Source organism: Mesocricetus auratus, unplaced genomic scaffold (genome assembly GCF_017639785.1).
Source record: "Mesocricetus auratus isolate SY011 unplaced genomic scaffold, BCM_Maur_2.0 Super-Scaffold_100018, whole genome shotgun sequence".
NCBI classification, from domain to species: domain Eukaryota; kingdom Metazoa; phylum Chordata; class Mammalia; order Rodentia; family Cricetidae; genus Mesocricetus; species Mesocricetus auratus.
Window position 1 is genome coordinate 2,034,261 of NW_024429199.1, and position 118,249 is coordinate 2,152,509.

Sequence of the window (118,249 nt, forward strand, 5' to 3'; positions counted from 1 at the left end):
TTAAAAGAGCCACGCCTCATACGTCAAGCCTCTGTATGCTGAGCCTACCCACGAGACGGCTTTCTCAGGCCCTATGTGGATATCTGAGACCCACATTGGGTGCCATATGCAAAGATTCTTTTTCTGTCCCACTAGCCAGCTCCCAAATAACAACATGGAGACTTATTATTAATTATGAAAGCTTGGCCTATAGCTTAGGTTTGTTCCTAATTAGTTCTTAAATTAACCCATTTATATTAACCTATGCTCTATCATGTGGTGTTGCCTCTCTTTTATTTTGTACCTCCTGTTTCTCTCTGGATAGTGACTCTGCCTTCTTCCAAAGTCCTCTCAGTCCCTGGAAATCCCTCATAACCTCTTTCTAGCTATTGAGTGATCAGGTTTTTATTACGCAAATCACAATACATTTTTATGCAGTGTACAAGTATCCCACAACAAATCTCTGCAAATAAAAGCCACCTAAAAGTTTATATTCTTTTGCATTGTGTGTGTGTGTGTGAGTGTGTACAAACACACATGCATGCTCCCTGAAGTTGGAGTTACAAGTGATTGTGTGCCACTCTGTGTGCCACTCTGATAATTTGTAAGAGCAGCAAGCATTCTTAACTTCTGATCCATCTCTCTAGCCCCCCTTTCATTTTTATATCAGAGAGTTCACAATATTACAGTGTTAATTTACCACTTACATGGTCTCCTTTTAACTCAAAAATCCAGAAGTTCAGTGGAGTATTTTCATGTGAAGATTCTGAAGTTGCTCTTGATGCTTAGTGCCCACCACATCTACTTAGGGAGTGCCTCTCATTACCGTGGGGTGAGACCTTGGTCCAAAAGACAATATTTATGTCTGTACCGTGGCGAGATGGCTGGAGTTCGACACCAGGAACCACCGTTCACATGCCCTTCTACTGGCTATATACTTGTGCCCAGCTTGGAGATGGTAATTTTGTAATCAGCTTACTGCAACTTTTGGGGAGGTCCCCTGTAGACCCCAAATCTGGGGTGAGGGTTAAGTAGATGAAAAGTGAATTTCTATTGGCTATTGTAGTCTGATACATTTGATGTTTTTCACCCAACATCATTTAGAAAGATATTGAGGTTGAGTTAATATCAGATTATCAGTCATAATAGCAGAAAAATCAAAAAACTCTACCTAACTCTCCACCTAGGGTCAGATAAATAGCATTGTATTTTTAAAAGGCCACCTAGAGACCCAAACGGAGTTATATTTTATCACATCTCACAAACTGTGAAATCAAAACACTAGTCAAGGCTTTCTATGCAACAGGCAATGTCCTTTATTGGACAGCTGAGTCTGGTGACTAGCAAATGGGACTTCATAGGATAGACCCTGTTGAATCACTGTTGGGGATTTCAAACCCAAAGAACATGAATATCTCGTTTTGGGTCCTAAACTTAATCAACTACTGAGTTTTCACTGTCTGCGATATGGGAAATCTCGTTAAGCACTTGGAAAACTTTTTCCTTCTTTAGTTCTAGGTGTCATTTCTCATCAAACATAATATGTGTTCAATATAGATGCTATTTAGTCATTCTTTACAAGACATTTGGCACCGCGGGATATGGCATTTTTCCAGTGTTGACAACGCTTACTCTGAAAATCCGTATATTTATAAACCATGGTGTAAACCTAGAGCTTATGCCTCGCTTGTATTTCACAAATATCACCTAATGATTCAGTATAGGAGCAAACAGAATCAACTAGAAATGTAAACATGGGACTCTTTTTCCCCCTCCCACTTTGGGTCTGGGCTGTAGTGATTGACCTTGGCAACCCTAGACTTTAAGCGCTCTGGCACTCACCTGATCTGACCTCGGGTCCCTAGTTTCTCAGTTGTGAGCTTGTTCTGTAAACTGTTGAGTGCTGCACAAATGCACAGAGTTAAAAATATCCAACAGGTTAGCATTCATTGCTACATCGCTTTGTTTTTATTTTGCACAGACCACAATTCAGCAAGGCACATACAGGATAACACCCCCTTATGTATCAGAGAGCGGAGGTTAAGGAACGGGTTCCAGGTGGATAGTGACATCCATAATCAGAAACCGACTCTTTCTCCCAAACATTAAATTGTTCCTCTTCTTAATGGAGGCTCGGAGATCTCACGGGGAGAAGCAAACATGGTTGAATACATTGTTGATGTAAAAGAAGACTCCTCTCCAACTAGCCTCGCCTTTTCCCTGTGGGTATCCTCCCGCGGGCACTCCCTCATCAGCCTTAGCCACGCCTCGGCGCTGCTACGCATGCTCAGCCGGATTGGCGCAGGCTCGGCGGTGGGAGAGTGGAGCAGGGCCGTCCCGCCCCTCTCCGCCCTTCCTCTCTGTTGCTGCTGCCTTGCCGAAGCAAGAGGATGAGCTGATCTTCGCCGGTGTCTGTGCTTCCAGCGCTCGTCATAGGTGCTTTGAGTCGAGCCCGGAGTCCCCCTCTCAGGACCTACTCCAGCGAATCCCGCATCGCTCCGCGCCGGGGATCTGCAGGTGGACCGCCCGGCCTGCAGCCGAAGGTGGTTTGTGTACGGTTACCATGGAGACGCTGGCCAGCCTGGCAAAACCAGTGCGCGGGAGGGCGGGAGGGTAAAGTGAGGATGCTTCGGCGCTCGGCCCCAACATGGACCAGTGGAGGAGCCGGCTTTGCCCAGAGTGAAAGAGCCGCTGTGCGCACGGGAGGTGAGGAGTCCCCCGCAGGTTCACCAGGGACCCCTCTTGCTTCTCTTTTCTGTTCCCATAGGGTCGAGTGATGCTGCTGCATACTCTCAGGTCCGTACAGGTGTCAGATTCTGTAGTACTGAGCTTTTAGTCAGTCGCAGGAGCCCATTAACACTGGTTGGATGAGAGAGTGGTAGATTAAGGGTTTTTGTGTAGGCAGGCGACCTAGTCAAGGTCACACGGAGCAAACTTGGACTTTTCTAGGTAACAGATACGTCCTCAAAAAAAGTGGAACAATATTAATTACATCATATGTGTACAGAATGCCTCTTATGACCCATGCCATGAGTATTATAGCGGGTTCTTACATCTCATCCCAACTTCACATCTTCTAACTTGGTATAAAAGCAAGACACACTATTTGTAACCCATTTTGTGACTCTCCAAGGTTCTGACTCACAGTTGGTGTTGATTTGGTATACCTTACATCAAGTAAAGCCATTAATAAAAACTTGTTTTCATCAAGGACAGCACTCTCCACTTGAAAATTTAAATTTATGATATATATGAAAAACGCTGAGCAAATGTCATTCTATTTTTATTTCTCGTATTAGTGCATATTTTCATTCATAAGAAATTTTTCTTGCTTCTTTTTATCACATAGCACTTGGACAATAGTTCTTAATGTTTCCAAGGTTTAAGCACTGTGCTAGAGCATATGGGACATTTCATGCAATGCTAAAAACTGCTTAAAAAGGCCATCACTATTCCTGCTTTTTATAGGAGAGGACACAAGCATAGAGATGTTCAATACCCTGCCCAGGGCCACAGAGCTGTAGGTCATCAGAGGACTTCAGCACTTGCTCTGACATCTGTGGTGACATATTATGATTTATTAAAGCTTGCCTGAGGATTCAGAAACCAAAGTCATACTCAAGATATAGAGAGCAGGCAGTGGTGGCACACATTTTAATCCCAGAACTCAGGATTAAGATGTAGATGGATCTGTTAGTTCAAGGCCACCATGGCCTACACAAGAGTGAAGAGTAACAGAGCTCACGCCTTTGATCCCAGCATTAGGGAGGTATATATGACAGGAGCAAGGTCTCAGAGCTGCCATTCAGTCTCAGGATTCTCCAGCCACGTTGAGGAGAGCATAGCAGTCTGGGATTACAATCTGAGGTTTGGTGAGCCAGGACTGCCTTTCAGTCTGAGGTAGAGGTAGGAGCTAGTGACCTGCTGCTTTACTTTTCTAATCTTCAGCTTGAAGCTTGAACCCTAATATCAGTCTCTGGGGCTTTTATTTTTCCTGTTACAGACATCTAAGCATGTTTCTTACCTATTTGGATGCTCATATTAACACCAAAGTAATTCAGTCATGGAAAGGGTACTGAGTGTTTAATTTGCTGGGAAAAGAGTGTGCACCTACAAACGCTGATTTTGGCAATGTCGATAGGGTGATACTATGGTTAGCAAGAACGATCTGGTTCAGGTGCAATTAATAGCAAAAGTAAAGATAGGGCATTTTTAAAGATATATTTGTTTGTTTTATATGTATGAGTGTTTGCCTGTATGTATGTATGTACACAATGTGCATGCAGTGCCCTCTGACACCAGAAGGGGACATCAGATTCTTTGGAACTGGAATTGCTGCTATGCAAGTTTTTATAATTAGGTATAAAATTATGTAAATAATGACTATGAATTTCTTTCACATCAATAAGAAATATTTTGTTTTAAAAATAACACATGGAGCTGGAGAAATGGCTCAGTGGTTAAGAACACTGCGTGCTCTCCCTGAGGACCAGGGTTTGATTCCCAGCCTGTGGCTCAGAACTACTTGTACATCCAGTCCCAGGGATTCCAATGTCGTCTTCTGGCTTCTGCAGGCACTGCATGTGTGGGGTGCATTGGCATATTCACAGGCAAAATACCCATGCATATTAAAACAACAACACCCTGTTACTCTGACACAGTTTTCCTCCCGCAGATAATGTTTAATCTCTGTGGTCCCATTGGATACCACAGACTGAAGACAGTGTGATGCAAGACAGGGTTTAGCTTGCTTCTTCTCTCCAGACTTCTCCCCTGGCTTCTTCTGGAAGGGCTCCTGGCCTCTCTCTGACCCCCATGGGTCTGCCTTTGGTCTCTCCCTGTCTTCTCGCATGCCAATTCCTTCTGTCCTCAGTGCTCAGTGCTGTTGCCACCTCTTTTTCTCAACTTGCCATCACTGTCATTCCTGAATCTCAGGCTTCCATACATGGCTCATTGATCACACAGCATTCGTTAGTCCCATGCTTTTGGGCAACTGGAAAGAGAGACAGAGCTGTATGTGAGAGCCTCGCCAATCAAAGGCCAATGTGAAGTTCAGTGTACCTTTACAATCTACCGCAGCAGATACATCCAGTTAAAGAAGATGTGGAGTCTTCATCTGGGAAGTTTTGTGCTCAAGTGTGTATTGTCTTCAGCTGTGCTGCTACGGAGGTTTGGTATTCGGAGTCCCAGGGTAGGGAACAACACCAGATGCTGAGCAGTTAGTTCTACCATTGTGGAAATGTGTAAGACAGACACCAGTAGGGGACCTCATGGAGTCTGTACAAAGGCCACTAAACTCAGTCTAAAGTGTGGGAAAGGCTTTCCCAGGAAGAGTTCTTGAGGAAGTGATTCTCAGGTTGAGTGGGAGTAGTTACACAAGAACTGCCCAATTTTGTCACCTTTCCTCTCTTTTCTCCTTCCTGCCCACCCTTGCCAAGTCGCATTAGCCTTCAAGATCTTCCCTCTGTGTGTCAGCCTGTGTTTTGTTTCTCCCGCCATGCTGCTCTCCCTGTGGTCCCCACCTAGACTTCAAGCTTGGAGCGCTGCTGGGCCACACATAGCCACACATAGCCACACAGGCTCTGGAGCTCTTTCTTGGCTTACTCGGGGCTCTCTCCTCTGAGGCCACTGTCACATGCTCAAAGTCAGCCCATTTCCCAGAACCTAGCTCAAGCACTGCCGCCTCCATAAACCTGCCAGGTGCTTTCTCCTAACCTGGTGGGTAATCACATGGCCATTGCCCCCCTCAATTTCTTCTTTATATTGAAATCGTTTGGTACAAGTAAGGCTGTCACTCAGCTGGTGCATACTGAGAAGGCGCCTCCTGTAGGGAAAATGTTGGAGTGTTTTTATACTAATAGGGAAGTAATGTAACCCACAGCCTCCAAACACCCATCTATAAAAGCTTGGCCAACTGTCCTGAGCATATAGCAAAGCTTCCCTTTCACTGTTGCTTTGAGTTTCTTTGCCTCATAGAATTTGTCACAAGATTTGCTGAGATGATGTGCTCAAGAGGACTTAGCACATTGTTTGGTATTAAAGTAAATGCTCCACTGTGATCCAGCTTGCTTAGCACAGAGACAGTTTTATTATTCTCTGTCTTCCCAGAGTTCTAGGTCGAGGCCTACGCCTGTAGGAAACATACTGCCTTTGTGTCTGTTGATCATCTCTAGTAGAATAAGCCCAGGAAGGCTTTATAAAATTAAGATTTCTGTGGTATGATTGTGTTATGGTTCTGGCATGCTTTGTTGTAAATAGATGCTCACACTCTAAGTAATTATTCTTCAAGTTGACTAAACCCACTGATAACTTACAACTTATCTGATAATGGCTTATAACTTAACTACTGCAAAACAAAACAAAACAAAACATCCTCTTTGCCAAAAGAACCACAATTGTCACCAGTTTATTCATACTAGTAAACATTTCTAAGTTTGATTTAGCTAATATGTTAACATAATATAATAGCCAGAGAGAAACAGTACAGGTCATATTATTGTACCCATTCTTACTAAATAACAAGGTGGCACTTGGGAAGAGACAAAGAAAGTTGTGAACATGTATATACATTTCTGGGGGAACGGTGTTTTTGAGACAGGGTGTCTCTGTGGCTTTGGAGGCTGTCCTGGAACTAGCTCTTGTAGGCCAGGCTGTTCTCAAACTCACAGAGATCTGCCTGCCTCTGCCTCCCAAGTGCTGGGATTAAAGGCGTGCACACCACCACCTGGCCATTTATACACATTTTAAAAATTGTTATTTTCATGTACATGGACGTTTTGCCTGCATGCATATCTGTCCACCGCATGAAGTGCCTAAGGAGGCCAGAAGATGGCCTTAGATAACCTGGGACTAGAGTTGCTGATGGCTGTGATCTACCATGTCGTTGCTGGGAACCAAACCCAGATTTTCTGAAGAGCAACTGGTGCTCTTAACTGCTGAACCATTACTCCACTCCCCCCCTCCACTTTTTACAACCCCTTTACCTACATTTTCCCCAGATATTTGGTCAGTTTAATTACCTGTAGATCCAAATATTTTGTAGAACTCTTGGGAATTGCCCCAGTTCTTGCTCCATTGCTCTGTGTACTTTTCGATGCAAACTGAAAGCTAACCCTAGAGGACTGTGGGTCAGGAACAAGAAGCCTTTATTACTTTCCAGAGTACTCTGTTGAACCTTTATTAGTTTTGCCTGATTCCCTTTGGGCATTGCTGGACTCGTTAATGCTGTGCAAGGCCAAAGTTGTAGACAACCTGATTTAGTGTCTGGAAAGAAACCTCTTTACTGTATAGAAACTTCTAAGCTACATGATTTCAAATCACCATGGCTTTCTGTTTCTTTTTGTGGGTGTTGGGGGTTAGAATTGGGGTCCTTCACAGTCAAGTGCACAATCCCACCATTGTACTAAGCCTTTTGAAGAATCCTTCAAAATCAAGCCAGCACTCCTGCCATGGCCACTTAAATAGTATATTGTGAGGTTGAACTTATATACCAAAATAAGTATATTTTACTATACATGAAATGCAAATAAACAGATGTGTGTGTACCTAAAGCACTTTATGTATTTTGAAACAAATCCCATTGAAAGTCATTGGTAGTCTAACCTTGTCGGAAGTGTTAGAAGTAGCATGTTTTGTTTCATTTTTTTTTCTGGAGTCCTCGTTTAAACCCCAAATCCTGAATAAGAAGCCTCCTAAAGAAGAGTTGTTCAGGCAGTGACTGAACAACTGACTAAACACCTGGTGTTTAGTCAGAAACTTGTGGGTGGAGCCCAGTAGAGCTAAGTGAATAATCCTGTCTCCTATTGTGTTAAAGCTCAATGGAAAGAGTCATAATGTAGCAAATTTCTGTCTAAGGAATCACTTGCTCATGGAAACAGGATCTTTTCTGTTTCCTTGCATGGGACACAAAACATTTTCTTTTTAGTAGAAGCCATTCTAAAGTTGGATGGCTGAGATGCCTGAATAATGTATAGGCTTCTCTCTCTGGAAGTATATTTGTGTAGGGTTAGTTTTTTTATTATTTTTTTAGGATTGGGGTTAGTGTTTGAAAAAAATTAGGATTAGATATTTCATTAAAAATAATGAAAACCTTGATACCATAAACTATTTAGAATACAGTTTTAAAAATCTAAATCATTGTCAGGTTAGGCCAGTCTCTGTGGGCCACATTGGACCACTGTCAGGTTAGTTTGGTCCCTGTGGGTCATGCGGAACCATTTTTTGGGTTAGTTTGGTCTCTGTGGGCCACATTGGACCATTGTTGGGTTAGGCTGGTCTCTGTGGGCCACATTTGTGTTTGAGAAGGATCTGCTGTCTCATGGCTCTGCTGCATGGCTTTAAGTTTTTGATGGGCTGGGGAAGAATACTAGATATTAATATTTGGTATTTATCCACTAAGGACAATATCTTAATTGAAGATGATTTGAATTGGTTCATTCAAAAATAAAATGGACCATATAGGAATGAGTCGGCCATTCTTGGGGGTTTATTGGGAAAACAAATGCAGTTTGGAAGGATGCCCCATCAAGCTCCAATTTAACCTACGTAAGCCCTTTGTATAAGGGGTGGTGGGGAGGAAGAGGGGAAATGCTGAGTTAAAACTTTTAACAGAACTCCCAGTGCTTTCGGGTGGGTTTATGGATATAAGATGAGGGCTGGGGCTGGGGCAGGGCTGGGGCTGGGACTCAGCAGAGGGACGCTTGCCTGGCAGCAGTAGGCCCTGGCTTTGGTGTGTGTGTGTGTGTGTGTGTGTGTGTGTGTGTGTGTGTTGCATGCATGTATGCACATGTATGTGTGGGTGCACTTGCATGTGGGATCCAGGAGTTGTCATGAAGATGTCTTCTTCAATCATTTCTGCACCTTACTTTTTAAGATAGGGTCTCTCAGTGGATATAGAGATTGCTGTCTGGGCAAGTCTGGCTGGCCAGAGAGGCCCTGGCATTGGCTTGTCTCTGCCTTGCAGTGCTGGAGCGGCAGGCACATGCTGGGTTCTCAGCTTTTGTAATGGGTTCTGGGGATCTGAACTTGGTTCCCCGTGCTTGCACAGCTATCACTTAAGTCACCACCCCAGCTCCTGTGTGTGTGACTTTTCAGTTGTGTATAGAGAAATAGCTCAGTATATGGATGGGTATGTTTCTTTCTAAAATACTGGGTAAAAAAGAGCTTGTGTTTCTTGTATCCTGTGTTTGCAGGGCATATCTCTGAAGACCATTTTAATTTGAAAGGAAAGATGCTGTCATCCAATGATCAAAAGTTAGAAAAGCTGGATCCCTTTCATCGACCTCCAGTGCCCAAGCAGAAGACCAGTGCGGAAATCATAAGTGAAGCACGGAGTGCCTTGAGAGCAGTTAGAACCCAAAGACCATTTACACCCCGGGAAGACCAGAGGAAGCTCTTTGGGCCGGCCTCATCAAGAGCCCCAGAAAACAGGCCGCCCTCCTCCTTCAGGTATCGACACACACATTTAGGTCACCAGATTACATTCTCTCTATCTGTCCTTCCCTCCCCTGCCAAACACTGATCACTTTACTGTCTCTAAAGTTCTGCATTTCCCAGGATGTCATATAGCTGGCATCATGCCTATGGAGCCCTTTCTAATCGACTGCTTTCACTGAAGAATTCAGATTTATGCTTCCCCTATGGTTTTTCATGGCTTGGTAGCTCATTTCTCTTTAGTCCCTAGTAGTTACATCATCTGAATGCACCCTAGTCGCGCACTTGAGTTACTTCCAATGGAAGTTCTGTTTCCACATTCCATGTCCATCAATGCTCTAACCCTCCACACGAATGCTTTTGCTAGGTACAAGTTCTCAGATTCTTTGGGTAACTGCCAAGGACCCCATGGCAAGGGCAGATGGTGAGAATATGTTTGGTCTTATAAGAAAGCACCAACCCACTTTCCACGGCGGCTCCCCACTGGGCTTTCCATGAGCATTAAGTGAGCATTGCCAGGCTGCCGCATCCCCACGAGCTGGACCCTGACTCTCCGGTAGGTGTGTAGCTGTATCTTGTGCTGATTTGCATCTTCCCCAGTGACGTGATGCAAAGCATCTTTTCATGCGTGTGCTTGCCATCTGTGTATCTTCTTTAGTCAGGCATCTGTTCAAGTCTGTGGCCCAGTTTCTAAACTGGGTTGTTTGTATTCTTGTTTAGTTTTAAGAATTCTTTGAGTGGCTTCGATAGCAGTCTTTTATCTTATCCATCTTTTGTAAGCTTTTTTTTTTCTCCTACCAGACTTGGACTTCTTACTCTCTTGACTGTCTTCTGTGGAGCAGATGTTTTTAATTTTAGTATAGTTTAGCTGATCAGTTTTTTGTCCTGGAGCATGGCATCACTGCTGTGTATAAAAGTCATCACCTTATCCAAGTTCATCTTGACTTTCTTCTATGTCATCTTGTAGAGGTTTTATAGTTTTGAGTCTTACATTTGGGTCTTAAATTAAATTTGAGCTCATTTCTGACATGGGTGTAATGTCTGCCTTCCCATTTCGTGTGTGTGTGTGTGTGTGTGTGTGTGTGTGTGTGTGTGTTGGAAAGATTACCTTTCTGCACTGCACAAAGTTACTGACTTATAATGGTTCAATGTCTACAATTTCACTTTATGATGTTGTGGAAGTACTGTGTACTCAGGAGAAACTAGGCTTTGGATTCTGATATTCTCTGAGCTAGCCAATGCAGTGGGGTGCACGCTTAGGATGCTGGGCAACAGCGGCAAGCTGCAGCATCCAGTCGACCACCGATCCTGAGAGCAAACAACTCAGTCTGTACTGTGCTGCCTCGATAAGCTCTGATATAGGTAGGTTAGGGGCACTAAATGCATTTGACTTAACAAAAGTTTTAACTTAAGAAGTTTATAGGTCTTTAACTCCACTCAAAGCAAGGACACCTGCATCATCTTTGCCCCTCTGGTGGCCATCACTTAACTGTATGCTTGCAGATCTGTTCCTGGTGATGCTTTGTTAGCCAGTATAATAGCACTGTCTTGTTTCTGGCATTGTGGTATGTTTAAAAGTCAGCCAGTGACCCTCTTCTAAATCTTCTCCCCTTTAGTGTTGTTGATTATTCTGGTGTAAAAGGAATTGGTCTAAGTAATAAAAAACAAAAAACCCAGAGTCAGATATAGAGGAAAACACTGAGATATCAGAGAGAAGGAGCAAGCCACAGTCATACCTTACCTGCTTAGTGTCTCAGTAGACAAGAGAGAGAGAGTTCCTCTTTTTCTGGATTATATCCTGTTTCACCCAGCTGTCTCACTTCCTGTCTATCTGTACAGACCTTCAGACCTCTATGGTTAGCTAGTGGCTCACTCCATTCTCTGACCTTCAGACAGGTTTTATTTGTACAAGCAAGATGTTACCACACTCAAGTTCAATTTGTTGATACAAAATAACTTTCTGGAACTTTAAGATTGAATTGAATCTATAGTGTAAGTTGGAAACAAGAACTTTATTATAAATAATGTTACAACAGAAAAACTAACAATGTAACAATATTATGTGTTCTATCCATGAAATGGTCTCTCTCTAGTTAGTTAGTGCTCCTTTGGCTACCTTAATTGAATTTCTGTTTTTCTCACAGATCATGCATGTTTGGGTAGATTTGCAGCCAAGCACTTTAGTTATTATACTGCATTTCCATCTCGGTTTCTACTTGTCTATCCATGTAGGGAGACCTTGTATCCTGCACCCCTGCTATAATCAATTACTCATTCCAAGGGTTTAGATTTTGTCAATTCTGTATTTCCTGCTGAGAAGATAATGCTCTGCAAAGTTATTTTGTTTCTTCATTCCCTATCTATCTGCCTTTTATTTCCTTTCCCCATCTTTCTGAATTAACTGACTTCCAGTACACTGCTGAACATCAGCCGTGACTGGGGGAATCCTTGCCTTGTCCTTGATCTTAGTGGTATCTTAGAGGACTTCAGGTTCCTCTTACAGAGCATGGTGTGAGCTATGGGATGCTTACAGGTATTCCTTACCAAGGTAGAAAATTCCCTTTCTTTCCTGGGTTTGAGTGTGTGTGTGTGTGTGTGTGTGTGCATGTGCATGTGTGTATATGCATGTGCATGTATGCATGTGTGTGTGCCTGTATGTGTGTGTTTGTTGATAGAATCATAGGCTTTTTCTATAGTGTGGTGGATTATATTAATTGAATTTTTTTCAAGAAAAATTTTTTAAGTTTGACTTTTGACCAAGATTTTTAAAGATAATTCAAGACACTGGGTAGAGAAACTCAGTTTGAAATGAAATAGTTGATAGTAATTGTCATAGCAAGCTCATAAAGTTATGACAAAAATCTTTTTATATTTCATCTTTTAATTATTCTTACTATTATTACTTGGACAAGGCTGAGTTACAATTTACTGTGTAGTTAAGAATGACTTTGAACTACTGATCCTCCTGCCTCAACCTTCGAGTGCTCAACCACAAGTGTCTGTAATAATTCAGTTTTAGGCAGTGCTGGGGACTGAACCCAAGGCTGTGTGCATGTTAGACCACCGCTGTACAACCTGAGCACTCTTTGTACAACCTGAGCACTTTCTACAACCTGAGCACTTTGTACAACCTGAGCACTTTGTACAACCTGAGCACTTTATACAACCTGAGCACTTTGTATAACCTGAGCACTTTGTACAACCTGAGCACTCTTTCTACAACCTGAGCACTCTTTATACAACCTGAGCACTCTTTGTACAACCTGAGCACTTTGTACAACCTGAGCACTCTTTCTACAACCTGAGCACTTTGTACAACCTGAGCACTTTGTACAACCTGAGCACTTTATACAACCTGAGCACTCTTTGTACAACCTGAGCACTCTTTGTACAACCTGAGCACTCTTTATACAACCTTAGCACTCTTTGTACAACCTGAGCACTTTCTACAACCTGAGCACTTTCTACAACCTGAGCACTTTCTACAACCTGAGCACTTTGTACAACCTGAGCACTCTTTGTACAACCTGAGCACTCTTTGTACAACCTGAGCACTCTTTCTACAACCTGAGCACTCTTTATACAACCTGAGCACTCTTTGTACAACCTGAGCACTTTGTACAACCTGAGCACTCTTTCTACAACCTGAGCACTTTGTACAACCTGAGCACTTTGTACAACCTGAGCACTTTATACAACCTGAGCACTCTTTCTACAACCTGAGCACTCTTTGTACAACCTGAGCACTCTTTGTACAACCTGAGCACTTTGTACAACCTGAGCACTCTTTCTCAACCTGAGCACTCTTTCTACAACCTGAGCACTTTGTACAACCTGAGCACTTTCTACAACCTGAGCACTTTGTACAACCTGAGCACTCTTTGTACAACCTGAGCACTCTTTGTACAACCTGAGCACTCTTTATACAACCTGAGCACTCTTTGTACAACCTGAGCACTTTGTACAACCTGAGCACTCTTTCTACAACCTGAGCACTTTGTACAACCTGAGCACTTTGTACAACCTGAGCACTTTATACAACCTGAGCACTCTTTGTACAACCTGAGCACTCTTTATACAACCTGAGCACTCTTTGTACAACCTGAGCACTTTGTACAACCTGAGCACTCTTTCTCAACCTGAGCACTCTTTCTACAACCTGAGCACTTTGTACAACCTGAGCACTTTGTACAACCTGAGCACTTTGTGCAACCTGAGCACTTTGTACAACCTGAGCACTCTTTCTCAACCTGAGCACTTTGTACAACCTGAGCACTCTTTATACAACCTGAGCACTCTTTCTCAACCTGAGCACTCTTTCTCAACCTGAGCACTCTTTGTACAACCTGAGCACTTTGTACAACCTGAGCACTCTTTGTACAACCTGAGCACTCTTTCTACAACCTGGGCACTCTTTCTACAACCTGAGCACTCTTTCTACAACCTGAGCACTCTTTATACAACCTGAGCACTCTTTGTACAACCTGAGCACTTTGTACAACCTGAGCACTCTTTCTACAACCTGAGCACTTTGTACAACCTGAGCACTTTGTACAACCTGAGCACTTTATACAACCTGAGCACTCTTTGTACAACCTGAGCACTCTTTGTACAACCTGAGCACTCTTTATACAACCTTAGCACTCTTTGTACAACCTGAGCACTTTCTACAACCTGAGCACTTTCTACAACCTGAGCACTTTGTACAACCTGAGCACTTTATACAACCTGAGCACTTTATACAACCTGAGCACTTTATACAACCTGAGCACTTTGTACAACCTGAGCACTTTGTACAACCTGAGCACTCTTTGTACAACCTGAGCACTTTGTACAACCTGAGCACTCTTTCTACAACCTGAGCACTTTGTACAACCTGAGCACTTTGTACAACCTGAGCACTTTATACAACCTGAGCACTCTTTCTACAACCTGAGCACTCTTTGTACAACCTGAGCACTCTTTGTACAACCTGAGCACTTTGTACAACCTGAGCACTCTTTCTCAACCTGAGCACTCTTTCTACAACCTGAGCACTTTGTACAACCTGAGCACTTTCTACAACCTGAGCACTTTGTACAACCTGAGCACTCTTTGTACAACCTGAGCACTCTTTGTACAACCTGAGCACTCTTTATACAACCTGAGCACTCTTTGTACAACCTGAGCACTTTGTACAACCTGAGCACTCTTTCTACAACCTGAGCACTTTGTACAACCTGAGCACTTTGTACAACCTGAGCACTTTATACAACCTGAGCACTCTTTCTACAACCTGAGCACTCTTTGTACAACCTGAGCACTCTTTGTACAACCTGAGCACTTTGTACAACCTGAGCACTCTTTCTCAACCTGAGCACTCTTTCTACAACCTGAGCACTTTGTACAACCTGAGCACTTTGTACAACCTGAGCACTTTGTGCAACCTGAGCACTTTGTACAACCTGAGCACTCTTTCTCAACCTGAGCACTTTGTACAACCTGAGCACTCTTTATACAACCTGAGCACTCTTTCTCAACCTGAGCACTCTTTCTCAACCTGAGCACTCTTTGTACAACCTGAGCACTTTGTACAACCTGAGCACTCTTTGTACAACCTGAGCACTCTTTCTACAACCTGGGCACTCTTTCTACAACCTGAGCACTCTTTCTACAACCTGAGCACTTTGTACAACCTGAGCACTCTTTCTACAACCTGAGCACTTTGTACAACCTGAGCACTTTATACAACCTGAGCACTTTATACAACCTGAGCACTTTGTACAACCTGAGCACTTTGTACAACCTGAGCACTCTTTCTACAACCTGAGCACTCTTTCTACAACCTGAGCACTCTTTGTACAACCTGAGCACTTTCTACAACCTGAGCACTCTTTGTACAACCTGAGCACTCTTTCTACAACCTGAGCACTCTTTGTACAACCTGAGCACTCTTTCTACAACCTGGGCACTCTTTCTACAACCTGAGCACTCTTTGTACAACCTGAGCACTCTTTGTACAACCTGAGCACTTTGTACAACCTGAGCACTTTATACAACCTGAGCACTTTATACAACCTGAGCACTTTATACAACCTGAGCACTTTGTACAACCTGAGCACTTTGTACAACCTGAGCACTCTTTGTACAACCTGAGCACTTTATACAACCTGAGCACTCTTTGTACAACCTGAGCACTTCGTACAACCTGAGCACTCTTTGTACAACCTTAGCACTCTTTCTACAACCTGGGCACTCTACAAACAAAGCTGCATTGCTGTCCCTCTTCTTTTTATCATCCAAAAAGTCATGTGAGACCATGTCTTGTCATATAACTCAGGCTAGTCTTGAGCTCATTATTCTGTTTCCATGTTCTGATTACTGGGGTTACAGACATGTGCCATGAGCTCATTATTCTGTTTCCATGTTCTGATTACTGGGGTTGCAGACATGTGCCACCATGTCTAACTCATTATTCAGTATTTTTAGTCTTCCTGAGAGTAATAGGAAAATCGTTATCAGTTGTGAGTGTTAGAGCATAGCAGTTTTGCATGTCAGAACCCGTTTAAATCGCCTTTTCTCAACACTCTGCAGTGGATGCCTTACTAGTTTTTCAGCTTGAGTTTGCTCACATACACTAGAAACAGAAGTCTTCACAAGCTAACCCTCTACACCGTCTCTCCTGCTAGCCTCCATGCGTCCAGCTTTGAGTTAAGCGATTCCAGGCCCATCTCTGGCACCCGTCTCAGTCCGCTCGAGCTGGTGAGTACTTTCTGTCACCACCCGTGTGATGACATGAATTTGGCCCCAAATACTAGGAGACAGCCCTCGTGTATTGCTAAGGATATTGCCATGTAGGCCCAAGAGTACTAATAATTTAATATCAGAGCCAATGACTTTTCATTTTTAAATGTAATGCTTAATATCTAGTGAAATGCCTCTGTAGCTTACTCGTAATTTTATAATGTAGAATTAATTTACTAAGCAATATTTCATGTTTGTTTAAAAAGTTATATATTATTTTGTCTTAATTATAACAAAATTATATATTCACATATTAAATATATGTACTTTGTATATTCATACACATATATACACATATGTGCATATACTTTAAAATGTAAAATAAACATATAAATCTATGTGTATTACGAGAGGGAGAGATGGACATTTTACCAAAAAACCCAACCAAACAAAAACCACTAAAAATAGTGACTTTTTATTCCCTTATTCTTTATTGTCCTTGCCCCCGTGGGTTTCTTTTGGCACTTTCTAGACTGGTTGTCTTGTCTGATGCTTGTATGTACAGCTTCTCAAGAAGACTCGTGTCATTTGTGCTGTCCGCCACCATTCCTCAGACACACTCCCTCCTCCTGCTATTCCCACATGGATGTGCTGTGGGACTCTCTTAGACCAACTTTCTTGGGTTGTATCAACCTCATTCACAGCTGGCCCCTGAGTTAACGAGGACTAATGACGCTTGCCTGTATCAGTTTGTGTTTCCTTCCTTTTTTTTTTTTTTTTTTTTTTTTTGGTTTTATGAGACAGGGTTTCTCTGTATTGTTTTGGAGGCTGTCGGTCCAGCCCGGCCTCGAACTCACAGAGATCCGCCTGCCTCTGCCTCCCGAGTGCTGGGATTAAAGGTGTGAACCACCACCGCCGGGCTTGTGTTTACTTCTTTTTTTTGTGTGTGTGTGTTTCCTTCTTGATAACAACTATCTTATGTTTTAAGTTTTGAATTAGCTCTGTTTCAACCTCAAGCTGTCCCCACATCTTTATGTTTGGGGACATGGACATCCTATCAAGTCATCTCCTTGGGGGAGCTCTCCAGGTGTCCCGTCTCCTCACTTGCTCTGGGTACCTGATCCTGCTCTCCTCATCACTCTTCACCATCATTCTGGGAGGCACCTCCTCCCTTTATTGGGGCTACTTCCTGATTCCTGCCTTCCCTGCCCTTCTCTGTCACATTGACTTGGCTTTGGGTGGGGCATTTTTCCCCGTAGAAAAGGTGTGTGTGGAATAAATGATTTGACACTTGATTCCTATTTTTCTTTTTTGCAAGTTGGTAGGATTTTTCTCCTTGTCCCCAGTTGTTCTCATTTGCTTTGTGTTGCTATGATAAAATCCTGCTTAGGGAAGAAAGGGTTTATTTAGCTACAAGTTACATCATCAGAGGAAGCTGAGGCAGAACCTGGAGGAGGAACTGAAGCAGAGACTCTGAGGACCGACGCTCGCTCGGGGGCTTACTCTCTGTGGCCTGCCCCACTTGCTTGCTCAGAGAACCCAGGCCCGCCCGCCCAGGTGCACTGTGCAGAGTGGGCCGGGCCCTCTGACCTCAATCATTAATTAAAAAATAATTGCTCCACAGACACGCCCACAGGTCAGTCTGATAAAGGCTGTTCTCATCTGAAATTCCCTCTTCCTCTGTGACTCTGGTTTATGTCCTTGACAAGAACTCCCCACCATACCTGATAATGAGCCTTGGGCAGTTCTGATTCATCAGGAGTCCTGGTACTTAGAGCCCTTTCAAACTGAAATCTCTTGCCCTTCAGCTCTGGAAAGTGTCCTTTAATTACATCAATCATGACTTTCCCTGTACACAGTTTTTATTGACATGTGTTAGTTACACATGCTAACAGACTTCAGTCATATGTTCCATGCATACATACAGTGTCCATTGATCAAATCTGTGGGTTTTGTTTTTTTAGAATTCTTTTCAGATGTAGGATCTGTTGGGCTAGTTATTCAAATTTCTGTTTCTCTTTTTGGTTTGAATTTTCTTACTTCTATTTTCTGTTGTACACATTATCCTGATCCACTGTGTTTTAGACTTTTTTTTGTTGATTCTTTGTGGATTTTACATCATGCGTCCTGATCCTGGTCATCTCCTGTCCCTTCTTATCCAGCCTCTACCCTTGAAATCTTCATCTCCTAAAAATAAAATGAAATCTTAAAGAAAAACAAAAGACTAAAAAACAAAAACATACAAAAAAGTCTCAGCATGGAAACTGTAGTGTGACACAGTTTACCCTTTAGTCCATACATCTTTGCTTGTGAGTGTTCACGGCAGTGACTCTTCGGTGTGGTTCGAGGCTCTGGCTTCTGCTGCACGCGGGTACTAGGCCCTCACTGGTACTTCTCTTCGATATTCTATTGCTGCCCTGTATTCCGGAGATCCTGTAGCTGTGGATCAGTGGGGTCACCGCCCTCACGTGCTCCAGCAGTTCATAGGTGATGTGGATGTTGGGGTGGGCCCACTTGTAGCTGTGGTTCCAGGCCTGGGTAGTAGCTGGGTTCACAGCCCACCAGCTCTCCCTCATTGACACCACCAGGGTGAGCTCTCCAGCCCCGCCCCAGCCAGCTCACCAGTGCAGCAGGCAGCAAGCAGCAGGGTCCAGTTCTCCTGCTCCCATGTCCTCAGGGCAGCTCACCTGCACCCCCACACTAGGGCCAGCTCTACCGTATTGTCCAGGTAAGGGGCAGGTCCCTCTCTCCTGTGTGCTGCAGTTGGTGAGGTGCAGGAACACCTCTCCTGCTCTCATGACGCCGAGGCCAGCTCTCCCACCAGCTCCAGGGGGCAAGGGTGGGGGTGGGGTGGGGAGAGGCATCTTTCCCTCACTCATGCCCCACATGGCAGACGAGGGGGAACAGGATCAGCCCTCCTGCTCCCATGCCCTCAGGACGGCTCACCTGTACCCCTGCCAACAGGGTCAGCTCTACTGTTTAGCCTGGGCAAGGTTCAGGGCCGTTCTCCCAAGTGCTGTAGTTGGTAGGAATCAAGGCCAGTTCTCCCTAGTGCTGCAGCCAGTGAGGGGCTTACCGTCTTTGGTGTTAACAGGAGCCACCGACTTCAATGCAGACTACAGCTGTGGCAGGGACACCCACCCAGACATAGCTCTTGGCAACAGTCTGGGCAGTGCAGGCCTCTTAGAGTGTCATGGCCCCTGTGGGGGGACATTCCTCAGACACTGACATGGTCACAGGTGGTGGCCCAGCCTCCGGTGTCTTCAGTGCCCTTGGTGGTAACAGGAATCACAGGCATAGGCGTCAACACAGACAACTACAGCTGTGTCAGGGCCACAGACCCAGACGTGATCCTCAGCAGCAGCCCAGGCCCAGACATCACCATGGCCCCAGGTGGCAAGCAGGTCATCCATGTCAGCCTGTTCCTCACTGCCCTCAACTCTTAGAATCTGCCTCTCTTCCCAGCACATGAACTTCCCGTCTCCCTCCTCCCTTCTCCCTCCCCTCCCTCCCTTTCCTCCCCTCCCTCCCCTCCCTCTCCCCCTCTCTCCCTTCCCCCTCTCCCTCTGTCTCTCTGTCTCTCCATCTCTCTCTGTCTCTGTCTCTCTCTCCTCTCTCTCTCTCTCTCTCTCTCTCCCTGCCTCCCTCCCTCCCCTCTCTTTCCCATTTCCCCACCATATACTCATCACCATGTACCTATTACAGTCAGGCTTGTGTTTGATCCCTGTCCGCCCAGGGCAAGTGTCCTGGGGTGGAGCTGTAGCTGTCCTCTATTTGACTGGGCTTCATGGTGCCTTGTGGCTGGTAATTTCTAATCCACTTAGTGGGTTCTTTTCATTTCTGTTTTCCTATATTTAATCCTCAAAAGCTCTCTTCCCCCAACCTTTAATTTGTATTTTTAGGTAGTATTCTGTTTTTGCTTCATGATAACATAACTTTAGATATGATTTGGTGACTTTCAACTCAGCTCTCCCTGTAAAGTCCCTGTTGCAGGTGTAGGTTTGTTTTGTCTCTGGTTTTCATGTTAGAGACCCTTCTGGTGCCTGATGCTGTTTCTTGGCATATGGATGGAATTTGGTCTGTAGGCACTATTAGCCAACCTCACCCCAAAGTGTCTGGGCCGTGTTGTTGTTGATGCTCCTAAAAGCATATCCTAAGGACCCACCTCACAAGACCATGTCTTTAGAGCCCAGCTCTTATCCACCAGGCTCTGTCCTAGATGGCAAAGTCTGGTTGTTGACTCACAGGGGCCAAGGAAGAAAGAAAGTAGGGACGCTTAGCATTTATTACCTCACTGCTCGGTTACTAGCAGTGCCAGTGGGATGTGGCAGTCCAGTCATGGAAGCCCAGGGTTGGGAGGGAAAAGCTGGAGGCTTCCGAGTTCACACCAGTCTGGGGTACTTAGCACATTGGGAGCTAGCCTGTCCAACACAGACAGTGCTTCAAAATGCATAAATAAGAAAGGAAAACACAGTTTATAATTAGTACCTGTTACTTACCAATCAACGCCTATTTTAGGAGGACCCTTCCTTACTTAGGAGGACCCAGTTGGAGAGGCCATGTTTCACCCTCTCTGAACAGTAAACACCCCTCCTGTCTTCCAGCCACCTTCCCCACAGACCTCTGCCAGCATCTTAGACGTTCATGGAGTTGGGGCCTTAGTCAAATTGCTTCCCCATTTTTATTACTCTGTGCGTGTGTGCATGCACATGTCTACTTGTGGGTATATTTGTTTTGATGGACTATTGGAAAGTAAGGTGCAGACATCATGATACTTCATCCATAGAAGTGCACGAGTGTGCATCCCATCAGAACCGTAGGCAATCTCCTCTATAGCCGCAAGCTGCCACCACAGCTCAGGAAACCCATCAGTCCTCACCGTATCACCAGCCCATCTCCAATGACCCCAGTTGTCTCAAAATGTGCCTTGAATTTTTAAAATACTAATCAGAATATTCCTGAGGAAGATCGTAGTTTTCTTATACTGCAGAAGACAGAATAAGGCCTGAGTTGTAATTTGCAAGCTGCTTTTGACACATAGCTCTGATACCTGAGGTCTTGGAAGATGGCTGGGCATATTACTGTTGACTTGGAGAAGTCACTCAATTTGGGTATATTTGTAGAAGGAGATTTTCTATGTCTATCTCGGTTCTACTCAGACCACTTTCTCTCCACCCACCAGGTCCCTGAAGCCACTATGAAATAACTATTCAGGGACTTAATATATAGTTATAATTGTTTGGCCTTTGATTTAGGCTTCTTATTGGCTAGCTCTCTCTTAAAAATTATCCCATTTCTATTGATCTGTGTATCTCTACGTGGCTATGGCTTACCTATTGCCCTGTCATCCTGCCTCCCTGGTGGCTACATGGTGTCTCTTACCCTGTCTTCCTTCTCTCTGTCTCTTTGTTCAGAATTCCTGCCTAGCTAAATTCTGCCTACCCGTTGGCTGTAAGAGCTTTATCCATCATCCAATAAGAGAAACATATAGTGACAGCATACAGAGGGACCTCCCCCATCATATATTTGCTCCTAAAAGTCTCTTTCTGGAGTGAGCATGGTCCTTGATACCCTGGCACCGTTGTATGACTACAGGGTTAGGGTTAGAGTAGGTGAGGTTGGTTTCTGCCTCTACTCTGGGTCTCTGAGATTCCATTTTTCTACTGCAGAGCACTGCATTATGTTCAAAGGAAAAACAGTATCAAGAAATCCTCACATTAAGTTAAAAAAGCCTGAAATGTATAGGTTATATAAAGGCCACCTTTAAGCTTATACAGAACTGAAGATTTGAAGTTGCCATCAGAACCTCTTGAGATAGCCTCGTGCTCCTTGCCTTACACCTTGTCCTCGTCGCCATTGCACCGTTTAAAGGAATGTTTGCCTGTAGTAACCACTCGGTTGGCACGGGGAAGAGAAAACTCCCAGAGAGGGGGAAGAGGAGAAAGGGGAGTACTACACAGCTAAGAAGCATACTTCCTGAAAGTGTAACACTGATGCAGTCAGCGACCACCTTTTGGATTTAGAGACTTGCTCAGACTCTCTACCTTTTAATACACCTTAAAAGAATACCTTGCAGTCAGTGAGGTAAGACCCCAGTTAGGCCTGCTCCTTGAACTCCTGCAGTGAACACATTAACAGAACTCTTGAACCTGCTATTTCTTCTCTCCTGTGGCCCCTGCCCCCCTCCATATTCCCCAGAAAGCCCAGACAAGCTCAGAATGGAAACAGCCACGGCTCAGGCAGTGACATAAGCTGGCATTCCTCCTGGTTGCTCAGGCCTTGGCACTGGCCTGACTGGCTCAGGAGGTCCCTGTCAGCACCTGACTCTTCTGAGACAGGGAAAGCACTGTAATGTGTTTGCAGCCTTCCATTAATGGTCACACCTGCCTGCTGTGCTGAAACCCAGGTCCATCGTTTTCCTTTCTCAGCAGCTCCCTGCTTCTGAAACAGCCCTGAGACCTAGGGCAACCGGGGGGAATTTCTCCCTATGCTTATCTGCTGCTGCATTCACTGGCATTCCAGTTGACACACAGAGAAGTAACTGCTGGCTCAGTGGATGGAATAGAGCCAGCGGAGGCAGGGTCACGTGAGCAAATAGGAAACTGTGCCCCTAACATCATCACTACCTTAGCCAGTCTCCTTCCACCCCCTAGACATGCAAAGCCCAGCTAGTTAAGCCCCAAATATCCTTAATCAGCTTTGTATTGACACAGAGACAAGACAGACACCATGGAAGTGCAGCTAATGCACTTTATACTAATTAACACTCAGTAGCCAGACTCCCAAAAGATGAAGTAGACATTGCCAGCTGTGTGGTTAGAAACCCCAGTCACTGCCCTTACCCCCAGGGCAGGACCATGGCGACTTCCAACAGCATAGATTACTTTGTCTTCAATATTTGACAAGAACCAAGGCCCATGTATTGGGCAAATGAAACAAACCATAATAAATTTTTAAAAAGACAGGACTCAAATATGCCTCAGGATAGACAGTCCAGGAGGAGAAAAGTACAGTGGGTATTTCAGACAGATTTTTCTTTTGTCACTTCTGAAATGCACAATAACATCATAGTCATGGTCACAGTGCTTCCAGTGACAGGAGAGTTCCAGGTACTTGTGTGAAAAATTACAGGAGCAAAAATACACACAAAGCTGTCACATCTCAAAGACTGGGGGATTAGGAGAAAGATTTGCTTTCTAATTTTTAAAGGTCTTATAGTGTGTGGGGGGGGAGTGTGTTCATATTTTACAAGTTGCATCATGAAGAACTTTCTGAAGTAGGATCTCACTGACCCGTATCCCGTAAGATAGGGAAGACCCTGCCTTCTGTCTGGGGATCTGAGAAGTCAAGGAGTCAAGGAAATTGGTCAGGGACCATGAGGCTAGGATGAGTCATGGCCAGCTGGAGCCCTTAGATGATCTGCTAATTATTACTCCTTTGGCTGTTGGGTTGTTCAGTGGAAATAGTTTGTATGCCCTCATTCAGAGGAATGTTGTCATCCAGAACTGTCTTAGTTAGGGTTTCTATTATTGTCAAGAGACACCATGACCACAGCAACTCTCCTAAAGGAAAACATTTAATTCAGTGGTTTACAGATCACAGGTTTAGTCCATTATCATCATGGTGAGACATGCTGCCATGCGGGTAGACGGTGCTGGAGAAGGAGCTGAGAGTCCTACATCTTGCACAGGTAACAGGAAGTGAACTGTCTCACTGGGCATGGCTTGAGCATATAGGGGACCCTAAGGCCCACCTCCACAGTGATGTGCTTCCTCCAACAAGGCCACACCTACTTCAACAAAGCCACACCCCCATAGTGCCATTCCCTGTGAGCTTGTGGGGGCCATCTGCATTCAAACCAGCACAAGAACCTCCTAACATCTGGTCTTCTCAGTGTCCTTGATTATAACCTAGTCACTGGTTATAGTTGTGCAGCAAAGCCTGCTGGAGGTCAGGCTCTGGAGGAGAGTTTTCAACATATTTGCAATATGTTACTTTTAGAAATTGCTGGGCTTTGATGTAATTTAATGGAAGAGCACTTACTTAGCATTCATAGGGCCCGGGTTCTATCCTTAGCACACTGGCGAACAAGAGATTGAGGAGGAGGCTACCTGTGCTAGCTGAACACCACCCCCCCCACGCACTTTAATTCTGTCTGGGCCCCTGGCTTGTGGGATAGTGCCACCCACATCCAGGTCTTCCAGTCTCACAAGCACACCCAGAGATCGCCCTGCACATCCAGGTGCTTTTCAGTTCAGTGACATCAGCAGGCAGGTTGACCACACCTCCAGAGTACAGATGTTTTGAGACAAGAAGACTTTATACTAACCTTCAGCATTGAGTTATGCATATGCCTTTTGTCTTTCATTATTCTATATGAACTGTTCACTTTTCTGTATTCATTCTTTACTCTTCTGATGCTTCCTGCATAAGTCACATTCTTAGTATTATTTTGCAGTGAATTGGTGAGACTAAAAAGTAAAGGGATGTTCCCTAAACAAGTATGGCATTATTGGTGCAGGTAAATGAATGTAATTCCTCAGAATAGACCCCTCAGAACCTGAGTCTTTGCTGAGGCTAGACCAGAGGCCTTGACTTCGGGGGAATAAGAAAAGCAAATGGGAGCCAGTGTGATAATAGGCATGATCAGTGCACACAAGGCAGGGAGTAGCATTAATGAGCTCCTATTAATCCTATTTATGTGCAGGAAGGATCTGCTCTCTCCAGATCATAGCTGAACACACTCACAAGCGATGGCCTTCCAGTAAAGACCCACTGTTCCCCGACCAGCCTTATCCATCGTGCTCAATATCTTCTTACTCTTCTGTGCCTTTAAAATATCTCCTTTTTCTAAAATCACTAGCTTCATCTTTATTTTGTTCTGGTTTCTAAACTGATTCTGGATGCAAAGGGACAAGAAGAAATAGAAAATATGTTGAAGAATATTGTCATTTTGATTTTTTTTTGTTTTATTTGCTTGCTTTTTGAGAGAGGGTTTCTCTGTGTAGCCATGACTGTCCTGGATCTCACTCTGTAGACAGTCTGACCTCGAACTCAGTGCTGGGATTAAAGGTATGTGCCACCACCGCCCGGTTTCATTTTGAAATATCTTCTTAGCAGAACTCTAATGCAGCTGCTCATGCTCTGTAGGTGTGTCTATTTGAGAGGATGTGTGTAATAGGTGATCTCAACCATCCCAACCCCAAGTTATCTGAAATGGATTTCCCACTAGACTTTTAAAATAGGTCTTGCTTAACTTCTTGGGTAGAAGTCCTCTCGGAAGTGACTGAGCTGTCCCCCTTCAGTGTGTCTGACTGGAGTTTTAGAGACACCTCCTGCTGCATGGCTGCTCTTCCCAGGCAGATAATTTTGGAAGCAGGGACAACAGGGTGACCAGGTCACACTGACACTAGGAGCTTCTGGCTTGGCTAAGGATGGAGGCCACAGACCTATGGAGCTTAGGTCACAGAGAGCTGTGGCTGTCCAAGAGCTTGGGAAAGGCATATCTTAAAGATATTTAAAAAGTGGGAGGGGGGCGCGTGCTCATGCCTATAATCCCAACACTAGGCCCATGGAAGCAGAAGGACAGTTTGTGAAATACTGCCTCAAAAAATAAAATAAAATAAAGGGCCAAAAAGATAGGTCAGTGGGTAAAACTTGCTGCACAAGTGTGAAGACTTGTGTCCAGATCTCTAACATCATGTAAAAAACCAGGCTTCCAACCCCCACTTGTAGCCCCAGATGCATATAAAAGCCAGGCTTCCAACCCCTGCTTGTAGCTCCAGCACTGTGGAGCAGAGATAGGCAGATGTTCAGGGCTTGCTGGATAGCCAGTCTAGCCAAACTGAGTTCTACGGTCAGCGAGAGTCCCTGTCTCAAAAAGATAACATGGAGAACTGATTGAGGATGGCATCTTCAGATAAACCTGTGGCCTCCACGTGTTCCTTCTCTGCAGCTCAGGCTGGCCCCGAACACGAATCCTCCTGCCCCAGCCTCCCCAGTGTTAGGTAACAGACTGAGCCTCCACATGCAATCCAGCAAATGTTTTCTGAACTAAACTAGCACAGTACTGTTGTGGGATATCTGTGCCCTTTGTGAAGACGCGTTTGCTGTGGTTGCTTTATAAAAAGTGGAATGGCCAATAGCTAGGCAGAATGTACAGGCAGGACTTGTGGGGAGAGAAAGGAAGGGGGAGGAGAATCTAGGCACACAGGAGATATGGAGAGGAAGTAGGAGGTGCAAGACGGAAGGGAGGTAGATGTGACAGAGCACAGATTATTGTAAGTGGATCCACTTAAGTTGTCAGAGGCAGGTAGGAACAAGCCTAAGCTATAGGCCAAGCCCGCATAATTAATAAGAAGTCTCCATGTCATTGTTTGGGCTGACTGGTGGGATAGAAAAAGACTCACCACACAATACATTGCAAAGCGTGCTGAATACATTGTATTTACCATTACAGTCTCTTTTACGGATAGCTGTTTGTCAGCATGAGTAACTTGGATTTTATAAATCAAATATGCTAAGCTGTGTGGCAGAACAGCTCATAGGATACACCGATAAAACCAAAACATGTTTGTGTGTGTATTTACGTGTGTATGTGTATGTGGGTGTCTGTGTGTGTGTTTGTATGTGTATGTCTGTTTATATGTGTGTGCATATATATTTGTGTGTATATGCATATCTGCATGTGTGGATGCATGTCTGGGTATCTGCATGTGTGTGTATGTGTACATATATATGCATATGTATATATAAGTATATGTGTGTGTATTGTGCGTATGTGTGAATATGTGTGTATGTATGTGTGAGTGTATGTACACATGATACTAAGAAGATGGGCCAATGAGATGGTAGACCCAGAGGCTACAGTGAAGTCAAGCAGGGGTGGGGCCAGCTCCCAGGTAGCGGCAGAAAGCCTTATTGGAGACACAGAGACTCATGCCAGTCATTCAAAAATCTCTTTGCAGAAACCCAGAGCTCCAGCATCTCCCACCACCGAGGAGGATGCCTGTCCCTCCTTCCCTAAACCTCCATTGGACCCTGCAAAGATAAGAAGAATAAGTGGTGCGCGTGCACGCTTCTACAGGGCTGCCTCCCAGGGAACGCTTCTGCCTGACAGATCCCTTGCTGCTGCCCACTGTAAGGCCATGTAGCATCCTGCAGACCCACACAGGCATACTTCTTGAATTTGCACACAAATGCTATTTTTTATGTAGTTTTTCCTGCCCCTAGATGGTTCTTACATAAACTTAGACCTTGTTAATATCAGCCAAATAGTAGCTAAGAAAATTGTTTATGTATTTCTTTCCAGTTATTTATAAAATATCTAAATATTACCACTTAAAACATTACTCTGTAAGAAAAGAATATTAGTGTTTTCAAATGAATGGCTGACATATAGCAGAAAGAAATTCTTAGGGTAGAGTTTTTTTTTGTTTTGTTTTTGTGGGGTTTTTTTTTGTAGGAGTGGAGTTTCAAGACAGAGTTTCTCTGTGTAGCTCTGGAGCCTGTCTTAGAACTCACTCTGTAAACCAGACTGGCCTCACATTAACAGAGGTCCACCTGCCTCTGCCTCCCAAGTACTGGGATTAAAGGTGTTTGCCACCACCGCCAGGTCTAGGGTAGAGTTTTTTAAAGGTGTTAATTTTATTAGAAATTAATGAGAACTGGGCCACTGAAATGGCTCAGTGGGTGAGGCCCCTCCCACCTGGCTTAAAACCCTGGGTCTGCTCCCTGGACCCAAGTGAGAGGAGAGAACGGGCCCCTGACGGTTGTTCTCTGACCTCCACACCTGTGCCCTGACCCCTTGAGTTTTCACACACAGTAAATAATCCAAAATATAAAAATAGCTTAAAAGGATTAATGAGAATTGGGAGTCTTATACCACACACCAACCCCAGCTTCCATAGCTCTCTGATCCTCTGTGAATGCATGAACTTAAGTTGAGAGGGACTTTTATTCTTGCTGCACAACTACCGGCCGTGTGCCTGGACCCACCAGTGGAGGCTGATGGCGCCGCCTTGTAAGGACTGTAACAGGTGGAGCAAACTCTACCCAGGCAGGAGACAGGCTCCCGAGTGTGGGGACGGAAGGAAATTTGGTGGATAACACTAACACTGAAAAACAAAGGAAGTGGGACACGTGAGATGAGAACTCTCAGGCTCTGTAGCACGCAGGCCAAGTACTGTGTCAAAAGACTCCAGATGTTGAGTGTGTTGGAGTCCCGCTGTTTGTGCTTACGAGTGCAGAAGCTGATGGGCCTTCCTCATTAGGGATCGACGAAGAGGAGTCGGAACACCGTAACCCAGGTGGTTATAGCATCCATCTGGGCTGCGCAGCCCCATCTGAGCACCCTACTTGTTGGACTTGCAAGCTTTTATTTTAGATCACTGCCGACATTTAAATAGTAGCAAGATCTCATAGTAGGAGCCACATTATGTCTTCTTGTGAAAACCCAGATCTGGTGGTACTGTCTTCCGTAGCAGAGTGGTTGGAGCTCTGTGTCTGCATAGCCTGGGGTGGGATCAGCAGGTCACGTCAGCTATTTCCCCACTGGGCGGTGGTTACAGAAGAAGAGGCAAATGAGGAAGGGTGGGGGAATACGTCCCACCATGATGCCATAACCAAGTAGATCATGTGTCTGGCAGCTTGATGTCCCTCCTTTGTCTCTGTCCCGATACAGTCACTCAGTCTTTTACTTGTCAAGCTCTTTACCTAATGCAGGGTACCATCGAGACCAGCAAGCCCCGTCCTCAGGGAATCTTCAGTCAGGGATGGTGAAGAAGTGATGTTAGAACAAATGAGTGAGGACAAGGGATCCTCACAGGTTGTGAAAAGGATAAAGCACATGACAGGGTAGGGAGTGACTGTCCTTTCCTTTACCTCAGTAGCCCTGTTGACACTGAAGAAGCCGTGGATAACCTGTGGTCAGAGTGTCCATGTTGAAAGGACAGGAAGGCAGAAAGGCCAGATCCAGGAGTGAGTTCAGGAGCAGAAGGTGGCTAGGCCTGGGAAGGGGGGGAAGCTGGGGCCGGAGGGCCATGTAGGTCCTGGGAATACAACAGTGGTCCTGACTTGACTCTGCCTGCCACAAATGACCAGGACAATAACCGCAGCAGTGACAACCTGGCTTCTGGTTTTAGTTGAACAGCACATCTCAGTTGTAGCTATAGGAGAGCAATACCTAGGGAACTTTAGTCTAAAATATAGACGTGGTCCCAAAACTGTAGCCTCCCCGAGGACTCGTTCCCCCATGCTCCTTGGATCCAATGTCAGGCCAAGCAGACCAGAAGGGGTTGGTAACGGCAGAAGGAGATGACTTGCCAAGGTGAGAAGAGACTCTGGAGCTGGGGGTGTCCTACAAATGGACTTGACTGTACCCGAGTTCAGTGCTTGCTCACCTGTTGGTGGGTGTGAAGGGGACCAGGGAGAGAAGCATCCCCACTGTCCTTATCCGCAGTGTTGTCCCCCTCCCTGAAGTGTATCCTGGCCCTGGACTGGAGGCTCCGGTACCCCCAGTCCCTGGCTGGAAGCCAGTGCCTCCCAGTGCACTGAGGTGGGTCCTCATTCCAGATCTTTACCTGTTCTGGTTGGCCTCAGCCCACGTCTCTGACTTCTGTCTCTACACTCAGGAAATAATGACACTAAGAAGTCATTGCCATTTTAAGAGCACACATCAATTTAAAAAATTACTGGAACTGCCCCACCCTGGAATCCTTGTCATTTATGCAGGAGCCATACTCTCTATTGTCTAGAAAAGGTGCTTTGTTGGGTCACTGGGGCCCCAAAGCCATCTGAGCCTGGAGACCTAGGGTGTGCCTTTCCCTGGGTGTGAAGTCATTTGTAGCCGACACCCTGTGGGTGGGGCTTGGGTGTGATGACTTAGAATTCTTCCGTTGAGACTAGGAAAGAGGCAGAGTCTTCTGTGGTCATCTTCATAGGTACACTTAGCGTTGAGGGCAGGCTTGAATCTAGAAGTGGTAACCAATAGCAGACTCCCCCCACCCCTCCCCACCCACTCCACAGTTATCCAAACCCCGGGGCAGAAGCCACTGTATCCTGGGCCCTGCCACATTTTCCATCACCAAGTCCTCCGGAGCTTCCTAGGATGGACCATGTCCTCCTTTTCGCCGCTCCCAAAGCCTTCACCACCTCTTGCCTCACCCCTGCCTTGCTCCCGTAGATTTGTCCTCAGCCCTACAGGGGGTTGCAGGGTTTCAACACAAGACCTTAGGACGTGCTATCAGAGCCTGGAGATGCCAAGCTCCTAGTGACTGGCACTGCCAACAGACGCCCTACCCCTTTAATCCCGAGGACCATGAGAAATGCTCATGTTCTGTGCCCCGCAGAGCATCGAGAGGATCAGAAGTGATTACATCAGATAGCATCACTGCTTGTTCAAAATCCTTCAGAGGGCCTCTGTGCCTCCAAGAATATGACCACACTGAGTTCCAGAAAATTCCAGAGGATGCGGCTGGCAAAGTGCTAATAGCCATTCCTTGGAAATAGGCTCAGAGTTCAGGCAATTCAGGGAGGCTGTGCCAATTCCTGGCCCGGTGGTGCCTTCTAGAGGAGTGGCAAAAGCACTCCGGACAGGACAGAAAGCTCCTGAGTGTTCATGCGGTCCACATTCCCCAACTTGACCTGGTTGTGGCATCTTTCAGGAACCCAGTTGGACAAATACTAGTCTGTTCTAGAAGGCAGAGAACCTATTTTTGTAAAGGTCTGGACAATAAATATTTTAGGTCCTGGTGACCCATTCCATCTGAGTCCAGTATATTCCACTCTGCCATTATAGGGAAGTAGCCATTGCTGACTCATGGCTACTGATTTTCACTGGTCATAGTACGTCGTTGTTCACCTGATTGCCCCCACACCCAGCCCCACCCCACCCGTCCAAAATTACAAATTATAAAACACGAGGGAGAGCAGATTTCCTGGTCTCTGCCCAAGGGGATAGAGTCCTAATGTCCTTGTAAGCACAGCTTCCGTGACCTGGCTGTAGCCTGGTAACATCCCAGTGCCTGTCCTCCTGCATCCTAGGAACTATGAACCTCAAAACCTGTTACCAGCGACCTGCTTCTGTCAGCTAGGCCGTGCCCACTCAGTTTCCCAGCCTCCTTAAACAGTACCACCAGCTGAGAAACTTGTGTTCACACACAATCAAACCCTAAAAGTGCACCCCAGGACCACCCTCCTTCGGTCCCCACGCCCACAACCTGGCCAAGCCTCCAGCCAGTCGCACTGAAGTATTTGTTGGGCTCAGTACAAAAGACAAATTTGGAGAACTTTGTTTAAAAATCAACAATTCCAAGGTGACAAGAGCAGAACATTAAACGCTCATGGCTGGCCTCAATGTGGGCTTTTGCTCCTTTTTTAAAAGTTGTTTGTATCCTGTTTACCCTCCCAGATGCTTCTGAGACCGCATCTCCTCTCTGCCTCTTCCTGGATAATCCTCAGCCCCTCCGTTCTCACATTCCCTTGCTACCTGTCTAGAACATAGGAATGCATCTACACCAACACCTCTGCCTCTCTGCCTCCCCTACTAGATCAAGTGCTTCAGTGTGCTTTCCTGGGTTGCTTGTGGTCTGTAGCTGTGCAACATGTCTGAGATAGAGCTGTTCCTGTGTCATAACACTGAAGGGAGGTGTCTGTCTCCTCTTGACCTTTACCCATGGTCTGCAGTGGAACTCTACAGGTGTATGGGGAGGGCACTGAGAATCATTGGGTGTGCTTAGGAATTGTGTTTGTTTTCCCGATTTGGGTTTTGTTTGCTTGGTTTTTAAAAATATATATGTATATGTATAATTTTATTTTTATGGATGTTTGGCCTACATATGTGTCAAGTATCCCTGGAGCCCAAAACAAAGTGTCCGGTTCCCTGGAACTGGAGTTACAGATAATTGTGAGCCCTCATGTGGGTTCTGGGAATGAAATCCAGGTCTTCTGGAAGAGTAGTCAGTGCTCTTAACCACCGAGCCATCTCTCCAGTTCTGCTTGTTTGTTTTCTGTGATAGGGTCTTGCATTATAGTCCTGGCTGTCCTCAAACCCCATACATAGGCCAGGCAGATTGAACTTTCAGCAATCCCCCTGCCTCTGCCGCCTGGGTGCTGGGATTATGTGTATGCCACCGTGACTGGCCGTGCTCAGGTTCTCCATCTGGAGTCAGAGCGAGTGTCAGGCCAGCTCCCCTTTGTGGGAATAACGACACGTTCTGTGCATCATTGTGAGGGCAAAGCTCCTCCATCTACAATACTGTTGTGTCCCCTCCAGGAGACCAGTGATGGCTGGGGCATTTTCACCACAGGCTAACCCGTGCAGCGCCTGACATGTAGTGTTTGTAATAAGTATGTGAAGAGTGAGCGGATAAAGAAATGCTAAAGCCAGAGTGAGAGGCTGAAGTGGCTTATACCGTGAAACAGTGTGTGCTTTGTGTATCGGAGGTACAGTTGTTTAGGGTGGTGTGGTAGGTAGACACAGGCCAGAGTAAGGGTTCATGGGTTCCAGTAGTAGTAACACTAAACTCAAGTTCCGAGTGAGCCAACACCATACAAACTGTACTGGGCCCCACCAGTTAATTCTTACCATGTACCCATGGTTTGGCTGGAAGATGGGAAAATTGAGAGATGTGAACACATCTCAGAGCTGATGCTCGGGTGGTTGCCCTTGAACTGAGCTCGCCTGATGGATTTGAAGCCTTACCCCCAAACACGAAAGCCGAGAAGAGCCAGGCAGCTGTGGTGGCGACCTGGAGGCCCCGCTCTTGCTATCATGCCCTTGGGTCATTAGCATCACTTTTCAGGTCTTAATTTTCTCACTTCAGCCAATCTTTAGGGCTCCTTACAACTCCCAGGAAAGCAGGACCAGGTGGAGAGGGCTTTTGCCATCGTGAGCTTTCATTGGTTTGCCGGTTTCTAAATCAGTGTGGACAAACTGGAAAGTATCTTCCTACAGGGAGCTCACTTCATCCCAACCCTCACCTATTACAGGGAGGTTTGTCCTCTCCTCCCTTCTGACTAGGCTAAGGGCAGGTGGATGACAAGCTATTCCTGATGTGTGTGTTCCAAACTCAGCATGCGTTCTGTTTCGGGGTGATCTGTGATCTTGTTAGCCTATGTGCCCTTCTCCACGGGGTCTCCTCGGTGGGTCGCATTGTCACTGCTGGGGCCCCGGGACCAGCTCTCTTCCTCCATCACCCTGCGCCCTCCTGCCCCAGAGCCCCTGCTCCAAACACTGTCACCCTCTCATGGCTGCCAGTGGTCGCCTTCCTTGCCCTAACAGCTCCCCTCCCCCCATTAACACTGCTGTCTGTCTCCCGCACAGTCCCCTTCATGCTCTTACACGTTTCTGCCTTTTCGTTTGCCCTTACTGAAACCCGTTGGGTACTTCATAATTGTATGCTACTTATAAAGACCTGCGTAAGTCCTGTGACTAAGGAAATCTCTTTTGTCATTGATGTACCGCTTGTACTTGGTATTCTATTATTATATTAACATCTTTCTCTGTGTAACAGCTCTGGCTGTATTTTGGGTTTTTGGCACTAAATCTCTTGTAACCTAGGCTGGCCTAGAACTTGTTCTGTGGTAGAGGCTAACTCTGGACTCCGTAACTTCTTCCTTCTACCTCCCAATTGGCTGGGATTACAGGTGTCTGCCATCACATTCAGCCATAAATTATTTTTAAATGGAAAAATGCTAACATTGTGTTTAGGAAGAATTATTGTTATAGGGCCTAGGAGTACTTTGCGAGATAGATGGTTAACTTAAGTGCCTGTGTTTTCCTTCAGGTAGATGTCAAGCCAATAGAGTTAATATCCTATTCATTTTTTTCCACAGACATGATGGTGCCAAGCCTAAAATTGTAGTAGACTCTTGTTATGTTCAGAGAGGTTTTAACCATAAACAATCCAGACTTGATTACAAGCCATGGGTAACTTTTATATAAATCCATAGACTGCAGACAAAACATTGAAAGGTAGCAATTCCTGAAATAAGAAATGTGCTGAGAAAACGTTTCCTTGCTATTTCAGCAAAGACCGTGGAGGAATCTAAAGAGACTGTTACCGTGGGGAATTCTGCAGCAAAAACAAGTGGAACTTATTTAACAGCCTCAAACGCCTTTGGTCATTTAAAGAGTCACCTACTCCAACTCAATTATGACCAAGGCGTCAGAGAAACCAACGAGCAAGAGGTGTTCAAGGAGCCTTCCCCACCACCTCATCTCGGAAGCAGAAGCGGAGGGTCAGTGTTCTCTGTGGTGGGTTTCTGGGTGAGGGGGGTCTGTGTTCTCTGTGGTGGGTTTCTGGGGTCAGTGTTCTCTGTGGTGGGTTTCTGGGTGAGGGGGGTCAGTGTTCTCTGTGGTGGGTTTCTGGGTGAGGAGGGTCAGTGTTCTCTGTGGTGGGTTTCTGGGGTCAGTGTTCTCTGTGGTGGGTTTCTGGGTGAGGGGGGTCAGTGTTCTCTGTGGTGGGTTTCTGGGTGAGGGGGTCAGTGTTCTCTGTGGTGGGTTTCTGGGTGAGGGGGGTCAGTGTTCTCTGTGGTGGGTTTCTGGGTGAGGAGGGTCAGTGTTCTCTGTGGTGGGTTTCTGGGTGAGGGGGGTCAGTGTTCTCTGTGGTGGGTTTCTGGGTGAGGGGGGTCAGTGTTCTCTGTGGTGGGTTTCTGGGTGAGGAGGGTCAGTGTTCTCTGTGGTGGGTTTCTGGGGTCAGTGTTCTCTGTGGTGGGTTTCTGGGTGAGGGGGGTCTGTGTTCTCTGTGGTGGGTTTCTGGGTGAGGGGGTCTGTGTTCTCTGTGGTGGGTTTCTGGGTGAGGGGGGTCAGTGTTCTCTGTGGTGGGTTTCTGGGTGAGGGGGTCAGTGTTCTCTGTGGTGGGTTTCTGGGTGAGGAGGGTCAGTGTTCTCTGTGGTGGGTTTCTGGGTGAGGGGGGTCAGTGTTCTCTGTGGTGGGTTTCTGGGTGAGGAGGGTCAGTGTTCTCTGTGGTGGGTTTCTGGGGTCAGTGTTCTCTGTGGTGGGTTTCTGGGTGAGGGGGGTCTGTGTTCTCTGTGGTGGGTTTCTGGGTGAGGGGGGTCTGTGTTCTCTGTGGTGGGTTTCTGGGTGAGGGGGGTCAGTGTTCTCTGTGGTGGGTTTCTGGGTGAGGAGGGTCAGTGTTCTCTGTGGTGGGTTTCTGGGGTCAGTGTTCTCTGTGGTGGGTTTCTGGGTGAGGGGGGTCTGTGTTCTCTGTGGTGGGTTTCTGGGTGAGGGGGGTCTGTGTTCTCTGTGGTGGGTTTCTGGGTGAGGGGGGGTCTGTGTTCTCTGTGGTGGGTTTCTGGGTGAGGGTAACTGTTGTCACTCACCAGTGCCTTGTCTCACGTGGAAGATCGGTTTGCTTTTCCCCTCTTACCTAAGCCTGGTTTTTTGTTAATATATAATAGGAGAGGTTTTCTTTTTCTTTTCTTGGCTTTCCCTGATTCCCTGCTTCATCCTTTGAAACCCCACTATGCATAATGGCCAAAATGTTGTACTCTAGGGCCATCAGATACAGGTGAAGCCAGATGGTTTCAGCTAGGCCCTGTGTGACAGATGAGTAAGCTTCTGTTTCTGTAGTATTTGGGGTTCTTACTGGGCTTGGGGTCTCCTGTGACTGACTTTTGTTTACTCCACAAGAGTGGACACTTAAACCAGTAGAAATCTGGTTTAAGTATTTATTGTAGTAACTAGTGCAATTGTGGGATTGGTTTGCCCCTCATACCTGAATGGTAGGGAATTAGTTGATTTTATGTATCATTCTTAAATAGGGCTTCCCCCAAAGCACTTTGCTGCCACGCTGAGGGTTAGTGGAGAAAGAAGCGTTGTGTGGGCATCATATTCGTTCCTACCATGGTGCTTTGCTAAAACCTTACATCTAGAGGTCGGAGCAGTGGACAGAGCAGAGGACAGGCTGTGTCCCCAGTCCTGGACAGTACCGATGCTAAGATAAGCAGGGTCTCTCAGTTAAAGATCTCTTTTTTGTTTTTTCTAGAACTTTCCATTGGGTCATCATGGACAAATGCCCAGTTCAAATTTGTTTAACAAGATTAAATTCCACAGGCCATTTTAGGCCCCAAGTCCTTGTTGCTCTCGTTTTAGATTTTGGATCTGATGTTGGCTTGTTAGTTTAGCTGAGCTGACCTTGTCTGCTGTCACAGCCTAAAGAGTGTCACACTGAGAATTTATATTAGGCAACCTAGAAGTCCTTCCCATGCTGCTTTGCATTCAGAACATTTTTCAAATTAAGGGAAAGATGATGTATCTCCTTAAGTGGAAGAGAACAACTTCAAACTGGGACTCTGGGAGCTGAACACAAGGCATCAAACAGGGCTTGCAAGCGACTCTTTTGCAGCTGGCGAGTGGCATGCAGGCTGTGGACCCCAGCGTGAAGGGCAGCGGGGATGTGCCCCACGAAGAGAGAAGAGAGCGTTTATCTATCCCACTGAATCCATCCTTACAGTAATGTGAATTGACTAGATGCAGGCAGACAGGAGCGAAGTCATTTGTTTATTTATTTCCATGAAACTTCAGACGTTGTGAAACAATTGGACACGCCAGGGTTGATTATGTCTTGGTCTTTCTGGGACAGCAGGGGCATTTTAGTGACATACTTTATCCCACAAACAGCAAAGGACAAACCCATTAGGGGGTGGACAGGCGCTTCCTGCTGCCTGTACAAAATGCCCAGGCCCTGGCAGCATCTCTAATTATTTTCCCTTTGTCTCATGGGACGGCTGTGTGGAGTTTGGAGTTTGCGCTCATGTTTCTGTACTCTCCATCAGTCTCTGCCTCCTTCCAGCACTGGGTGGAATTTTCTGAGGAAACGCCAACAGAAAAGTTTATACGCAGGGATTAAAACAAACGAGAAAATGGAAACTCTTAGCAATTCTCTCATTAATTACATTTGTGGATCAGTCAGGGACATTCAATAATTGTTTCTTGTAAACATTTAAGTGACTGTAATTCCAAGAAATGGCCTTCGCCAAGCAGTGGAGCATCCCCATGTTTGCTGGGCGCATCCTCCCCTCAATTAGCAAGGTTTTGTTTTGTTTTTATTCTAATCCTGAGACTGTAAAGTAGAAAACTGAAGATTCTTGTCCCTGAGATGAGCCAAGAGTAAATGCTAGGCAAGAAGGTGGAAATGAGAGGGGGCGGGGCGGGGGGCAGGGGGGAGGTGGAAATGAGAGGGGGCGGGGGGCAGGGTGGAGGTGGAAATGAGAGGGGGCAGGGGGCAGGGTGGAGGTAGAAATGAGAGGGGGGCAGGGAGATGGGGGGATGGAGATGAGGGTGAGCTATGGAGGAAGGAACAGAGCAAAGGAGGACTCGCTATCTCCCTCTGGTCCTCCAGGCTTCTCTGGCTCGGGAGAGGAAAGAACAGTTTATTTCAGCAAACTTGCAATGATTTGTGCGCCTTTAATTTAAAATATGGGTAATTCAGATCTCCGGGATGCCCTAGAGTTTAACTTTATACTTACTATGGGGAAAAATGCTAAGCAAGGTAGCATCCAAAACGAAATGGTGGCACTCTGAAAGAGAAGCCTCCTCAAGCAGTGGGGAAGCTGTTCTTGTCGCCTGTGTGCCTCTTACTGTGATCTCCATGTGTCCATTAGAAAGTCATTGGAGGCTTGGAGGGCTGTTCCTCACCCAAGTGCCATTGTCTCTTACTCTGTCACCACATAAGCAAACAGGGCCAAGGGTGGACACAGCGGTCAAGCTCAATGCTGATTACTAAACTCCCAGACCCAGCTCCACCCTACGGCCTTGATTTCCAGACAAGGTATCTTTTCCCTGTTTTTACCTTCCTTCTTTTCTTGGGTCTGGGAGGCAGTTTATGTATCCCACATTAGTTTTTATTTTTTTTAAACCTGGAACATTACAGTCTGAAAGTTTAGTTATCTTTCCAGACTCTGTGAAATCTAGATTAAAACAAAAAGATAACAGTTGCTGCACACTTCCTCAGACTTTGAGAAAGTTTCATTAGAAGTGTGTCTGTTCCCTGGTGGGAGAGAGGAGACCCGAGCACATGGGCAGGCCTGCAGAGACGTGAAACGGCCCCCAGGGGAGGCTCCACTAAAGATGCAGATCATGAAGTGACTGGAGGACAGATGACTCTTGGGGTGACATACACTTTTTATTGCCTGTGAGCAGTGGGGAGGGGAGACGGAATGGAGGTATGGAGAGAACGAGGTTCAACAAATTAGAATGTGAAGATGCTGTCTATCGTGTAAGGTCTTTTGTGGGTGTCGGTGGCTTGAGGGGAACACACCTTCCGAAGTCTACAAAGTGATGGAACAACTGTTTGGCTTCAGTTCTCACCCTCTCTGGGTCATGTGCACTGTCAACAAGGAAAGACAGATAACATGGATAAAAAGTCTCCTAGACTACATAAAGAGCATAACGAAGACAGAGGAAGAAAATGCATCCAGAAGAAAGTCACCCAAGAGCCCCAAGTATTCTTCATTGTCTCACGGGAAGTATGGATGCCTGGTCATGGATTCTCCCCTTAGAGAGTGGGAATAGATTCAAATTGGAGATTGTAAGCCCTCAAGATCAAATGAACTGTAGTACTCAAAAAACAAATGGAAGGAAAAATGTATGAACAGGGAGAAGTAAGCCATGGTAGAGACTTAACAATTAGAATAAAAGAAGCGGGACTATGAGATGTGGTGGCCAGAAGAAACCACACAGAAAGAAACAGGAGAGAATAAAGCTGTGAGGATGAGTGGGGTAGAAGGAGGAAACTTGTAGTTGTGACGAGAACCCCCGTCTGCTGTAGATGCTGTCACAGCATGAGCTCACTTGGAACTGAGTACCAGGCACTCTTTCAAGCTATCTATGAGTTTTCTCAAAGTTTGCAGCAACCCATGGAAAGTCAGAGCCAATAAACAGAAGAAAAGAAAAATTAAGATGTACCAAAAGACAGCTTTCTGTAGTAAAGACTTAAATCTGAAGCTCAAATGGACATTTGGTGTCCCAACAAAATCTGCTATGGAAAAATTCATAATCGGGCATTTCCAGCAGTGCTCGCACTAGATACACTTGGTTTGGTAAAGCATCCTGTGACCACTCGGGCCCAACCAGTAAGCCACATGAAGGGAGAGAAAGACAAAATGTTCTCCTGCGTTAGCCAAGCATCTCTCAGTGCCAGAAGAGAGAGGAGCATAAAGAGAGAGAACAAGAATTGTACCGGCAGTCACGTGTCCTTCATTGAAAGGGCAGCAGGCAGGCACTTTCAAATATTAATGAACTTAGGGAGTATTATTCATGTACTTTCTAGAAAATTCTTAGACAACAGAATGGTGAGTCAGAATTGAAAACTTTGAATTGAAAAGAGTTTGGTAAAGCATCCATGGTGAGTATTGACTTTATTTTCACATTATGAAGACTGAAAAAACCTTGATGGTTATAGAACAGAAACCTTGGCAGGCAGTGTGGTCAAATATAAGTAACCCAGCCCACGTGCGGGAGGAAGTGTGACTTCGAATCTCTCCACGTCTGTAAGCAGCAGGCTTCCCAGACTGCTGCTGACATTGAAATAGTTTCACTTGAGGGTTTCAGCATCTTAATGTTTCTCGGTATTTTTTCCCTTAACTTTAGAGAGAACTTTTAGAAACTAGTATCTCTTGGGAAGACTCATTTCATCTGGAGCTGTGCGATTCCTACAGTTTCATCTCCATTTCTATTTTCTCTCTTTAATTCAAGCAAACTTGGTACTTAGACTTTTTTATTACAATAACATATATGGTATAATATTATCTTCCCACTTACCCTCCCTTCTGTTCTTGTGTGTGTATGTATGTGTGTGTGTGTGTGTGTGTGTGTGTGTGTGCAAAATATACTGGAACAACATTTACCATACAATAATGTTGTTTATTTCTGGCTAGTGAAATCTGGGAGGATGTTTCTTAAAATTTCTTTGCACTTTTGATCATTACCTGACCTTTTCAAAATAATAAATGTTACTCTCACACACACACACACACACACAAGTAAAGTCATTATTCTTTTAAGAAAAGAGGTAATGCGGCTAAAAATGTTCCATGTAGGGAAGACAAGGCACGGGGCAGCATGGTTCTGTAGCTGCAGCCCTCTGCCACTTGCTAAGTCCTGGTGTGACAAGCCTGGCCGTGAGTTGCTGCTCAAGTGTGTCCCTGAGTACACACAGAAGCACAGGCAGGCCCAGACCCATCCACCCCCAAGTTTGAGTCAGAAGAGGGTAGGACTAGCACCCCCTGATGGTGGCATTCCAAAATCGCAGTCAAAGCATCAAGATGGCAAGGTTCTGTGGCAGAGCTAACCGAAGTCCGAGGCTTGCTTCTGAGGGTGAGGTTTATCTGACCCCAGCTGGGCTTTGCACACTGTTTGTGACTGGAGTCACTGGGCAGCAGCTGAGCTGACCCTCTGTGCCTGAGACTATGTAGTGACAATGTCTAGACATTTGCCACCTGATTTCAGTCTCATCTTGGAACCAGTATTAAAAGCGAAATGTCTTTTTCTTAAGACAAAGAAAACGTCTATTCAGAGTTTGCACATTTTCTTTTGTTATAATCATTCTTTACATTTTCTTTTTCACTTTCTATAGATGTAACTTTTCCTAAAATGGATTTTTTTTTCTTAACTGCAAATCTAATGAGTAGCCTGGTGGTGGCAGCACACGCCTCACACCTTTAACTCCAGCACTTGGGAGGCAGAGGCAGAAAGATCTCTGAATTTGAGGCCAGCTTGGTCTACAGAGTGAGTTCCAGGATGGTCATGGCTACACAGAGAAGCCCTGTCTCAAAAAAGCAAAACAATACAAATACAAAACAACAACTAAATCTAACTAGTTATTATTACCCATATTATTATTTTTTTACTGTTACAGCGAAGGAGTCAAATCTGTTTCTCTATATGCTTTATTTTTTACAGCCCTTGAGCTAAAAATGGTTTAAGTGTTTTTAAAACATTATATTTTAAATAGTTGCAAATGTATATTCCTTGACTTTGCCCCTTGGCCCCCAAAATTTAAAATATATAAAATACTAGCTGACCCTTTAAGAAAACATTTGCTGATCCTTAATGATCATAATAACTAGAAGAACTGTCTTGAATTATAGCAAAATCTATATTTTTGAATACTTAAGAGAGCTATTATTTTATTTCCTCGGGAAATTTATGGTCCGGCAGTAGTGGCTGTGATGACTGAGCGTGCCTTCCACGGATGGGCTGGCTGCCGTCGGCTTTACATAGCATCGCCTACTGTGGTTGGTTCTAATACTCAAGAGAAGTGTAAGACCCTTGTCTGTGATGGGCCCGAAGACTCCTGAAACATGAGGGCTGAAGAGGAGAGGACCTGGAAAAGCATACCAAAATTTTATTTTCACTAGGACCTCAACCTGTAGTCAGGGCAGAGCTAAGAGAATTGCAGAGATCTAGAGCCAAAACCCTGGCCACACCTTCCTTAAAGCCCCATGCCTCCAAGTCGCTTCCTGGTTGTGTGAGCCAGCAAATGCCACTGATGTCCAAGTCCTTGAAATTAGGTCTCCATTTGTAGGTTGATGTCCTAACTAATGAAAAGGAGGTGGTTTTCTTCCTCTAAAAAGAATGTCACAGGAATGCCCAGTGACTAATTTCCAGAATTGTTTTATTTGGGCACATCAAAAAAATCATTGTGAGAAATTTAATAATGCTGTTTAATAACATGGAGCAGGAAGCTGGGAAGAACAGTTATTCGGAATGACTGAATCGGGACCTAAATGCATCTGATAGGCAGGAAATCACTGCCAATATGATGCTGGAATCTAATAATGTGCAAAGCTCTGAACTGCACGGGGACATCTGCCTTTGCTGCACATGTAGGAAAAGGAGTTGGCTAATCTAATCGTGGGATGTGACCATTGAAACTGCTATTGTGGTATCAGGCTACATCATTTAAATACCTACTCCTTCTCTGGCCACAGTGTGAGCTAGGGTTCCTTTTAAAGGGACAGAAACATGCAGGCTGTAAAAAAAAGGGGGGGGAGGGCCAGCAAAGGTGTGAAAATATACCCTGTGGGATGCAAGCATTTGAAGGGCTCAGGACTGAATAGGGAGAACACGAGCACGTGTGGATGAGCTCCATGTTCCAGAGCATTCTGACTTTCCTGCAGCCTCATCGCGGGAGCACCATGGCGGGAGCACCATGACCCACCACTCTTCTGTCCAGATAATAACTGTCTTGATAATTTACTTGTAGTAAAAACTTAACCACAAGTGCATAACTGTCAAGGGGTGAAAGCCACAGGAGACAGTGTGAAGAGACAGGGGCAGCATCTCCAAACACTTGAAGTAGTTAAAGGGTTTCTGGGGGGAAGATACAAGTTGGTCTCACGTGGTTTCAGTCCGTCTTTGAAGCACACAGGGCCATCTGTCGTCCTCCTCTTCAGTGTAGGATTATCCTTTCCACCCTGTCTTCCTTTCTGTCAGACAGTAAACACAGCTCACCCTAAACTCACAAATGTTCCTAACTCACGCCCTCACCCACCCAGCCCACGCCGCAGCTCTGATTTTCTCTCGGTCCCCATCTTTCTTGCTCACGCTTCTGCAGGACTTTAGCATTTCCGCTCCACAGATGGCTTGCCTTGGCCAGACAGTAGCCTCCTTCCCTGGTCCCCAGCTGTTGTGACCCCGTCCTCCCCTAGGTCCTCATTCCAGGCCTGTGCCAAGTACACGAAGGTCCGTTTTTCACCTCTTCTTTGATAACGTTGTCCTGCACACAAACTCGGGTCTCCAGCTTGGAGCTACTCATCTGTGACTCTGGTCCCATGTGCCGCTTGCATCTTTTCCGATTTCCACATCTTTGTTCCACCTGGCCTCAGAAATTCAACAAGACAAAAGCCATGCTTGCTTGACCCCATAAACTGCCCTCCTTACCCTCGCCGCTTTAGTAGGGCCCTGCCATCCAGGATCTCCAGATGCCTAGAATCAGCCCCGTTGCCCTGTTAACTTTTCATTTATGGAATCCCACATCTCTTTTCTAGTTCCAAATGATCCCAGAAACATCATCTCTCATTCCTTCTCCTTAGTGTTCTGTCTTCATGTGCCCCCCACCCCCAGAATCTCAATGTCACACCTTCCTGTAAGAAGCTGTCTCGTATGGGTATCACTTACTGTCCGCAGCAGATCCCAAAGCTCCAGGCAGCTGTTTGAATTCTTCCCAGCAGAAACTCTCTGTGCCTGCCCTGCTGGTCCCACGCCAGCAGCTGGTCCCAAGAGAATCAGGCTCTAGGGCCCCTCTGTTCTTCACTCAGGCTACTTACTGAGTGACTGGAGTTTTCAGTTGCTAGTTCAGTTTCTAACCCTTCAAGGGGCACCATGTGGTCTGCTCCTCCCACGAAGTCATCGTTCCTCCTAGGGGTCTCTCCAGTTCTTTTGGACCACCCCACTACAGCAGGGCTTTCCCTTCTTCAGAGAAAGTGTCTTCTGTACCTGTGTCCACTCATTGCTCCTCTAGGTGCTTACAGACTCAGAGGAAAACGAAAATAGTATGGGTCCTTTGGGTGGTTCCCGCAGTGTGCCAGCCCACCTCTTAAGCAGAAGTGTTGCCTCTGTTTTAGGATGGGGAGCCCAAAGCCAAGTCGGTTTCCAAGGTCACCCAGGATATGAACTCAGGCTGGGGAGGCATTCCTACAATCAGTGTCCACCCCCACTGTGATGACCATGAATGGTGGCAGTGAGCCCAGGCCTGTCCCTGCTTGGGAACTAGGAGGAACAGTACTGACAATCCCGTGTGCATACTGAGCCACCTTCTCATTCTCTTCTAGAAATGATGCTGCACAAAGGAGGCGTCGTGGAACCAGTCTCACGCCTGGCCTTGACTCAGAAAGAGTGGACAGGTACTTGGGGGCAGGGCTGTAAGCTGAAAACTGTCTTGATAATTTCAGTGTTTATTCAAAATACACACACACACACACACACACACACCATATATGTGAAACTCTTATCTTAAAAATTTCAAGTTATATGGGGGCTGGAAAGATGGCTCAGAGGTTAAGAGCACTGGCTGGTCTTCCAGAGGTTCTGAGTTCAATCCCCAGCAACCACATGGTGGCTCACAACCATCTGTAATGAGATCTGGTGCCCTCTTCTGGCCTGCAGGGATACATGCAGGCAGAACACTGTATACATAATAAATATTTTTAAAATGTCAGCTTTCCATCCCACTGAAGATTTTTTTTAACTTTTAATTTTTATGTATCATGCTGGGTGTGAGCTTGTGCCACAGCACACACGTGGAGGCCAGCGGACAAACTGTGGGGTTGGTTCTCTCCTTCCACCTTCATATGGACTCTGGAAATCAAACCAAGGTCGCCCAGCTTGCAGGGCAAGCACCTCTTCCCCCTGAGCCAGCTCCCCAGCCCTGTTTTTATTTGCATATATTAATTATAGATAATAATGGGTCCCATACCTGTGTCTGATGTAGTTTTGTCATTTAGCCTCCATGGTCCTCTCTTGTCTCTCAGGCCAACTGCAGTTAAGTTGCAGCCAGGCAACAGTGCGACCAAGTCAAGAGCCCCCATGACTAGCCATGGCCACTCTTACTTGGAACATACTTTTGGCTTTTTTAACATTTAAAGTATTCCTATGAGTATTTTTAGAGAACATTAATTGAATTGAGTTTTAAAGTGGCAATGGGACATACCATGATGCAGTGGGAAGAACTGTGGGTTGAAAGTTAGGAGCTTTGCATTCCAGAGCTGGCCCTGTTGTGTGACCTTGGACACTCTGAGCTGGCTTCACAGATTTCCCACTGTTTCTTGTTGTAATAGCGACCTCTTGTGGTTCATATCCTTAATCATTTTTTCTTCCCTTTGGATTTATTTATTTTTTTGTTCTATCTAGTATTATATTTCATACTGTTAAGCAAGTAGACTTGTGTTCTTGCAAATAAATCTTAGATGGTAAAAGTACATTAAAGCAAACAATCAAACATTATCTCTTAAACTATTCACTGTGGTTTCTTCCAAAGCCTACATAAACTCTACATGAACAAGTTGCAGTTTATAAAAATGAAAATACCTTCCAGTTTCATTCATTCCACTTTCTCCTAGGGACCAGAGGAAGTGGCGTACCAGGGCCTCCTCATGTCCTAGCAGCTCAGACCTGAGCAGACTGGAAACCAGAGCAGGTAAGATACTTGTGTTCTTAGCCCTCAGCATCCTCACCCTCAGCACCCTCACCCTCAGCACTCTCACCCTCATCATCCTCACCCTCAGCATCCTCACCCTCAGCATCCTCACCCTCAGCACCTCACCCTCAGCATCCTCACCCTCAGCATCCTCATCCTCAGCATCCTCATCCTCAGCATCCTCATCCTCAGCATCCTCACCCTCATCCTCAGCATCCTCACCCTCAGCATCCTCACCCTCAGCACCCTCACCCTCAGCATCCTCATCCTCAGCATCCTCACCCTAACCCTCAGCATCCTCACCCTCAGCATCCTCACCCTCATCATCCTCACCTTCAGCATCCTCACCCTCACCCTCAGCATCCTCACCCTCAGCATCCTCATCCTCAGCATCCTCACCCTCTGCATCCTCACCCTCAGCATCTCCATGTTGTTAAGCCAATGGGACTTGTTTTTCAAAGATAAATGTCAGGTGGAAGTCAGAGACTGATTTGGGGAGCGTCTAGAGTGCCACACTGCATCCTGATTAACAATTCTGTGTTCATCAACTTCAGGAACTAGAACCAACTTGCTCAGAAACCAACATTTATTTCCTAAGTTTTCATTATTTCACTTCAGTCTTACAAGTACCCAAATCTGATGCCTTCAATGTGGCCAGATGCTCACAGAAATTACAGAGTAAAAATATCTGGAGACTGGCCAAACTTGTCATTGGTATAATTCTAAGCTCAAGTTCAAAAGCATTGTCCATTTAAGTGAAGCTATAAAATTTTATTATGAAAGCCCTTTGGGAACTTTATTTTGCATGAGAAAATGTAGACTAATACAGCCCAAGGGTTAGAGATGGTACAAAATGTGGCCGTGAGAAAAGTGAACCAGTGGGCATTTGTAACATTGACTGCAGTCAGTACAAGCAGCCAGTGAAACGTTAAGTTAGGAATCTCTGTGCTGCGTCTGGAGAGACAAAGTTCTGTCACCCCCATTTTGAAGGTTGGTGACCCCCAAGGGGAAGAATATGGACGGAGTAGGCATTAAGGAGTCTTCAATGCTGCAAGGATTTCAATCTTTAAAAAAAAGAAAGACACAAATGTGGCCCAATGTTGATGTTGAGCCAAGCTAATCAAGGCTGCCCACGTGTATGCTAAATTCTTTATACTTTTTCATTCTTTCACACAAAAGTTTATGTCAGGCTGAGTGAGTGTACATGTATAATCTGGACATTTTGGAAGAAGAAGTAGGAGGATTATGAATTGTAGGCAGGATTGTCTCAGCAAAAATAAAAATGATGACAAATGGTGTCAAACTAGCACTGGGTGGAAGCGTTCTCTTCAGACTGGCTTCCCATAGGGAGGAGGCTCCTCCTGGTCACAGGGAATGAATCTAAAGCTCAGAAGAATCTAAGCCGTTCAGATCCCCAAGACAGAGCTGTTGCCAAGGGCTTTACACTCGCATGCTAAAAACATCAGCCAATCCTAACACTGTGTCAAGCTGTTGTGTCCAAAACTCAAAGCTGTGGTTAACAACTGTAACCCGTGAGGCAGCAGAGTCTTTAAAAACAGGCAGTGCTTCTGCCTGACTTACCCAATTTCCTGTTGAATGGTCATTTTTATATTTAGCAAACTATGAACTAGATGAAAGTGCTTTTTAAATTTTAAATTGTTCCCCAAGACTGAGACTGTGTGTGTGTGTGTGTGTGTGTGTGTGTGCACATGCTTCTGTTTTCTAGAATTAACTGGGAATAGTGTCTAGAATGGAGGCAGTAGGAGCAATGAGGACGACACAGGCATAAAGAAGTGACAAAGCCATAGGCAGATGCAACCACATAAATGGGGATTCCCAAGAGAAGACCTAGAAGAAATCCTTGTACCACAGTGTGTAGCTAACCTCTTAAAACGAGTCTGGAAGGTTTCAAATGGGTCTTGAGGAGGCAGTAAACTTTTGTGATTTCTGACTCACCTTGATAATCGTCTCTTCCTGGAGTGAATATGTGTGATTTCACTCTTCCTGAGGAACTGATTACTAACTGCGCTTTCTCGTAGCTGTATGCCGAAGAGCACACTGCATAGGTTTGTTTGTTGAATGTTTTGTTTTGTTTTGTTTTGATTTGATTTAAAGCCTGGATTTCTAGTCATTTTGGGGTTTTGGTGTGTGGGAGCAGGGCGTCTTTTTCTGCTACTCTGCACCTTGTTTTTTGAGGCAGAGTCTCTCTCTCACTGGACCTGGAGCTCACCATTTTGTCTACACTGAGATGAGCAGTAAGTTCCCAGGAAATGCCTGTCTGCTGCCCTATTCTGGGCTACAGGGCGCAGCACCTTGCCTGGCTTCTTACATGAGTACTGGAGATCTGAACTCAGGTCCTCCAAGCTTACAGCAGCAGGTACTTTACCCCCCAAGCCATTTCCCCAGCCCACCGTCTAGTAAATTTCAGTGTTTCAAAAATATGTCAAGGAAATTTATTGTTACTGACTTATCAACTTCTGGCTTGTCATTTGCCTTTAAGTAGGTTGGTCATCTAGGAATATGAGCAGCTGCATTTTAATACTGCTTGAATATCCGTCGTTACTTTCACAATGGTATACATGTTTTATCCAGTTTGGGCATACTCAAGAATCCAGACGGCTAAGGTGATGGTGTACAGTCATTCTGAAAACTTCAGAGTTCCAAAAGTTGAGGTATCTGTCAAACACAGTAACAATGGCAGATCTGACCGGAGCTGTAGTGTGGGCCCCGTTGGTGTGATTGCCCGTGCACTGTGTGTAGTGTGCAGACACTGTTGGTGTGAGTGCCCATGCACTGTGTGTAGTGTGTACACTGTTGGTGTGAGTGCCCGTGCACTGTGTGTAGTGTGCACACTGTGGGTGTGAGTGCCCGTGCACTGTGTGTAGTGTGCAGACACTGTTAGTGTGAGTGCCCGTGCACTGTGTGTAGTGTGCAGACACTGTTAGTGTGAGTGTCCGTGCACTGTGTGTAGTGTGCAGACACTGTTGGTGTGAGTGCCCGTGCACTGTGTGTAGTGTGCAGACACTGTTGGTGTGAGTGCCCGTGCACTGTGTGTAGTGTGCAGACACTGTTGGTGTGAGTGCCCGTGCACTGTGTGTAGTGTGCAGACACTGTTGGTGTGAGTGCCCGTGCACTGTGTGTAGTGTGCAGACACTGTTAGTGTGAGTGCCCGTGCACTGTGTGTAGTGTGCAGACACTGTTGGTGTGAGTGCCCGTGCACTGTGTGTAGTGTGCAGACACTGTTGGTGTGAGTGCCCGTGCACTGTGTGTAGTGTGCACACTGTGGGTGTGAGTGCCCGTGCACTGTGTGTAGTGTGCAGACACTGTTAGTGTGAGTGCCCGTGCACTGTGTGTAGTGTGCAGACACTGTTAGTGTGAGTGTCCGTGCACTGTGTGTAGTGTGCAGACACTGTTGGTGTGAGTGCCCGTGCACTGTGTGTAGTGTGCAGACACTGTTGGTGTGAGTGCCCGTGCACTGTGTGTATTGTGCAGACACTGTTGGTGTGAGTGCCCGTGCACTGTGTGTAGTGTGCACACTGTTGGTGTGAGTGCCCGTGCACTGTGTGTGTAGTGTGCAGACACTGTTGGTGTGAGTGCCCGTGCACTGTGTGTAGTGTGCAGACACTGTTGGTGTGAGTGCCCGTGCACTGTGTGTAGTGTGCAGACACTGTTGGTGTGAGTGCCCGTGCACTGTGTGTAGTGTGCAGACACTGTTAGTGTGAGTGCCCGTGCACTGTGTGTAGTGTGCAGACACTGTTGGTGTGAGTGCCCATGCACTGTGTGTAGTGTGCACAGTGTTGGTGTGAGTGCCCGTGCACTGTGTGTATTGTGCAGACACTGTTAGTGTGAGTGCCCGTGCACTGTGTGTAGTGTGCACACTGTGGGTGTGAGTGCGCGTGCACTGTGTGTAGTGTGCAGACACTGTTGGTGTGAGTGCCCGTGCACTGTGTGTAGTGTGCAGACACTGTTAGTGTGAGTGTCCGTGCACTGTGTGTAGTGTGCAGACACTGTTGGTGTGAGTGCCCGTGCACTGTGTGTAGTGTGCAGACACTGTTGGTGTGAGTGCCCGTGCACTGTGTGTAGTGTGCAGACACTGTTGGTGTGAGTGCCCGTGCACTGTGTGTAGTGTGCAGACACTGTTGGTGTGAGTGCCCGTGCACTGTGTGTAGTGTGCAGACACTGTTGGTGTGAGTGCCCGTGCACTGTGTGTAGTGTGCACACTGTGGGTGTGAGTGCCCGTGCACTGTGTGTAGTGTGCAGACACTGTTGGTGTGAGTGCCCGTGCACTGTGTGTAGCGTGCAGACACTGCTGGTGTGAGTTCTCGTGCACTGAGCTGTAGGGTGCTGCTTGAGAAAGACCCTGTTATGAACATCACTTCTTTTCTCAAGTCCAGGCATTTCTGAATCCTGCCCCACACCCGACTCCTAAAGACAGTTCAATTTTGTTTTATGTAGTCTTGCTTATGGGTTGGATAGCTTAGCGGAAGTCTTCCTGTTTTGACTACATTATATCTTTACCATTTAACTATAGTTTAGTTGTCAAGAATGCCCTGTTTGCTTTGGTGCTCCGGGGTTTTCCCATGCTCAGTCTGCCCAGCTTCCCTTGGCAGAAGCAAGGTTTGATAAAAGGCAAGCGACACTTGTGACAGGGAGTAGACAGTCCCAAAATGCAGTGGTGGGGCCTGGGCACTGGGAGGCAGATGCTACTTGCACAGCCTCCCTGCTTCTCCTGGGAAGCCTCAGAGCTGTGTGGGGAAAAGTTTCCTATTTGGGGCCTTGAAGAATCATTTCGGACATCGCTGAATTCAAATTACATTTTAAACACATACCATCTCAGGTTACACACAGAGCTGACTGCATTTTATACACACAGTTGAGAAGAGTTCAGGAGATTTCCTTTTTAAGACTTACTTTTAATTATGTATACATGTATGTATCTGCGTATGGATATGTGTACATGTATGTAACTGCATGGGTATGTGTACATGTATGTATCTGCATATGCTGGAGTCCAAAAGGAGACACAATAAATAAACCAAGAACTGTAAAAAGCATAAATAAAGATGGTCATATGTATAGAATCTTCTGATTGCTGCTATGATTTCCACCATCTCATGTACATTTTTCTGGTGCCAGGTTAGGGGCGCAGGAGGCAGACATTAGCTAGAGGGTGGCTGAGGAAGGCCTCCAGTGCCCCCTCCAGCTCTGGTTGGCGATTTGAGATACTGCCTATGTAACATGTAATCATGAATTGCCACTGTCTCTATGAATTCTGTTTCATACATTGTTGCCTTTTAATCTGTTGGTTTGCAGTGGAACTGAATGGTAAGGGCAGCAGAGTTATACGACTATGGGGATAATTTAGTAAGCCTAGCTTCTACCTAGATTCCACTTTCTCTACCTTCAGAAGCAAAACAATAAAACAGGAGCCTCAGTTGGGTGTACCAGCTCACCTGTAGTCCTGGGAGGCTGAGGCAGGAGACTTGCGGTGGGTTCGAGGCTAGCGTGGGCTACATAGTGAGTTCTATGGCAGAGTGAGACCTTGTTTCAACGGGCTGAGGAGAGAGGAGGGAAGGAAGAAAGAAAAGCAATACTCCCCCTCCTGTGTCCTGGGTGCAGTCAATGATGGCATTGCCCTCTGGAGCTTGTGCAGCCCCTGGTGGCACAGTGGTGACACACACATCAGCCATGTTTAGTCAGGGAAAAGAGGTTCACAGATCTTCAGTTGCTAGCTGTGTGGCCCTCAGACAGAGTTTTGCCTCTATTGTGACATTTAGCTTTCATAATCCTGAAAGCAAATATTCTCCTTTTCGCTGATGAGGAAACAGGCTTGGAAAGGTTCTAAGCTAGATAGACAAAGGTCACCATGCATGTCAATAATAGAGTTGGGGCGGGGAAACCAAGACATTTCCCCTACCCCACAGGAAAGCACAGCGTTGGTGGTACTTCCTGCTTAGTGTCTGTCCCAAAAGGCTAAGATTTTTATAAAGTATGTATGTATGTATGTATGTACACATATGTGTACGTAACTGCCTATTATATGTTACAGAGGGAAAAGTTTAAGTAAAAGTTAACTTAAACCAGTTGGTTTTTCATGGCCAGCAGCCCTGCCACAGCGTTCTGTTCTATGAATTATTGTCATCCCACTTGTACATTGTCTCTTTGAGTTGACTCCCCCAAGTTTCATTTGGGGTGCTTTGATGAAAAGCCTCGTGTTTCTCATTCGAGTCGGGACTTGGGGCAAAGTGAGACTTGACTCCGTTCTTACTGATCCCAGCGTGCAGAGCAAAGGCTGCTGAGTGTGCCCTGTTTCACGACCTTTTTCACGATACCTTTTCCTTCTCCGGATTCCTTTGCAGCCTCGAGAGCCAGCTTGCAGGAACAGGAGACCGAAATAGAAGTAGATGGAGTCTTTTGGAAAACACGGATTGTACCGATTTTGCATGAATTAGAAAAGGGTAAAACGATAGTTCTTGTTTTAAATAAAAACTTTGCCTTTATCTGTGTGTTTCCCCATTGCCCTGATATTCTCAGTGTACTTGGACCATTATTTCTGTGGATATGATGAAAACATGTCATGTATTTACATAGCCTAGAAACATGTACAGCAAATATTATGTAAACCAAATTGCTGGGGAGTAGAATTATACTTGGAATGTACTGAGGGAGCCAACTTCTAAAACTCCCTCGTAGTGCAGATTAGTGAAGTGTCTCTCCCTGAGGAAATGCTGCTTCAGCCTCTTCAGGGAGACTCTTCACATTCTAGAAGATCAAGGAAAGCAGATCTCTTGAACTGAGTGGGTCACACAGGCTGGTCAGCGAGAGCTGTACCCGTGGTTTTGCTGATTATCTTGACTGCTGAGGTTCAGTACCAGAGAGTCCACTCACACAGCTCAAGAAGTGTCTTGTCTAGCACTCCATAGGGGACAACGATGTATTCCTGGAGGGTACGGGGAGCTGCTGAGAGGATGCTGCCCAACTTTTCAGAATTCCACTTGGAAAGGTGAACTAGAACCCTCTGGACCCTTGAGAGCCACAGAGCAATCCCCATGCTTGATAGGATGTGCACAGCGGGCCCTCAATAGGACTAATTGAGTGACTACTCCCGGATGCCTGAGCAACATGGCAGACACTGGAAGGTGCGGGGGGGGGGGATGCAGGGAGCTGGCATCCTTACAGCTGCAGGCAGGGAGCTGGCGCAGAACCGCTGCTTTCTGAGTGGCCAGCACTTCCTTGTGGCTAGGCTGCGCTCTCCATGGGGTGGGTCCCCTTGTCAGGCTTTCTGGCCTCAGCGCCATCAGCAGGTCCCTGGAGCTACATGTAAACTCCACACTCAGAGAGGGATGAAACCACATCACCCCCAGAGCCCTTTGCAGTTCCAAGTTCTAGCATTTCCCCCCTGGAGCTGCCATTTTCACCGTGCTGTTAGCTTGGCCAGTGAACTCTGGGCCATTCCTTCAGGAGTGCAAGTCACGTGAGAAAGGTGTGTCTGGTCAAGGCTGAAGCCACAGCAGGGGCCTTCAGGTAGGAGGCCTGTCTGGAGGGCCATGCCGGGGTCTGCAGTGCAGGCAGGAGGCCTCTAGAGGACTGATCTTCCACGGCAGGGTCTTCAGTTTGCGCCCAGCACTCTGCCCACCAGATACCAACAGAGCAAACTTAGGACCTCACTGGCAGTTAGGGTGTGAGATACCAGGCCCGTTACCCAGCACTTGGGAAACTGGGTTCCAGCCTGGGTTCCATAGCAAGAGTCCATGTCAAAAGAAGAACCCACAAGCAAACTCCAGAATTGTCACATCTTTGTCCCCAGACACATTTAAAACCAATAAGTATCCTGAAGTCTGGTTTCCTTGACACCTTGTAGTTCCTTTGGTTTGATAAGCAGTTAATAGACTAGTTAAAATAGTTAATAGACTAGTTCTAGAATCTTGCTTCCTCTTCTCCCATACCCCCCAGTGCTGTGTTCTACCACCCTGCCTTGCCCTCCTCCTCCCCACCTGTTCCTCTTTCTCTGCCCCCTGGCACACTGCTGTTGTTTTTGTCTTTCTAGAACCTTGTGAGAACACATTGGTAACATTTTCAGGGCCAGTAGTCTCCACTACACAATGAGACTTTGTCTCAAAATGAAACAAAATAAAAACAAAGAACCCCAAATCTATGTTGGTAGCTACTTTGGTCTGTGATTTTTCCGTTTGTTAGTTTTAGAAGCAAGAGTGTTCTCTTCCCTAACTGGAAGTGACCATGCGACACCATACAAATCTTGTCTGCATTTTGCTCATTGTTCCTATGGTTTCCTTTCTAGAAAAAGAAAGCCCCTGGGTCACAAGTTTCAATCATCTGTCACAGCCATGATACAAGTGAGAAATTTATTGCACAACACATTCCGGGCGTTAGGTTTTCCTCCTGTTTGCTCGTCTGAGACCCAGATCAGGCCTTTGGGGTAGAAATAGCCACATACTTACACTATATCTTTCTCGAGCCTGATGGCAGGAAGCCCTTGTGCTGACCTGTACCTTACTGGAAATGTGACTTTTGATCATTTGGGTCAAGTGGTGTCTGCCAGGCTCTGGCTCTGTGTAGTTGCTGGATTTCCCTTTGTGGTTAAGGAGTAACTTGTGGAACAAAGTTACTTTGTGACTTACTGTTAATTACACATGAAATTCTTAACTAGCTTCAGCTCTTAGAATATTTTTTGAGGCCATGTGCCTTTCTGTTTTGTTTTTCCTAGGTTCTTGAAACAGTCTCCATATGTAGCCCAGACTGACCTCGAACTTACCATCCTCCTGCCTCAGCCTCCAGAGAGCAGTACTCCACCTGGCATTGGCTGATAGAGAAGGCTTACTTCGTCAGTAGTTGAAACTTTGATCCTTGAGCCGTCCTTTCCAATTCTTTTGTGAGCTACAACCGTCTTGAGTAGAGCCCAGGCAGCTGAGAATAGCCCAAAGCTTGGACTAGTAATGAGACAGCCAGTCAGAGAAGGAAAAAAAAAAACCAAGCAACAGAAATGCTTCACACACAGGTCTCAGGCCCCCGTGTCTCAGGTTTGTCATTTCCCACCAGCTCATTTATTCAAGTGCATGACCAAAAGGCCTTGGAGGGTACTCAGCTATTGAGGTTTAAACTTTTTTCTTAGATGTTATTGTTGAAAAGAGCTAAATATGGCTGAGTCACTTCCTTTTGCTGGCACTCAATTCCTCCACCTTGGCGTCTATGCGCTCATCGTGGTATTTATTTAAGACTGGCTTCCCACTTTTAAGTTTTGTGATGGGGTCTATTGGAGGTAATGCTTCCCAACACAACATGCTAGTCCTTGAATTCTTTTATTTCCCGGGTGCTCCCTTCCAGTGCTGGTTCTCTTTCCTGGCTAAGCCACTCTCAAAAATCACTGTCGTTGGGATCGCAACTGTAAAACAAAATATTCTCGTCTCCCCCTTTCCCAGATAACATCTTTGTGAAAGTCTGCTCTTTGATAATAGAAGTGAATGTTATTACATCTCTTTGCCCAGTCATTCTGAAAGGAACATACCACTCATTATTTTCACCAACAGATGTATTAGAAGTCGAACTTGCTTGAAGCTGTAGACTATCTACACGGTATGCCTGCTCTACCACGCAAGTGTGCCAACCAGGATCCCTCCTCACTTAGAACATCAGTCTATACATAGCACAACATGCCTATTCACATGGGAAGGATAAATAGCACTGCGGGACAATATTTGCTCCTTTGGAGTCATGCAACTTGTTTGAAGAAATGGGCAGATGGCGTGCCTCAGTGAGACTGGACAGAGCCGGGTGGAGGTGGGGGACACCTTTAAAGGGGGCAAGGGGACTTTGAAAGGCTGTTCTTCCGGATAAGATGCATGACTGATGGTAAATATGTGAACCTAGGAGATGGAGCAGAGCGATGAAGATAACCAAGCAGATAGAAGTGAGAGGAGGAAGGGGAATGGCATCCAGGAATTTGGAGATGTCCGGGGAACTCCCGGGGGCTTCTCCCTACACTGCTTGTATCTGACGTATCTGAAACTCAACCTTAATGAGTAAGTGGTGGCCATTCTCTTTGCTCTGACAGAAGAAGACATTGAAGCAATGTGTGCCGCGTGCACGCGGCTCCATCAGGCGTTGGAGGAAGGACGCATGCTTGGAAAGAAGTTTAAGGGAAGACGTGTCCTGCTGAAGACACTGTATAAACTAGTGGATGCTGACTCAGATTCCCTCAGCCTTAAACTTGCAAAGCTTATCCTAGCAGTAAGTCTGTCTTCCTTTTGTCCTAGCGGACTGCCCCCCCATCTGTGCTTTGTCCTAGCGGACTGCCCCCCCATCTGTGCTTTGTCGAGTGATTCGTTTGCCCATATTGCAAAAAAGATGAAAAATACGATGTTCGTTTAGAATCTTGGTGAAACTAAGGCAATAAGCTCACGTCCCAGAACTGGATTAGAAGGTGTTCCCTAAGAAATAAGACTGGACATACAGGGAATATTCCAACAGGCTTGCATCTGGACTGTGCCCAGAGTCCATTTTAAAAGGATGAGAGAGAAAAGGAGAGTCAGGAGAGGAAAGAAAAATTTACAGCATCAAACATGTCCAGTCCTGTGGCTCAAAGAACGAGACTGGGCGGTTTGGGATGGTGCAGGCTGTTGACTTTGCCTTGTGGCTCCTGCTGGGAGCCCAGCTCCGTCTCATGGTTTAAGAACTAAAGACAGGGACCAGATGCTTTGTGAGCCACTGTGAGAGAGGAAACCAGTTGCATGTGGTCACAGGAAGGTCCCTTGGTGGCCCTAGACAGCTTATGAAACGTGTTAGAAGAAAAGGCAGACACCAAAGAAAAGTCTGGGGCAGCTCTGCCCAGAACAAAACCCGATGGGCAGTTTTGTTGTCACAGCCATGAAAAGTCAGAACCAAAAGATAAGCCCTAGCAGTTCTGGAACGTTCTAAGAGAGCAGCGACAATAATGGATGACGCTCCGTCTACCTGTTTCCATGAATGCCAATGCCTCTGTACCCATCCCCAGTGCAAAGGAAGGTGGGAAAGCAGAGAGGGGAAGGGAAGTCCTGGCAGTGTAGTGAGCATGTCCATCCCATCTTATCTTGATGGGAAGCCTTTCACAAGTAGAATATTCTAGTCACATTTTCTGTGTGATTTCGGGTGGAGACTACACCCTTAGTTAGCTCTCATCATAAAGCATCCATCCATTCTCTCTGCAGAGCAGGGTTAATACCTAAATGGGCAAAGCTCTCTGATCACTGTGTGCAGACCCTGGGTGGGTGCCGTAAGTGGAGATGCTCAGCTGTGCTCCCTCCCGCGGCCTCACCAACCACAGACAACCTACCCAGCTTTCTGTCTCCCAGGGAACAGCTCATCCCATGAACCACTAAGTGTGCAGTGGCATTTGTGGCTCTAACAGATAACTTGGGCATACTCTATTATCTTTTTAAAAATCAACTGAAAACTCAATGAAAAATATTAGAGATAACTTTCTAAATAGTAAAATAATGACCCTTGTGCCATCATGTTCATAGAGGGGTCTTTATTTGCTCAGAGGACCCCATTCCTACAGACACTGCTGCAGAGGACATACAATGCTCCCACCTGACCCAGAAGTTGTAGATGTTTTTCTTTTTAAGATCAATAGCCTGAGTTTGAGCTACAGGACCCACATGATAGAAAGAGGGAAGTAACGCCTATAAGTTGTCTTCTGACTTCTACACACTCACTGTTACACACTCATTCACTATCACACACACACAAATAAACATGTAAAACAATATAATAAAAAAAGAGAATTGTGTGGGACCAGCGGCACATACCTTTAATCCCAGCACGCAGGAAGCAGTGCCAAGTGAATCTTGGAAAATTTAAGACCAGACCAGCCTGCACAGTGAGACCCTGTCTCAGCCAAACAACACAAACAGAATAAGTAGTATTTTTTTCTGGGGATGCTTACTTAATTTGAATAGTTTTGCTCTTCCATGGTTTATTAGACAATTCTGCATTACTGACCATTCTTTGCTACTTTAGATAAATGTGCAGCTAGTGTAGACCTTGGTTCTGCTAGTCAAACTTTGCTCATCTTAAAGCACTCCAGAAATAGCTCTGTGGATAAGCACAGCCTGGTCTAATCCAGAGTATTGGTTTTAATTCTTTTATACAAGTGACAGAGGGAGCAGACTTCCTTTGTATTTTCTTTTCTAGATCTGTTTAGTCTGAACTTTGGTATCCCCCATCCTTTACCATAGCATTCTAAATCAATTTACTCTGTTTAACGTCATACTCTTTAAAAAACAGCTCACAGTTTTACACACCAGTGCGCAATGTTTCATAGTGAGAAACTCACTTTGTTATTAAAATGTTCATGTTTATAGAAATGAGTGCGATATTAGAGCCAGCACATTAATGTGGCCCAACTTTTCTAAGTTCTTTCCTTGGAACATTTCTCATGTTTAAAATCCTCTTCCTGCACTGAGTGCAGAGGTTCTAGAGGTGTCTAGAACCTTCCTTTACCTCTGCCGTAGAAATGCAAGCATGTTCTTTCCCTGCAGCTTAAAGTGAGCAGAAAAAACCTTCTGAATGTCTGCAAACTGGTATTTAAAGTCAGCAGGAGCGAGGAGAATGATGTCCTGATGCAGACTGACAACATCCTGGGTGAGTTCCGTGCAGTGCTCCTGAGGGGAGGAAGCCAGCACAGATGCCAAGTCCATGGGGGAAATCGAGGGGGGAGGGGAAGCGCAGGGGTGTGGTGGTCGTCTTTCTCTGTTTCTCACACTCCTTTGCAGCAGCATTTAGAGGCTAGTGTGACAGAGTGGATTTTGATTTTCCTCCTTCAATGTGAGTAGGGATGTTGTGTGACTTGACGAAATCACTGTGTAAAAAATCATTTCCTTGGACTGGAGTTACTGTTAGAATAAACACACCTTAAAGTTTTTGATATAATCAAAAATTATTGTCTCTCTCTTTTTTTTTCTGGATACAGGGTTTCTCTGTGGCTTTGGAGGCTGTCCTGGAACTAGCTCTTGTAAACCAGACTGGTCTCGAACTCACAGAGATCCCCCTGCCACTGCCTCCCAAGTGCTGGGATTAAAGTCGTGTGCCAACACTGCCTGGCTGTGTCTTAGTACAATAGGAACAAGTAGAAAAAAAATCAGAGAGACGGTTGTGACATACAGAACACTGATGTGGACACGAGTTCAATACAGAGCCACAAACAGTTTTACCCACACTCTTAGCCTGGCAAACCATGTCCACTTCCCAACATGTCCCTAAGTACCTAAGTGGGAAACTTTTAGGAGTTGTGCTGTTCCTGCAGAAGAGGCAGCTGTGGGAAGCGCTGTGGTCATTTTGGGGGGCCAAGGGACAAAGACATCAGCAAACAGTGACAAAACCAAGGTTGAAAGAATGTCTAGCACGGAGTCGCCGGGCTGAGGATTACAGATCAGAACAAAGGGTCTAATGTCCCCTGTGATAGGCTTACCCTTGAACATGGTGTCTCTGTCCAACCTTGCTCAAATCATCTGGAATCTGGGTCAGTCACTGGGTGGTTGCTGCTGGGCTTGTTTTTGTTTGTCTGGGACAGTAGTGGGATTGAGTTTAGGATGTGATGCCCGGGAGCCCTCTACCATGGGCTTCAGCCTGTCTGTCCTTGTTTGTTTGCTTCTAGAGACAGGGTCTCACTCTGAGCATAGAACAGGCTGGGCTCAAATTCGCTGTCATCCTCCGGTCTCGGATTCCTTAAGCTGAGCTTATAGGTGTTTGCCATCGTGCTTTGGGAGGGAGGCAGTGCTCAACTGTCTTAAAAAGGGGCGAATGCTATGTCCAAGAGATAGATCCTTTTCAGTAACAGATTGATTTTAAGGCTCCCGAGTGATCCGTGTCCCATTACAGGAGCAACAAATACATTCTTCAAGATTTGTTGAAAATATAGTTCTTAGATTGCCTTTGTTAGTGAACAATAACTTGACATTTTTGTAACTTAAAAATAAAGTCTGGAAGAGCCAAGGAATGGCATTTAGTTAAGAGAAGGCTTTCCTATTTGCATATGAACAACCTCTCTTTTGTCCTTGTCAGTATTATGGGGTTTTGTTGTAGACTTCCCTGCCTGAGGAGGAGCAGGGAGCATTTGCTTGTAGCTTTCGATGAATATGTTTTACAAATTGTGTGCCAACATCAAATTTGCTGTTGTACTTAGACGTTTATAGAAATCCATCTTCCCGGCAGCATCATTGTTGGGGGTGCTGAGAGATGAAGACCTGCACGGTAACACTGAAGCCTTTTTATACTGCATGGGGGCTCTGAAATTCATTTCCGGGAGTCCGGGATTTCTTACCGAGATGGTCAGCAAAGGCGCCGTGGAAATATTGACAGAGTTGGTAAAGCAAGTGAGTGAGGACACGAAGAAACACGGCACGTGCCTGCCCAATTACGGCAACTTGTTAGTCCAGGTAAGTGTTTCACTCGAAAAGGTCAGCGATGTAAACGGTGTTAGTTTAACGTGGCAGACCAGAAGCCTTTGTGTGGGGGGGCACTCAGGGGCTCAGAGATCAGGGGGAGTGGCTGGGCCAGCCAGTGTGCGCCCTGCTATTGCTCCCAGATAACCACTCCCTGTCCTGCAAAGAAGGCGGGGCCAAAGCTGGGCGTGGTGGTGGTGGTGGTGGTGGTGGTGTGTGTGTGTGTGTGTGTGTGTGTGTGTGTGTGTGTGTATGCGTGTGCGTGTGCATGCACCTGGAATCCCTGGGCTTGAGAGGAGCAGGGGGGTCAAGAGTTCAAGGACTTCTCAGTTAAGAAATGAGAGTTTGAGGCCAGTGTGGGCTTCTTGAGGGAGGGAGGGAGGGAGGGAGGGAGGGAGGGAGGGAGGGAGGGAAGGCTTGAGCTGGGCCTGATGGCACAGGCCTGTCAATCCCAGCCAATCAGGAAGTTGAGTCAGGAGAACTGAACCTAATCCAGGCCCGCAAAATAGAAAGTAAAAAGAAAGCTGAGGGGGAGGGAAGTGAGCGGTGGGGGGGGGGAAGAGCTGAGAGGGAGGTGAGGGGGAGGTGAGGTGAGGGGAGGAGGCTGAGGGGAGGTGAGGGGAGGCTGAGGGGAGGGAGGGAGGAGGCTGAGGGAGGTGAGGGAGGGAAGCTGAGGGGAGGTGAGGGAGGAGGCTGAGGGGAGGTGAGGTGAGGGAGGAGGCTGAGGGGAGGTGAGGGGAGGCTGAGGGGAGGGAGGGGAGGAGGCTGAGGGGAGGTGAGGGAGGAGGCTGAGGGGGAGGTGAGGGAGGAGGCTGAGGGGAGGTGAGGGAGGCTGAGGGGAGGTGAGTGAGGGAGGCTGAGGGGAGGTGAGGGAGGGAGGCTGAGGGAGGTGAGTGAGGGAGGCTGAGGGGAGGTGAGTGAGGGAGGCTGAGGGGAGGTGAGTGAGGGAGGCTGAGGGGAGGTGAGTGAGGAGGCTGAGGGGAGGTGAGGGAGGAGGCTGAGGGGGAGGGGAGGGAGGGAGGCTGAGGGGAGGTGAGTGAGGGAGGCTGAGGGGAGGTGAGGGAGGCTGAGGGGGAGGTGAGTGAGGAGGCTGAGGGGGAGGTGAGTGAGGGAGGCTGAGGGGAGGTGAGGGAGGGAGGCTGAGGGGAGGTGAGGGAGGCTGAGGGGAGGTGAGGGGAGGGGAGGAGGCTGAGGGGAGGTGAGGGGAGGGAGGAGGCTGAGGGGAGGTGAGGGAGGCTGAGGGGAGGTGAGGGGAGGGGAGGAGGCTGAGGGGAGGTGAGGGGAGGGGAGGAGGCTGAGGGGAGGTGAGGGAGGCTGAGGGGAGGTGAGGGGAGGGGAGGAGGCTGAGGGGAGGTGAGGGAGGAGGCTGAGGGGAGGTGAGGGAGGGAGGCTGAGGGGAGGGAGGGAAGCTGAGGGGAGGTGAGGGAGGGAGGGAAGCTGAGGGGAGGTGAGGGGAGGCTGAGGGGAGGTGAGGGAGGAGGCTGAGGGGAGGTGAGTGAGGAGGCTGAGGGGAGGTGAGGGAGGGAGGCTGAGGGGAGGTGAGGGAGGGAGGCTGAGGGGAGGTGAGGGAGGGAGGCTGAGGGGAGGTGAGGGAGGGAGGCTGAGGGGAGGTGAGGGGAGGCTGAGGGGAGGGGAGGGAGGGAGGCTGAGGGGAGGTGAGGGAGGGAGGCTGAGGGGAGGTGAGGGGAGGCTGAGGGGAGGTGAGGGAGGGAGGCTGAGGTGAGGTGAGGGAGGGAGGCTGAGGGGAGGTGAGGGAGGGAGTACCCAGCATTCTGAAGACCCTAGTTTCCATCCTCAGCACAGGAAGTAGAAGTAACAAAAATGGACGTGGGGCGGGGGATCCTATGCTGTTTGCACATCAGTTGTGTGTGATTCTGAGCAGTTCCAGGGCAGATACTGAGATTTTTTGTAACTGATAGCCGAGACCACATCTCCAGCCTGCAGTGACAAGGGAGTTAATGATATTGGGTGGAGCTCTCTCATAGGCTCTGCAGATGCCATGCAGCCCTGGGGACCACGGGAATGGGGAAGTGAAACCAGGTATAATTCATCTGACCAGAGCAGGAAGAAAAATTTTCCTCTGTGTTATAGAGTTTTATTACTGCTCTTGTGACAGATTAAATTTCACAGTTAAATTATGTCCACCAAAACTTCTCTAGCTCTCATTTTCTTTTGTAGATGAGATTTTTACCCTTAATAGCATTGATATATCAAATAATAGCATTTTTGATGTAATAACTCATGGGGTCTGAAATGTGCTTGTCAATTAACAAGGATGGATTGAACCTTTAGAGTGCTCTAAACCATCGGGAGAGCATGTTAAAAATTAGATGTACACTCTGGCTTCAGATCCTGAAAATATTTAGGATGGTTATTAATTTTAGATTTTGGTTCTCCATTTTGAAAAAGATTTTTAAAATCTCTTTTGGCATAAACAAGGCAAAATTCTGCTGGCATGCTGTATTTTGGTGAGGGGCTTATGAAACATTCTTTTATTTTTTTAAGATTTATTTTATTCATTATGTATACAATGTTCTGTTGCATGTATGCCTGCAGGCCAGAAGAGGGCACCTGATCTCATTACAGATGGGTGTGATCCACCCGTGGTTGCTGAGAACTGAACTCAGTACCTCTCAGAACAGGAGATACTGGCAACCTCTGACCCATCTCCCCAGCCCATAAAACATTCCTTTCACATCAACAATATTTTTTATCATTTGCAGTTTTTTTCCTTTTGGAAAACAGTTATTTCTGATTATATAGTAACGATCATTTCTGTTAAAAGGTAGGAAATATAAGGAAAGGTGTAAAAGTCATCTGTGCTAAGTGTGGTGGCAATAGCTATAACTCTGACACTTGGAGGCTGAGGCAGGAGGATCATGAATCAAAGGCCAGCCCGAACCTATCTCAGAAAAAACAAAAACAACTTGAGATTTTTTTATCCTGAGCTATATGGACATATCTCCATCATTATAGTGCCTGTTTATGTGTGTGTGTGTGTGTGTGTGTGTGTGTGTGTAAAACAGACTATAATTATATATAATACAGATTAAAATTATATACCATTCTAAATATATGTCTAAACACATACAAATATAAAATATATATAACAAAATATAAATATATTAAAATCTAAATATTAATATATTGTATACAATTCTAAATATATACACATATTTTGTTATATATATACATATATATATATAATCCTAATCTGCATTTTGTTTCTGAGACAGGATCTTTCTACATAGCCCTGGCTGTCCTGGAACTCACTATGTAGACCAGGTTAGCCTCAAACTCAAAGAGTTTGTCTCTGTTTCCCGAGTTCTGGGATCAAAGGTGTGTGGTAAAGGTGTGCCTGGGTCTAATCTCTATTTTTAATAGTTCATTTGTTTTATGTCACCTCTTCTCTTTTGACTTCTTCATGTCCATTCAGTCAGCTTATATTGTTCACATTTAGTACATTTTAATGTGTATATTTTTATTTAGTACTTTTTAAAGATCTCGTAGGTTCTAAAACTGTGGCAGGAAAAATCTCTTATATGAGCTCTATAAACTTATTTGAAACTTTTTCATCACTGTGATAAGCATTTACCTCTGTGGTGGTTTGAATGAGAGTGGAAATGTTTGGGAAGGATTGGGAGGTGTGGCCTTGTTGAAGAAGATGTGTCAATGGGGGTGGGCATTGAGGTTTCAAAAGTCTCTCTCTCTGCCCGCTGCCTGTAGATCTGGATGTAAAGCTCTCAGCTATTTTGACAGTGCCATGCCTGTCTGCTTCCTGACATGGTGATTATGGGCTAAACCTTTAAACTGCAAGTGAGCCCCCAATTAAATGCTTTGTTTTATGATTTGCCTTGGTCATGGGGTCTCTTCACAGTAATCGAACAGTGACTAAGACAACCTCAGATTCTCAACCATGCTTATCTTGATATATATCATCTTAACTTGGGTGGGAAGTTTTGAGACAGTCTATAGCGTTCAGGCTTGCCTCAAGATAGTGATTTTCTTTCTTCAGCTACCTGAGTGCTAGGATTATAGGCATGAATTTCACGCAGCACCTGGCCCCCTGTTAACTTTTCAATGTCACAGCAGCTCTGGCATTCTTGTCGAGTTGAGGAAACTTGTCCCAATCGGTTATATGTGTGTGGTATCGTTGTTAATGTAAGAATAAAATCCTTTGATATAAGGAAGCATTTAGAGCTAGTGTGAGCAAACGTTATGTCTGACAAGATGTGGGGGTTGCTAGGTAGGTGTGGCTGTCAGGAGCCTAATGTCAGTCCTCATGAGTTTGAAGCCAGAAGATTTCAAGTTCAAGGCCAGCCTGAGCTACGTAACAGGTTGTTGTCTCACACTATAAACAAGCCCCTACCCCTCCCTCCAAATAGGAAGAAATCCAATCTCTGCTGTGCCATGTAGCTTTGGTGCCTCTGTTCTTCTTGGCTTTTATTTCCCTTTCCTGTGATTCTCAATGGACCTGCAGGTCCGCCTTTCCCATCGTTTTCCTTTAGGGGGCAGAGTAGAGCACCACCGTGCCCACAGCCTCCACATCCCAGCGTCACTGTCTCTAGCTCCTTCCTCTGAACCTGCCTAGGATCTCATACAGGTCTGCACCCCGAATCCCTGTGCAGCTGGAGAAAGTGAAGCCCTTGGTGGTCACTTTAGAGCACGCCTCAGCTGTGCACAACAGTTGTCTGGGGCCAGCTGTCACCAGGCGTGTTTACAGATCTGGGCAGAACCCGCCAAACTGGACAGTCCTTCATATCTAGTTAAAACAAAGATGTTGGGCTCCATCGCCAGAAACCGTAAGCCCACCATTTGAGAGACTAAAGCAGGTGACTCATAAATTCAAGGCCAGCCTGAGCTATATAGCAAGACCCCTTCCCAAAATACATTTTTAGTCATAAAAAGAAAACAGACAAGAAGCTGTTTATATCCTATGAATAACAAAGCGTAAGCAACATGACCTCACCACAAAATGATGCATATGTAAACACGCATGCACAGACCTGCACTCTGACTAGAAGCAGCTCAGAGACCTGAGCCTTGGACTTCATGAGAGCACCCTCATCCGTCTGCTGGGAGGGAGCTTTCCTTCCCACCAGGCCTCCGTGGCCGCTGGCGTCACCTCAGCATCTTACCACGGACACACTCTCCCACCGCTGCCCTGGCCTTTGGTATGGATGGTTACTGTCCTTCAGCACGTCTACCTTTCAGTCTCTCTCATGCCCAGGCTCTGACCTCCACTGCTGCTTCTGCCCCCGGGTCACTCTCCACAGGAGACACAGGCACCCCACGACTCTCGCTTCCCAGGGCTCCCCCACCCCCCTCTACTCTAGACAGCAACCCCCAGGTACCTAACTTTTCCAATTTGAATATTTAGCATCCTCTTCTCTTGACTCCAGTTTCCAAATCCTCCGCACGCCTCAGGGTCCAGTAGCAGATGGTTTCTTCCCATTTGCTGAACTCCAGTAAGATATCTGTGGGGAAACAGGATGACGTTAGGCCCGAGCCAGAGCCTGCAGAGTGTAAGTCGGAGAAGGAGACCCCAGAAAGGGTGTCAGGGCTCCTAAGGCTCTCTGGGTTGCAAGTAGCACAGAGGTGCCCACTGGTGTCATAACCCCCTCATTTTGTGCTTTCTGACTTGAAGAATACCATCTTGCTATCATCAAAGCCCCAAGCAATATATTTTTTCCAATTGAACCAAGTTGTTTTTCAAAGTGCCTCATACTGGAGTTAGCTGGTTTTAAAGGCTGCACGAACAGTCAGCTCCTTGGCTGAAGCCAAGAGGCAATCATTTCCCAGGTGTTTGCGGGTGGCTGCTCCATGCCAGGTTTGGATGTGGAGGTGACTGTGGTCAGCAGGACATCTCCCAGTGGGGACAACTCTCCAGTAATCCCCACAACCAGAAAACAGCAACCCATAACCTATATGTGTCCACAGGACCAGTGTTGCGTGTGTTCTGTGTACCAGACAGACACATGCCATATAACTTTGGTGTTTTGACAATATGAGCCCGCTCAGCAGAGCTGAGAGCCCCACCTTTGTCCTGCAGACAGAAGGTGGTAAAATCACAAGTAACTCTATAAAGTGCTAATCTCCACAGGTCAGGTCCCCTGAACACTGTAGTAAATCGACTGCAGAAAGAAATTCATAGTGTTGATCAACAGCAGGCTGTCATGAGGTGTTGGCCTTCATCTTTCTCTATAAAGGACAGTCTTTGGGAAAGCATAGCCTTTGAATGGAGGGAAGTCCCTGGAATCACCTTTGTCAGGAACACTGAGTATAGCCGGGTGTGGTGAGGCTGGTGTCTGTAATCTCAGCCTGTGGGAGGCTGAGATGGGAGAAATGTGAGTTTGAAAGGTAAAAGAATAAATAAGGAAAACTTTTATACTTAACTAAATATAAATTTACAAGACGCTGCAAAAATTATAAAGCAAGCTCCCAAGTACCTGCCATAAGGTCTCAAGTGCCCACCACCAGCTTCTCCCAGGGGTGCCATCTTATGTAACAATAGGATATTACCAAAATCAAAAGTGATGAGGCCACAGTACACCTGACTACAGCTTTGTGTCTGTGGATTTTGCTTAACACAATGTTCCAAAGGTTTTTGAAACTTTGGGGAATCGTAATCCAGGGGATCGGTTACTAGGTTTGCTAATTTTTTGATGATATACAAATTGTGATGACTTTGTTTGTTTATTTGTTTTTCTAGACAGGGTTTCTCTATGTAGCCCTGGCTGTCCTGGAACTAGCTCTTGTAGAACAGGGTGGCTTTGAACTCATAGAGTTCTGCCTGCCTCTGCCTCCTGAGTGCTGGGTTTTCCACTTCCAAGCTACTCTGTTCCTGTAAAGGATTCCCTTATCCCCCAGGGCACCTGGCCACCTACACCCATGACCTGAGAGATCAGGCATGCAGAGTCCAGGCCCGCCCTTCTCTCTCCTCTGCCCTTTCTTGGGAAGCAACTTCCCCATGGGAACTCGTGCTTGCTTCTGGTTCTCCAAGGATAGCAGGTCTGAAGACATGTAATGCCTTGGCTTCTGAACTGTGGGTGATGGGTGGGGCCCATCGCCACGGTTGGAGGATGAATTTTACAGCTAAATCCTCAAATGCCATTTACCTACCCAGTCACAGGCTCTGTCTGTCCCTAGAGTTTCAGAAAATCCTATGTTGTAATGGCAGCTTTTACAAGATGAAGGGAGAAGCACGCAGTACCAGGACAGGCCTGGACAGAGTTGGCAGTCAGGAAGGAGAGGTGGAGGCCAGCATGGCCAGGGAGAATGTGCTAAAGATCAGTCCTGTGTTAGAGCCTCAGATGGGACGTGGTGGCGGGAGGACAGGGGCACTTCTTGCTGGGTGGGGGAGGGAGGGGGCACTTCCTGCTGAAGTGAAAGACCCGTGGCAGGCAGGCCTCAGCAGGCTTGTGAATGAACAGCTTTCCTTTGCATCTGCCTTTGTGGACTCCAGTGAGATTCTTGGAAATTTTTGCCTCTAACAGTATCGTGTGTACAGTGACACTGTGTGGTTGGTGTCTTGTATTTCTGCCAGACTGTATTCACCATATATGAGACAATGTGAAACCTCGTGGGTTACCACAGAGGCTTGGATTAGGCCATATATGTGGTCTCCGCTGGGCGAAAGTCCAAAGAATGAGTGTGCTTTCATTATTAGAGGGAGGTGGGTTTAGCCAAGGTTAGAAACAGTGCAGCTCTGGTGTTTCAGTCACGAGGCCCTGCTTGTGGAGTCTGGTGACTGCGTGTATCCTTTCACCGTCAGTGGGAAGTGGGCCATCTGGCAATTGGCAGTTGAAGTACTACTCGAGGAACTTGGGGTGTGGATATTCCGGACAGCTGAGAGATAAAATCAATGTGTTTAGAGGCCAACGAGACTGGGGGAAGCAAAGGACCGGAGTCTGAAGCCAGGGTTCCAGGCTCCCGGGACAATTGTAGATTCCCACACACATCTTCATCTCAGAATTGAGAACCAAACTTGTCCTGCCTGCACCACCCGTTGCTTGAAGCAACTGGGGTGGTGCATACAGGGAGCGTTGTCAGCCATGGAGTGGCTTGTCAGGCCTTTTGTGTAACACCTTTTTACAATACCAGAGAATAAAATGGAGTCTTGATGTTGGCTGTGGTTGGAGAAGCATGGTGATTTCCAGGCTCCTTAATCGTAGCACGTACAAAAGGTTCTTGGAAGGGTTCTTTTTAGGTTGGGAAAACGAGTCTCCTGTGGCAGTGTGCCGACTGAGGGCAAAGTCCCTGGGGTGCTCACTAGCTTGCTAACCCTTGGGTGCTAAGGGAGAGCTCTGAGGTGTTATGTTAGAACACATATAGCTGAATGGTGACTGTTGCTTCTAGACTCCCAGGGAGGAAGAAAAAAGAACGTCACCCACTCTGGAGACAGTTGGGGTCCTGGGGGGGTGGGACTCATGCCCACCAAGTATCCTTCTCTCTTGCTCCCCACTGTAGCAGGGAATGGCAGCGAGGGGGCCCCAGCTGCTGGGCCTATGCTGTGGCCTAAGCCAGGGTTCTCAAAAGTCTAAGACGAAGTTTTCTCTAGTTTGCTAAGGCCTTTTCAGTTCATTACTGGTCAAAAATTCAATTTAAAATGGATAGTTAAATATCAATAGTCAATTTGAAAAAAATAGGCATATCAAGTTTTAGGGGTTCTGGTTATACTGCATTTAAAAGGCTGTCTTGAGCCTTTGTAATTTATCTAATCTCTTCTTAATGGTTTCCCTAGGGTAGAGGGTTTCATTTCATGGTAGAGGGCTTGCCTGGCAAGTACAAAGCCCTCGGTTCAGTTCCCAGCACCACAATGTAAAATAAAATAAGAATGGGTGTTTTGATGCTGACTGCACAGTGACACTTCAAGACTCAACAAGCTCAAGGGGGGGCAGCTTTGCCAGGCTCTTCAGCGTGTCCCCTGGCTGAGGGAGGTGTATCACACAAGTGAGCATGCAGCTGCAGTAGATGACTAGCCACGGTCTCCCTAGACAAACGACAATTTAGATCCCCTTTGTTCCACTCGCCACATAACAAAATCAGAGATACTGAGCCCGCCTCTTCCTCTTCCTGCTTCCTTCTTCCTCCCTATACAGAGTCAACTGCTTCCCGACTCTGCCCACCCCACCTGCTGCAAGTGGAAGAATTGCACTTCCTGGTTTATACTTTGTTTCCTGCTGAAATGGCAGCTGGGAGTGGGAATGGATGGCCCGGGAAGCCCTTTAGAAGCCAAATGGGCATCATTTGGCCTCTGCTACCTTTAAGGGAAGGATCCTAGAAGGCTTAAGAGATTGTGTGCGAGAAGTAACAATAACTAAGGAGAATCGGCGGAGAGAAAGGAGCCAGCAAACATATCTCTCAGGAAGCTCAGACTCCATCAGCTCCAGCCTTCAGGCGGGGTGGGTGGGCTGGCCCGGGCGTGGAAGATAACCACCCACAAAGCACGGGCCAGGAGTCATCCTGGCTCAGCTCCATGCTGAGTTTTTATTGGATTTAAACTGTGAGTTTTTATTGGATTTAAAGTTTTTGCTCATGTGAAAGGAGCTTAAGAGTTGGAGTGAAGTTCAGAATTAGGTTTGGAACTCACCCTTCTGATCGCTGTAGCCCCTCCCCCAGCTTCCCACTTCAATCTCTCCTTCCCAGAGTCTCTTACATGGGAAACTCTGCCCCCCCCCACCTCTCCCTTCTTTAATTCCCTTTTCCCTCTGGGTTTCATTCGCCCAGTTGCCAGCAACTAACACTGAAAGACTTTTTTTTGAGACAGGGTTTTTTTCTGTGTAACAGTCCTGGCTGTCCTGGAACTCACTTTGTAAACCAGGCTGACCTTGAACTCACTGAGATCCGCCTGCCTCTGCCTCCCAAGTTCTGGAATTAAAAGGCTTGCCACACCACCAACCAGTGACCGAAAGGCTTTAAGAAATTGATTATGTGACTGGAGAGATGTCTCAGAAGTTAAAAACACTTGCTGCACTTATAGAGGACTCAGGTCCACTTCCCGTGCGATGGCTCATGACAGTCTGTGATTCTCGTTCCAGGGAATCTAATACCCCTCTGGCCTCTGTGGCCAACAGGAACTTACACAGTGAACACGCATGGGTGCACAAAAACACTCAAGCACATAAAAGTAAATAAACCCTAGGAAGGAAGGAAGGGCTGGGACCACAGAGGGGTCTCCCCATGGGAGAGGAGGCACATGAAAGCAATGATTGTGTGTGTGTGAATTATATATAATAAATAATAACAATATACATAGATCATATACATACCATATATATGTGTGTGTGTATATATACATATATATATCCCAGGAGAGGCTTGAGCAAGGTGGTATTGGACACAGAAAAAAGGCACTGACTAGTCACTGTGCCATCTGTACGAAGTGAACCTAGCTAGACCCTGCAGGTGAACACAAGGCTTCTGGGTAGTTAAGGAAGACATGCTGATCCAGGAAATACATTGAAAGGCCGGAACTGGGAGGGGAGCATGGTGTAGGGGGCGAGGGGAAAGAGGCAGGTACAGGAGGTGAATTTGGAGGCGTGGACAAGACAGTGAGGGCCGGTAGGATGGGGATATTGTCCCTTGGCTTTGGGAGGTCTTGAAACGGAGGTGTGTTGAAAGTACCTTATCAGTGAGTGGCCTTGGGGAGACCGGACAGAGAGCAGCGGCAGACGGTGTCCACTCAGGGGCTATAGTTTGGCAAGAGATGGAGCTGTGAGAGAGACGGGGGCAGCCAGAGCCGGCTCAGAGGAGGGGAGCTTTCCCTCTATATGCTCACACCAGCCTTGAACCTGGGGCTCTGACAAAGGGACCAACAGAGGACAAGCCCTCCCTGACGCATATAGCCCAGTGTAGACAGGAAGCCAGAGCACAGTGCAGAGTTCTCGTGGGGTCTGTGGCAGGAGGTGACATTTGAGTGACTGAGAACAGCCAGACCCTGAGGTCACGATCAGGCCATCGAGTCTTAACCTTTGAGCCATCTCTCCAGGCCCTTTAAAAGTTTTTTTAATTTATATTTTGTGTGTAAGTGTTCAGGCCACCGAGTCTTATCCTGAGAAAAATGGACATTGCCACCAGGGCTTCAGGTGACAGAAAGCAGGGGCACTTTGTGGGTCTGGGCACCTATACTGATGACGTCATGTGTTACTGGGTAGTTTTCATACAGGGTATAAACTTAATGCATTTTTTCTGCCAGCACCACAACTAATGTGGAAATGCTCGAGATAGCATATATTACCCTTCCAGCTATGTGCATACCATACAATACAGCATGCACAGAAATAGGAATTTAAGTCATATGACATATTATGTATTAATACATGCACCTCCACTCCCAATTGGGCCTTTTGGGGGGTAGGGGACGGGATCTCACTTATTAGGTAGCCCATCTTGGTGTCAGCTCACAATCCCCCTGTCTCAGCCTTCAAAGTGCTGGGATTACAGGCGTAAGACGTTATGCCCAGCCACTGGGTCGTTTACAAAAATAATGTGTTTGGAGCAGAAGAATTGAAAAACCTCAACTTTCTCATGAGAAGAGAAAAGGAAGTGGGAAGGAATAAGTTAGAGTTTGAATGAAAAGTAATAGTTCCTAGGGAAACTGTGATCCCATTAGATCCTAAAGCTTAGGGGGCTAGTGAGGGGATATAGTGACTGTGTACCGTACACTACACCCACAGTTTTCAGGCACTGGTTCTCCAGTCTTCTGGGGGGAAGTGAATGAACCATCCTTTACCCCAGACGTTCTCAACTGGTGGGTCATGACCCCTTGAATGACCCTTTCATAGGAGTTGCCTAAGGCCATCAGAGAACACAGGTGTTTACACTACAACCCATAACAGTAGCAAAATTGCAGTTATAAAGTAGCAGCAAAATTAATTTTATGCTTGGGGCTCAGCACAACACGAGGAACTGTATTAAGGGGTCTCAGCGTTAGGGAGGTTGAGAGCCACTTTCAGACTAATGAATCAGTAGTCCCCGGTGCCTGCCTATCTCTACAGGGAACTAGAGGGGCTGCCTCAAGAGCTCAGTTTCACAGCAGCTGGAACTCACAGAGCTGTCTGTTAGTCTCACAGAGCCCCACCCTCAGCTCCACAGATGCCCACAGAGGTCCGTGGCCCACTGGAATGTGCAAGTACTTTATTTCCCTGCTCATTTGTGATGTTGAAGTCTTCAAGGAGGAACTTAGGAGCCAACTACAAATGCTTTGTCTACATCTATTTGTAACATTTGCAATTTTTGTGTTTTCGACATGATCAGCTGTATTTTAATCAACTATACTTCACTTCATTGATACAAAGGAAAAACTAATCAAGGGCGCCTGTCATCTCATTACATTTTTTGTTGATTGTTTAGTTTGCTTCTTTGTTGTGTTTTTGTTTTTGTTTTGAGGTGCCGTCTCTTAGCCCAGGCAGGCCTCTGCAGTCGAGACTGGCCTTGAGCCCCTGATCCTCCTGTCTTCATCACGAACCCTGAGATTCCAGGTGTATGGCAGGGTTTGGTCGATTGTTTTTTAAAAGTGTCTGGTGCCAACACCAATACTTTGCTTCTGCATACTTACTTTAAAGTGTACATAAGCCATTCCTACATCTTTTACAATCCATACATACCACCACCCAGAAAGTGACCAGAGCAGCCCATTTTGCCTCCCACCGACGAGTATATAAGGGGTTGAGGAGTGAGTGACAGTCTTAGTCATGTCACAGTGGAGAGGGTCAGCCTCGGCTCTTGGGCCATGCTCCCTCCTCTGCATCTCTGGGAGAAGATCTTCAGTAAGGGGGCAGAGCCGCCCTGTGCAGTGGACACTAGCAATGCCGTCCACACAGCCCCTCATCTCTCAAAGACAGCCAGTTAGTACCCCAAGGTGAAGGTACTGGGGGAGAGTGAGGAAGCAAGCCAGGCTGGAGTTGGGGGGACTGAGTGACTTACCATGAATCCCATCGGAAAGATCACACTGAAAATCAAAATCACTAGACAACCATTGCACGGTTACCAAGCTGCTGTCTTCTTGACCCTCAGACAAAAGCCCAAAGCAAAAAGCTTTCTTTTAACAAAGTGTGCTAAATTGATAAGAACTCAGTATTTAGCTCTGAATACAATGAGACTAACAGTCTTACATGACTATTGGCTTCATCATTTTTCAGTGTACATAAGAGGATTTAGAGTGGAAACCAGGTGTAGGGATACACACCTGTAATCTCAGGCAGGAGGATCAGAAGTTAAGGTCAGCCACAGCTACAGAGCAAGTGTGAGGCCAGCCTGGGCTACACAGGATCCTGTCCCAGCATCCTGTCTTACAACAACAGGAACAAGAATTTAGGGGCTGGTGAGATGGCTGGATGGGTAAAGGCACTTGCCGGCAAGCCTGAGGGCCTAAATCTGATGCCTGGACCTCACATGATAGAACAGAGAACTGACTCACAGTTGTTCTGGGACTTCTCCATGAGCTATATGGCAGGTACGCGCGCGCGCGCACACACACACACACACACACACACACACACACACTACATATTAAATAAATAAATGCAATAAAAAGTTTTTAAAAAGAATTTGGAGTGGGAAGGTTCTAATATGCAGTACATTCCTGTCTATGACAGGGTCAGTCGAAGACAAGATGCTATTGTTTAACTCTGGGGGTTTGGTAAACCGTTTACTTGAAAATATTACTATTCCATCTACATGTTTTTGTATTTGTCTGTCTGGGGCAGGGTCCCTCTCATAGCCCAGGCTGGCCTTAAACTTGTCACCTCTGTGTCTCACCTTCCTGGTGCTAAGACTGTAGTCACGCCACCACACCCAGCAGTCTTCCATTCTGCACAGTTGAGCTGACTTCCCTCGCCCTCCCCCTCCTCTGAGGGGCACTCCCGGGAGGCGTGGGTTTCCTAGTGGTGTTGCCCTGTTTTTTTTAAGCTTCAATAAAATGACACAAGCACATGTTCTCCTAGACAACTGCTACTTTGAGAAACTTGGCAGACTCACCGTTGACGAGAAGCAAGCTCCTGAACGTCGGGGCCATCCCCCAGCTCTGCACAGTGATGGAGCAGTACATGGACGACAAGGATGTCTGTACCAATGTCGCCAGAATATTTAGGTATGTAGACTAAGACAATGAAGATGCCTCATTAAGAATGCTGCCCCTGTTAGTTTCTGTGACCCCAGTATAAGGTCGAGTCGCCAGGGAAGAGGAAACCTCGACTGAGGAATGGCCTCCGTCAGACTGGCCTGTGGGCATGTCTTGGTTAATGTGAGATGGCCTGGCCCACTGTGGGAAGCACATCTGGGCAGCTAGGCATGGACTATGTGTAAGATAGACTGAGCAGGCTGTGGGAGGCAAGCACTAGCCTGCATCCCCACATCCTCTGCTTCAGTTTCCGCCTCCACGCACGCACGCACGCACGCACGCACGCACGTGCCTGCTTGAGCATTCACCCAGACTTCCCTTCCTCAGTGATGGACTGGGATGGGGAAACACGAGCCAGGCAAGTCCTTTCTACCCCAGTGCTTCATCCCCGCAAAGAGAAGCAAACCAGAGCAAACCAGAGTTCTCTCTTGTATTTGCGGGTATAAGTAGAAAGGGACTTTTCTTTTCCTTGTAAGTTCGTCTACAGAAAACATTGTGAATATAGTTTAAAATGCCCACTTCAAGCTCATTTCTTTTGTGAGTGTAATGCGACTCTCGGCCTGTTGTCAGTCACTTAGCACCGGAAGGTTGTGAACTCGCCCAGTGTGTGTGTTACTTTGCTCGAATGTCTTCTTCGCCCCTTGGAGACAAAGAAGGACGTACCACAAAACCTATCTCCATTTTTGACGTACAAGAAATGGCACTCAAGTGCTTTATCTCAAAAAGGAGATCGCTGATTCAAGTCTGATCTAGTTTAATTTGTAATAGTTATTTTTGAAAGGTCTCTGATGGGGGTTCAAGAGGGACACTGAGGTAGATTGTTGGAGTATGGAATTCATTGAAAGGTATTAATGCTATAGAAAGACAGACAGCATGGTGGGTGTAGTTGGATTTTTTTTTCTTTTACTCTTTGAGGGCCCACCACCCAGCTCCCAAATAAATACATGGAGACTTAGTCTTACTTACGAATGCCTGGCCTTAGCTTGGCTTGTTTCTAACCAGCTTTTCTAGCTTACGTTATCCCAATTCTCTTTAACCACGTTTTGCCTCTGGGATTTTTACCTTTCTTTATTCTATGTCTTTCTTTCCTACTTACTCTGTGTCTGGCTGTGTTGCTGGGTGGTTGGCCCCTGGTGTCTTCCTCTCCTTTTCTTACTCCTACTTATTCTCTGTCCACCAGCCCCACCTATTTCTCTCTCCTGCTTTGCTATTGGCCGTTCAGCTCTTTATTAGACCAATCAGCTGTTTTAGACAGGCAAAGTAACACAACTTTACAGAGTTAACCAAATGCAATATAAAAGAATGCAATACATCTTTTCATCACTAAACAAATATTCCACAACATAAACAAATGTAACATATCTTAAACTAATATTCTACAGCAGGTGGCACCTCTGAAGAGCGGAATAAGAGTCCAAATGAAGAGGTGTGGTGTCTTGTTATACCTTTCTGAGGCTGAGTGTGTTTTCACAGCACATACCTGTAGCCAGGTGCTCTGGTTCTGGGGCAGGAGTCAGGGAAGGGTGTGGGAAGCAGTATTAGTGTCTAGTACCCCCTTTGGATGTAAACTCAATTCTCCAGGTGAAAAGGCCTGAATCTAAAGTGCGTAAGGTAGAGGTTGGCACACAGTGCTCAGTGGCGCTGTGGATGTCTGCGGAGGGCAAAGCCGCTGCATGGACTGTGGCCTGGGCAGACCAGCTCTAACATTGCGTTCTCCGAATTTTGTGTCACGGTTTGATCTAGGGATCACACAGTCACTAGTCAACCCTTGCACTTTCTCCAACCCGCATTTGACAGTCATTTGAATCTAGGTTGTTTGAAAGTAGCTGGACGTTGATGAGTTTCAGAAATGCCGTTAAGTCGTGCATTTACACTTTCCCTTCACTTGGCCAACAGTCTTACAAGATGGCTCCCCATTCTGTCTGGCTCCTGCTCTGAGGCTGAGTCTTACTTTGTAGTCCAAAGTCCAGTCCTCTTACCCCAGACTCATAAGAGCTAAGATTATAGGTATGTGCCACCTGGCCTGGCTTTTTAAAAATATTCCTTAATACAATTTAATGAGTATCTCCATAAAGAGTTCACATCCTTTCAAGATTTACTCCCAGATCCTTATGGAAAAGTTACTTCCTCATAGGCTATACTGATAATTCTAAATATAATCTATATCTACCTATTAATTTTATCGTCAGGATCTGGTGAGCATTATGTGTGTTTGTCTATAGAATCTTTTATATTGTTTTCTCAAAATATTGCAACTTTTCCTCCACCTCTTATAAGGTTTTAATTAATTAATTAATATACTGAGATAGTCCCAGCCCATAGTCCAGGCTGGTCTTGAACTCCTGGCAATCCTGCCCCAGCCTCCCAAGTGTTAGGATTATAAATCTGAGTCACCATGACTAGCTCCCAGCTTTTTTATTATTATTATTACATTGCTTAGGACTCTAATACAATCCTGGAGGGAACTGGCTCTCTCCTTCTTGACTTTAAAGGTTTAACGATCTCACCAGCTGAAAATAATTGTTTTAGCCCCCCTCTCTCCCCCTCACTTTGGAGACAAAATCCCAATACATAGACCAGCTGGCCTCAAATTCACAGATATCTATCTCTCTCTGCCTCCAGAGTTCTGGGATTAAAGATGTGCCCTATTATGCCTGGCTTTTTAGATACCATTTGAAAGTCATAATAAAAAATTTCTCTGTCATTAAACCTAGTTGTTAATTCATGTGCTTGCCTGGGATCCACTGATCACATGCATTAATTTTTTAATCCATTAATGTAGTAAATTACGTTAGTAGATTTTCTTTTCTGGGGTGTGGGTACGTGTGTGCCTGGGTGTGTGCGTGTGCGTGCGTGTGTGTGTGTGCATGCATGTGTGTGTGCGCGTGCACATGCGTGTATGTGTGCGTGAGTGTGTGCATGCATGTGTGTGTGCGTGCGTACGTGTGCGTGTGTGCGTGTGTGTGTGTGTGTACGCGCACGCACGTGCTTGCACTGTGGTGTAGTACATGTGGAGGTCAGAAGACAACCTCAAGGCTTTGCTTGGGTGTTGATTCTCATCTCTCACCTTGTTTGAGTCAGGCTCTCTCTTGTTCACCTGTCTACCTCCCAGCCTCCACAGGAGTACTAGGCTTACAGACAGGTGACGCTCTACTCTCCCTGGCTTCTATGTGGGTATCTGAACTCAGATCTTCAGGCCCTCAGGGCAAGTGCTTTATCTGAGCAATCTTCCCAGTCCCTAGGTTTTCTTATGGTAAACTGTTGTGCATTGTGGGATTTAGTTAACTAATGTACCGTTCCACACTTTTCTGAATAGTCAACGAGTTACACTGACCTTGCCTTTTCCTTTGTCATATTATTTTTGTGTTTTCAGTTTTGAATTTATAGCATCATCATACAGTGAGTGGAAAACTATAATCAAAGTGTGTATGGATAGTGACTGCTGATTACATTATTAGCAATCCCTCCCTTCTTTTCTTCCTTCCTCCTTTCCCTCCCTCCCTCTCTCCCTCTTTCCTCCGCCCCCCTCTGTCTCTCTCTCTCTTGTTGCCAGGCTGATCCCAAACTGCCGAACTCAGATGGTCTCCTTCCTCTGTCTCCCATGTAGACATGACTGCAGGTACTTGCCACCGTGGCTAGCTAATTTGCCTGTTTAAAGATTGCATATGCTGTCACATTTTCCACTTGGTTCCGCTTCAGGCAGTTTTTTTTTTTTTAATGAGAATTTGTTTGTTTTTCCCCTAAGCAGCATTAGATGGTTCCATCTCAACTTTTAGAGGCTGAGGCAGAAAGTTGGCTGTTGTCTGAGACCAGCTTGGAGACATAGTAAGGTCCTGTTTCAGTAAATAAAAAAATGCAGTATGTAATTCTGTACTCTGTAGCTCTGTGGTCGAATGCTTGCCTAGCATGGAGAGGCCCTAGGTTCGGTTTCTAGTACCTCAGACAATCAATGTTCATTTTAATTAGTTTTGTCTCTAATGATAGTTTTATTTGTTTGCTTATTTGCAACTATGTGTACTATACTTGCTGTATGCTGGATAATCTTCTAGGTACTCTCCAAGAACTAATCAAATAAGTGTCATTATTGTCACCTTCATCCAACGTAGAAGGAAACTGAGGCACAGAGAAATGCACTTGTTTTCCTGATGTCATACAATCAACTGGTCCCAGAGCTGCAGTTCATGCTAAGGTCATACAATCAGCAGGTCCCAGAGCTGCAGTTCATCCTAACATCATACAATCAGCAGATCACATAGCTGTAACGTGCATTCTTCCTGCCAGCCTGGTCCCAGAGCCGCATCAGTCCCAAATGAACACACAGAACGCTATATTAATTATGAAGCTGTTGACTATTTGCTATGGTTTCTTAATGGCTTACTCTGACTTAATTATTAACCCATAATTACTAATATATATTTTTATAAGGACTTATCTTTCCGAGGACACCATCCTGATGTTTTCTCTCCTCCTGGGATCACATTGCGACTCTCTACTCTTGACTACATTTCCTAGAATCCTCCTCAACTCCTAGTCCCACCAATCTTGCTCCCCTATAGGCCAACAAGTGCTTTATTTATCAACCAATAGGACAACATATACACAGAAGGACTTCCCCCATCACAGAGCTGCAGTTCATGCTAAGGTCATACAATCAGCAGGTCACAGAGCTGCAGTTCCTCTGACATCATATAATCTGCACATCACAGAGCTATAGTCAGGCATTTTTGACTGTAGAATTCACACTTTTTTTCCTGTCGAGACAGGATTTCTCTGTGTGGCCCTGACTGTCCTAGAACTTGCTCCAGGACAAGGCTGGCCTTGAACTCAGAGATCAACCTGCCTCTGCCTCCTGACTGCTGGAATTAAAGGCATGCGCCACCACTGCCTGGCTATAATTCACTCTTTTTACTCCCACATTATATGGCCTCTTTGTTATTAAAATTGCTTTTCATGATTGGTTTTTTAAAATTTCCTTGATCAGTCTTGCTAAAGGTTTGATAGTCATTAGTCTTTTAATTTTAAAGTATTTTAGCATTTTAACTTTAAAGATTTATTTTATGTATACTGTAAATGCCTGCATGTATGCATGTATGTGTGTACACCACATGGGTGCCTGGTGCCCTCAGAAGTCAAAAGAAGCTGTTTCCTGTATTGGAGCTGGGGTTGCAGGCTGAGCCTCCATGTGGGTGCTGGGAACTGAGCTTGGGTCTCTTCAAGAACAGTGAGTGCCCTTAACTGCTGAGCCATTTCTCTAGTCCCCAGCCATTAGTCTTTGCAAAAAAATTAACCCTTTCCTCCCCATGTTGCTCTTGGTCATGGTGTTTATGGAAGCCAAAGTAAGACATAAGCCTCCATTTTCAGGGTTCTGCCCCTTTCAGGAACCAGACCCAGGGGCTCATGCTTGCTAGACAATGTTTACCATTGAGTGAAGGCCTCAACCCCACTGAGCAAGGGGCCTTAAAAAGTCCCTCTGTCCTCTTAGAGTCTAGAGCAGACAGCAAGTCTCTGTGTTTTCTCTGAACTTTGTAAACTAAACTTTATCTTTGTAATCTAACTGTAATCTTTGGAAAGTGAATCAGCCTATTTCTCTGGACTATATAAGGTATTTCTGGACTTCCCTTCATGAGTTTGCATGGTCTGCATTGAGAGTTTTTACTATGTGCACTTAAATAAAAAAAATTGTTCTTATTTTTCCCATTTGGCATTTCCCACAGCAAACTGACCTCTTACCGTGACTGCTGTGCGGTCCTGGCCGGTTATCCCAGATGCTACGCCTTGTTTCTGAGTCTCTTGAACAAATACCAGAAGGACCAGGTCAGTCACACACGGCTTTCCTCGGTGGCTCAGTGCTGTGAATGGAAGCCCAGGTTGAGTGAGTTTGTTTTTAACTCTATCAGTTCCTGCTAGAAGCTTCCATTTGTGACACAATGGCCCCAGGAGACAGTGAATGCCTGCAAGGGTTAAACAGAGAGTAATCTGCAGAAACTGTCTCCCTGATATGTGGTTGTTATGGATGGTTCCTGATTTAGGGTGTGGACGGCTGGAGTTCCATTTGGGGATTTACAAACTGCCTACATGAGTTGTCCTGGGGTGGGCATGAAGTGCACTGTCGATTTCTGTAGAAGCCCCACGGAACTTCAGCCCAGGCTTATGGAGTCAGATGGGCAGGGTGAGACCATCGGCATCTTTATAAGAACCATGGGGATTTAACTTCAGGTAAAGCTGGGGACCCCATACACGGGAGGCACCCTGAAGATTCTTTTAGGCTTTAAACTCACTAATTCTCTGATCCTATTGTATTTTACAATATGGAATTTCCAGATAAAGTGTTTGAGGGTTTATTTATTTGTGTATGTATGTGTGCCTGAGTCTGTGACCCACATGCGTGCAGGGATCCTAGGAAGCCAGAAGAGGCACTCGGATACCTGATGTGGGTCAGAGCAGCAAGTGCCCTTAACTGCTGAGCCAGCTTGCCTGACCTCAGGATGAAGTCTTTATGAAAGAACATAGCTTTAATAGCTCAGGAAAAACGTGCAATATGATTTTTACATTCTAAAATTACATTTATGCATTTATGTGGAGGTAAGAAGGCAAGTTGTTTAACCTAATGAGTCGTTGTTTTCAGTTGATGAGCTTAGCCAAACGTGGCACAAATCTGTAATCCCAGGATTTGAGAGGTGAGGGAGGAATATAAGTAGTTAAGAGGCAATTTTCTTTCACACCACCACATCAGACAGTAAATGAATTTGCTTTAAAGAATTCACAACATGCTGCTCACTTGTCCATCAAAAGTTTCTTAATTCAGATTTTGTGAACTAAACTACCCTTGTAATCTTTGGACAATGAATTAACCCAAGGATAAACCTTGTTGTCTTGGACTTTTTTCCGTTTGCATTTGAGGAAGGGCTAAAGGACTGTGCTTTGGGGAGTGAGAAGTGCACTCCCTCACGTGTGCCTGTGGAGGTCAGAGGTCAGTGTTGGGCATCCTCCTCTGCTGCTGTCCACTTGAGCGCTCACAGGACCTGGAGCTCACTGATTGGCTAGACTAGTTGCTAGCACAACACCACTCCCACCTGTCCAGTGCAGGGATTACCCAGCTGCTTATGTGGGCGCTGGTAATCTGAACTCAGCTTGCACAGCAAGCAGGTTACCCACGGGTCCATCTTTTAAGCCCCAGGAGTTCCTTTTCCTAAGGAAAAATAAGAGATAGAAAATATAATTTATTATAGCCTGGAAAGAATTCTCTTAGGTGTTACGCTTAAAAGAGGTTGATACACTTTATCTTGTAATTGGATTTTATGGTCTCTGTAATTTTATTCTACCATCGTTGTTAGTTTTACTGTGCGAGAGACTGCGGGAACCTGCCATGCAGCTTAGCTCATAGTTTGCCGGCATCGCTGTTATTTTTACTGCAGAGGTCTGGCTTGAGTGACCTAGATGACTGAGCTGGAGAAGATCTCTTTCTGCCTTGTGTTGGGTTTTCAGGGGCTGAGGACCTGATGGCTTAAAAGACAGCATGCTTGCTGCATCAGCACCAGAACTGGGCTTCTCCAGCACTGACATAAAAGCAAGTGGCATGGTGGTCCCCTGCAGTTCCAGTACCGGGGCAGCAGGGACAAGTGTCTCTAGGGTGAATCTGGTTACCTAGACTAGCCAAATTGGAGACCTTTGAGTTCAAGTGACAGAACCTGCCTCAGTATATAAGGTGGAGAGTCACTGAGGAAGATGGCGGATATCATCCACTGACATTCACATGTATGTACACACATGTGCATGTAACTATGCATTGTGAACATGCACATACACACACTCACCACACACACACATACACACTTATACCACACACACTCTCTGACAGATATACATACACACATACCACACACACACCACACACATGACCCACACATACCATACATTCACACATACCACACACTCTCTGACAGATATCATACACTCATACCACACACACACACACACACACACTCAGACACCACTCTCTGACAGATGTACATACACATATAACACATACACCCCACACACATTCTTATACACACACACTCAGACACCACTCTCTGACAGATATACATACACATATAACACACACACCCCACACATTCTTTTTTTTTTTTTTTTTTTTTTTGGTTTTTACGAGACAGGGTTTCTCTGTATTGTTTCGGAGGCTATCGGTCCAGCCTGGCCTCGAACGTACAAAGATCCTCTGCCTCCCGAGTGCTGGGATTAAAGGCGTGCGCCACCACCGCCCGGCTCACTCCACACATTCTTATACACACACCACACACACACACACACACACACACACACCTGAACTATGTCTGTCAAGGAAACTGAGCAGCAAAGGGAAACACTATAAACACTGTTGTACCTATGTGGAGCAAATAGCCGCAGTGAGACACAGTGGGAGCCCAGAAATGTTGCTCCCTGTGCTCCCACTGACAGAGCCTTGATCTCCCCGTGAAGACGGTAAAGCTGCAGATGTGCTTTCACCTCACCCCTGAGCTTTGCGTGGTTTTCCCTTCACTCCCTCCCTTAAGCCAAAGAAATGACTTCCCAAAGAGCTCAAGTGAAAGCCCAAGGTATGCAGGGTTCCTGTACTTTGTGTATTGTGCCAGGGTGAACTCTTCTTACCTCAGGGAAAGTAAAGTATTCAAAGCTCACCAGTAACAGGTGAGTGGAGGAAAGCATGGCTTAGGGGAGTGGAGAGTCTTTGAATTTGCTATTGACTAATTGATTGAAGCCTAGACTTTGTGAAATTGCACATTATCTTGTAGACGTCTAAATGGTAGACAGGATGGCTTCAAAAGTTATGGGTCCATTACCTTGTAAGCTGCTATCCTGGTGTATTTCAGTTACTTTTGAAGGCAACTTATAAACAAAAGCATTTAGTTTGGGCTTACCATTTTGGAAGGTTAGAGTCCATCATGACAGACGGAAGGCATGTTGGCAGGAACAGCTAAAGAGGTCACATCTTAATCCATAAGCAAGAGGTAGAGAGAGCCACAAACCTCAAAGCCCACCCCGGTTGCAGATTACTATTTCAACTATGCAAAGATGTGTTACGTTTGTTTATGCTGTGGAATATTACTTCAACTGTGTAAAGGAGTGTTACTTTTGTTTATGCTGCATTTATGAAAAAATGTGTTGCATTTGTTTCGCCTTGCCTGCCTAAGGTACCTGATTGATCTAATAAAAAGCCAAGCGGCCAGCAGGAGAGAGGATAGATGGGGTGGCGGGCAGAGAGAATAAATAGGAAGAGAAGCTAGGCTCTGGAGAAGAAAGAGAGGAATGAGAGAAGGAGGGTGACACTCAGGGCCAGAAGCCACACAACCACCCACCAGACCCTAGAAGCTGTGAAAGTAAGATACACAGAAAGAAAGGAAAGTACTAAGTCCGAGGCTCATAAAGAGAAACTAGTTAATTTAAATTAAAAGAGCTAGCCAGAAAAGGGCTAAGCTAAGGCTGAGCATTCAAAACTAGTAAGTCTCCATGTCATGGTTTGGGAGCCGTTTGGTGGCCCCAAAAGAAAAAGCCTGATACACACCCCCAGTGACATACCTTCCCCAACAAGGCCACACCTCCTACTCCTGTCTTAGTTAGGGTTTCTGTTGCTATGAAGAGACACCAAGACCGCAGCAACTCTTATAACGGAAAGCATTTGACTGGGACTTGCTTACATTTTCAGAGGTTCAGTCCATTATCTTCACGGCAGACGTGGTGCTGGTCAAGGAGCTGAGAGTTTTACATCTTGATCCAAAAGCAGAAGAAAAAACTGTGAGCCACACGGAGCATAGCTTGAACATAGGAGACCTCAAAGCCCACCTCCAAAATGATACACTTACTCCAACAAGGTTAAGCCTATACCCCAAAGCCATATCTCCTTTTAGTCAGGTCTTTCTTTAGGCCACCAGCTCCCAAAAAATGACACGGAGACTTATTATGGAACCTTGGCCTTAGCTTAAGCTTGTTCCCAACTAGCTCTTATAACTTAAATTAAGCCATTTGTATTAATCTACCCTCTGCCATGTGACTTGTTACCTGTCTCCATAGTGTACATCCACCCTCCCTCCATGCCTCTCCCTGGCTAATCTCCATGCCTCTCCCTGGCTAATCTCCATGCCTCAATTTCTTCCCAGAGTTCCTGTCTCTGCCCAGAGGTCCTGCCTGTCCTCTCCTGCCTAGCTATTGACCCTTCAGCTCTTTATCAAACCAATCAGAAGGTGCCTCGGCAGGCAGGGTAAAACAGTTTCACACTGAGTGATCAAATATCCCACAACGCCGGGCGGTGGTGGCACACGCCTTTAATCCCAGCACTGGAGAGGTAGAGACAGGCAGATCTCTGTGAGTTCGAGGCCAGGCTGGACCAACAGCCTCCAAAACAATTACAGAGAAACCCTGTCTCGTAAAAACCAAAAAAAGAAAAAAAAAATATCCCACAACACCTCCTAATAGTTCCACTCCCTTTCAAACCACTACACCTTCTCAAAAAAAATTCTTCCAACTGGGGACCTATGAGAGTTATTCTCATTCAAGCCACCACAGTATCTAACCCCCAATATTATTCTAATATTCTTATTTTGGGCTTTGTTTTTGTTTCTTGTTTTGTGTTTGGTTTGTTTTTGAGCTAGGCTCTCACATAGCCCAGGCTGGCCTTGAACTTTCCATGAAGCCAAGGATGACTTTGAACTCCTGATTTTCTTACTCCACCTCCTGAGTGCGGGAACTACAGGTGTGCACTACCACATCTAGCACTAATATTCTTTTAAACGCTTATACATGCTTAGTTCTTCAGTTACCCCCCGGAACAACTTTATTATCATGTTGGCTTCCTCATTAGTGAGATAGATAATATGTATGGGGTGAGGGAGTTTGACAAAAGATCTCATATAGCTCAGGCTGGCTTTCAACTTGCTAAGCATCCAGGATGGCCTTGAACACCTGATCATCCACCTCCACCTGAAGTGCTGAGATACAGGTGTGCTCCATGTTACAAGTGTACTCCACCATACCCAGCTGAGAAACAACTTTTATGTTATGCTCTAAACTTTTAGACATAGAGAGGGGTCTCAGTGGTTAAGAGCTCTTGTTCTTGCAGAGGAACGAGGTTTGACTCCCAGTATCCACACAGTGGCTCACAACCATCTGTAACTCCAGTTCCAGGGGATCCCATGCCTCTTCTGACCTCCTCAGGCACTAAGTACATATTTGGTGACATATTTGTGAGCTAAACACTGATACACATAAAATAAAATAAATATAAATATAAAAATGAAATTGATTTTTTCAAGTATCCTTTATTATGCCTTTTGAGTATTGCAATCTTACAGATTTGAGCTCTTTTCTTCTAGTAAGAAAAATACCTAATTTATATTTTTCTCAAAGCCAAAATACTTTAGAAGAGCAGGGAGAGTGATCAGGCTACAAGGAAGTAACTATGTGTCTCAAATACTTCCTCATTGCCAAAGCGCCCATAAGTCTTGTACAAGCCTTTTTCGGGTGGTACCAAGGTTATCACTTATACAGGTGCCTCCCCCACTGCTCTGTGTGTGTGTGTGTGTGTGTGCGTGTATGTGTGTGTGTATGTGTAGTGTGTGTGTGGTGTGTGTGTGTATGTGTAGTGTGAGTGTGTGTATGTGTATATGAGTGGTGTGTGTGTATGTGTGGTGTGAGTGTGTGTATGTGTGTATGAGTGGTGTGTGTATGTGTGGTGTGAGTGTGATCTGTGTGTGTATGTGTGTGGTTTGGTGTGGTATGTGTGTATATATGTATATATAGCATGTGTAGTGTGAGTGTGTGTGTATGTGTATATGAGTGGTGTGTGTGTATGTGTGGTGTGAGTGTGTGTGAGTGTGATCTGTATGTGTATGTGTGTGGTTTGGTGTGGTATGTATGTATATATGTGTATATAGCATGTGTAGAGTGAGTGTCTGTATCTGTGGTATGAGTGTATGTATGTGTGTGATCTGTGTTTGTATGTGTGTGGTTTGTGTAGTATGTATGTGTGTGTGTGTGGTCTGTGTGCTGTATGTGTGTGTATGTGGTGTGCGCATATATGTGTGTCTGTGTATGTGTGGTGTGAGTCTATGTATGTGTATGTGTGATGTTTGTGTGTGTGGTGTATGGTATGTGTGTGTGTGGTGTGAGTGTGTGGTGTGAGTGTGTATATGTGTGATGTTTATGTGTATATGGTGTGAGTGTGTTGTATGAGTGTGTATATGTGTGATGTTTGTATGTGTGTGTGGTGTGGTATGTGTGTATATGTACGGTATGTGTATGTATGTGTGTGTGGTCTGAGTGTGTATATGTGTGGTGTGTATGGGGGTGGGGAGTGTGTATGTATGTGTGGTGTGTATGTATGATGTTTGTATGTATGTGTGATGTTTGTGTGTGTGTGATGCTCACACAGAGTCTGTGAGATGCTTTAGGACCTGTAAAATGTATGTAATAAAACATTTTTTCCTAATACTCAATTATCTCCCTAAGTATTTGCTGCTCTCTTTCTGGTTTGGAGGAGGACATACTAAGAACTCCCCTCCCCCTGCTTCTTTTCATACTGATAGGTTGCCATCAAAACGGCAAGACACAGAGGATAGATTTAAAATTACTTCAGTACAGGCCCTAGGGAACAGCCCAAACCAAATTCCCACTGCACCCCAACATGTAAAGCCAGTTTCTAGAGAGAGTCTACACTTCAAAGTAGAACTCAGCCGGGTGGTAGCTTAAGCACACTTACTAGAGACTGTGATTATTGTGTTGTCTGAACTGTCTCTGCAAGATTGACTTGGGTTGTAAGAACATATTTGAAAGCTTTGTGGCCTCTTAGTGTACACAGCTGGCAGAGAGTGTTTAGCCATCAGGAATCAGCTACACCTTTATTCTGAGAGGCTGTGTTTATTTCTAAGTTAAGTGACTCCACCCCCACCCCCAAGACTTTTCCAAGGAATTTTCTTAACCAACCTTCAGAGGGTTCTGGAAACCCACACTTCATATTTCAGCTCTGCCCACACCATCCCGTCATGCCTCATCTAGTCTGTCTCAGAAACTACGTGCTATTAGTTCCACCTAGTCAGTGTTTGCATAGGAGACCCTTATTTCTTTGTAGGGCCCCAGGTGATGCTCAGTTCTGATGAAAACTGTGATTTAATGCAGAGTGAGTTTCAGGACAGCCAGGATCACCCATAGAAGCCCTGTCTCAAAAAACCAAAGCCAAAGCCAAATCAAACAAAAACAAAAGCCCCATGGTTTAGGAAATCAGTTTTGACCTTCATTGTGACAGAACACCTATATAACAAACTTAAATGAAAAGTCAGATAACTGAATGAGAGATTTCTTTCTCAATAGATACCAAAGTATGATATGGTTCGGAAGATGAAATCATATACATGTCATTGTTCTCATGAAGTGTGCCAAATTGAAAGCTGCCAACATTATGAAGTAGTAATTGGGCAAACCAAGTACAAATGAATTAAGTCACTAACCCCGTGTTTCCCTGAGCATCACAAACCCCAGCCTGGGAGCTGGGTCTGATGACGCTGGCCTGTTCTGTAGGCTATTGTACTCAGCTGTAAGAGGCTGAGGCAGGAGGATTCCAAGTTCAGGGCCTGCCTAGTCCACAGAGTGCATTCAAATTAGTGAGGCCCCATCTCAAGAAAACACCAGTAGAAGAGGGACTGGTGATGGATAGGCCCAAATGGGAGAGCTCTCTCCTGGTGTGGGAAAGGCCTGCGTTTCTGTCCCCAGCCACACAAATAAAATGTAATAAAACCTGCAGGAGAATCTTGTGTTGCTCATCAAAGTTTTATTTTTATACAATATTTTGGTCTTGTGGCGATCACATGCTTTTGTAAATGTTGCATTTTATCTAGAATCAATTAGATCGTGAAACTTAAAGGATTCCTGAGCTCATTGCCAGTGAGTTGGAAGAAATCGAGACCTGCAAGCACCATGTCTTAGCTAGAGTGACCAAAAGCAACTTGGGGAGGAAAGGGTTTATTTCACTCGAAGTTCCATATAACGGCTCCTCATCAAAAGCTGTGAGGGCAAGAACTCATGTGGAGGCCATGGAGGGTGCTGCTCGCAGGCTTGCTCTCCATGGCCTGCTCAGCCTGCTTTCTTGTAGAACCCAGGTCATCAGTCCAGGGATGACACCACCCACAATGGGCTGGGCCCTCCCCCTTCAGTCACTGATTAGGAAAATACCCTACAGCTGGATCTTATGGAGGCGTTTTTTCACTTGAGGCTCCCTGCTTTCAGACAACTGTAGCCTGTGTCATTGATGGCTCTTGCAGAGGACCTCGGTTTGACCCCAGCACCCACATGACAGCTCACGGCGTCTGTAACTCCAGGCCCAGAGGATCTGATGCCCTCCTCTGGCACCAGGCACATATACATGCAGTCAGAACACCCATAGGAACAAAGTTCAAGTAATTTAAAAATTAATGTTGAATAAAATGAAGGAAGGGCCACCAATCTGGGTCTGGGGGAGTAACTCAGTGGAGAGGGGCTGTCCCGTGTGGTGGAAGGTTCTGGGTTCAAGTTATCCTCAGAAACAGCAGTGAGAACCAGAGAAAAGAGCAGAGCTCCACACTCCCTTTTTGACCTTGTCCATTCCTGATCTACATCCCTGTGTCCGACTGGAGCCTGGACTGTATTCTCTGTGACACACAGTTGTCTCATCCGGCTCCTCTGAAAGCAGAGTGCCCCGAATGCCCACTTGCTCCCTAAGCATCATGGAGGGTCTGTACGCTTGACTTCTGAACAGGGCATGGTTCATTGCCAAGAGCTACGTTAAAATGAAATCAAAACAACATATAGCTGTGTATGTGTTTAAATCTCTCTCTCTCTCTCTCTCTCTCTCTCTCTCTCTCTCTCTCTCTGTCTCTCTTCTCTCTCTCTCTGTGTGTGTGTGTGTGTGTGTGTGTTTTGTTTTTTGAGCCCTGGTTGTCCTGGAACTCTTTCTGTAGACCAGGCTGGTCTCAAACTCACAGAGCTCCACCTGCCTCTGTCTCCAGAGTACTGCAATTAAAAGCATAGGTCACCTCCAAATGGCTTAAATTTTTTTTTGACATGTGATCTTGCTATGTAACCTTGATAGCATGGAACCTACCAGGCTGGCATTAAAGAGGCAGTCTTTCTGTCTCCACCTCCAGAGTGCTGGGAATACAAGTGCATGCCTGCTATGATTTTACAGACCATACAATCTGAACTCTAAAACGCATACCTCTAGTCCTAGCACTAGGGAAGCTGAGGCAGGAGGATCATGAGTTAGGCAGCAGCCTGAGCTACAGAGAGAGTCCCCTGGAAACCACCCCCACAAATGCTTTGTACTGGCAAATGTCACCTACACACATCCCCGAAAGTCATCTCAGGGTTGTGGGGGATGGGGACAGCAGAGAGCTGCACAGGAAACTCCCAGCCTGTAACTTCCACAGCACACTGAGAGGGAAATCCTGTTTAGAACCGGGGCTCACTTCTGTTGGGAGATGTGAGATAATATTTCTTCCCATCTGCTGCTGCTTTTTTGTTACAGGGGGAAAAGAGAAATTATTTGAGAAAGTACCAAAAGCAAGTGCTTGCCCTATTGCTAAATCTGACCTCGGCATATTTAGAAGGCTTTCTAAGTGGAGGATGTCACCTCTTTTGCTTTGAGACAGGGTTTCGCTGTGTAGCATCAGCTTTGTAGACCGGGCTGGCCTCAGACCTACCTCTACCTATGGAGTACTGGGATTAAAGGCATGCGCCACCACTTATAATTTCTATGCATTATGTGCTTCGAGAATGATTGAATAGTTTCATGAATTCATACGTTTTTGTAAATCGATACTATAAAAATAGACTTTAAGGATTAAAGCTGAGAGTTGTTCAGTGGTTTCTCATTTTAATCCTGAGCTTCACACTTAGTTTATCCGTGGAAGGACTCTCTTGGGAAACCTTCAAAATACAGGTTCCTGGGCTCCACACTGGGTGGCTCTGATGGAGGTTTGAGGGGACCCAAGCACCCATTTCTAAGGAACTCCTGCAGGGGCTTGAACCAAGCAGCAGCTTGGAAAAAGTGTAGCACAAATCGGTGAGAGGTTCCCTATGACATAGCCTTCAGTGAGTGCACAGTGACTTTAGATAAGCCTCCAGAGGCCTGCAAACACAGGGTGAGTACGTCAAAGTAGGAAGCAAGTGACAAGCCAGCCAAGTGAGCTTCTTGGGAAAATGGTGAGTCTGTCCCGTTTGCCTTTGCATGGGGAGCTGACAGTTTCTGGTCTGTTTGCTCTATGTGTGTATATTGTGTGTGGAGGGGCATGTTAACCAAGCGCTTGAACACGGGGCTTACCCCAGCTAGAGACAGCTTCTTAGGGAAACAAGATGTTATGTTATATTATGTTACGTTAGACTCTCCTCCCAATCTTCTCTGCCAGACTTTTGTCAAAACAAGTTGTCCTGGGACCAGCTGCCATCCTTGGCAGGCACGCAGCACCAATCAGCGTAACCCACTCAGGAGGGATGGGATGGGGCCCTTGGGGCCCTCAGAACGACCTGCCCAGGGGAGGGCACGCGGACCAGAGTTAGCTAGACAAGCCTCCAGTTGTTGACTTGCAAAGTTAAACAAGACCCTTTTGTCATTCAAACAATCCAGGGTTCCTGTAGATGTTCCCTTTTGAGAGAGCCCAGTGTAGACACATCTGACTGTTGTGAGCGTGCAGCAGATGTGTCTGAGAGTCGCGCGTTGTCACCGTTTGACAACACAGTTTACGCCCAGCCCTGGGTGAGATGGGCTCCATCTGCATTTGGTGGCTGTGCTCTACAGCTGGTGGGTCTGCCTCAACGGTCTCTGCAAAAACTCTCCTCCCAGCTTTCAGAGCGGACATCCACAGGGACAACAAGGGAAACATCAACTTAACAGCTGCGTAATTAGTTTGTTCAAGCTCCTAGACACAGTCAGGTCTCAATGGGCACAAAACAGACAGCTACAGAGTTGCCATCCACTTTGACACTCAAAGCCATGCTTTCCAGGTAGGTAAGAATTCCTATCAAGATCCAATTAAACGACAAGTCTCGTTTAAGAAATAGGCACATATTGTCTGCTTTATGGTGTAAATTGCATTTGGTACAAACCAAATGTGCAAACAGATGGGCTTAATAAGGGAAAGGAGCAGGCTGTGTTGCTGAAGCAGGGCTGCCTTCCGAGGCGTCTCTGACGTCACTGCAACCACATTTAGAAGCTCAGCAAAATGCGCGTGGGCTTGAGTTTTGGAAGAACATGAAGGGATTTTCCCCATTTCTTCTGTAAATATCTACTGGGCAAGCGATCTGGTAAAAAGCCTGAAAAGACTTATGTAAGGGTGACATCCTTTTGCAAAGGTCATGCACAGTTCAAAAAGAACAACCCTTATCTACGTTAGCATCCAGTCACCATTAACCCACTACCTCTCTGGCTCTTTCCACTTTAGGGAGGGTGAATTTCTTTCCTTTTTCTTTTTAAGCAGAACTAGCAGATGCAGATCACGGACAGAGTTTTGCAAACACTGTCAGCAGTGGCAATCACCAGAGTGGTCCTTGCCTGTGCTGCACTTAAAGGCAGCCTCTTGTTCCGTGTAGTTCCATGTAGACCTGTAGGGTGAGCGGTCCCTCCAGCCAGGCATGCAGGGTGAGCACTGGTTTGGACAGCATGGGCATCGTGTTGTGGGGGAAAGAGACCTGGAATGGCTGGAGATGGGCCTGGAAGAAAAAGCATCCCACCCCTCCCCACCTACCTAGCCTATGTACCCAGGCATTTGGCAGTGCTGAGAGTCCCCACCCACACCCCACCCCACCGGCAGCCTCTTGGAAGCTATGGAGGACTGGTTAGGAAGTGCCTCCACCGCCCTTCCCCTGGTGTCTTTGTGTGGTAACTTGCTCCCACTGGCTCTCTGCCTCCTCCCTGGCAGGAGCGTGCCCTTTGGCAGCCTTCCGGCCTCTCTGCAGGCACATTCCCAGTGGGTGTCGGGAGAGCTGGTGAGCGTTTGGCTGAGCTTGCCCCTTGCTCTGTACCCCTGACCTGACCCAGCAGGCACCACGGGCCTGAGCTTGCTCATTCTTTCCAGCTCCCGCTGCTCTGTCCTTGTGGAAACGGCTCTTCCCCAACTCAGCACAGAACCCAAACGCCTTTGTGGCTGTGGCTCAACGAGGAGCCCAGCACAGCAAAATGTCTACTGTTGCCCTGGTTTTGAGTGGCAGCCACAGTGAGAGGTATAGCGTATAGTGCTCAGTAAATAATTGCTCATAGGGTGGGTGGGTGGGTGGGTGGCCATCTCTGCCTTAAAAATGATCCGCTTGGATCCTTGGTTTTGTCAGTAGTGTCTCAGACTGATCTGGTGTTTGCATTAGCTAACCACTGAGGCCAGCTGGCACCCACCCCACTGCCTGTGGGTTAAGGAGCATTTTCCCAGCAGTTTGCAGCCACCTTTGGTAACATGTACTTAGTCTCCCCACCTGTAAACTCACATTATGTGTAGGTTTTATTCAAAGGTGGAAAGTTGGATAAATAAAGCAAACATGAGATCCTAACTCAACTCTAAGATGTGAGAAATTTTACCCAGAGTTTAAAACAAGGCAACAGGGCATTTTGATTAGTTTTCTGGGTAAGGGCATGGTGGGGGGAGTATCAAAATTTCAGTACATTTATATCCTCAAGTTTAACCCTTTTTTGTTGTTGTTATTGTTGTTCATTTTTGGTTCTTTAGAGACAGTTTCTTTGTGTAGTGTTGGCTGACCTCAAGCTCACAGAGCTCTGCCTGCCTCTGCCTCCTGAGTGCTGGGATTAAAGGCGTGCGCCACTGCTGCCTGGCTGTATTTTCTTAACGGTTTTCCAGGCTGGGTAGGACTTGTCTGCTGGATAGGAGGAGCCAGCAGAACGGAGCTTGTGAAACTTGCCATCAGTCCTCCTGCGGTCAACATCAGGCACAGAGCTATTTTAGGGTGCCGCTGGGAGGGTGTGAGCGTCATGTGTTCACTCCTGCTGCCAGTGGGTGGGAGCCTTGCGGGGTGAAGCACTGGTGATCACACAAGGCAGATGGCACATTGTATGCTGCTTCGCTATGAGATAATAGGCAGTGGGTGTTTTTGAGCAGAGAGCAATGTTCTGTTCCCGGAGGGAGAAGAGGTTCCAAGTCCTGCAGTGCACAGGCAGGCCACTAGGGGCACCTTTTACAAGAGAAGAGAGGCAGCTTCAGAGATGGATGAAAGATGCTTTAGGGACCAAGAGTGGTGGTGCATGCCTTTTATCGAAGTACTCAGAAGACAGAATCAGGAGGAGCTCTATTTGCATTTGAGATCAGTCTCTCTCTCTCTTCTCTCTCTCTTTCTCTCTCTTCCCTCCCTCCCCCTGCCCCCCCCCGTGTGTGTGTGTGTGTGTGTGTGTGTGTGTGTGTGTGTGTGTGTGTGTATTGAGTTCCAGGACAGCCAGGGCTATGTAGAACGACCATGTCTCAAATCCCCTTCCCCTAAAAATAATGTCTCAGGGCTGGGGGATTGGGAGTCGAGGGTAGTCTGTCATGAGGTATTGAAGCCCATCAACCTGCTCCAAGTGGTTATTCAGGCCCTGTCTTGTCCCTCACCAGTGGGATCTCTGGACGCCTCAGTTTCCATAACCCCAGAATAAGGGTGACAAGCTCCTGTTGGCTTTAGGCCAATATCTCCCACCTGGAAGGTAATCCCCACAGTAGTTGCTGCTGTTGCTGTTGTCACTGGAGCTGGTCACAGATCACTAGCACTGTCCTCTTCTGTGTTCTGTCCCAGTTAAAGCCATTTATTTATAATTTGTGGGGCCTGTAAAGTCTAAGCAAGTGCATGCCCTGAGCCTTAGGGCGTGCCATGCTGACCTGAAGGACGGGCCTGGAATGCGTGCGGAGGAGGTGCTTATCTGTACGCTGGTTGCCTGTAGCTGTTGGTAATTGTTTCCAGCAAACGCAGAAAGCCAGGTGAGCCGGTTGATGAAAGCCTCGCCTGATTCACCTTCATTTTGCTTTCTCAGAACCATGCAATCGTGGGATGAATGTGCACCGTCATGTTGGTTTAATAAAAGTACTATAAAATTGGAGCACTGTTCTCAGAGACTGTGAAAGAGCGAAGGGATGGAGAGCAGTGTGTTGATGGAGTTGCTTTCTGTTGTGAAATTGGTGGGCTTCTTGGTGTACTCTCTTTAGTTGTGGGTTTTCAGGGTTTTTTTGTTTGTTTGTTTGTTTCCCCTAAGAGGTACTTTGTATGCTTCAGGTGGGTTGGTCTGGGAAGCAGTAGGTAACCTCCGTGCAGGTCTAGTTTTGGGGTTGGGGTACTCTCCAGGGTTGGAATGAGGAGAGCATAGGCTGCTTACAGTGAGGCCATGCCCTTGCCAGGACCTTTGACAACTTCAGTCTCAGGATTGAAGGTGAGCCACACAAGCGCCGGCGAGCATGAACAGCCTTCCAGGAGACTGCTTCTATTTTGGACTGTTCTGTGCTCCTGGCTCCTTGGAAAACATATTTGAGAAAGGTGGGAAGAAAAGACGCCTCAGTCAAAGGACAGAATCAGTGACAGGAGCAGTTGGTGGAAGCTGGGCGCTGCGAACGCACAATCTGTTGCCCCGTTTGTTGGTCTTGCGTGCCATCCTTCAGTTGGCACCGCTGCTGCCAGGAACCACCCCCTCCCTTTGCATCCGAAGGCAGGGAGCGAGGCATTGTGACAGCGTTAACCTCTTCCAGCCCTACAGCCATGCCACAACCCACACGGACTTTAGAATAAAAGATACTTAAATGTGGCGAGGACCCAGGGGGAATTCTAGGAAAAGTAACACTTGGTTTGTCCAGATGAATTCACAGGTTCTGGGGCAAATGCTCCCAGCGGCTGAGCAGGGATAGGGGGAGGAGGTACCTGGGCCAGAGGAACCCCAGAACGAGGAGGAAGGAAGGAAAGAGAAAAAGAAACAAAACACTGAGAATTCTCCCCAATGCAGCAGTTGAAATTTGGGGAGTAAATGGATTAGTCCCGACAATGATTTTAGCAAGATGAATAAGCTATTTGTTAAATTCCCCAGGCGACATTTTAAATCACTCACAATGTCTTTGCTGCCTCTTTTAATGCTCCCTTGTGGATGGCAGAACACGGCAGGGGAGCCCTAAGGAAGCTGTTGTGAAATGGGGGCAGGGCTTGCTGTCAGGGATAAGCCGCTGGGAACAGCTTTGCTCAAATGGCAAAGGTCGTGGATCAGTGACGAGGTTCATGTGTGTCTAGTAAGCCCTGTTTGCAGGTTAATTTTGTTGTTGTTTTGCCAGCTAGGGTCATCTGGCAAGAGAGAACCTCAACTGAAAAAGGACCTGTCTCCATCAGGTTGGGCTGTAGGCAAGCTTGGGGCGTTTTCTTAACTGGTAATTGATGTGGGAGGGGCCAGTCTACTGTGGGTGGTGCCACTCCTGGGCTGGTGGTCCTGGGAGGTCTAACAAAAGTGGTTGAATGTGAACCTGCTAGCTAGCCAGTGAGCAGCACCTCTCCATGGTGCCCGGCCCGGATGTTGGAAACCCTGTTTCCAGAGCCAGGGTCAGGGACGTTTCTTCAGGAACAAGCAGGAGCAAGTTGACATTGGCAGACTTGTCTCTGTCAGGTCAAAAGGTGTTCTTTGTCCCCACTGTTGTTTGCCGCCCAACCCCCTGCACTGGACCTGAGTCTCCCACCTGTTCCTTTGTACCTTGTTAAACATTGTGCCTAGCCCTTGGCCCCACCCCCTTCCTTAAGGCTGCTGCAGCTGCTAATCTGACCAGCAAAGTCAGAATGTTGGAAATCCATCTTTGGCTGCATAGTAACTTCAAGGCCAGTCTGGGATGCATGAGATCGTATCTCAAGAGAAGCCAATAAATAACCGAAAAGTGCTTTTACACATGTGTAAACTAAAAAGCAATCTTTAGAAGCCTCAGTTTTGAAGCCATCACTCATGCCCTGTTAATATGGGGTCCCTCAGTAGCACAGTGGCTGTAGGCATGGGCTACATGAGGAGACCTTGTCTCAGACAGACATGCTAACAGACTTCCCTTGCTGCAAGTGTCATCAGTGTTGAAATCAAGAAGCCCTGTTGTAACCTATTCCTCTATTAGGTGCTTGATTTTTGAGTGGGGAGTAGAGGTGTTGAGGAGGGAGGGGTTTTTTGGGGGGGGATAAAGGGTTTGGATGCTCAAGAAATCTGTTAACTTTAGACTGTGATTCCCATGACACACTTAACTTACTCAACTAAGTGTTCTCAAGGAACGTTTTAAGAAGACCACCAGATTTTGAGACGAAGGCTCCTGTCAGCCACTTTGCGTTCTTTCAGGGCCACCAAGCAGTCCTAACCTCTCTGCCATTTGGCGCCCGACTTGGGGCCCACATGCTGCAAGTCTCTGCAGAAGCCCGATGCGGTCCATTTTACTGCTAGTGGAGTTGTGGGTGAACCGAGTCTCCGCATAAGCCCGATGCAGTCCATTTTACTGTTGGTGGAGCTGTGGGTGAACCGAATCTCCGCAGAAGCCCGATGCGGTCCATTTTACTGTTGGTGGAGCTGTGGGTGAACCGAGTCTCCGCAGAAGCCCGATGCGGTCCATTTTACTGTTGGTGGAGTTGTGGGTGAACCGAGTAAGACCGTAGTCTTTCCAACAACTGCGCCAGCTCCTTTGTGCTTGTAACTCTGTCTTTTGTTTATTGCAGGGTTTAGTAATTCGCATTGTTTTTATCCTTGGCAACCTGACAGCAAAAAATAACCAAGCCCGGGAGCTTTTCTCCAGAGAGCGAGGGAGCATCGAAACTCTGCTCACATTGTTTCAGAACTTCTACCAACTTGACCAGTGCTCCCCAAGGCTGGGGCTCCCAGGAGTCAGCCCGTCAGCAGAGGCTGATGATGTGCTGGTCAAACTGACCCGAGTCCTGGCCAATATAGCCATTCACCCTCGCATCGGCCCAGTGCTGGCTGCCAACCCTCGGGTGGTGGAACTCTTGCTGACCACGCTGGGTGAGAATTGTCGCCCCGAGACAGTTCCTTGGGAGGGCTGTGGTGAGGGTTTGGATCACTTTAGGGAACCTCTTTAGCTGTGGGAAGGAAAAACACTTCGGGGGTTATGGCTGGGTTGGTACAATGCTTGCCTGACATGCAGACGCCTCGGGCTTCAACCTCCGGCACTGCTTATACCACAGGCACATGGCTGTAATCCCAGCACTCAGGTAGTAGAGGAAGGGAAGTTAGAGGCCAGCCTGGGCTTCATGAGATAAAACCAAACCTGCCACCACAAAGCCTTTCTTCCTGGAGGTGCCTTAACGTTCCCTGGATTTCAGAACAGAAAGACTGGTAGTGACATAATCTTTGCCAAAGAGCATAACCACTGAACCATGCCCTTTAAAAGGTGATTTTAGGACCGTTGAGGTGGCTCACCAGGCAAAGGTGCTGTGGCCAGCCCTGACAACTGGAGTTCTATCCCAGGGCCCATACAGTAGAAGGAAAGAATCAACTTCCACAAGTTTCCCTCTGACTTCCACACATGCACTGCGCTGTGGCACACAGTAAGCAGGTAAGTAAAATATTAGCAGGCCAGGCTTTGTATCACAACTTAAAACAATTTCATCCATCAAAAGAGCAAAAACTGGCTGAAAGTTAAAAATTCCACATTTTTCCAGGATCTACCCACACGAAGAAGGTTTCTTTCCTTTTCCAGTTCTTATGTTGTCTGGAGTTATGTCCCCGTCCTTCATGACACACCTTTCCAGTTTACTGAGCCACAACAAATTGATTTTGATCTGCGTATCCATGTGCCCGTGACTGTGTACCACATGTGCAGGTACTTATAGAGACCAGCGGGACATAACCTTCTCACTGTTGGCTGCCACAGGCTGGCAAAGATCATTGAACACACAGACCTTCAGAAGAGCAGCGTCCAAACCATACAACAATCCCTTGCCAGTTCTGAGAGCCTCAAACCGAAGGTCACTCAGGGCTTCTCCTCTCCTTCACAAGGACACCCAGTCTCTGCTCCATGCCTCAGGGCTGTCATGCTATCCAGAGGCTCCCAACTGTTCCATACCTGCATCTGTCCTCCTCTGCATGGTGGCCATAGCATCAGGAGATGAGTCCAGAGGTGGAGTGAGAGGGGGAAAATCACTGAAGGTGTCCTTATATATTAAGGAAAACTCTGTTTATTCATTTTCATACCTATCAAGTGTTTGTGTATGTTTTCTTTTGTCATTCTTTTTTTGTGTAGCCCAGGCTGGCCTTAAACTGTGTATCTAAGGATGACCCTGAGCTCCCGATCTTCCTGCCTCTGTGTCATGAATAATGGGATTGCAAGTGCACACCACTGTGCCCAGTTTATGCTGGGAATCAAACCAGAGCTTGTGCAGACTGGGCAAGCCCTCTGTCAGTGGAGCTCCATCTCCAGCCCATGTAAATTCACTTGGAGCCCCAGTAAATACATAAAGTTCAAGTGCCGGGTTCAAAAACAAAAACAAAAGCTGGGGCCTGGTGGGTGTAGGAAGATCCGAGGTGGCATGGGGCTGGGGTGACAGAGGAAGTGAGAAGCCATCTGTAGTGTTTGGAAGACAGGGCCAGTGGTGATGGATGGATAATGACTGGCGGATCACTCCTTTGAGAGGCAGGATGTGGTCCCTAAGACCAAGGTGTGTGAGTGGGGTCAGGGACATCTCAGCTCACTGTGGATTTGTTCCCTTCACTGCGGACCTAGGGTCCCACCTGAGTTTTCTAGGACCTGGCTGTGGGAATGGGGTTAGCATACCCTGCATCGCCGCGTCTCCCTGCCGGCAGTCATGGGAAGTAAAGCGTCCCACAGACAGTGCCTCCCAAGCCCCCACACCCAGCTTGTTCTCCATCCCTGGCTCCTGTCGCTGTGCATATGACATCCTGGAGCTGCAGGGCCAAGCGTTCCTGACTCCTGATCACTTGGTTTCAGAATCCAAGTCACTGGGCGACTGTGAGGAGCTGGTGATCAATACCACAGCAGCCATCAACAACCTGTCGTTCTATCAAGTGAAGAGCTCCATCCTGCAGCACAAGAAGCTCTATGTTGCTGAATGTAAGGCTCAGTCAGGCGTGACATCACTCATTTAAGGTTTTTTTCTCCTTTCTTTCTTCTTTTGGTTTTTCGAGACAGGGTTTCTCTGTGTTGCAGCTCTGGCTGTCCTGGAACTCACTCTGTAAACCAGGCTGGCCTCAGATTCACAGAGATCCGCCTGCCTCTGTCTCCTGGGTGCTGGGATTAAAGGTGCGTGCCACCACCTACCGGCTTAAGGTCTTGATTTTAATACCTAAAATATAGCTGGAGGCATTACTGTGACAGCTGCCCACATAGCTGAGAACCTTGAACATGGGAACGATTTGTTTCTTAGTTCTTTTTGAAATGCCTCCAGGTTTTGTATTTTAGCACTGTTAAAAAATGTTCGGTTCTCTGTATTTGCTAGGAGGTTAGTTTTCATTCAGCTTTAAATACAGTTATAGTAAGAAGTAGAGAATAATGTCCCCAGTGTAAGTTTAAAACTGGGAAAAGCTCAGCTCCAAAGGCAGAGGCAGGTGGATCTTGGTGAGTTTAGGGCCAGCCTGGTCTACAGAGTGAGTTCCAGGACAGCCAGAGCTGTGTCAAACAAAGAGCAGCAACAACAATAAACCCACTTAAACAAAGCTCACACACACAGCCCTACCTCCATTATTACACAAGTACTTATGTAGTAATGGTAGAACGTATAAATGGCATTTAAAGTTACTCGTTTTTCTCTCTCTGATTGCCAAATCCAGTACTCTTAAAGCTCCTTGTGAGTAACAACATGGATGGAATCCTGGAGGCCGTGCGTGTCTTCGGAAACCTCTCTCAGGACCATGACGTCTGCAATTTCCTCATGCAGAAGAATGGTGGGTTAATGACAGCTGAGATCCCAAGCACTTGATTCTTGTCATTAGTCAGCAAAGTGACCTGGAAGGTTAGGTGATTAAGCGTGGTGTTTGTTTCTGTTTTGAGATGAACCATGCTTTACATTTGCCCTGATGCCAGAATAGACCAAGACTATGTTCTCTTTCCCTGACAGTAGCCTCGCAAGTGATAGGATAAGGCAGTGCCTATGTGTATGTGGGGTGTGTGTGTGTGTGTGTGTGTGTGTGTTGTGTGTGAAACTAAGTGTCCAACAATGGAAAGGACAGCTACAGTAAATGTAATGTATCATGGTTTGTAAATATTATTGGGTTTTCTGCCACCTCCCACCCCCATAATAAGTTTCTCCACCAACACAGTAAGCCAGATCAAGCAGAACTGAAAAAGTGTAAAAACAGGTTTATTGAGCAACTCCTGGGCAGGTTCTCTGGTCCCAGAGATCAAGGCCAGAGAAGTCACACACCCAGGCCAGGGCAGGAAAGTCTTATAGGTTGTAGATGAGGGGTAATGACAGGTCTGCTACAAGTTGGGTCTTGTGTCCAAGTATGGTCAACAGCTGAGCGCTTAGGCGGGCACTTGTGTAGCTGGCAGTGTCAGGAGAGGAAGCGGCAATAGTCAACAAGAATGCAGAACTGGGTTTCTTGGTGCCTTTCCTTCGTTCGGAGGCTCTCAGAGAGGGTGGAGTTTCAGGAGAGTGACAGAGAGGGAATGGGGCTTCCAGAACCATACAGGGACAAGCCGGAGGCTCCAACTGAACAAATATGTATGCTTCTACAACAAAATGCTCCACAGAAATTACAATAAATCATAGACATTCGTGGATAAGCATGAACTAGATGCTGGTCAACATGGATTCACCTGAAACACAGAATGTGGAAGTGAAAAGGCTGATCACAGTAATAAATAGAAAATAATGTCACCAGTATAAATTTTAACACCCCCTCCAGTACTCTGTGAGTTCATGGATATCCTGGTCTATATAATGAGTTCTGGGTCATCTAGGGCTGTGTAAAGAAGCAAACAAAACCCCCATACTCACAAAACTGCCTCAAGTACTATTTATGTATATACATTTATGTGCCGATAGTGATAGAAAATATAAATGCTGTTTGGAAAACACTGACTCCATACTTAAGATAGGATTTACCATTTGGAGGAGGAGAAGTGTCAAAAGATATACTGTTAAATTTATTTCACTGTTTTGCTTGAATTGATGAATAAGAATTCTGTATGTTAATGAAATATAACATGGTTTGGATGCAGTGCTCTGTTTCTTAAACTAGATGGCTGGCAGGCATCCAAATGCTTATGCAAACCATACATTTTCTCAAGTAAGAGTAATACTTTTACAAAACTTTCTAGGGCAGTGATTCTCAACCCATAGGGTTGTCAAGTGACAATTTCACACGGGTCACCTAAGACCACAGAAAACATAGATATTTACATTATGAGTCATAAGAGCATCACAATTACAGTTGTGAAGCAGCAATGAAAATAAATTTATGATTGGGGTTATGACCCATGAGGAACTGTATTAAGGGGTCACAGCGTTAGGAAGGTTGAGAACCACTGGTCTAGGGGCTGGAGATCTCTCAGGTAATTTGAGTGTTTGCTTATATGCACAAGGCCTTGGGTTAGATTCTCTGAAGGCATAAACCTGATGTGTTGGTGGAAACCTTCAAGTCTAGTGCTTGGGAGGTGGCTGCAGAAGGATCAAAACTTCAAGGTTGGGATTTGAGGGGTGATGATTTGGGGGATTGGTTATGCCTTTAATTCCAGCACTCTGGAGGCAGAGGCAGGTGGATCTCTGCAAGTGTGGGGCCTGCCTGGTCTACAGAGTGAGTTCCAGGACAGCCAGGGCTATACAAAGAAACCCTGTCTCGAAAACAAACAAACAGAAAAACCCAAAATCTTGAAGGTCACCCCCAGCTACATAGCCAGCCCTGGTGTCTTGGGGTTACTGTGATGAAATACCATGATCAAAAACAACACGGGGAGGAAAGGGTTTATTTGCTTTGCATGTCCTGAACCACAGTCCCTTGAGGGAAGCCAGTGCAGTAGCTGGTGGAGCAGCCAGCTAGCTCAGCCCGCTTCCGTTTCCTTACAGTACCAGGACCTGGGACCAGCTCAAGGGTGGCTAATTAAGAAAATGCCCTATGGCCTTCCTCAGTTGATGTGACACCCCCAAACCCCCAAAACCCTCCCCCCATGACTGTAGTTTCTGTTGAATTGATGTAACCGGGATACTTGAGACCCTTTCTCAAACAAAACAACCAGCTCCACAAACAACAAAAGATAAGTCTACATAATGCAAATACAGCTGCAGTATCAGCAGGTTGCAACCCCACCCAACGCTCTGAACTAGCATTTGGGGGTACATTGTCAAGCTCACTATCCAACCCAGCCAGTAGGCCCATGTGGACAGCAGGGGAGCCACCACTCAGGTGCTTGGTAAATGGTGTCTGGTGGTGGTCACACCTCATCCACTCCCTGATCCCTACAGTGGGCACCTACTTAGGGATGACAATACAGGACTCACAGTTCACAGTTCCATCTCCTGGAGTAAGGGGGAATGATTGGCCCACCCAGCTTGCCCCGCCCCCTGCACGCACTAGCAGTCCTGGGCTGTGCAGGTCAGTTCCCAGCATCCTCAGTGTCTCTATGTTCTGCAGCCTTCAGGAAAGAAGTCATCAGGACCTGGCTCTGCTGCCCAGGCTATGCATTAGAGTTACAACTGGAGGCCTTTGAGAACCACCAGAAGTAGGGAGAAATGTCGTCAGCTGGGAATGCCCCCTTGGAGAGGGGGCTGCTGTTGGGTCAGTGACAGCAGCAACAGGGCCAGAGGCCATGGGAGGCAGGAATGGGCTCTAGAAGCAGTGGGTTCTGCACACTAGCCAAGGTTCCAAGGTTGCAAGCCCCATCTTCCCACTGTCCCACCCCTGCTGCATTCCTCACCCCCAAGCCCCACCCCACTGGTAAGCAAGCTGCAGCTGGGATGCAGGCTTTGACCCGTCTGCATGTGCTCTCTGCTCTCCAGTACACAAGTTCATGATTGCACTGCTGGAAGCCAAGCACCAGGACATTTGCTTTTCTGCCTGTGGGGTTCTGCTAAACCTCACCGTGGATAAAGACAAGCATGCCATTCTGAAAGAAGGGGGAGGCATTAAAAAGTAAGTAAGGCATGTACTCCGGACTCTCAGGACACTGGCAACACGTTTGTCCTGGGAGATTGGGCCCTTCGATCATTCCACTAGAGCAGTGGGGGCTCAGAGGGGGTTGAGAATCTACTGGACACTTAGCCACAATTCAGAGGTGCATGAGTGAAAACTTTGTAGTCAGTTAAGTTTGTGGATATGAACGCAAAGGATGATTCTATGGAATTCGGAAGGCTAGCCATCATACCAACACTATAAAACTTAAGGACAAATTCTGACCTACTGACACGTCAGTTTGACACCCCTCTCTCAGGTTAGTGGATTGCTTAAGAGAGTTTGGTCCCGGCGATTGGCAGCTGGCCTGCTTGGTGTGCAAGACCTTGTGGAACTTCAGTGAAAACATCACAAACGCATCATCGTGCTTTGGAGATGAAGACACCAACAGGCTCCTAGTCCTCTTGTCGTCATTTTTAGGTAAGGGCCCTTGCTGTGGATTTGTGACCTTTACCAAGCATGCAAGAAAACTGTGTTCTCTGACCTGCAGGGGTAAGGGTTGGTGTGCAACAGCAGAGTGTGGAAGGAACTCTTGCAGAGGGTTTCTGGAAGAGACAGAGAGCTAGTTTCAGTCCAAGCGGATGGGTTCCTAATGGCCTGGATCTGGGACTGTCAATTTCTTATGTAGCTGCCCCCTCCCTCTTCTTTGATTGCATAAATATCATCAGCCTTGTGCCTGTGCTGTTTAAAAGCATAAAGATGCTGTCATAATTAAGGAACTATGGTTCAAAGCTATTTTTAATTAAATCATGTTTCTAGCTGAATATATCGTAATTAGTGGTCTGTGCAAGTATATGACATTACATCAGGGTCCCCGTGCTTGAAAGGTAGGGAAGATGTAAACTGAAGATCATTTCCATATTTTAACGTTTTTTTATTTTTAGAATTTTTTCCAACCTGGTTTTGGTCTAAAAACAATAATTTATGTCAGTTAATGAGTGAATGATTTTACGAATTCTGTTCCTTACTTAGAGGTGAGGGTCCATGACTGTCCATTTATCAGGGGCAATGTGGAAAGGCTCAGTGGAAAGGCTCCGAAACCATGGCCTGAGTCCTTCCAGACTGCATTTGTGGTGTTATTTGAATAGTACATCTCTTTTATTGCCTGACTTTCTATTTCTAAATGGGAGAGCAATAAAATCCTCCCAGTCCCAGAAAGTTAACTGTGAGGCTTAGACAGGCATCACACAGAAATGTAGAAGACCCACACACAGTCTTCTAGTCAAATGACTCCAAATTTCAGGCCCTTGCTTTATCCTTTATGAGTTTTTACACCTTAGCCTTGGCCTCTTGTCTTAGTCACTGGATTGTTGCTGTGTAGAGACACCACGACCAAAGCAACTTATATATGAAAGCGTTTAATTGGGACTGGCTTATAGTTTCAGAGGCTTAGTCCATTATCCTCAGGGCAGGAAGCATGGCAACAGGCAGGTGTGGTGCTGGAGAAGAAGCTGAGAGTTCTACATCCTGTCCTTAGGCAGCAGGAGGAGAAAGAGAAGGGCCTGGCTTGGGCTTTTGGAACCTCAAAGCCCACCCCCAGTGACACACCTCTTCCCACAAGGCCACACCCACTAATCCCTGTCAACCAGCACCACTCCCTAATGACCAAGCATTCAAATCTGAGCTTATGGGGGGGGCATTATTATTCAAACCTCCAATCCTCTTTAAGCTTTTATGTGTTTCCCCTCTAAATTCAGGTTGATTGATGCCTACTCTCCAGGGTGCCTAGGAATAATGTGCACTTACACCAAGAGTTTGATAATGTGCCTGGTACCAGGGAAGACCTCAAGGAGGGCTTTATGGATGCTAAGGGGTGTGGCAGGATATCATTGGACAGGAACAGAGGCTTGGAAATTACTCAGAAGGGTCAGTCAGATCTGCTTGGCTGTTAGTGGAGTTGGTCCTGAAAGTGTGTGGTGTTTGTGATTAGGGGCTGGCACAGGAGTAGGCATCCTCAGCCCAGCTCTGGGTCCACTATTCTGGAGACCCAGCCCTGCCTCCGCTTAGCTCCCCTCTAAGCTCATGCTTGCTCGTGTATTCTGCTGCCTCTGTTTCCACTTTCCACACCCAATGTTTGTAGCCTTGTCTTTTCTGCTGTTTCTGCTCTTCCCTGGGCCTTCCATTCAGGGAGAAGACATGGCTGGCTTGGGAGCCCCACTCCAGGAGTATGAGGCTTTGGTGCGCCTCAGATTTTGTATGCCTGAAAGGTTGTCATTGTTGTCCAAGCTTGGGATGATCAGCTCTGAATAACAAGGGTGACAGGGGCCACACAGCCTGTAAGGACCAGCCGTAACAGCTGTGGACAGGGCAGAACCCCAGGAGGCATTTGGTGTAGTTGGCTTATTGCCTGCTACTCCATTCCAAAGTTTCCCAAGGGGCTCCTCCAGCCTTGGCGTTTGCACTTGCTCTATACCCTCTTACGGGGCTCTCAGCTTCTGAAGTCTGTCTTGGTCTCATCACCTGAACCCTAGGCTGCTAACACAGCAGTCAGTCATTTACATGATCTGTGTGATGTCTCCCTCATGATGGGTTTGTAAGCTTTAGTTCTCTGCTCCCAGAGTCCCTGGAAGGAAATCGCATTTCATCCCGTATAGGTGCTTGGTGAAAGCGGTGGATGGGAAGGAGGGGTGCTAGGCAACTTTGTTTTAAGAGTGCTGTTACACACTTGTCATTTAGTATCTTTACAATATGATGCTGTAGCGACAGGCCATCTAGTTGTCCAGGCTAACTCAAATCTGCCATCCTCCAGCCTCAGTCTGTTGTGTCAGCATGTCTGTACTTTATTTTTTTTCTGCCTTCATTCTATATCTCCCAGTATGCTTTTGAGGTCCTTAGCTAAGTGTTGTCACTTAGGAGTGAGAGAGTCTAGTTGGTTACACGACTTGCCAAAAGCGACATTATGGCAGAAGCTGGGGCTTTTCATCAGAGGAACAAATCTGGACTGTGTTTTCCTCTGCTGTGTGCCCAGAACAGATGACTCTGGCTATCTCTACCAGGGCCACTGTGGTGGGGAGAGTTATACTAGCTCTGTTTGACCCGAGGGCCAGCTCATGGGATAAAGCACACAGGTTCCTTCTGGGGACTCGCTTTGGCATGAGGTATGTGCGTGCACATGCACGTGTGTGGGGTGTGTGTGTGCACATGCACTTGTGTGAGGTGTGTGCATGCACATGCTCATGTGGGGGGGTGAGCGTGCACATGCACGTGTGTGAGGTGTGTGCACATGTGTGCATGTGGAGGACCGAGGCTGAGGTTGAGAAACATCCTCAGTTGATTTTCTACCTTATTCTCAGTCAGGTCCAGAGCTCACTGCCATGGCTAGTCTCACTCGCCAGCCTCCTCCGAGGATGCCCCAGCTGAGCCTTTCGGGGGTAGGATACAGGTGGGCCAGCACAGCCCCTTAAGCTGCTGGGCCACCCTGCTTGCCCTGTACTCTGTTACTGTATGCTCACCATGAGGTAGCATTCCATTTGGAGAATCACAACATGAGGATAATACCAAAGAGCCACCAGGTGTTCCTGGAACAGCTGAGGACTGTTCACTAAAAGAGAGTGACTGAGAGACATGATTGAGAGACACCAGACCTCCCCACCAGTGACTTGTGCTGCTTAGGAAGCTAGTTCCTAGTGTACCACTTGGGGAAAGCCTCATGGGCACCATGGCACTGGAGCACTGCTTCACTGGAGCACTACTTCACTATGCATGGTGGCACTGGAGCACTGATTGTTTTGAGTCTTTCAATCATTTGTAATACTTCACCCTAAGTGTTAATATTTGAAGATGTGCAGTACACAGGGAAAGCATAAGAATGACTGGCTAGCAAGGTCAGTGCTGTTTACACTGTGGCTATGACATCAACTGAGTCCATTAGAACCAACTTCTTTAAAAAACTGAAGTGGCAAAGAAGATACCAGGTATATCATTGCACATAGAAAAGGTAGCTTTCATTTGTTAATTATATAAAGAAGTATGTAGAGAGTCATGGAACAAAAAATACTGCTTCCTATGGGTCACAGGACATTTGATGGATCTGCATTTTAACTGGATCAGCCTGTGCCACTGCTTGCGATACAAGTTCAAATTCTAACACCTAACATAACATACCACTTTTTAATGCACTTTTTATTTCTGCATTTTTCTTATTGGTAGTACTTAACTATCCTTATCTTGTCTTTCCTGACTTAGAGTTAATATGGGCTGGCTACTGGTGAACTAATTTCTACATAGTCTGGGCTTCAAAGGCCTTGAAAAGCCAAACCAACCAACCAAGCAAACAAAACCCAAAACAGAGAATATATCAAACCACCAAACCCATCATAGCCCAAGCAGAGGAGGGAATTGTACAGCTGCTTAGAACTAAACACCTTGGGAAAGAAGAACAGAAACAGACTTTGCCAGCAACTGTTTAGTGCTCAGAAAGGTCTAGAAAAAAGCAAACAGGAAAATGGCCTAGAAGTCTGGAGTCAGTCAGTCTAGCAGGCACTTCTTGTCTAGAAGAGGCCAAACAGGAAGGCCTTTGAAGGCATGGAACACTGACGGTGCCCTCCCTGCTCCAGGCCTGGGTTATCTCACTGATGAAGAGTACCAGGTTTGCTTACACGGTCTCCATGGAGGCCTGGCTGGAGTGCTTGTGTCTGCATGGAACTTATCTCAGAGCTGCATAACTCCACACTTGATCCTGAGGAGGGGAGGGGACAGTCCAAACAGGGATCCTGCACTCGCTAATCTAACGCGGGTGCCACTAACACCCTTGGTGCTAAGACTCCCTGAACAGACATAAATGCCTGCTTCAGGAACTGTTAACGCAGCAGCAAGCACTGTAGAACGGGCTCTAATTGGCCCTATAACACATTTGCACACTGGCTAAGTATCTGGATTTGTGATCATCTCGAGCCCTCATGATTGCTATGTCAGTTGTCTACCTCAGGCCACAGAGCTAGGAATGGCAGAGCCAGCGCACCTTTCTCAAGTCTGTCACCTAGGGTATGAGATGAGGCCAATCGCAACAGCAAAAAAAAAAAAAAAAAAAAAAAAAACCCAAAAAAAAAAAAACCCCCCAAAAAAAAAACCCAACCAACAAACAAACAAAAAACCCGTGGTGGCTGTTTGTTTTTCCAGGCTGGAGATACTTAAGAGTGTTCACAGAATTCAGTGTGTTCTATGTTAAACAAATTAAACTTTTATTTTTCATTTTAATTTCACAAGTGCTTTTCTGCATTTTTTATGTTCTCTTTGGGGACTCAGGTGGTCCTTAGGATTCTCAATGTCCCCTAGTTTTTTATGGGAAGTATGGGGTGGGGGAGTGGCTTTTGTGTCAAATTGGCCCATTTCCCCCAAAAGATTTCTATCTCTTAATCACTGAAGTAATTAACCTTTCTAAAGCACTTTTAAGGAAGCCATTTATTCCTCATTTGTTTTGAGAAATTGTAATGGACTTTTGGATAAAACAGATGTGTGAAACTTAGGAAATTATTGAAAGAAAAACTCACTTCAATCTAAGAGGGTTTATAAAAAAAAACAACAGCAACAACAAATTGTTGCCCTTTTAAATGAAGACATTAAAAGACTTGTTTTGTAGGTGCATGCTCGTGCATGCTGGGCTTGCAGGGGCCTGCTGGTGCACTTAACACTCTAGAGGCTGGATGCTGGAGGGTCGAAAATTCCAAGCCACTGTCCTAACTCCCAACACTCACATAGAGACTCACAACCATCTGTGACTTCAGGGGATCCAGTCCCCTCTTCTGATCTCAACAGACACCAGACATGTACTTGGTGCACATACAATCAGAGGAAATACCCAGAATTATTACTAATGATAGTAATAAAATGAAAATAAACAAAAAAGACCTGAATAAACACACACACACACACACACACACACACACACACACACACACACACACACACGTTGTTCTTAACTATTTGTGAAGTTCAAAAGAGTGCCCATTAAAATAACTTTCTTTCTCAGTATACAGTGGTATGAGCCTGTGGTCTCTTCTCCTGGGAAATCTGAGGCAGGAGAATCACATAAATTCAGGAGTTAGAGATTAGCCTAAGCCTGGGCAACATAGAAGACCCTATCTCAAAAGCACACAAACCAAGTAAATAAATAAACACGTCTTTTAATCCCAAATCTCATTGAGTGTCATCGAGTCCAGTCGGGAGGTATTAAAGATAACCTGCACTATGGGAAATGAACTCTATTCAATGAATCACTTGACATGTAATTGCTCTAATTTGGATTTTCTTTCCTAATATAGATGAAGAGCTAGCTCTGGACGGCAGCTTCGACCAAGACCTGAAAAGCTATCATAGATTGCACTGGGAAACGGAGTTCAAACCTGTGGCGCAGCGGCTTCTGAGGCGAATTCAGAGTCACCACACATCCCTGGAGCCCCTGCCCATCCCTTCTTTCTAACATGACACAGGCTAATGGCAGAACTGGGAAGTCAGGCCTCCCTCATTCTTGGGAAGTGGTAAAAGCTCGAACGTTTCTCAGTATTAACACACGTTGACCACTTTAAAAAATACTGATTTTAGTGAATAGCCTAAGTATTTTGAAAGAAATTTCTTCTTTTCTAGGTATTATGGAAAAAATGAATATATATATTTTCTGCTAAAAGAGCTGTGAGATGGAAATATATGCATTTTAAGACTTCTCTTTCTATTTTCCTTTAAATCACTTGAAAATACCCTTAAAATCCCGACCTGACCACTTTGGAGTGAAGGCGATTGCCAGTTCTCTAGTCCAGGAACTGCACAATGGAGACAGAGTTTGTCCAAGGGAGGACTGGTCTACAGGGAGGCACCTGACTGCCCAGGCATCTGTCCCACCTCTCTCTACATCTAAAAATAAGTACCTTGCCTCACATTAGTATTTTCTTGTTCTTAATATTAAGAGAAGGAATAAGCAGAAGAAAGAGAGAAAACTGCTGGAGCTCAGTGGTAGAGCACGTGACTGCCCAGTTCAAGGCCCTTGATTTGATTCCCTCAGTGGGGATTAGGAAGAAATACTGCTTTAGGTCAGTTTTATTTTTTCTTCTGTTTGTGTCAATGCTTGACCTACATGTTTATCTGTGTACCCTGTGCATGCAGTACCTGTGAAGGCCAGGGGAGGGCGTCAGATCTGAGTTCTAAATGGTTGTGAGCTCCTTTGTGGGTGCTAGGAATCAAACTCAGGTCCTCTCCAATAGCAGCTAGTGCTTTTAACCAATGAGCCATCCCTCCAGCCACTATGTTTATTTTAGATCTAACTTTTAAAAATTTATCTGCATATATATATATGTCTGCATAAACATATGCCCTGTGTGTATGGATTCCCTTGAATTCAGAAAAGTGCCAGTGTCCCGAACTGGAGTTGCAGACAATTTTGAGCTGCTGGACGCAGGCGCTGAGAGCCAGACTCAGGTCCTCTAGAAGAGCAACCATTGCTCTTAACCACTTAGCCATCTTCTCCAGCCCCAGCCACTACTTCTTGAATTAAGTAAAACAGATGGAAAAGAGTACTTTGCCTTTCTTTTCATTTGCAATACACTGAATTAAATGCTGGTTTCTCGTTAGGTTGTATTTCAGTGAAACAATATAACATTAGAAAGCACATGCCTAGCTGTATGGCGTTCCTGTTTGACTCCTACCTCTCTTCCTCTAGCTGCCGGGGCCTTAGACAATTAGCTAAATTTCTTGAGCTCGTACTACAAAATGAGAATAATACCTCTTTTTGTTTTTTTAATTTCAGTGCATGCATGAGTCAGGGTTTTAGAGGGACAGAATCAATAGGATGAATAAATATATTCATCTCAAAGGAGATTTATTAAGTTGGTTTACTGGCGGGGAAGTCTAACAATGGCTGTCTGCATTTTGGAGAATGTGATCAGTCATCGCGGCCGAATGCCTCAGTAGCCTCAGTCTGGTGTTGAAGGCCCGGAGGGTCCCTGGAGAGCATCTGGTCTTCCATCCACGTTGAGACCAAGAAGCTGGGTTCCCAAGTCAGTGAGGGACAGCAGCAATAGTGACAGAAACCAAGTAGACGGCGTGTCAGCCAATGCAAAGGCAGGAAGCAAAAGCCTGTGTTTCCCTCAACCTCTTCGTATATGGGCAACCTCAGAGAGACTTGCTGGTCACTGTGGGCGAGGTTTACCCCCTCAGTTAAGATTTCCAGGAAATACCCCGGCAGGCATACTTGCCTAGCATGTATGTCTCTTAGTCGGTTCCCTAGCTAATAAGGTTGACCACACAATGAACACACAGTGTAGTTTCCAGCAAAACATTCAGTCAGCAGATTGTAAACACACACTGTAATAATTATGAGAGGAGTCTGTTTGCTTGTCTCAGGGGTAAATTTTGACTTTGAATAAATGATTTAAAAAGACAACGCAATTGTGTCTGTGATTGTTAGCCTATACCAGCCAAATGAAGGTTTGCAGCTGTTCTTGGAGAAAGGCGTTATGAAAAGTTTATTTTTGACCCCAAATGTGACCTTGGGATGAAGACAGGCCTCTCGGACTGAATGGATTGCTAACCTCTTTGGAATACATTCCCAGAAGCAGGTAGACTTTGTTGTAATCCATCCAAACATGCAAGTAGGCTCAGCCTAACAGAGGGAATCCGTGTAAGCTCCAGGGTCTCATCTCTTCAAGTGATAAGGACGGAAGTCTGTTTTATCCACAGCAAGCTACATGTTCTTCCAGTAAAAATCATCAAGTTCTTCCCCACTCAAAACATATTCCTCCCTCAATATTTGTAACTGCTAGCCTACGGTGGAGTTCCATTTTCTCCTCCACACCAAACACTTTCCCCTGAGGGTAGGTAGGCCCTTTATCATCACCTATTTGTAAATGTGATTTTGGGGGGGGAGGGAAGGGGAGCAACTAAAAACTTAAATCTTCCATTCTTTTCACTTTTTAAAAGTTAATGTGTGTGTGGGTGATGAGCCTGCAGGTACATCTGTGTGTCACTTACATGCCTGGTGCCTGTGGAGGCCAGAAGGGGGTATTGGGTCCCCTGGGTCCCTTGGAACTGGAGTTACAGATGGTTGTGAGCCACCATGTGGGTGCTGGGGATCAAACTCAGGTCCTCTGGAAGAGCAGCCAGTGCTCTGAACTGGCTCTTAAGAGATGGAGAGCAATGTCTCCGGCCCGCTGTTTTTTCTTTTTGCAGTTTCCGTCTGTCTGTCTGTCTGTCTGTCTGTCTGTCTGTCTGTCTGTATGTATGTATGTATGTATGTATGCTTGCATGCATTGTTTATTGAACATATTCTCCCCAGTGCCCCTCCCCTCAGTTTCTCACCCCTCTTCTCTTCCATTAGTCTCCCTTCTCTCCCTAGACAAATAGTTCTCAACCTGTGGGTCACGACCCCTTTGAGTTTGAAAGATCGTTTCACAGGGGTTGCGTATCAGATATCTTACATCTCAGATATTTGCATTATGATTCACGACAATAGCAAAAATTATAGTTACGAAGTAGCAATAAAAATAATTTTATGGTCGGAGTCACCACAACAACATGAGGAGATGTGTTAAAGGGTCACAGCACTGGGCCGGTGCTGTAGGCAGTTTTATTTCTGCTTCCATGACATTTCCACACACAGAACCTTTTAGCTCACCAGCGCATGGCAGCACTTACCTCTGTACTTCAGGAGCGGGAAGTACACCCATCTTGTTCTGCGGTAGGTCTCCAGAAACTTATCCTGCAAGCTGGAACTTTCTACCCATTAGCTGATTTCCATACCCCCCCCCTTTTCTGATCCTAAAGTTTGGTGACTTTAGATAGTCTCATATAAATGGTGCCATATAAGAATTTGTCTTTTGTGGCTGGCTTATTTCATTTAGCATAGTGTCCAAAAGGTTCATCTGTTACAACAAGCAACAGAATTCCTTTCTGTTACAGCTCAGTTATATTCCATTGCACACACACACACACACCTCTGTACTCCCATATATACATCACACTTTGTCCATCACTCACTGGTGGACATCTGCGCTGCTTCTGAACCATGGCTGCTTGATAGAGGACTCTGTAAATGTTGCTTTGTTGTCTTGTTTAATTACGTACTCAGAAGTGGTATCTTAATTCATACTACAATAACAAAAATACCATAGTTTTATGGGGTTGACAACAGAAGTGTATTCCTCTAGAGGCTGGAAAGTCTAAGACTGGTTCTGGCCAGTTTGGTTCCTCCTCAGGCTCTTCTTGGGGCCCTTTTCGTATATTATCAATCACACACATGATTTATAAACGTTTTCTGCTATTCCACCAGCTGCTTTTCACTCTAGTATCCTTACCAAACATTTCCATATTGAAAATCTGCTGTAGTTGTGCCTGTTTTTGTTTTGCTTTTTTCTTTTTCTCCCTATGGTTTGAGTGTCATAGTTCCAGAAAAATCCTGGCCAAATCTAACGACATGAACAGCTCTCCCAATGTTTTCTGGAGTTTGGTAGATTGAGGAAGATCTTCCATTTAAGACTTGAGGATTTTGTTTGTGTTTGGGGGAGGGGTACACACACACCACAGTGTGTACAGGGAGGCCAGAGGTCAGCTTTCTTCCACCAGCGGGTCCTGGGGCTTGAACTCACATCATCAGGCTACGCAGCAAGCACTCTTAAGCGGCTGAGCCGTCTCACTGGACTTGAGTTATTTTCTGTGTGTGGCGAAAGGTGAAGGCCCAGCTTCATTCTTCTATATAACTCTCCTTTCCCCAAAATCATTTGTTGAAAGGACTGTCCTGCCCTCACTGGATGTCCTGACACATTTGTCAAGGGTCACTTGTCCATACGCATTTTTGTTCTCCACAATTATTTCCCTACCCCACTGCTCTCTTGTTTGTTCCTGTGCTATGATGTGCACATTATCCTACCTGTCCTTACTTTATAGAGAGGAGTGACTTCATCTTCTTTTTCCCCCAAGTTTGTTTATCCAAGGCCCTTTGAGATTCAAGGTGAATTTTAGATCTAGACATAATGACACAGGCCTGCTCAGAAGGCCAGCCTGGGCTACATAGTGAATTCAAGACTGGCACAGACACTGTACATTTGTTTATTTATTCTCACAGTCCTGGAGGCTGCAGAGTATAAAATCGGGGCTTTGGTCCTGATATAGGCCTTATTCCAATATATATATATACATATATATGCATATGTATGTATGTATATATGTATATATATTATATATGTATAACACACATACGTATATCAAGTGTGTGCACGCACATACACATGCACACACTCTCAGGGACACACATCCATACTTGTGCCATGCCTGTGGAGGTGAGAGGACACTTTGAGAAACCACTCTCTTCCTCTACCATCTGAGTCCTAGGGATGGAAGGCAGGTCTTCATGCATGGCAGCAAGTGCCTTTACCACTGAGCCATCCTGACAGTCCTCTAGTTTTAATTATTTGATTTTTTTTCTTAGTTAACCTGGCTAAAGGTTTACCAATTGTGGTAATCTTTTAAAAAAAAACCTCTTATTTTGATTTTTTTCTCTTTTGTTTTCTTTTTTGAAATTTTCTCTGTAGACCAGACTGGCTTTGAACTCACAGAGATCTGCCTGTCTCTGCCTTTGGAGTGCTGGTATTAAAGGTATGCACCACCACTGCCCGGTTTACTTTGATTTTTAATGCTGTTTCATTTATCACTTTCCTAACCTTTATTCCCCTTGCTTTGAACAGTTTGCTCTGTAGTTTCTTGAAATGAGCTTGGTTTTTCTCCTGTTCCCTCCCTCCTCGTTCCCATCTCTCCGGTCTCTTCTCTGTCCTACCTTCCCGACCTCCCTCCCCTCCCTCAGCCTGGCTCCTTTTAAATGCAGCTTAAGCTTCCACTCTTAGAATTTCTTCTTCCACATTCAGTAAGTTTAGGCACAACATGTTTTCATTTATTTTTGAAAAGAGATGCTTGCAAATTTCCTATGATTTCTTTTTGGAACTGTTGCTCAGCACTGTGTTTGATTTTTACATATTTGTGGATTTTCCCACTTTCCTTCCGCTGTTGGTTTCCGCTCCATCCCACCGTCATCCGAATCCACGTTATAGGATGTCTGCCTTGTCAGGCTGTGCCTAACTCAGGCCTGGGGAGTGTTCCGCGTGCATGTAATGGAGAGTGGGCTCTGTTTATCATGGCTGACTGAGTGTTCTGTCACGCCATCAGGAGGCATTACTATGGTTAACTGTCTCCCACATATCTTGTAACCCTTTGCCTCTCATTTTCTCTCTGCTTTATATTTCACTTTTTATTTTTGTTTTAGTGACGCTTTTATTCGTTCATTTCCTTCTATACATACTCTAGATGTTTTCTTTGTGGCTACTATGGGAAACATACAAAACACTGTAATAATGTAACAATCTATTTTTAACTGTAGCAGCTTTAACAAAGACTATTCCTTTTCAGCCCTACATGTACCTCCTTTTACACACTACACACTGCATACCCATATATATAAATTTCCAGTTATTTGTCATCTTTGAACTTGTATCAGAATTGAGTTTAAATAGCAGAATTACATAGTACAAGTTACTGTGTTTGTTCATATTTACTTTTATGTGTGAACTCTGCTTTCATGTGGCCTGTGCAATGTTTTTCTTTCAGATGAAGGATTCCTTTGTAGGGCTGGGGATTTTCTCTCACTACTTCTAGGCTTCTGCTCTGAAGTCTCACCAGTTGGATTATTCAAGCGCTCTGCTTTCTTACTAAGTCTGCTTTATCCCGTGTGTAGTCCACTGAGGCTCTTGAATTACTGTATCTCATTCTCAAAGTTGGAGTGTTTGGAGTGAAAGACTAACAGAGGATTGAGGCATGCAGCTCAGTGGCAGAGTGTGTGACCGAGGTCCTCAGTGCCACCAAACCTGGCAAACAAGCATTGTCTCTGACTAGCTGTCCCTTTGTTTCCCATCCAGGGTTTCTCACATGTGCTGGTGCACGGTGCTCGATACCCTTTAAGCCCTTCATTTCTTGTTAGGATTTTATTCCTCTGACGTGGTGCCAAATGATCTATTCTTCATATTCAACAGTTCTCAAGCAAGGGGCGTGTAGATCAGAGGCATTTTTTGTCTCATGGATCTCTTTGGCATAGTAATTAAAACTTAAAATGTAATTTTGGTTCTCACGTTATCTCTCTCACACTATTTATAGACTGGCTTTGTGCAGAAAACCTCTGCTGGTCAGCCTGGCTGGAGGCTCTGGAATGTGTGTGTTACTCTTGTCCTGGTATATGTGGCTCTTAGAATTGTTTACGCTTCCCTGGGAAGCTCTCCTTTGCTCCCTGCTCCTCCTCGAACTCTCTGGCTGCCCCCTCTACCTGCCCACAGAGTTGCATCTGTGCTATTCTAGTGCGTTGGCTTTCACCAGTTTTCGGCGGCTTCAGAAGCATCTAAACCAGTGGTTCTAAACCTGTGAGTCGTGACCCCTTTGGTGGGTGCGTATCAGACAGTTGTGATTCATGAAAGCAATACTACAAACTATGATGTAGCAATGAAATAATCTTATGTTTGCAAGTCACCACAACGTGAGGAACTGGATTGAAGAGTTGCAGCATTAGGAAGGTTGGGAACCACTGCTCTAAATGATGCCAGCAAGACCCCACCAGGGCCGAGTCAAGTGAGACAAAAGCAGTCTCAGCAGTCAGACAAGCCAGATGTGGGCAAAGGCTGCGTGTTCTCTGTCCTGAGCAGCAGGCCCTGGGAGGTCTTCCTTCATTCTGGGCTGTGCTGGGAAAGGACTCTGCTGTTCTTGCAAACTGCTCTTCTCCATTAACTGCTGTCAGTTAACTTAGTCTGCTGCCTGGGGTGGGAGTGCATGCTGGCTATCACAGAGGCAGGGGCTCACCTGGGCTCCAGAGAGCCTAGCTCAAGGGTGCTCAGGAAGACATGGAGCCCCACAGCACACCTCCCTGCTGGCCCTGCTACTGTCACCCTACCTGCGGCCTTGGCTGTTCTTTGGTATCCGCACACACTATATAACAATGCAAATAGACTTGATGAAATAGTATCTTGATGGAAAATGTACCTCCCCAATAAGTTTTACTTATTGCTTCATGTACTGTATCAAAATTAATTCTGAACAGCTGAATTATATATTTGTTCTTGGGTTTATAAAGTGTCATTTCTTATATCTGAAGTTAACCCTAAACATGGTAAGCATGGGCTGTTTGGGTCCATCCATATTCATAGTTTCAGATACTTAACAAGCCTGGCCTAATAAAGTTCCTCCTGGGTGCTTGCCTACATCTGAGCCCTGGGTTCAATACTCAAGTACTAGGAAAACAAATCCTCTAGTTTTATCAAAAAGTCAGATTTTAAAAATTGAAGCCTAGAACCTCATCCAAGAATCTTTGAAAAATTTCCTCTGGCAAAGGGAAGAGTCTTGATAGCCTTAAGGGTGTGCTTCTTGTCCAAGTGACTTTTGGAAACTTTAAAAAATTATGCAGAAACATTAGAAATCCTGTGTGTTTAGAGAAGTGCCTGGGGTTCTCAGGAAGCACTGAAATGTAAGTTTTACCAAACACTCTTCCTCCTCGTGCGCTTGACAAACTCAGTGCTCAGTTCTGTCTGACTTCCATATGGTGGTAAGCTTCATGGACTAAGTAAGTTCATGCATTTGTGTTCCGTGAATGCTCTCCTGGTCAGAGCTGCTGCTACTGGAAATGCTCTCCTGATCAGAACTGCTACTGGGAGCACTCTCCTGGTCAGAGATGCTACTGGGAGCACTCTCCTGGTCAGAGCTGCTACTGGGAGCACTCTTCTGGTCAGAGATGCTACTAGAAACCTTTTGTTTTCAAGACAACTTGGAAATAAAGACAACAGGCAAACAGGGAGTAGAATGGTAACTGTCTAGCAGTCACTTACCAGGCTCACTTGTACTGCAGTGGAAAACAGAGGCTGGCAGAGGGCAGAGGCACGTGTAAATACTTAGGAGGACCATGTGTATATTGAGAGCTAGATTTACATTCTTTTTTTTTTTTTTTGCCCTCCTACATAGCTGAGGGTGACTCTGAACTCTTGGCTTGCCCAGCGCCACCTCCCAAGTTCTGGGATCACAGGGATGCATCACCATGTCCACTGCAGTTATTTAAGCAGACCTATTTGAAGGTAATTTCTAAGTTTCTCTCATGGGTGCACATCTACTAGAATTTGAGGGTGTTCCCAGAAGTTCTGGAGTTGGGTTGTGGGACCCGGGAGGAAAGGTTTGGTTCATGGGAATGGAACTTGATCAACAGATGGTTAGTTTCCATATAGGAATGAGTTCATGATCATGAGAACTCGGCTCTCATGTCTCTTCTGCTTTTTCATCATGGGCTGAAGCAGTGTGT

The 118,249-nt window shown here is 46.1% G+C and overlaps 1 protein-coding gene across 2 annotated transcripts; it reads left to right on the plus strand.

Moving 5' to 3' along the window:
* Positions 1 to 2,189: 2,189 nt before the first annotated feature.
* On the plus strand, positions 2,190 to 111,322 carry Armc2 (armadillo repeat containing 2). Of its 2 annotated transcripts, none has more exons than XM_013115731.3 (19): positions 2,190 to 2,685; positions 9,171 to 9,426; positions 16,080 to 16,152; positions 27,102 to 27,273; positions 34,164 to 34,374; positions 43,912 to 43,983; positions 45,199 to 45,275; positions 51,635 to 51,733; positions 55,345 to 55,520; positions 57,812 to 57,914; positions 59,484 to 59,707; positions 73,660 to 73,805; positions 79,550 to 79,649; positions 96,528 to 96,828; positions 98,774 to 98,896; positions 99,613 to 99,726; positions 102,780 to 102,912; positions 103,211 to 103,371; positions 109,212 to 111,322. In XM_013115731.3, exons 1-19 carry the CDS (start codon positions 2,604 to 2,606, stop codon positions 109,367 to 109,369), a joined length of 2,781 nt encoding a protein of 926 aa, XP_012971185.2. In that variant the 5' UTR covers positions 2,190 to 2,603; the 3' UTR covers positions 109,370 to 111,322. The 2 variants fall into 2 exon arrangements, with proteins under 2 accessions (XP_012971185.2, XP_012971187.1); XM_013115733.3 differs by having other exon boundaries at positions 2,190 to 2,522.
* The last annotated feature ends 6,927 nt before the right edge of the window (positions 111,323 to 118,249 follow it).

What these genes read in the sequence shown, in the direction of transcription:
- Armc2 (XM_013115731.3), top strand. Translation starts at nt 2,604, where the DNA reads ATGCTTCGGCGCTCGGCCCCAACATGGACCAGTGGAGGAGCCGGCTTT. An exon ending in GACTCAGAAAGAGTGGACAG is followed by an intron (nt 43,984 to 45,198) that starts GTACTTGGGGGC and finishes ACTTTCTCCTAG; the next exon opens with GGACCAGAGGAAGTGGCGTA. An exon ending in ACGGCAACTTGTTAGTCCAG is followed by an intron (nt 59,708 to 73,659) that starts GTAAGTGTTTCA and finishes ATGTTCTCCTAG; the next exon opens with ACAACTGCTACTTTGAGAAA.